Source organism: Camelus bactrianus, chromosome X (assembly GCF_048773025.1).
Source record: "Camelus bactrianus isolate YW-2024 breed Bactrian camel chromosome X, ASM4877302v1, whole genome shotgun sequence".
Taxonomy (NCBI): domain Eukaryota; kingdom Metazoa; phylum Chordata; class Mammalia; order Artiodactyla; family Camelidae; genus Camelus; species Camelus bactrianus.
This window is the reverse complement of record NC_133575.1, coordinates 115,073,545-115,217,723: the sequence shown is the minus strand read 5'-3', so window position 1 is coordinate 115,217,723 and position 144,179 is coordinate 115,073,545. Positions and strand designations below refer to the sequence as shown.

The 144,179-nt window shown below is 44.2% G+C and overlaps 4 protein-coding genes across 7 annotated transcripts; all 4 read right to left on the bottom strand.

The window, feature by feature from the left end:
- Positions 1-3,146: 3,146 nt before the first annotated feature.
- CNGA2 (cyclic nucleotide gated channel subunit alpha 2) lies at positions 3,147-9,138 on the bottom strand. The gene is made up of 6 exons (XM_010956557.3): positions 9,029-9,138; positions 8,732-8,824; positions 8,008-8,178; positions 6,765-6,872; positions 4,903-5,009; positions 3,147-4,555 (listed from the first exon to the last, which is right to left on the bottom strand). Exons 1-6 carry the CDS (start codon positions 9,136-9,138, stop codon positions 3,147-3,149), a joined length of 1,998 nt encoding a protein of 665 aa, XP_010954859.2.
- Positions 9,139-21,738: 12,600 nt separating this feature from the next.
- FATE1 (fetal and adult testis expressed 1) lies at positions 21,739-29,222 on the bottom strand. The gene is made up of 5 exons (XM_010956384.3): positions 28,528-29,222; positions 27,405-27,532; positions 23,581-23,687; positions 23,138-23,216; positions 21,739-22,325 (listed from the first exon to the last, which is right to left on the bottom strand). Exons 1-5 carry the CDS (start codon positions 28,631-28,633, stop codon positions 22,194-22,196), a joined length of 552 nt encoding a protein of 183 aa, XP_010954686.1. The 5' UTR covers positions 28,634-29,222; the 3' UTR covers positions 21,739-22,193.
- A 9,581-nt stretch (positions 29,223-38,803) lies between these two features.
- On the bottom strand, positions 38,804-49,860 carry PRRG3 (proline rich and Gla domain 3). 4 transcript variants are annotated; one of them, XM_045517672.2, is made up of 4 exons: positions 49,716-49,860; positions 46,224-46,261; positions 44,983-45,143; positions 38,804-44,424 (listed from the first exon to the last, which is right to left on the bottom strand). In XM_045517672.2, exons 2-4 carry the CDS (start codon positions 46,228-46,230, stop codon positions 43,897-43,899), a joined length of 696 nt encoding a protein of 231 aa, XP_045373628.1. In that variant the 5' UTR covers positions 46,231-46,261; positions 49,716-49,860; the 3' UTR covers positions 38,804-43,896. The 4 variants fall into 4 exon arrangements, with proteins under 4 accessions (XP_045373628.1, XP_074215122.1, XP_010954700.1 ...); XM_074359021.1 differs by lacking the exon at positions 49,716-49,860 and adding an exon at positions 49,185-49,500; XM_010956398.3 differs by lacking the exon at positions 49,716-49,860 and adding an exon at positions 48,919-49,052.
- A 23,140-nt stretch (positions 49,861-73,000) lies between these two features.
- Positions 73,001-137,926, bottom strand: PASD1 (PAS domain containing repressor 1). Its single transcript, XM_074359004.1, has 17 exons — positions 137,888-137,926; positions 137,677-137,732; positions 136,583-136,737; positions 132,901-132,989; positions 130,722-130,811; positions 123,203-123,302; positions 122,660-122,770; positions 120,618-120,745; positions 118,664-118,746; positions 92,466-92,535; positions 84,355-84,481; positions 82,185-82,267; positions 77,409-77,591; positions 76,866-77,057; positions 76,181-76,464; positions 74,743-75,004; positions 73,001-73,123 (listed from the first exon to the last, which is right to left on the bottom strand). The coding sequence occupies exons 1-17, from the start codon at positions 137,924-137,926 to the stop codon at positions 73,001-73,003; spliced, it is 2,175 nt and encodes a 724-aa protein (XP_074215105.1).
- Between the last annotated feature and the right edge of the window lie 6,253 nt (positions 137,927-144,179).

Genomic DNA, 144,179 nt, shown 5'->3' with positions numbered 1-144,179 from the left:
CTCTGGGCCCAGTGCTATCCTAGGGCTATGAAACTAACATCTAGGCCACTTCCAGCGCATGGTGGAAACCGAACTCCTTCATGCAACCTTAGCACTAAGCAGCTGGCTGGCTCGCCCAGGACTCTGCCTCCTAGTGGCCTAATCTCTCTGCGAGTGAAGGGGCTTAGAGCCATTTCTTCCAGTCCAACACCCAAAGGAAGAGCATACACAGAACACTGTAAATGCTGCCTCCCTACTGCTGCCGCTCTCAGAGACCAGGACCCAGGCATGGGGAATGTTCCAGATCTCTCAGTGTGAATCTTCCCCTGAGTAAGATTTATCACCATAAGCTAAGGAAGAGGCCAGGAAATTACATTAAATTTTAAAAAAAGAAGTCTGGCTATAAAAATGAACTCCAATAAAAAATGAGTGGTGACACCAAAATCCAGGCAACAAAAGAAAAAATAAATTGGACTATATCAAAATTAAAATTTTCTGAGCATCAGAGGATACAATCAACAGAGTGAAAAGGCAACCTACTGAATGGGGGAAAACTGAAAATAATATATCTGTTTTGAGTTAATATCCAGAATATATAAAGATCTACAACTCAACAACAACAATAAAAATAATCCAATTAAAACGTGAGCAAAGAACTAAATAGACATTTCTTTAAAGAAGACATACGAATGGCCAAAAAGCAGACAAACAGATGCTCAACATCAATAATCATCAAGGAAATTAATCTCAAAACTACAATGCGATACCACCTCACACCCATTAGGTTGGTTACTGCCAAAAAAAAAAAAAAAAAAGCAGGAAACAATAAGTGTTGGTGAGGATGTGAAGAAATGGAAATTTGTGCACTGTTGGTGGGAATGTAAGATGGTATGGTCACTATGGAAAACAGTATGGCAATTCCTCAATAAAATAAAAATAAAATTGCTGTATGATGCATCAATTCCACTTCTTGGTATATACTCAAAACAAGTGAAAGCAGAAACTTGAACAGATATTTGTACATCAGGTGCATAGCAGCATGCTTCACAGTAGCCAAACGATGCAAACAACCCAAGTGCCCACTGATGGATGAGTGGATAAATCAAATGTCATCTGTCCATACAAAGGAATATTATTCAGCCTTAAAAAGGAAGAAAATTCTGACACCTATTACAACATGGATAAACTCTGAAGACATTATGTGAAATGAAAGAAGCCAATCATAAAAAGACAAATACTGTCTGATTCCACTTACATGAGGTATCCTGAGTAGTCAAATTCATAGAGACAGAAAGTAAGATGATGACTGCCAGGGCTTGGGGAAGGGAGAATGAAGAGTTGTTGTTTAATGGGGACAGAGTTTCAGTTTCACAGATTGAAAAGCGCTCTGGAGCTTGGTTGCACAACAATGTGAATGTCCTTAACACTACCAAACTGTACACTTAAAAACACTTAAGATAGTAAATTTTATGTGTATCGTATCACAATTAACAGAGAGATAGAGAGATAACTGGTATGCACGAAGGCGTCTGAGTCTGCACCTAGGTCTTCTTTTTTTTATTTCATTTATTTATTTACTTATTTATTTATTTATTTACTGTATGGGGGAGATCATTAGTTCTATTTATTTATTACTATTATCATTTTTCTTTCTAATGGAGGTACTTGGGATTGAACCTAGGATCTCATGCATGCTAGGCATGTGCTCTACCATTTGAACTACACCGTCCCTCCTCACCTAGGTCTTCTTGCCTACTAATTAGCACTTGTCCTTCGGGCCTCTGATCGTCCAGTGGTGCCCACTGAAACATCTGCTCCTTCCAGAGATCCTCCCCAAATCCCCAGACATAACTGGTGTTACTAGAAAGAATGTCTGCTGGCAGTGGAAGCATAGGAATTTTGGTGTGTTCACTTACTGTCTGAGTGAAAAAAAATATTCTCCGAGTGCCTCCTCTGTGCCAGGCATGTCTCAAAGGCTGCAGGCAGAGCAGTGAGGGAGGCTGTCTCGGCCCTGCCCTCAAAGAGCCCACAATCTGGAAGGGAAACCAGAACCATCAAAATGGACCACATAGTATAATAAAGAGCCAGGATGGAGACTCACAAGCATCCTAGAGAGGGGTGATTTACTGCCTGGTGTGGGAGTGGGTTCTATGAAGGGAGCCTTCTCTGAAAAGGACCAGCAGGGCTTAGGCAGGCAGCTGAAGACAGCGAGGAGGGTATTCCAGGCAGAATGAGTCCTGGATAAGGGGAGAAGAGAAATAGGGGGAAAAGAGAAGGGTTGAGGCAGGAAGGCAGAGAATGTTAATAGCAGAGTTGAGCAATAACCACAAAGAGTTTCAAGGACTTTATTAACTTGTAAATGCCTCTACTGCAGATGCTAACATGAAGAGTCTGCCACCCACCACCAACCTCAAGGCCTCTTCAGAAATGCTCTGCACAGAGCGGTTATGGCCAGAGCTCTTGTCCACCTCCTTCTCCAGGTGGCATTGCCGACAGCTCGTTCCTCACTCCATGCCCTGGCATGGACCAGGAACCAGGAGCAGCATCATCCCTCTTTGGTCCAGAGGAGACTGCAGAGGTCCCACTCTTAGTTGGCAGGCAGACAGACAGGTCAAGAGGGCTGGACTTCGAGGGCGTGACAGGGAGAGGCAGTGCTGAGTGAGCACTCTCCTACCTGTCCCCTCCACACCTTTTGCCTCCCTTGGGAGACAGACAATGGGTACCTGTGCTGAATGTCTGCGGCCAATGCTTGAACTACACAAGTGTGCAGGGAAATGGAGATATTCAGAACACATATTAAAAAAGCAAGGGCCAGAACCAAATGGGAAGTGGCTAGGGGCAAAGGAGCTCAGAGAGATGGGAGCACTGCCGCGGGGTGCACACCACCCTGCAGATGGGCTTCTGCAGGCCAGTGCAGCTGCTCCCCTCAGACAGGCTGAAGCTTCTGGAAGCAGAGCCAAACACAGTCTGTTCTGTGCACACGATTGGCTGTTAGTTGGACTTGGAGAAGGGCTTCTGGATGATTGAGCCAAAAAGCTGTGTACCAAGAGGCTTCTGGGAGAATTCAAGGGGACATGAGGGTAATGCATGTATATGTGGGGACCTACACAGCTCTTCTAGCTCCTGGGGTTAAGGCCAAGGCTGGAGAGGCGGTTGGGCCCAAGCCATTATGGCTTCTCAGCAGCAGCTGGCTCGGGGCTGTTCATCCCTTCTGACAGGTAGTCGTCGTCCTCATTATTCTGCTTCATTTTGGTTTCCAAGACTGTGATGCGCTGCTTGAGCTTCTGCTGGGCCCCTGTGTACTCAGCCAGCAGGCGGGTGAAGCGAGTGTACAAGGTCTCCATGTTGGTCTCCAGCTGCTCTAGCTTCTCCTGAACATCGACCTCCATGCTGGCTGCCACTTCATTCTCATCCAGCAGCCCTTCCTTCATCAGGATCTCCCGGCCCCTCTCCTCCAAGACCTTCTTGGCATCAGGGTACTCAGTCACAGCTTCCATAAGATCATCCTTGGACAAGCAGAAGAGATCTGAGTAACCAAGGCTGCGGATATTAGCTGTGCGTCGATTGCCCATTTTGCTGCCCTTAATGTTAAGGATACTGATCTCTCCAAAGCAACTCCCAGCTGAGAGCAGGGCATACTGAGTGACACCATCGTCGGCCACCACTGCCAGTTTTCCCTCCTTGATTATATACATCTCCTTCCCAATGTCCCCTTTGCGGCAAATGTAATCCCCAGGGCTAAAGACCTGAGGACGGAGCTTTAATACCAGCTCCACCAGCAAGCCAGCCTCACAATCCTGGAAGATGCGCACTTTCTTGAGTGTGGACAGGTGGACGTTGATGGCTATTTCAGCCCTCAGCTTGGCTGGCAGGTTCTTGAGAACTTCCCGCTCATCCACACTCTTCTTATTGGTCCACAGGTAGTCAAACCACCTAATGACCTTGGCTTCCATCTCCTTGCTGACCTTGCGGAATTGCATGTAATGTTTGACAGCGTCAATTTTGGCCTGGAACTCAGCCCGGGTGGCATTCATGTTGGAGATCATAGAGCCCACATTTCCCACGATGGTGGCAAAGATGAGGACACCAATCAGGAAGTCAAAGATGACAAATAGGTACTCCTCATCCTTTACAGGGGGTGGTGTCTCCCCAATGGTGGTGAGGGTCAGTGTAGACCAGTAAAGACAGTAGATGTATTCCCTAGCCAGGTAGCCATACTCAGGGTCAGTGATATTGGGGTAAACCCAAGTGTCAACTCCAAAGCCAATGGATTTGGAGATGGCATAGTAGATGCAGGCATTCCAGTGGATGATGACCAAGATATAGAGGACCAGGTTGCTGATGCGGAAGATGTTGGGGTAGCTGGTGCGTGTCTCAGTGCGATCAAAGAACTCAAACATGCGGGCAAAGTGTAGCAGGCGGTTGAAGCGCACCTCAGGGCTGTGGATGCCCACAGCAAAATAGATCAGGTCCGTTGGGATGATGGAAGCCACATCCAGCTTGAATTGCAGGGTGTGGATGTAATTGTCCCGCAGCTTCTTGGTGTCTTTGACCAGCAGCCCCTGTTCCAGGAAGCCTAGTGGAGGCACAAGCCAACATATCACCTCTGCCCTCAAGCCTGTCCTTCTGGATAGACTAATGCTCAGTGAGGAACAAACTGCTTACTCAACCCTCACTCCCAAGGAGGGGTATAAGAAACTCGTATAGCATGGCTGGCCATAAGTACCCTAAACGATCACCTCCAGATCTGAAACACACTAAGCATGTAGGGAACATGAGGTTCAAAAGGGACAGGCACCAACCTGTGTCCCAGCCAGACAGTTGAGGCTAACATCATGCGAAGATGATTTCCTGAGAATTTGAACTCAAGCCTTTGGACTTATGAGTGATGCTCCTGCCTGTGCATCCCGGTTGCTTATTTACCTGTGCGCAATCGGATGAAGAGGTCTGCGATGTAGACCACATCTGAGAAGTAGTCCAGCACCAGCCACACTAGGTAGTAATTTTTCTGGAGGTCATTGAAGCAGGCTCTGCAAGAAGACAGGACTGGGCTTTACCCTCAAAGCCAGCCAGAATCCCCTGAAGTCCCCAAACTGCCCACTGTGAGCAGGGTTTCGGATGGCCACCAGGAGCACTGATGAGACACACCAAGGAGATACAAGCAACTACTACTCCAACCTATATTATCACACAGACTTCACTACATAGACAGCACCATGGACCACTGCTTGTCTGTCACAGCCACTAGACTGTGAGCTTCCAGAAGATAGAGACTTAGTCATTACTGCATGCCCTGTGTCCTAGCCCAGAGTACCAAGATTCAAGTGCTCAACAGGTATGAGTTGAATAAAAAATGAGTTGTTGGAAGAATGACCTACAACACACAAGTAAAGAGCCTCCACGCTCATCTCCTCAACATATACCTACTGAGAACCCAACATGGAGCTCTAGCCAGTCTAGCTGAGAGCAGTAGCTTGGCTTAGACTAGAGGCAGTGGGGATGAAGAGAGGTTGGGGGCTGCAGGAGAGTTTTAGGAGGAATGGCCAAGACTTGGTGACTGAATGGGTAGGGGCCTAGGGAGAGGGCAGAGGAAGAGGTAGAACCCAGGATGATGACTCTGACTACTTGGATACACTTAGAACAAAGCCCCAGCGCCCTCCCCTGGTGCACAAAGTCTGCAGAACTGGTTTGTGCTGACCTCTCTGATGCCTCACTTGCAGTCCCCCAGCCACAATAGGCCATCTTGAAAGAGGGTCTTTGCGCTGTGTGGTTCCTTCTTTCCAGCACATTCCCTCCACCAACCTCAGGCATATAAATAGCCAACTGCCTCTCACCACTCAGGTCTCTGCTAAGGTATCACCTCCTCAGAGAGGTCTTCCCAGACTTCCCTTTATCTAGTAGCTCCCTGCCTCAGTCCCTGGGGTCACCTTGAGCATTGGTTTTTTCATGTTTACTGTCAGTGGCAACCACTAGCCTGAGAGCTCTAGGAGCACAGAAACCACATGTGTCTTGCTCACAACAGCATCCCCAGCACTGATAACAGAACCTTGCACTGAACAGGTGCTCAGTCAAATCCTTGTTGAGCGAATGACTGAGGTGGGGGGATGGTGTAGGGTGGGAAATGCTGTAAAGAAAAGCTCCACGTAGAGTGGCTTCGGAAATGGGAAAGCAAGAAGAATCTCCATAGGTTGAAAATGGGGGAAATGAATTTTCTCTTGAGGAACAGCATGTTATGAGCCAAGAGTACTGTGTGCTGGGGCTGGGGTATGTCCAGAAGGTGGCGTTAGAGAGAAGGCTGGGTCCAGAGGACCTCGAAGGCGGTGCTGAGCTCTTGAACTTCATCCTGTGGGCAATGAGGGACCACTGAAGGGTTTGTGAGGGAGGAGTGACACCATCAAATCCCAGTTTCTATCAACCATGCTGGTTGCAAGTGTGGAGGGTGCACGGGATGGGGCAAGAGTGTCTGTAAGGAACGGCTGCAGGGCTATAGCCGTTGTTCCAGGGAGAGAGGAGGGCTACCTCACCTGGGACGGTACTGATGTGGAGGAGGAGATAGGAAGAGATTACAGACACCAGGAAAAGGGTAGACATGAAGCTTTAGCAGCATATTACATCTCGTTGGGGTAGGAGGAGTTGGGGTTAATAGGGCAGAGGGAGTGCTGTTGGCAAGCGGGGAATCCAGAAAGAGGACTGGGTTGGAGTGAATTGTGTGCCCACAACTGGGACTGGTGTGCGCTCAACCCCAGGACCTGTGGACTGGGTTGCTTTGACTACCCCCTGCTCACCTGGCCACCAAGAGGCACCAGTTGTAGAAGACAGGCATGGCAATGACAGACAGCCAGCGGTAGTACCAGTCCCCAGCTGGATCCAAGACAAAAAGTTCAAATTTCTTCCTGAGGAGATAGACAGAGGACAGGCTGGGGAACCAGGTTGGCAGCACCCCAGCTCCAAGAGGCCCTAGAAAAGCGACCCCTGAGGGAATGTGCATGGTGAAGAGTGGGTTGACTTAAGGCCTCATTTTTTAGGAAGCCACAACCTGGTACTGGGCGTCCGAGCTCAGATGGGTAAGAGATATCCCTCATCCCATTTTGACCCCACATGCGCCCGTTGGCTCTTACGCCCTCTGGAGGCCTCTTGCAAAGATAGCGCGGTGAGGGGGCAGCACTTTCACGAAGAGGGGCCTCAGGCACTAGGGAGGGGCTTCCACAAGATGGTAATGAGGGCTCAGGGCCCCTTCCCACACCCGTCCCTCCTGGGAAGAGACAGGAACTCCAAGCAAGTGACCACCATGTGCTTCCTGCACCGCCTCTCCCCACAAACTCCCCTTCACCCTCCCTGCTTGATTCTCCCCGCCTCCAGCCCCCAAATCACTTTCCCAGATGCTGTGTCCTGCCTTGGCAAGAGCTCTCTTCCTCTAATGGCCAAAGTGGGGAATGTCAGCTTGGCCAGACATCCACAGTCGCCTACTCATTCCTCAAAGAGCAGATTCACTAGCTCTGCCTTCCTTGCCCTCCCGCCTCCTTCTAGCTCAGTTGTTCCTGGGACTTACCCTGCCAGGCAGCCCTCTGTATGGCCTCTTCAGAGATCCACCTCTGCACCCACATGGGCGCTGGTATTGGCATCCCCTGGACCGCACTCCCTGGTTGCACCCTCCTCTGCATCCACTGACTGCTAGAACCAAGGTTGCGGCTGGAGCAGCCTTGGCTGAGCACACCCCTCCAGCCCACATTCGGGTGCCCTGATACTTGCTTCATGAGCAGCAGCAAGAGGACATCTGGCCAGTGGCAGCTAAGGGAATAAAAGCCAGCAGGGGCTCCCATGGCAAGTGGGCCACTGTCAGAAAGGAGGCGGGCATGGAGAATGATGGAAATGTTCTCAAGGTAAAACCATAGCAGGTCTCCCCTGCCCACCCATTTTCCTGCCAGGACAGGGCTGGTGAGCCCCTGGTCAGTCCCCAGCTGCGGTATAAGGAAGCCCTCAATCACATGCTTGGAAGCCCTTCCAGCCCCAAAGGCTGGATGGCCATACTTGGTGCCGTTGCCCTCGCCGTCCTTGTTGCCTTTGCCATCCCCTTGCTGTGTCGTCACAGTCTGGAGCTCAGGCCCACGGAAACGTTCAAGGAATGAGTCTGGTCTAGGCTCCTCCTCACGTAAATTCTTGTTGGCCCACTCTCTGATGACCCCCACCAGGCGGACGATCCTAGAGGTGAGATAGGGAGCATGAGATAGAGAGAACTGTGCTGTGTGGAGAGGACCTATGCAGAGGGCAAGGGGCTGGGGCTCGGGCGTGACTCTGAATGCAGCCTGAGAGATAAACGGCTAGTCTGGGAAGACTTCCTGGAGGAGGTGAAGTGTCAGTTGATTGTGAAGAACAAACAGAAGGTCTCTGGGGCAAGATGGAGATTGTGCTAAGGGCGGGCAGGTCAGGAGGAAAGTTGGCTCAGGCTTCCTGATTTCTCCATTCAGCCTGTGAGTCTGGGATGCAGACCTCAGAGCCCTCTACCTAGGCCCGTCTGTTGGGAAGGATCTCCTCTTGACGCTGCCACAGACAAGTCTGAAAGGAAACCTCCACCAGCCACTCCAAGCCTGCTCACAGGAGCCTCCTCCAAAGGAAAATGTTGAGCTAGGACAGCGCTGACAGTGCTTCACAGAGGTCTTGGTAGAAAGGCCCAGTGGGATCGAGAGGAGAAGGTCCCTGATCTGACAGGCCCTTGGGAGGGAGGGGGTAGCAGCAGGGCAGTGGTGAAACCCACCTGCGGAAGCCACCCCTCCTCTGCTGGGGGGCATCCATCTCCGCCAGCCTCTGTAGTTCTGAAGGGGTATCATCGTCAGCCGCAGACTGCGGCCTGCAGAGGAAGGAGCAGAATTAATCAAGGCTTTTTTTCTGGGCATGCCTTGTCTCCTATTAGCACTCTCCCCTCCTGGGAGATGCCTAGAAATCCCGTGGTCCTTTTAGAGGGTGTCCTGGAGCCCAAGATCACTTGCTCTGTGCCAGTGAGGCAGAGCTGGGAGGAAGCAGCTGCCTCAAGGCCATCTCTGAAATGACCCACCTGCTGCTGGCCCTGTGGTCTTCTTTGCCATTGGCCTTGACGGCTGGAGGTGCATGATTATTGCGGTTATTGGCTGGGGAGCTCTTCACACCATTGGTTTCTTCTGTCATCCTCCATGTATGATCAGGACCCTCACCTGCCGGGGAGATGTCCAAGAGGAAGGTAACAGAAGACCCCGGTCCCCATATGAGGCAGGAGAGTTGCAGATGAGCACAAAGAACAGAACCAGGGCCCACATGGCAAACCCAAGCTTCCCTGGCCATGGAGGCCAAGAGGATCTGCATTGCCTAGGTGGCCTGCTCCCAGCACCAAGGAGATGATGGTGTTCACCCACCCTGGCAGCTAATTTAAAAGGCAAACAGTGCTAAATTGCAAAATGTGTTTCTTTTTCTTTTACCCCAGTGAATTTTTTTGACATATGAACTATCGAAGGTAAAACAAAGCAAAACAAACAAAAAACTGTTTAAGCCATCTTATGGTGTCCCTGCTCTGCAGATGGCTGGCACATACTTATGCTGCCCCCAGACTCCTGCCCCGTGGCAGGCGATATATCTCCTTGGCCCAAAGCACTGTCACCCTGCCCCCATCTCTCTGCTTCTCCTCACCCGAGACCACCTCAGAGCTCATGGTTCTCAAGTTGGAGCCCCATGTCTCACTGACACCTTCACCAGGGGCACTGTCTCTGGGGTCCCTTCCTTTCAGCATCAATCACATTCTCTCCAGCACATCCAAGCCGAGGAACAAACAGTAGCCTGGTGGGTGGGGCAGGTATTGAGGAGGAGAGAAGGAAGAGCTCTCATGGGCTCTGTAAGCAATGGTCCAAGTCAGGACTCTCTCCTCTGGGCTATGGGGAGCCTTGGAAAGACCAAGTAGGAGCATGACAAAGACAGCATTATATTTCAGAAAGAGCCTTCTGACTGCTGGGTAGAGAATGGATTAGCGGGCAAGCAAGAGTGGAGGTGAGGTGGAGGAGTCTGGAGAAGATGGTGCCAATGGAGCCTGAAACAAGTGGCAGAATGGACGGGGCTTGGAGATGGGTTGGGTTTGGGTAGTAGAGAGAACAAGTGGGTGGGATCATGCAGAAGACCCGTGGAGAGCCCCAACACTTCAGAGCTGAGCATACTGAGAGGGAAAAAATCCAGAAGTGAGACAGGAGATTGTGTTCTACTGTGTGTCCTGCATGGGGTCAGGGGGGCTGGGACAGTTCTTACCTGCTGAGGCTGGTCAGCACACCCCGCCAGATTTAGTCACAAATGATGAGCACGCCCCACTAATTACCTGTGGTCCCTCCTGCTGGAGCCCCCCACCCCCACCCCAGCTTGTTCCAGCTTCTGAAGCTGTCACCATGGTGATGGCAGGCACGTCAAGCTCTGCAGTGAGTGGTAATAACAAGCAGCCTCACAGCCGCTCGCCTGGTTCCGCTCTCTGTGGGACTACGACACCGGGATGCTAATGAGGGCACCTGAGGGAGAGGAACCGGCATCCTTGAGTCCCGGCTTGGACCCTGGAGGTGGCAGACCATGGAGACAGAAAGTTCCAGGCAATGCAAACAAAGCTGGGGCTCCTTGCATTGATCAGGGTCTCAGGGCTGGCCTCCTGGAAGCCTGGAGATGAAGAGGGGCTGTAACAGAGACCCAGAGTGGGACTCAGTAGAGCACTGCTCAGTGGATGAATGGCAGGGGCAGAGGAGGGGCAGCAAAAGTCAAGTCCATTACAGGGATGGAGGGAACACTGGTGTGGGAGGCTGGACCCGGAGTGCAGAGTGAGCTATGATTACAGGAATGGGGCAGAGGAGGCCCAGGCCAGCCCAGGGAGCCTGCAATCACTTGGACCCCTCCTCTCTTTGCTGATCCTCCCCAGTAGCAGTGGCCCGTCATTACTATCACGTCCCAACGCAGGTGTCTCTTTCAAGCTGCACACCTAGGTAAAACTGAACTTGATACCTTCGCCTACAAATCAGCTTCTCCTCCAATTTCCCAATCGCCCAAGCCGGAAACCCTGATGTCACCATGACTCCTTGTTTGCTTCACTGATCACATCCAAGCAGCCTCTGTCCTCAATTGATTGTCACCCCCACAAAGGGTCAAAAGTCTTTCCACTCACTGCCCTCTGTCCCCAAGGCACTGGCCTGGTCTCCAGCCTTCGCTGTTGCTCTCCAGGCTTGCTGCAGCAGACTCTGACTGGCCCAGCGCTCACTGGGGTCTGGACTGGAGGGGAGACATGGACACCATTAAGGTTGCTGGGAGTTAAGCTCTCAGTGGGAATGAGTGGCCCCTCGTAGCACGAGAGCAGAGGAGGAGGCTGAGGGGAGAATCCTGAGGAGTTGCAAAGGTGACAGATGGCGGGAGGAGTGGACCAAGTGGAGGAGTCTGAGGAGGACAGGGCCCAGGAGAGGGAGCATCTCAGGAAGGGAGGAGTCTGCAAGGCCAGTGCCCCACCCCCACATCCGGAAGAGAAGGGCTGCCCACAGAGCCTAACCCTTCCTCCCCCTGAGATGAGACCTGGATGGGGCCCACGTCCAACACCCCGTGATGACCACATCAAGGCCAGATTCAAGGAGTGTTAGTAGAGAGGGTGTGTTAGCAGGGTTTTGGAGTGAGTAGCAGGAAGTGAGGGGCAAGAGATAGATAAGAGAATGTAGCTGACTCTTTCTAGAAGCTTGACCAAGAGAGTGGGAGCTGGAGGATGTGAGATTGTGAAGGTTCCTTTGTGTTGCACTGTTGTTATTCTTTTACAGAAAGGAGATAGTAAAGCAAGTGTGAAGGTTTTGAGGAGGGATTGAGGAGATAATGAAAATATCTGTGCTGGTGACCAAGGCCAGTTCGGGCTGGAGCTCATGAAAGATGAATGTAATGGGTCCAGGTACCAGAGAAGTGAGAGTGGACTTAGCAGGAACACAGTGGGAGGGGCCACTGAAGAGCAGGCCAGGAGGGAAAGAGGGGACAGGCAGACATTTTAGATGGAGGTGGGGGAGAGTGAGAGACAGTTGAAAAGACTCACTCATGCCACACCCAGTATTGTTACTGAAATGGGAGGGGGTTTCATATTCAGAGGCATCAGGCAGCAGAGATGCTGAATTGGGAGGAGGCCAGAAAGTTTGCAATCAATCGCTGCTGCAAGGATACACAGGGGCAACCAGGCAAGTGTGAGGGCAGAGCTAGGATGGATAATGAAGACAGTGGACCACATGGTTGGCAAAGAGAAGGGAGATGGGCAGGGGACCCTAGATGGAAATTGGGATCCTTGAGGAGGGAGACTTTCAAATCAAGACACAATTGTGTAAGAAGCCTGACATCAATCATGCTGTACTTCTGGGCCTCTTTGCTCCTCATCCACAAGTTGAAAAGCCTGCCTTGTCCAAGGAGTCTCTTGGACCCTGGTTGAAAGCATTCTGAGGACAATTCCTCCAGAAATATTAAGCATTAAGATTAAATATTAAGATTGAGCAGGTTTGTGCCTCTTTCACATCTCACTGCTTCATCTATTCCATGCACATTCCCAAGGCACCTGCTGTGCACCGGCCTCTGCTAGGTGTTGAGGTTAGAGACAGGAGTCTGGCAGAATCTCTGACCCCGGTGTTGCTCCCAGAATAAAAGAGAAAGCCAGGAACACAATTCATCCTCAAAGTCGCTTTTCTGTCCATGTCTATTCTGTTTCTCAGCAGCCTTTGATGCAGTTTATGTAATCTCTCCTTCTTGAAATCACGGGTTCCACTCTCCTGGTTCTCCTCCTGCCTCACTGGCCACTTCTTAGTGTCCTCTAAAGCAGCATCCTCTTCTTTCCCGATTTTAAAATTTGGATGTCCTGAACTCAATGTTTGGATAGATTCCTTATCTTTTCTCTCTTCATCATTTCTTCATCCAGCCTTCTGGCTTTAAACACATCTATATGCTTATGACTTGCAAATTTTAAGCCCGGCCCACCCTCTTTCCTGAACTCCAGCTTGTCTCCCTCACCTGACCACTTGGATGCTGAATAGGCATCTCAGGCTAAATGTGTCTACAACTGAGCTCTCAATCTTTCCCTCCAAACCTTATCCTCTAGCACTCATCTGCATCTCAATAAAGGCAATGGTCTTCTACTGGTTATTCAAGTCAAAAACCTTAGAGTCATCCTTGACTCCTCTCTTTCTTCCATACCCTCACGCTTTACATGTCCAAATCATGTGGACTCTATCTTCAAAACACACCCTGTATCCAGTCACTTCTTACTGTCTCCACCATCATCATCTTAGTACAAGGTACCATCTTGTCTCAGTGCCTGGCACACAGTAGATGCTCAATAAGTAAGTTTTGAATGAAGAGTCAATGAATGACTGTACTTTTCTCAGTTCATTACTCCCTCTCTTTCTACTTCCATTACTCAGCTTAGACCTCCACTACACAATTAGTTGATTTTAAAAGAACATATGACACTTCTGCTTCTGGACAAGATGGAGTAAGGGGGAGTGGACATACCCTCCAGAATGAAACAAAAAAAACTCTGACAAAATACAAAACAACAGTTTTTAGGATAGTAGACATTAGGCAACAATGGACAGTGATCCCTAAGAGACAGGAAACAAATGACGTATTCCTTGCAATAGACCCAGATTGCTCTCTTGTGAGAGTTTCCAGACCATGACACAGAGAGGGAAAACCCAGGTAGAGCCCAGTGGGTTTCCAGGGTTGATAAAACAGAGAAGAGAATCCAAGGAGACCAAGGAAGATGATAAGAGCCTGCAGAACAGTACTGGAGAAGAGAGAGCTGTAAGGAGAGAGAACTCTGGCGATCTGAAGAGAGCCCCACTCAAGTATGCAGCTGAGCATTTATCAGAACACACCTATGAGGAAGCTATCCATGCTGGGGAAAGAGCCATCTCTCCAAATTAGAGGTTATAATCCCCATGCCTAACACAGGCTTGGAATAGTACCTGATGCCACCAACTAGAAAACCTAATGGTTCATGCACTGGGTAGTGTATCTAGAAGGGTCTTGTTGCTGCAGTGGGGAATAATTAGTTTTGACACTGAGAACTGCTCTGGTCCCACTGAAAAAAATCTGAAAAGCAAGACTCAAAGGGATGAAATTCTTTCCAAGTAATTTAACTTTATCACCATACAAGGTTCAAAAATATTTTTAGAAATAAAAAAAAAATCCAGCATCCAAAAAGGTAAAACTCACAATGTGTGCCATTCACTTAAAAATTACCAGATATACAAATAATTTCTCTATAATGAAGAGGAAGCAATCTATCAATCAAAATAAACCCAGAACGGACACAAATGTAAAATTACCAGAAAGGACGTTAAAACAGTTAATATAACTATATTCCATATGCTCAAAAAGTTCAGTAAAGGTATGGAATATATGAAAAGACCCACATCAAACTTCTAAAGATGAAAACTACAAATTGTGAGATGAAAAATACATTAGACGAGACCAACAGTAGATCACATATTGCAGAAGAGATTACACGACACAATAAAACTGTCCAAAAGGAAGCACAGAGAAAAAAAAATCAGAAAAAGAAAGGATAAAGCATCAGCAAATTGTGGGGCAACTTCAAGTGGCTCAATTTAAGTACAGCTGAAGTTCCCAAAGGAGGGAGGTGGTAGAAAGGATATTTAAAGAAATAGGGGCCAAAATTTTTCCAAATTTTGTAAAAAAAAAAAAAAAAAAAAAAACTACAAATCCACAGATATAAGCAGCTCAATGACATCCAAGTAAAAGAAGTATGAAGAAAACTGTACCAAGGCACATTATAATCAAATTGCCCAAATCCACTGGTAATGGGAAAGTCTTAAAAGTAGCCAGAGAAATCAGACACACAAAAAGTAAGGATGACATCAAATGCCCAGTGATAAAGATAAGGATAACAAGGCCTCTTTGAAGAGCTTGAGGCTTTCCTTCCATCTTCCAGTCAGACATTACTCTCTGGCTGCCCTTGGACAGGCGCAGCTCACCTTGTCCCAAGTCACAGTGAATTCATCACCACTATCAGCCTTTAGACATTCACGACTGACTGAGCCTCAAAGCCTTCAGCTTCTGGTTTCAGAGTGGCTTGACACTCAAACTCCTCCCTTGTGGGCACTTCCAGGCACATTCTCTCTGTGCACCACGTTGCCAAGTTCCCAAAGTCCTGGAGTGACAACCGAGTCGAGACTATACCAGCCTTCTTGCCAGCCCCCTGCACAAGCGTATGCACTGTGTGTGTCTGCATTGTTACGCTCTGCAGCCCCACGCAGCACTGGGGCTGGCTCCTGGAAAGCACTCCATACATACTGTTAGAAGGAAGGAAGGAAGAGGGTAAGGGAGGGAGAGGGCAAAGAAGACATAAAGGCTACATGTTGGTGCAGTTCCTAGTAATCTCAGAAGACAGAGCTCAGAGGAAGGAACTGCTAGTAGGTGAGTCTGTGTCTAGCGGGTCTTCCCAAAGGGCACATAAAACCTTCCAGGTGACCAGATGTCCCAGCTTCTTTTATAGTCCAGGCCATCCTGACCTCAGATTCAAGTTAATACCAGCCAATGTTTTCCAGCTGTGACTGGGAAGGGAACTCTTCCATGACTGACAGCCCAGAGAGGCAGACTTGAAGTCTCAGCCAGAAACTACTGCCCTAAATATTTAATTCTGGCCATTGCAATGGGAAAAGTGCCAAAATGGTGCCAAAGGGAGGGTTGTGAGCACCATAGGTGGCAGGGCACTAGGATAGGCAGACAGGAAAGCAGGAGGTGGGCGGGCAGGTAATCGGCGAAAAGGAGAGCCAAGAGGAAGCTAGAACCTGGGGGTGCAGGGGGCAGCTTGTCATTCCTTGAGCAGCTGCCACATGCTATTAACACTTGACCTAAGTTAACTCATTTAATGCTCCCAGCAACCCAACCAGGCTGCTGCTCTTACTCCCCCGTTGCCTAGATTCACAGCTATGCAATCTGACTCTAATGGCACCCTCAACGCAGGGCCAGCCAGGAAGGTGAACAGAACCAGGGACTTGGGCATGAGTACCAAGAGGAGAGTTAGGTCAGAGCTGAACCAGGCGCAGCTGACTCTTGGGGCTGACTTTGGAGGGTGGAGCTGAAGCCACAGTGACCCCTTGTGCCCCAGGCCTGGAGGGACAATTGAAGGGGGCCCAACTGTAGAGTGAAGGAGAGTCACAGGAGCTGAGGACAGGCAGCCCCAAGCTGCAGATGGAGAGGAGGCTTGGTACTCACTAGGCGGGCAGAGATGGTCACCTCCACATGAGCTGGGACCAGCTGGGCCTGGTTCCCTGCTGGGTCCCAGCGCTAAGGAGAGTGTCAGGTACAGGTTGGATGGATTGAGAGATCATCTACACTACCAATTCCAAACTCTGTATTTGAGCATCCAAACCCCTTCTGGGTCTCACCACACCCATCTTTGCAGATTCACCCTCTGTGGGATTATCTCACGTTGGAGCCCGGCAGGGGGTGGCCTGGGCTGATCCTGGCAGTTCTGAGGTCCCATGATACCTAAGGGTCCACACCCTGTCAGCCACTGTTGGGACTCATCTCAAAGCACATGTGCCCAGTATAAGCACTCAGTGTCCTTCCCTCTGGAGAAGGCAGCCACCACCCTGGAGTCCTTCATTTGACAAGTGGTACTAAGGGCCCTGCCTGTGCTCCGCCAACAGCAGGGACTGGACACCAGCAGGAAGTCTACAGAACAGGCTACCACGACACCAGCTGCTTCCTTTACGGGAGAAGCACCATATACATGACCCCCCATCCGTACATCTGTTACTATTCATTTGCAGAGACCCCTGGAGCTCCAACGGGCATGGTCCCCATCCGTTGAGAATTGGATGCCCAGAAAGACCCTGGGCCAGGCCACTAGTGGAGGCAGATGTAGGTGGTGAGGCCCACAGGCTCCTCCCTCTCTCCCACCTAACCCCGCCTGGCCAGGCAGGCTCTTGGCCCCGCTGTTGTCTCCTAGGAGGCTGACGGGGGGGGGGGGGTGACTGGAAAGGCTTGGAGCAAAGGTTCAGCTGCCTTGAGGCAAACTCAGTGCCTCACTCGGTGCCTTCACACTCCTAAACCCCCAGGATTTCATTTGACTGCTTCAACAAGGGGAAAATTTCCCCACACAACCCCTTTCCCTTGGCTCCCCGGGCAGATGACACACACGGGGGCTCGTGTCAAGCCCAGCTCTGAGGCCTGCACACTTTCAGGGCCTCCCATCCCAAACCCACAGAGGTCACTAGCCAGTGGCCACAGGAAGGTGTCAGCCCTCCGTCAGTGGCCATCTCAGACCAATGTCAGCCCCCTTCCTCACCAATCAGATGGCTTCAGAGGCAGGGTGTCCCCTGGTCACAGTCAGCATTTGTTGGTCCGTCCGTGACACCTCAGAACAGAGACGAGCCCTCGGGGTTCATCAGCACCTGATGCTCCTGTCCCCACACCCGTGGGGTCCCTGAACCCCAACGCAGTAGACAGCCTCTCAGTCAGAGGGCTGCCCGCCTTGCTCGAGGCCAGCAGGGGAGACTGGCATTGGCCCAGAGGAGCTCATGCCCACAGCTGAGGCAAACTCGAGACCCTGGGCTAGGGCAGCACTTGCCCCCTGGAGAAGCTGTTCTGGCTGCTGGCTGGATGCCACTCTCACTGTGGGCTCCACACACCCCAGGCTGCCAGCAAGAGAGGGCTGGATACTGGGCTGCCTGGCCGTGGAAGCTGCAAGTCTGCCCAGACCTAGGAGCCAGCCCCTCCCAAGCTCCCTGAGGAGCCCTCCCTTCCATGGAACACGCATCGCTCAGGGCTTTGTGTCTGGGGACTCAAAGCCACCAGCTCAATGCCCCGTGCACCTGCCTCCTGGCCTTGTTCGCAGTCCCGGCCAGCCTACCTGGCCAGAGAACAAGCCAGTGGGAAACCTGGGAGAGACAAGAGGTCCCTAGGGTGGGGCAGGTTGGGGAAGGGACCTGCTGGCAATCTATTCCTTTCCCCATCCAGGGCTCTCTGGACTTGGTCTCCAAGAGGGGTGGGGCTGGGGAAAGGAAAGGGGTAGGAGGCTCCTTTTCAAGAGGCCAGTATTTCAGGCTGCTCCCAGGTACAACAGAGCCCCCCTCCGTGCACACTCCTATCTCCCACCCCACCTGCTTGCCCTCTTCCAGCTGCTGGGAGGCTGACCTGAAACAGAAGAACTGGAGTATAAAGTTTCAGCTTCTGCCAGGGCTGGCAGGGGTTTGGAGGCATGGCTAGTGGAACAAGCAGGACGAGGGGCTCACAGCTTTCCCTACCTGCATTCACGGCTTGGGGGGCCCTCTCCTCTCTCTGGGAGCTGTGTGAGGTAGCTTACATGGCTCCTATGCACAGAGCCCAGGGCACGTACAGGTACACATATCTGCACGTCACATCGAAAGTTTGCAAGGATGTGCACAGAGCCAATCACAGGACTTAGCTCTGTGCAGGGGCTTGAAGGTCAGGGGGTGGGGGATAAGGGGTTTGTTAGCTACACCTGTAACGGTTTTGCCTGTTTCAGGAGGATAGTGTCAAAAAAGACTTATGTAATCAAACATCTTTATTTTTTATTTTTTACATTTTTTAAATTGAATTATAGTCAATTGACAATGTTGTGTTAATTTCTGGTGTACAGCATATAAATATATTTCTTTTCATTTTTTTTCATTATTGGCCATTACAAGGTATTAAATGTAGTTCCCTGTGCTGGACAGTAGGACCTTATTAGGATTTTATGTATAGTAGTTACTATCTGAAAATCCCGAACTCCCAATTTATCCCTCCAGAGCCCCTTCTCCTCCTGGTAACCATAAGTTTGTATTCTATGTCTGTGAGTGTGTCTCTATTTTGTAAATAAGTTAGTTTGTATTGTTTTTCAGATTCCAAATTTAAGTGATACCATGTGATATGTGTCTTTCTCTGTCTGACTTACTTCACTTAATATGATAATCTCCATGTCCATCCATGTTGCTGCAAATGGCATTATTTTATTCTTTTTATGGCTGAGTAATAGTCCATTGTGTGTGTATATATATATATACACACACACACACACACACACACACACACACACACACACAACACAACTTCTTTTTCAAGTCATCTGTCAATGGACATTTAGGTTGCTTCCCTATCTTGACTATTGTAAATAGTGCTGATATGAACATTGGGGTGCATGTATCTTTTCAAATTAGAGTTCCTTCTTCCTTCCAGGTATATGCCCAGGAGTGGGATTGACGGATCAGAGGGTAAGTCTGTTTTCAGTTTCCTGAGGAAATCCTCACACTGCTCTCCATAGTGGCTGCACCAGACTACGTCCCCACCAGCAGTGTAGCAGAGATTCCTTTTCCCCACACCCTCTCCAGTATTTATTGTCAAACATTTTTAAAATGCAGTGTGCTGGCCCATAGCGGGTATGCCAGAGAAAGTAATGGTCAGAATGGACTTACATTTTTTGCAGGGTTTTCCACAGAAGGCATGCCCTGAAGGGCAAACTCCTATAGCCAAGGCAAGGCCATCCCTCTCTTCAGGAGGCCATTAGGCAGAGAATTGCTCTATGGGTACCCTAGTCAGAGACCATCCTGCCAGCCCTTTACTTCTGCTGGGTACCAGCTCCTAATCCAGCGTGGGGACAGGTAGTGCACCTCTCTAATACCAAGCCTGGGCAACCCATGGGAAGTCTCACAGAGGAGCTAAACAAGAGGCGGCAGAAGCACCCCCTCCCCTCCCCCCAGCTATGAAGGAGTCCCTCCCCTCCCCCACTTGTCCATGGGGAAGGTGAAGGCTTGTTGGGAGAAAGGCTGGGCTCATGCTTGAGCACTTAGGCAAGGCCAGGGCAGCTTGGCAGGGAAAGAGCATCAAAGGGACAGATGTTCCGGGGGCCTGGCACGAGGCACCGACCCTACAACAGCCACCCCCCTCCCCCCGCCTCCTGGTGCCCCCGCTGCCTTGGAGGCCAGCATAGAGCAGCTCGGGCTTCAGTTCCTTGCAGGAGGCCTCTGGAGATAAGGCAGACAGGCAGGTCTGGGAGCAGCCCAGCGGGCACAGTGCAGGCCCGGGTAGAGGGTCATTGGCCAGGGCCAAGGCCAGGGCTCCACCTTTCACCTTTGCTCACCTAGCCCAGGAGGCATTTCTCCAGGGGCCCCTGCCTTGTTTGTTTGCATCTCAGCTAAATTGCTCTCCAGGGTGAACCTTTGTTTCACAACATATTTTCAACCAGCCTTTTGCTGCAAACATGTCTGCATCAGCTCATGCACAGGCACAGCCAAGTCCCAGAGGCCCGGCCTCGCCCCGCCCTGGAGCAGCCTTCCCTTCTTCAGAGCTTTCCTGCGTGGCCCGGTTGGAGCAAAAGAAAGGGCAAAAAGCAGCCTCAGGGGAGGCACTCAAGGGCATGGGAGTAGAGGGATGGTCTGCAGAGGTGGCCCAGGCTTCCCCCTAGCCCTCGGGTGGCTCCGGGCCTCCAGGGCCCACTTGGAGGATTCAGGGAGGCTCCAGGTTCTCCCTGGGCTTCTTGGCCCTCCTGACTAGAAGCACTTGGGTCTGGGCACTGCTCCCTCCCCACTCTGCAGGGGGCCTTCCTCTGGCCCCCATTTTCTCTCTGCTCTGGCCAGAGAGGGAATCTTCCAACTGTTTCTTCACCACATGTCCTTGTCTCTGCTCTCAGCAGAGCCCAAGCTCCAGCAGCCATGTGTGTGGGACTGCACAGGGATGACAGGGGGCCCACACCATGCTCTCAGAAGTGTTTCAAGCCCCAGACTGTCAGCAGAGGAAGACTCTTCCCATTTGATGGGGCCCAATGAGGGCCATAAGTGGGCGGTGCAGGGGCAGAGCAGGCTCTAGGAGTCAAGTCTTTCTCCGTTCCCCATCCCCCATCCCTGTGCGTCTCTCTCTTTCTCTCTCTCTCTCACACACACACACATTCACTCACAGAGTCATGTTTATTTTATATCTAATGACTAACATACTCCCTCACCTTTATAGATGGAGAAGACTTGGCAGACTTGGGGGATTGGGTAAGGACCAGTTCACCACTAAAGCCAACGATGGTGTAATGACCTGGCCCCTGCTCCAGCCCCCACCCCTGAAAGATGTGTGTCTCTCCCTGGGTCCCAGGGAAAAGGAAGCTGACCTTACGAATGCCTCCTGCAGCCCAGCGTCTCTGCCCTGAGGCCAGGCCCCAAGCAGTGACACTTCTGCCCTCTCAGGCCAAGTCCCACTGCCCGACCCAGCAATCTGCCCTATATGAGGTGAACATAACAGGGCTGTAGACTCGGAGGAGAAGAGTCCAAAACCCCTCTGTGTGGCCTCCCATCCAGCCTCCAGAGCTGAGTCAGGGACCTGTCCCCTAGCTAGGCTGTAGGAGGCAGGCCGAGCCCTCAGCTGGGACTCAGGAGGACCCATACCAAACCAGCCCTGTCAGTCTTGCTGGATGACCCCAGGGCCATGATCCCCCTCTCTGTGACTCAATTTCCTCCTGGGAAAGTGGAAAAGTTTCTGGTCTTGTCTAAGAGGAGATTTCCTTTGATTGAGTCCTTGCAGTGCCTGACCTGGACAAGCTGCTGCAGAACCACTTCCCCAGGAGTGCTCGCTGGCGGGAGCCCAACAGGGAGGACCTGGCCAAACCCTGCCCCTAAGGAGGGTCCTTGCCTGGGCTGAGGATGGTGGGGAGGAAGGGGCAGAGGCAGGGAGAGAGCCAGGGTCTTTATCCAGAGGGACTGTTCCCCATGAGTCCTGGATGCAAGAAGCTCAGCCACCAGGGTTTGCTGCTATCACTTAACTTTTATTGAGAGCGTTATCTGTGCAGAGCCCTGTGCATAATATTGAAGAAAAATGGGGAAAATGCAGCCAAGCCCCTGCAACAGAGGATGGAACAGAACGGACACTGAGGGCCCAGAGGCCAAGTCTAGCTCCAACATAGTCACCGTGGAGCCCTGACAGGCAAGCAGGAAGCACCTACCACTGGTGTTATTGTGTGGACTGGATGCCACCCTCCTCGCCCTCCAGAGGGGCTGCATCTCAGCCCATCCAGACCTTTGGAATGCCACACTTCCCTCACACCTCCCAGCCACCAGGGCCTCCCTCAGGCAGAGTTGGAAAATGGCTCTGATGCTGCCAAAGGCTGCTGAGAGTTGGAAGGAGGATGGGCAGGGGCGGCTAAGGGAGCGAAGGGAAGAAGGGGAGGAGCGGAGGGCTCCAGCTGCACAGTAGGGCGGCCTGAAGCATCACTGGCGCATCCACAGCCACAGGTTGGCGATGCAGACAGACACCAGCATGGTGAAGAACAGGGCTTCCCTGTGGCGCCAGGTGGCATCCTGGTCCTCCAGCGCGCGCAGACGCTCAGTGATCACCTGCAGCTGCAAAGAGATGAGAGCTGGTTGGTGGGCAAGGCTCTTCTGGGGAAGCCCACGGCACATCAGTGGGGGAAAAGTATGACATTAGAATGGGGAGGGGCTTTGCTGTCCTTTGGCGGGTCACAGTGTCCCTAGGTGAGAAGCAAACAGAGCAGCAGTGGAGACCAGGGGCTTGGGGCAGGACTGGTGGGACCTGAGCGCTGGCATGCCTGTGTTCCCAGGCCCCATGACCTTGCCGCCACCATGGCGTTCTTCTGGTTGTCTGAAAGAAGCCAGCCCATCCCAGCTGTGCCAGCAGGACCCAGAGAAGGGCACTTCAGTCTTGGGGCGGGCTGCCATGGGGGTAGCAGCAGCACCAGAGTGATGACCCCAGTGTAGGGTGACACTCAGGGGCCAGAAAGGACCATGAGGAGAGGTGCTCCTCCATGCCCATGCCTGCTGGGGTCTCTTCCTGAGAAGACATGCACTTGGTATGAAAGAAGGTGACCCCTGGCTCCATCCAGTCTCTTCTCACTACTCTGCTCTCTCTACATAGACTTCTATCGTCTTCTGTTCCCCCCTCCTCTGCTTTTTCTCTTCCCCTACTCCCCTTATCTCAGGGAGAGAGGCAGCATTGATGGGACAGAGGAGCCAAGAGGACTGGGAGGAAGGGGAGGCGAGCCTGACCTCGCCTCCGCCACTAGAAGGAAAGAGGACTAGAAAGGCTGTGCATCCTCAAGGTGGATGGCCTCATCACTGTTGATGCCCATGCAAGCCAAGGCCCCACAATTGTGCCTCCACCCTCCAAGTGTATCCCTGGCACATCAGACACTCACCTGTCTTCTCATGACTTCCATCTCCAGCCCAGTGAGCTCTTCCAGGCCAATCTCAGCAATCATATCTGCCTCTGGGTTGCTGGGAAGTAAGAAAAGAGAGAGTCAGAGTTTCTGGTGGTCCCAGGTTGGGCCTGCCAGGGAGCACAGTGGGGCCCTGAAGGCAAGCAGGAAAGGTCGGGGGCTTCTCTGGACAGTGAATGGCAGCCTAGAGTCCTTCCTTTCCCTGGTAAGCAGGTCCCATAGCCTGAGAGCTGGGAGCTGGCCCAGCTGCAGAATGCTAGGAGGCCCCAAATGGGTAAGGGGCCAGAAGGCTCAGGGGCTGGGGCGAGGAGGCCACTAAGCCAGCTGCTGACTGCTCCTTCCTGGCCAGTCTAGTTATAGCCCTGGTCTCTGCCCGAAGAGCTCCAGCTTCTCTCCCACAGGGTCCCTGGGATTGTTCTTACCGCTCATGTTGAAACCTTATGTTTTGGAAGCTGCCAGGATACTCCTGGGCATGGGCATCGCCATGGCCGTATTCTCTCAGCATTCTGGTTGTCGGCAGCTGGGGCCCCTAAAGAAGGAAACGGTCCGTCAAAGTAGGCTCCTTGGGCACAGCTGAGTGGCTGGCCCACACTTTGTCTAGGACTAACAGTGCACCCCATCGGGAGTCACTTGGTGCCTGATACTCTGGAATCAGAAGCTGGTGGCCTCAGGGCACCAGAAGAGCCTGGGAAGCCCACCCATGAGCCGCCAGCCACCACCCCACCTGCACCATGCTCCTCAGTAGCTTCTGGCCAACCAGGGTCCCTGTCCTCTGCCAACACTGTCACATGCAGACATCAGCTGAGTCTGAGCCACCATTGAAGGAGAAAGGAAAACCTCCATTGCAGAACCAAGGAAATCAAGGCCTAGTCAGGTGACCACACTTCTGAAGGACACACAGTAAGAGTCAGAGCTCAGGATAGAACGCTTGCTACTGGAAAACCAGAGCCTCCTTTTCCAGGGGAGCCCAATCATCCCCACTGCCTTCATTTTTATCTATCTGCTAGCGGCTCCCTGGAGCAGGGGTCCTTGGCCCGGAGCTTAGGGATCAGGGGTGTGTTGGAGAGCCAGTATGGGCCAGGGGAGCAGAACATGCTAAAGCTGCCTAGGTTCACATCACAAGATGAGCTATTTCACAAGCTGCTCCTTTAACACGAGTTTACCACGTGCTGAGACCGTGCCCTCCTCCACGCCCTTAGCAACAACAAGTCATTACATCTCATTAAGACCCTTTGAAAGGCGGATTCCTGTCACCCCATTTTGAAAGATATGGTGGCTCAGAAACAGTTGCGGAGCAGACAGGGAGCAGCGGAGGAGGGCGCCCTCTTCCCAGCAGCACTCAGACAAGACTCAGCCCCAGAGTCCATGGGACCACTGGGGTGGTCTTGAGGACTGGGGTGGAAAACAGGGACATTAACTGAAGGTCTGGACATAGAACAGTCATCCTGCCCTCTCATCCCACCTGGCTCATAGCCAGGCACTGACCTCAAACCTAAGCCTGAACTAAATGAGTGGGAAAGCGGAGGTGGTAGCAATGCAGAGGAGAAGACTCTTAATTCCTATGTTTAAGGATGCCCAGCAGGACAGCTGAAGTAGAACCGGCCATCTGGCAGGCCTGAGACTCAGAGTTCTGGGCTGCTTCTTCCATTTACCCCATTCTTTAAAAAAAAATAGACAACCAAGGCTCACCTATCACCTGAGAAAGACCCGCAGCCTTGCTCTGTCCTTAAAACAACATTGAACTGCAAGGTGGAACAATTTCTGTCTAAAGGGTTTTCATAGGAACATTGCCACCATGCTCCATTTGTTGTAATAGGGAAATTTTTTGCCTCAAAAGTGCACACAGATACTAGTGTGTTTATTTTTCTTTCTTTCTTTCTTTCTGTTTTAGGGAACAGTAGTACTTCACAATCATACTATTTTCTTGTATTCTTCCCCCTCCTCCTTGTCTTCCTCTTTCTCTTCTCCTTCCCTTCCTCCTCCTCCTGCTACCCATGTCCCCCTCCCTTCCACCCCCTCCACCCCCTCCTCCTCTTCCTTCTTCCTCAAGATACCGCAAAAATAACATTAAAAGGACAGTGGGTGTCAAGAAGACTCCCAGACTATAAAAGAGGAATTTGGTGGAGAGTTTCTTCTACAACAATTTCCACACTATCCTCTTGATTTTCCTATGATTGGGGTCAGAAAGACAAAAAGCTTTTTGAGAGAGTTGAAGGCAAAATAAAGATGAGTGACTGGTGGCTGGTGGCTGGGGTTTGTTTGTTCGTTTATTTGAGATAACATATTTTGTTATTAACTCATCAATGTAAGAAGAATTAATTTAGCAACATCTGCAATTTGATGACAGCTTGTGATCACCCATCATAAGACAGGTCTAACTGTCCAAAGAAAATTGTCTTGTTGCTCTTTTGTTCTTCATTTTAGAAACTGTCTGCTTGGAATTATACACATCATAAAAGGTAAACTTTTTAAATACACTTGGAGATTAGGAAAATCAATGAAAGGCAACAACTCCCAACTTTTTTCTTGTAATTATTTCATAAAATGTTGTTTTTATTTTCATGTACTTTTTAAGCCACACTACTTTTTTACCCCCAAATCAGCAGAACAATATTATGAATTATTTTGTCCTTTCGTGTTGTGGTTCTCTCAGAGGCAATAACAGCTCTGTTACCTTTTTTACTCAAAAATAAACAATGGATAAATAGAATTGATAAATTAAATTTCTTAATTCTAAATGTCTAAATTTAATTTCTAAATTCAATATAATGATTTTATTTTTTAAAAGTGTACTCCTGTGGTCTTAAGAGCTAGATTTAATAAATAAAGAGAGATTAATTAAGTGCCCCCAGCACCTGCCACCTCAGTCTCAGGGCATGGGTGGCTAGCTGGAGCCCGACTTGCTGGAGCAATTTGACTTGGCTTCAGCCTTTGAACACATGAAGCTAATTCAATATTTCTGGCTTATTTTCATCCCCAGGAGGTTTCTGACCTGGGAGTTCTTTTTGTCTATATTCATTGGGACTAGAGTCATTTCAGCATTTATTGTAACCCATTCCCTAGAATAGTTAGGTCTCCTTCCTTTCCAACTGGGTTGAGTTTCCCAGCAACTTTTGCAACAGTATAGCCAATGTTTCTAAAGTGTGCCTTCATCCACGAATGTAGCTAACAGACTCGGCCATGGAACTATCAGACTCAAGTGACTCCCTAGAACAGCCAGTTCTCCCTCCTCCCCAAAATGGCTGCCTCCTCCAGTATCTTATGCAACAATGTGGCCACCAGTTTCTCTAGAACATTCCTTCACACAGTGAACGTAGGTGAAAGGATTCAGTGCAGAACAATAGGACTCGGGTGGTTTCCTATAATATCAGGTCTCCCTCTTTCTCCAACCAGGTTGCTTTTCCCCAGTAAGCTTTGCAACAGTATAACAACCATGTTTCTAAAACATTCCCTCACCCAAAATGAATGTAGCTTAAAAGATTGGCTACATAATGACAGAACTCAAGGACTCACATGATTTCCTAGAACAGTTAAGTCTCCCTCCTCTCCAAAATGGCTGCCTTTTCCCAGTATCCTTTGCAACAGTAGAGCCACCATTTTTTCCAAGAACATTCCATCACTTATATTGAGTATAGCTTAAAGGATCAGCTACAAAATGGTCAGATGCAACTGACTGGATTTCCTAATAGCCAGGGTGCATAGGAACCTCACTTGCCTTACTTTTGTCCCAGTCCTGAGATATAGATATAGATATAGATATAGATTATGTATATCTATTTCTAAATTTATATATACTTATACATATTTATGCTTATATTTTATATAGTTCTATGTAGAAATATATGTTCATATATACCAATAGATATAAAATTTAGACATGCAGAGAAAATATAGGTAATAGCTATACATAGATAGACATAAACATAGGTACATTTTTTTTTAATAAAGAAAAGTGTCATTTTATGCACACTAGAGTTTTGCAGAGTAAAGTGTATATGTACTCCCCAAGCAATATGTGCTTCAGGCATTTTGGACTCCGAGGTTAAACTCCCAACCCAACAAAGGATGGCACTAACCTCTTGCCAAACTTTGCTACCCTTATTGCCTGCCTACTACACAGGAGCTTCTTCCTTCCCCCAAGTGAACATCTGGCCCTGTTTGGTCTGCCGTGTTCAGACTAGAGCCCCTACAGCCGGTACTCCCAAGCCAAACCCAGCCACCAGGTGCCAAAGGCCCCATACAGTACCACTATCTTGGACCAGCTAGCCATCATATTCCAAACTGGCTGGCCTGCAGCAGAGCCAACAGCCTTTGGATCCAACTTCTGTTGCCGCTGGAAAGCACCCAAGTAGCGGGATCCATGTTCCATCATTTCTAGGGAGAAGAACAGAGTCCCCAGGAACACCCACAGAGGCTGTACCAAGACTTCATGGGTACAGGTCACACCAGAAAAAGGATGGGGTCCCCCAACTTCTTAGGAATCACTCAGCATCCATTCACTGATGTCTACTGGCCAATCTCAGGTCTCAAGTTGTTCATCTATTCAAAATTTATCAAGTGTTTTTTGAGGACCAAGCTCAGGGCTAGGTTACTGAAGAGAGAACAATGACCAAGAGACAAGATTGTAGCAATCAAGGAACTGACAGTGTGTATAGGGAGAAGGGTGGGGGGCAGAAAATAATCCATCAGTGTAGATTCAGACTGAGAGATGCATACTCCCAAGACAATCAAAACAGGGCAACAAGACAGGATGGAGAGGCTTTTCCTAGAAAAGTCAGAAGGAAAAAAAAAGCATTGAGACAGAGACCTGAAAGAGAAAAAGAGCCCCGCCATGGAAAATCTAAAGCAAGAGTATTCCAGGCAGAGGGAACACATGTGAGGAAGACCTAGTATTGGGATGTTATAAGTACAGGTATAAATGCAGTGTGGTGTGGGTCACCATGCCACAGCATGAAATATATTGAGGAGCTGACCTTGACTAGATCTTACAGACCATGATAAGGTGTTTGGATTTTACTCTAAAGGGTAGGAGAAGACATTGGAGGGTTAGGAGAGATAATTGATTGGATTGATTTTATAAACTGAGCTCTCTAAATGTTTTGCAATAGACACAGTGGGGGCTTGGATTGTAGGGGAGGGGAAACAGGCTGCAAATTCTCACTTCATCGGTCCCTTTCCCTCCAGCTCCTCTGTCACTCAAGCCACAAATATATGTGCATGCACACCAAGACAGACACGCATACATACCCACATATACACGCAAACACATACATTCATGTGAGTGTCTGCCCAACCACACCCTCACATTTTCCAACACACATGAACAGGTGCAGACACCCAAGGGAAGGGACATTTCAGGAGATCCTCACCTGCCTTCACCAGGTGCTCTTGGCTAGGCCCTTGGCTTCCAGGATCCAGCTCCTCGGCCACAGACATTTCTATGTCCTCCTTGATGCTGGGGGGAGCTCCTGACATCACAACCAGTTCTTCACTTGTAAGCTGTGGCCAAGAATGCACAGGGAGCAGGGCCCAGAGGAGGCACTTGGAAAATCAGCACTTTGAGAGGTAGAAACTCAAGGAAGATATATCTGAACGTGGAGGTGGAGCCACACTCCCTGGCTGGGCTCAGGCCTTGGACGAGCACCTTCTGTTCCTGTTGTATCTTGTTGGCTGGGTTCGAGGCCTTCTCCCCTGCTACTCTGTAAGCAACTTAAGAGAAGAGATAAGGCGCAGAAGCTTTGCCTGTAAGAACTGCCCTTGCTCTCAGGTCACCTGACTTGGCCCCACTGGGGACCTGGTAGGTCCACTCTGCATCATTTCTGGCTAGAAGCAGGGACTGGCACAGGACCCCAGAATCACTCAGGGGCTGAAGCAAGGTTAGACCCAGGCCTGTCAAGGCTTCCGCAAAGCCAGCTCTGGCCACAGTGCCCCTCAGAAGGCATCCTCTGCAGAGCACACCCTGCCTCCTCCAATCCAGAGTTCCCTAACAGGGGAGAGGGCCTTTTGATGCCCTCTGTCAGCCTGGACAGGAACCATGAGAATCAAAGGAAGGAAGGGCAGGAGAGGAGGGTCCTGTCTACAACCACTGGAGCCCCCAGCACCCACAGGCCCTACACTCCCTGCTCTAGGTCCAAATTCTCCCTCACATTCCCTACTGATTAGACCAATGTGAGGATCAGGTTTATGTGTCTCCTTGGTTAGCCGAAGGTCCCCAGTTATTCCATCTAACACTAGTCTGGGTATTCCTATCAAGGTGTTTTGTAGCTGTTGTTAACATGTACAATCAATGTACTTTAAGTCAAAGAAATTACTAATCCTCAATGATGTGGGTGGGCCTCAACCAATCAGTTGAAGGTTTAAAGAGCAAAGACTGAGGTTTCCCAGAGAAACTCTGCTCAAGTCTACAGCATCAACTCCCCCTAGGATGCCAACCTGCTGGCCTTCCCTGCAAATTTTGGCCTCACTAACCTCACAATGGCTTGAGCCAATTTTTAAAAATACATGTCTATCTACACAGACATATAGCATATGCACATACAGACCCACACATACATACTATCAGTTCCATTTCTCTGGAGAAGCCTAACTGATACAATCACTGAAGGTGAACCCTGAGCTCTTGGGAACAGTCCCAGAGCCCCTGGGGAGAGAGGAGGCTATTTGTAAAAGAAACCAGAGCACAGCTGGGGCCAGGTGGGAGGGAGAGGAGGAAGAGGGAGGGGAAGAGGAAGGGAGAAAGGAAAGGGCAAGGGAGAGGAAAGAGAGGGTTTGGCTTGCTTAGAGATGGTGGCACGATCTGGGCTGCCTGACCCCCTCCCTGGCCCCACATGTCCAGCACTGGGAATAAGCTCTCCGGAGCAGAGCTGACATAGTCCCTGCCTGTATTCTTAAGGGCCTGGGGGGAAGCCCTTTCGAACTCCAGTGGAGCAGCTGCAGTGAAATTTGAGCTTTCTGGAGGGCCACCTTAGGAGCAGAGAAGTGGGCTTTGTGGGACTCAGGAGCCTGGGAAGCAGGAACCATGGGTTTCTGCCCAGCCAGGGTTGCCAGACTGAAATTGCATTTCAAATGAACAACAAATAATTTTTTGGTATAATTATGCTCTATGCAACATTTGGGACATACATATACTGAATAATTAATCATGGTTTATCTAACACTCGCATTTAAGTGGTTACCCTGTATTTTACCTGACAACCCTATACCCTGCCCATCCTCCCCACGATCTCAAGATTTGACCTTGTGCAAGTCTTTCCTTTCTTTGGGCTTCAGTCTCCTCACTGGATGATAGAGCTAATGATCCCCTCCCTACGGGGTGGCTGAACGTGAGAGCAGTCAAGTCCGCAGAGCTTTGTGGATATGGGCCCAGGCAGGACCTTGCACGATTGACCTCAGATCAGATTCCCCTCTGACTGCCAACTGGCCTTGACCAGTTGGGGCTTCCTGGGCACAAGGGCACTGAGTCCAGGTGCATGCTGAAACACTGCCCCCTGGTGGCAAAGGACCCTACCACCTAAAGCCAAGCAGAGAGGGTGGAGAGACTTCCTTCCCAATCCCTGGGTCCCTAAAGCCACCCAGAAACCCTGGCATTTCACCACTTCAGTATGTCTGCCTCTCTTGGATTGGGCACCAAGGAAGGCTGGGCCATGGGAGACTGAATTTTCTGTGCCTTTGAAATTGTCACTTGACATGTCTCTCTAACATGCTAACCTTTTCTCTCCAACAGCATAATTTCTTTCTGAAATCACCCCAAACTCTCACTTTGAACACCAAAAATCCCCCACTGTCTAGTGTGACAAACTCGGGGGCCCGAAGGACTAGGGCACCTGGGGTACAGAGAGATCTTCCAAGGCTTATGGGAGGCAGGAGGATGGTCCCCGGCCAAGTGTGGGTGCGGGGCTGCAGAGGCCTAGACAAGAGGGCCAGGGAGCCCGGAGGTCTTCCCAAGCCAAAGGTTACACAAATGACTCTGGGAGCTGGGTGGAGGGGAGCAGGGAACGTCTGGCTTAGCTGTGTGTATGTGTTCATAGTGTTTTACACAAATGAGATCATACATTTGAGGCACGTTCTGTTCTGCAACTTACTTGCTTTAAGTGAACAGTGTGCCTCGGGGCTCTCCCATGTCAGGACAAATCCACCTCCTGGCTTTTGAACGCAGCACAGCATTTGTGCTGCAGCGCTGCTTATTGGCATGCTCGTGGACATTCAGGCTGTCTAGAGCCTTTGCTTTCATAAACAACGCAGCAGCGAGGAGTCTTCGGCATGCCTCTTTGCACACAAGTGTAAATGTTTTTGTAGAGCAGGTGCCTAGAAGGGGAATCGTGGGATTCTAGGGTATGTGTGCTGGCAGTTTTCACCAGTGCTGACAGTGTCCCCTCCAAAGAGGCTGCACCAAATGGGACCCCACCAAGGGGAAGAAAGTGCTGGTTTCTTCACAGCTTTATCAGTGGAAGCTATGATGAAACGTTCTAAAAGGCATCATCATGATGGGTGAGAAACGGTATCCATCTCATTGTTGCTTTAATTTATATTGCTTTAATTATGAATAAACCTAAGCAGTTTTTCATGTTTATTGATCTTCTGGATTTCTTTCCCATGAACTGTCTGCTGGAGGGCTTGGATGTTTATTAAAATAAGAGCTATTTTATTAACAGAAAGGGTTGGAGGCGAAAGCTCTTCCTCCCTTCAAGCTAAGCGACTCCGAAGAAAACATGTCATCTTTTTCCCTAAAGGTAATTGTTAGCATACAGCCTCCATTGGGGACTAAACAAACCCAGTTAATTGTATCCAAGTTTGTGCTGAAATCTAGAGGGCACCTAGTCCCTCCACCTCCGCCTCCCAGAGCAAGTGTTCAACTTGGGCCGTTGCCTGCCTCTCTGTCTGTCTTCCCTCATTTTATGTCTGTCTGTCTCTCTACCTGCCCAACCACCAGCCTCAACCAATGCCTTAAAACCACTGGCATCTCCCAGCTGTTCAGCCAGCCATGTACTCTACTCGGATTCCTGACTGGCTTGGGGGTCTGACAGCCACATCTGCTACCTGCTCCCAACTCACTTGCAAACACAAGTGGGAAGTGGTGGGAACCCAGGCACGGGGTCAGTACACCTGGGAGTGACTCCTAGCTCTGACCCTGGGTCATCTTAGGCAAATTGTTTCTTTTGCTCTGAGCCTCAGTTTCCCATCTTCACATGGAAGATTGGGCTACAATCCAGTTTCAAACTGTATTTTATGGTTTCAGGGAAATGTGTCGGGGTTATTCCAGCATCTCTCCACCCAGAGCAGTGCTGCTTTCAGCATGTCCTTATATTAGGCTTCTATGGAAGAAGCCATTCAAAGTCAACAGGCGTGATGGCCTGCTGCCTGCCAGCTCTGCTCGGAGCCCAGTTGCAGGCAGCTACAGTCGCAAGCCTGATTTTGGCTGCAAACCCAGATCTTCCAGGCATCTGGGAGCTTCCTCTCAACTTGCTAATGAAACTTACGAACCTGTAAACAAGTCTGCTTCCTGCTTCTGGAAGCAGCTGGTACTGAGGTCATCCCTGGATCCCCAGGGGCCTCCCCAAGCCAGAGGGGAAAGGGGAAGGGGACTCGCAGATCCTTGCAGCTGTCCGTCCATGCCTTAAAAAGACAGGAAGGACAGAAGAGCAAACTTCACGGACTGCAGCTGGCCTCAGGAAGGAGGGCCACCTCATCAGCAGAGAGAGGGAACTAAGTGGCAGGACCACCTGGGGCTGCCCCAGGGACCCGCCCCCAAGGGGGCAGGGCCATCAGCAGGAGGTTACAGAGCACTTCAATTTGCAAACGTGGGCTCCTGTCACTCAGTTTGGTTGTGTTGAATCAAGACTGCCTGGGTGCCAGGTGCTGGGGATAAGGACCAGGTCCCTGTCCTCACGGAGCTCCTGCTCTAGACAGCAGATAGAAGCAGACAGACCAGAAATTTATGGGTCTGTGGGGACAGTAGCATGGGGTTGTCGTGTGGCAGTCCTGCCCTTAATCCTGCCACATTCTGCCTCCCTGGGAATGTGGTAGGTGATCCCTAGAGTTCTGTCAACCTAAGAAAAATGTCCTGATGGCTGTCCTGGCACCTCTAGCCTCTGGCTACCCACTTCAGGGACAGCTTGCTGTCTCCCTAGGGGGCTCAGATAGGTAGAAAAGTTCTTCTCTACTTTGGGTGGAAATGCTGCTTACAGCCCCAGAATTCTGGTCCAGACTGGGGAGAGCAGTTCTAGTAGAAGTGAGTTAAAGCCACTGACACAAGCCCCAGCTTTGGCTGACAAACCTGTGGGCAGAGCCCTGCTGCTGAGATGCTACGTGCCTCAGGGTCCCTTCAGATCAGCTCCTAAGTGGTGACCCTGCCAGAGGGCCAGCTGCCTGAACAACTCAGGAGGAGCTTTGGTGAGTTGAGGATAATTGTTGCTGGCTGATTACCCAAGGGGTAATTCGGGACTGCCCTGCATGTGGTGAAGACGCTCGCTCTCTGCCTCCTGGTTTAGCCAGCTGCTGTCCACACTGCCCCTTCTTCCTTCTTGTCTCTCTGCTGGCCCAAGAATCCATTCCACCAGAAGCTAGCAACAGATTTAGAAACCCAGAGGGGCATAGGTACCTACCTATCAGTCAGCTTTGCCTCTGGTCCAGGGAACCCCCATAGTGGCTGGTTCCCCAGGGAGGGGGGTGGACAACGTGACCTCGCAGAGGCTTGTGGGGTGACTCCAAAGATCATAATGCATCTGCTTTCAATTGTTCCCATGTCCAGTGATGGAAATGTGATGTGTATATAAAATTCAGGAGAATCAGAGGCCAAAGGAAAATGGCCAACATTAAGGAAGAGGCAGGAAAAGTGCTGCAAAGGCCCGGGGTGTCAGTCAGTTCACTTAACAATTCAGTGGCAGGGCTTCGGTGAGAACCGGTGTCCTCAGACTGGCGGTCCAGGGTCTTTGCTAGAACAGGAGGAGGTCCCAGGGAGGAGATGGCTCAAGAGAGTCCCAGCAAACATCTTCTAGCCCCTGTCCCACTCTGCCCTGCCCTTGACTCTCGGAAGGCAGAGCCAGCAAGCAGGTCATAACACTAATAGTATGCATAACACATCAGGGGTGGGTCAGAGCCGAGGCTCTACGGTCCAGCTGCTCTCCTCCTCCTGCCGTGCGGTTGGAGTCCTGGCTCCCCACTTAGTGGCAGTGTGACCCGAGGCCATGTGCCCCAGCAACCTCACCTGAAAATAGCGGAGAAGGGGTCGTGGAAAGTAAATCCCTCAGCTCCCAGCAGAGTTAGTGCTCAAAGGTGGCGCTGCTCGGCTTTGCCCTGTCCACAAGGCCTTTGTTCGTTGCAAAGGATGAACTGTCCATGCTGTTGGCAGGGCTGGTGGCCCTTGTGCTTGGGCCCCGGCTGCAGCTCTACCAGTGATCTAAACCTGCACCCCCCTGGGCCTTCGGCTCCTCCCCTTGCCAGGCTGATGTTCGTCAGCATGGAAACACCAGCACATCTTTCTCAGCACGGAGATAGCAGTTCCACAGGGACGTGCTGGCTTTGCTGACTTCTGTCTCCCCTGCACTTAGTGCGCTGCCTGACTTGTGGGAGAAACTCAAGTGTTGAATAAAAATGACCAGATTGTTAAAACAAAAAAAACTTCCTGAGGCCAAGGCCATGAGTGGCCTCCTGACAGCTTGATCCAATGAACGCACTTGACCCTTCATCTTACTTGACTTCTTGGAAGCATTTCATACCCTTGTCCTCTCTATTCTCCTAGAAACACCCTCCTTCCATGGTTTCCAGGACTCTCTACTCCCATGGTTTCCCCCACCTGTCTGACCTCTCTCCTGCCTATCCCCAGACTTCATTTTTTGTCTTTGTGGTAACTCAAGCAACTTTGGAACCTCCTGTTTCAACCCCGTCCTCCTTTAGTTCCCTTCAGACACACTTCACACCGTACACTCAACATGCTCCTTCCAACCCACTCTTCCTCTTGTGTGACTCTTCCCAGAGAGTGGTCCCACCACCTAGCTCACTGTCTGAGTCCCCAAAGCTGAAAGTCCTGTGGGACTCCTCCCCACCCCTTCCTACCCAGTCACTCTGTGTGGCTCTGGTCCCTCTGTGATCGTTAACTTTGTGTGTCAACTGGACTGGGCCACAGGGTACACAGATATTTAGTTAAATATTGTTTCTGGATGTGTCTGTGAGGGTGTTTCTAGATGAGATCAACATTTTAATGGGCGGACTGAGGAAAGCAGATGGCATATTGCTGGGCATCCTACAATCCATGAAGGGCCTGATTAGAACCAAAAGGCAGAAGAACGGGAAATTGGCACTCTCTCCCTCTCTCTGCCTGACTACTTGAGCTGCACATTGGCCTTCCTCTGCCTTTGAGCTGATACTTACAGCACTGGCCTTCCTGGGACTCCAACTAGCAGATGGCGTATTGTGGGACTTCCCGCCTCCACATTTGCAATTGCATGAGCTGATTCCTTACCATTAATCATCTCTTCCTATATCTATCTCTCTATAGAAATAGATATGTATTTGTATCTCTATGTCTATATCTCCTATTGGTTCTGTGCCTCTGGAGAACACTAATACGACCTCATAAATATAGAATTCAGTGTTTGGGCAAAAATTTCTCAGTGGTCTCCTTCTCTCTGTCTCCTGTCACCAACCTAGCCAATGGCCTCACTACCTCTTGCCTCGATGACCGCAATAGCCTCCCACCTTATCTCTTTGATCTTGTTGAGCCTGTTCTCCATACAACAGGCAGAGAGATTGTTTAAAATATAATAGGCCTAGGTCATGCCCTCTTGCGCCTTAAAGTGCTCCTCAGTGGCCTCCCACTATCACTAGAATGAAAAGCACAACTTTGAGTGTGGCCTAGAGGGCCCTGACTGGACTGGCTTCCTGCAACCTTCTCAGCCTCATCGTGCACAAATCTTTCCCCTTCTGCTACCCCGGCTTCTTCTGTTTCCTTAAAAACATGGCGGCCTTGCTTGCCTTTAGGCCTCCTCACACGTTGTTCTTCTGCCCGGTCTCATCATCTTCCCGTGCTCTTTGCCTGATTGATTTCTACTCATCCTTCAAGCTCTAGGTTGCATATGGTTTCTTCAGGAAGGCTTTCTCTCTAGCCCCCACCTCCAGCCCACTGGACTTCCTCTACCATGAAGTTCTACATACTCTGTTGCTACGGCTTCTCTCTTGCCTCCCCCAGGGGAGGGCCTTTCTAGAATCCCATAGTCTGGGCTGAGGCTGGGACCCTCTAAGGTTGTGGAACACTGTGCTCTGCCAGCACTTACCCTTAGAGGCCCTGTCAGCCCCAGGACCCTAGGGTGATGGGATCAACTCACCCAGCCACTGTGCTTCTGTGGCTAAGTGTAACCAGCCCAACCTGAATGCTACCCAGCTTCCACAGCCTCTATTTTTATAGCACACAAAGCCTGGTAAAACTGAATCCACTGCTATTGGATCCACCAGGCTTGTGATTCATGAAAACATGGTTTGTCTATTAAAAAAATCTTGAGGGGGCACAAACACTTTGTCTCTCCTTGAGGCTTTGGATTCTCCCATCACTCTCCACAGAGGGACCCTGGGAAAACCATTCTGAAGCCCACTTCTCCTCTCCCAGCCCCGGCTGCCCTGTGGGGATCTATGGCAGCCGTCCCAGACCTGTCCACTTGTAGCAGGGAACAATCTTCTCCAGGGCATGGTTTGAGACTGGCAAGGTGGCCCTGTCTCTGCCAGCATCTCAGAAGTCATGAGACCCATCCCCAAGCTTTTCTAGACTGTGTGTGATGTGCTCAAGGTTGGAAGAAGGAGCAAAAAAGACTCTTTTCCCCGCCCTGTCACAAATACAGTCTCATGGGCTGAACAGTGCTCCTCCCACTCCCAAGTTCATAAGTTGAAGTCCTGACCTTAAGTACCTAAGAATATGGTTGTTTGGAGAGGTAGGGTCTTTAAAGAGGTAATTAAGGTTGAATGAGGTCAATAGGGTGGTCCCTGATCCAATATGACAGGTATCCTTATAAGAGGAGGAGATTAATACACGGAGGTGTGAACACAGAGGAAAGGCCTGGTGAAGACACAGGAAGAAGGCAGCCATCTTCAAGCCAATGAGAGACACTTCAGAAGAAACCAACCCTACTGACAATACATTTCTGTCATTTAAGCCACCCAGTCTATGCGACTCTGTTATGGCAGCTTGAGCAAGCTCCTGCATGGTGATTGGCGTATGACTGGAGAATAAAATTGACTAACGTATTTTATTTAATTGAACACTGACTGGGAGCCAGGCACTGGGCTGGGTTCTGGGGAAGAACTGGTGAGAAAAAGAGTTATATCTGGCCCCTGCCCTTGTGGAATTAACAGTTGGGCCAGAGAAGGGGCCGGGGCAGTGCTGGGAAGATGAACAGTCAGCACGAAAACAAAAGCAAAGTAACCTCCAGAGACCAGCAGTGCCATACGAGTGGCCAGGGGTCGGACAGTCTGGACAGACCTGGCCTCACATGATGAGGCGGGCATGTCTTCCCTGTGAGGCTTTGGTCAAACGGCATGCCCGTCTGGCCTTGCTTCCCTCAGATAGCTCAGGTCTCTTGGGAGCAGGTTCTCAGTTAATGTGCGGACAGGGCCTGGCATACACTAAGTGCTTAACAAATGCTGGCTGTGATCATTTCCAAGTACACCTCATGGGTCCTCTCCACTGTCCTTCAGTCCCTTCATTCTGTGTGGTCTCAGGCCAGCTGCTCTAAGGGTGTGGTCGTGGTATTGGATGGGGCTTGGGGAAAGGGTGAGAAGAGGGCTCCCACCTTCCCAAGCCCTCATGCTAACTCAGGACCCTAAGTGACTGCCAAGAATGCCAGTTTCTCGCAAAAAAGGGCCTGAAGTTCAAAACCCATATTCAGAGCGTGACTCCATCTGTTTGCTGGAGTCTGCCTGAAGAGTCTTCATTGGACTTCCCAGCATCCCTGCTTGGGGTGAGAATGGAAGCCGAGGCCTTTGGCTGTCATTCTTGGCATTTTGCCTCCACAGCCAATCCTCGAAAGAGGCCCTGAATTTCACTGCCATTGTCTCATCAGTGCCATGGCTTTTCCTATTAAACGGTGGATTATTTCCATTCCTGGGGACTGGCACAACGTTCACCAGCAACTTCTGGTGGCAATATCTCACTTCACGCCAACAGCTGAGAGTGTTCGGGGCTCAGAGCACACTTCCTCCAAGGGGAGGCTAAGGCATCACGGCCCTCTGTACAGTCTCTGATTCTTGCCATCCTCAGAATTCAAGAAGTCAAACCAGGGCAAAACCTGAGTATTATGCACCCCCTACGTAGGGCCTGGGAAAATTTCTGTCTCCCACTTCCCCCCTAGCTCTGAAACCAAGCCGGACATCCTGTTAGCAAAGGACACCTCTATTAGTAACCTGGGATCAGGTGACAGGGAAGTTGTTAGCATGATTTGTGACAGACCTTACTAACCTCATCCCAGGGGGACAGGGCAGGAGATCATTTTACACATATGGGTCAAACTTTAGGACCCAGGACATCTCTGCTTCCTGCTTCTAAACTGGCTTGGGCTGTTTCCTTATCTACAGTCTGAGTTTTGGAAAAAAAAAAACCAGTTTGGCCCACAACCATCCATGCCCCATGTAAGTTTGGGGGTCAGCAGGGATGCAGGACACAAGTCAATGCCGTTTGCTCTTTATTATTGTCCATTATCTTCTGGTACAGAACGAGACAAAACTTAACGGCTAAACTCAACAATTAGAATAAGAGAGAGAGAGAGAAAGAACTCAGAAGCAAGTTTGTTGTCCCCAGGCTCTGGTCAAGTCCTGACATATTACTGAATATACAGATTTCCCAGCTGACATGGGTCAGCACATGAATACAAGCACAGTTTAAAGCGGTACCAAAATGAATCCATTTCACAGTCATCATGTCTAGAAGCTCAGTTGCACATTGCAGCGTTTCCACTGTCACAAATTCACGATCATAGAGTGAAGTAGCAGGTGTGGTCAGGCCTGGGAAAGTGGCGTCCATAAGGGGAGACAGATTGGGAGGCCAAAGCAGCTGTGGGATCTGTCCCAATCTTGAATGTCTGTGTTAATGCTGGGGCTGGGGCGGGCCCAGGGCAGGCAGGCCCTGTTCAGCGGTCACATATCTCAGTACAGTGGAACAACTGTTGAGGCACTGAGCCTGAGGGGGTGTGCTGTGCTGTTTGGATATCTTTGTCAGAGAAATTCTTGCTTGAGAGAGACTCACCGCCCACAGCCCATGAAAGGAAAAGCTCACGACGTTTTAATATTTGGGGGCGAACGATGGGAGAGGCCAGTCAGCGAAACATCTGCTTTACAGACTATTTAGCAAGATGCACAGTTATAATACTTTAAATTGCAGTTTAGTTCACAATGATTTTATTTCTAGAGTAAATAAAGGAGTCGAATGAAAAGCTGCCCGAGCCAACATCCCCACAGCAGAGAGACAGTAAGAGATGGTCCTGTACACGAAGAGCCTCATGTATGAGAATTGCTGAGCCTCAAAGCTGAAGGCACAGTGAAGGGATCCTTAGCATCGTGAGCCTTTTATTTGAAAAAGGTACTCTTTTTAAACTAGATCCCGCTTACTCATATGACCCTGAAGACTGACTAAAGAGGAGAATCTTTCAAATATTTCTACTAAGGAAGAATCGCAGATCCTGTGAATTAACTGAAGTTGTGATTTTTCTCTAAGTTTTGAATTAATGGGCTTCAAATTAATGGGCTTTTACCAGAGTTGCAGGCAGTCTGATTACAGTACTTTTAAATGAGCTAATTATACTGATTAGTATGAGTAGAGTTCAGTGGGGAGGATGTGCTTGTTTCTGAATCGGCACGATCTCGATGGAGCTTCGTCGCTCGTCAAGCTGAAAAGCAGCCTAGACAGCAGCTTTACTGCCCAGCTCCACATCTCGCCTTGAACATGAGGGCACACTGGAGACACAGTACACACACACACACACACACACTCCCACACTCCCAGAAAGACAGAGCGTAGGTGAGCAAGACAGTCGCTCTTGGTAATCTCTCTCTCTCACACAAAAGAACAATCTAGAGGCAGTGTTATTTTCTTCTTCTTGTGGGATGCCATTTGGTTGAGGAGATCAACCCCCAGCCAGAGAAGAACCATCTGGCTCCAACTCCTTCACAAAAAAGATGTTTTCCTTTCCTGAGTCCCTCATATTCAGGCAACCAAAAAAGACAAAGTCCACCAAATCAGGCTGATTCCTATTTTCTGAAGCACCCTAAGGAATTCACACTAATGGCAGTGGGATTCGCAAGGAGGAGAAGCCCCTGGTCCCTGGGTCAGACCGCGTGGCTGCATCGCATGTCCTTCAGCCGGGGCACAACGCGGCTGTGCTCGTGCCACACACGCTGGGCACCTGTGCCCTCCACTCATTCTCTTGTGCTGAAAACCCCAGGTGATGTGGAGGAGTGGGGAAGGGACAAGATGGTGATTCTTGTTTTAAAAAATCTTAAAAAGAGTTTGGTTGAAAACAAGTGACAGTCACTTTCCAAAAAATTGTTTAAAGCCTTTTCTTTTTTTTTTTTAAATGAAAACTATCTAAATAATTAGCCCTGCCATTCCCAAAGTCAATAGTCACACATCTGTCCATCGGGGGGGAAAAAAAAAGCAGTAAAAAGACCAGGGCACTCAGATTTCCTTCAGCTGCAGACACCCAGAGACCAGGAGCTGAGGCTGGGGGCTCGGCTCCAAAAGCCACATGTGAGTGGGGGTCCTACAGCAGGGAGGCCCACAGGATGGGGCTGCTTCATCTTCTTCCAAAGCTTTTCATGAGGTGGGGGCAGGAGGTGGCCACTTGGGAGGGCTCCCACAGCTAACCTTGGCTTTCCTCCCTCAGAGCCCTGTCACCAGGCTGCCTAGCCCTGGGAGGTGACAGTCCTCCTTTCAGACCGGAGCCCTCCTGGTACAAATATAGCCGCACACAATGGCTATTGTTTCAGATAAGCACGTGAGAAAAGGCAGCGTGCACATGTGTACACACACACACACACACACACACACACACACACAAGTCCAAAAACAACAAAATGTGGCTACTGCAGATTTAGCATTGTATCAAATCCACGTCCATACAAAGACAGAGTTGGAAAAGATATGTACAGGGCATTCATAAAAGCCAAATGTGCACCGCGAGGAGTTATGACCATGGTGTACTGTACAGTCTTTTTTTTTTCCTACGATATACTGCAAAGAACATCCCAGAGGCCACGGGGGCAACCCCACGGGAAAGAAAGCTGCAAAGCACCTGAACCACGCAGCCCAGGCTGCCCTCCATCAGGCTGGGCTCCAGCTTTCCACTCGTTCCTGCCACCACCCGGCTGCCAATGGCTGAGCAGCTTGGCGGGGAAGGGTTCACGGGGATCAAAGTGGGCAGGTATCCCCGGGCACCCTCTCTTTGGCTCCGGTCATCGGGGGCCTGCGTCTGGCTCTCTGCTCAGTGGGGAGGAGACCCACAGGGCTAAGCGTCCTCTCCTGTGCTCCCAGGTCACAGACAGGCATGGGCTTGAGGAAATGCCAGGAGAGCAGGGACTGGCCCCCAAGCCTCAGGCCGCCCCAGGTCCTCCAACATGGCCAAACAGGACTGACCCCAGCATCCGTCACAGAAAAAGCAGCAGCCTTCGAGGCCAAAAATGCCTTTGTGAGGAAGGGCGGGAGTGCGGTGCTAGAGGCCCAGAGGGAGGAAAAGAGGAAGGAAGGAAAGGTGGAATGCCACCTGGTCAGCACCTCTGGCATCAGGGAGCTCTCGGGGGAAAGAGGAGGGGACGAAAGGGTCAACTGGCAGGAGACTGACTCCCCAGGTTGAGACTCAACATCAGAGTCGTATGAAGGCCTATGATCAAACTGGTCCCTTATAACCTACATATTTCTAGAAGAATCTTCTGAAGGGCCAACTGCACTGGCTTCCTGATACCTCAAGCATCACACAGGCATTAGCTCTGTCAGCCTCCGGTAGGCCTGTGAGGTAGGGGGAAGGATAGAAAACCCCAGCCACAGGGTTGAGTTGTCCAAGCTGGTGGCCTCGCTGGGATAAGAACACAAGCCTCCTAACCTGAAGCATGTTCCCGGGCAAGTGCCCAGGACTGCGGGGGCCTTGAGAAGTCATGTGCGGCCTCTAGGCAGGGTGGCATTCCAAGAGCGAGGCTCGAATGCCTGCCTGGGAGGGCTGTTTAGACAGTGAGAAGCTCGTCTTCTCAGTGGGTTTTAAACTGCTGTGGTTGCCAATAGACCCTGGCTGTGCACTCTTTTGGGCCCCAGAAAATTTTGCTACATTTTTTTAAAGCACCACAGAGGAAAAGTGGTTTGGTGCTGAGGCCAAGAGGATGAAGGTGGGGGGTAGGGAGGGCAGTGTTGACAGTGTGTTTTGCGTGGTCACTGACAATTAAAGGGCAGGTCACCTCTGCCCCATTGCTGTCCGAAGCCTCACTGAAATGGAGAGTGGACAGCTCCTGAGCCACAGAAAGGGGTTCCTAAAAATGCACTGGCACCTCACAATGACAGCCTTCAGCCCCAGGTCATGGGCTTCCCCATCACCCCCCCCCAGAGAAATTTCTAGAAAGGGACACTTTCGGATCTTACCCCAAGTAGGCACCATCATGAAGGAGAAATCAGCCATCTGAAAATCAAGTTCATCTCAACACACCTACTCACAAAAAGGAAGGATCCTAAAAGTTCAATGGCAGACAGCACAGTGCTGAGGAGGCCAAGTTTGTGGGTTTAATCATCCTATGGACCAACCTCAGAAGGAGAGAACTCCAGCTTTCTGCCACAGCCTGTACTTCACCCGTTCAAAGGCCCTGGGCTCCAGAGGTAGGGGCATCAGCGGCATCAGTTTTCCAGGAGCTATGACTGGGCTCATGCCAGTGGGTGGCGGTTTTTGCACAGCTGGTGCATGTGCCTGGAGAGCCAGAGTCTGGGAGAGACCAAGCACACTGGAACCAGAGCCACCCTCCAGATGGCAAAGTCCACGCGGGCCCCTTGCTCCATCTCGGGGAGGTCAATCTGCCGGCCAGGCCCTGCCCTCATGCCTCATACACCCCATCCTCCTCCCACGTTGCTCAGAACATCCCTCCGAATCTGGCCCAGAGTGTAGGGGAGAGGGTGTTAGGGGAGTGGAAAGTGGAGTGTCACAGATCTGTGCGAATAGTTTCCTTGGACCCCTAGGGATGGCCCAGGTGATAACGTTTTGTTTTATGGTGTTCGTTATGTTATGACTCTTTTTGTTTTTATTCGGTCCTTGTCCCTGTCCTCAAATGTGGCAAGGACAGGAGTGCAGGGCTAAGGTGGAAATGGGCACTAAAGGACTGGCTTCCCTCCCTCATCTCTGTGGTGGGGCTTCTAGACAAATAGGTCTCAGCCAGCTGTGTGGCCCTGGGGCCCGAACCCACGGACCTTCCGGCCACAATCAACTCAATGCGGCGACTCCTTTGGCATAAGAGAAGCCAGTCCCTGACCGGAGGACGGGATGGCAGGGGTGAGGGGGCTTATGGAAGAGCGAGGTTCTTGGGACTGAGGCTCTCCCCAGGGGTTTTGATGCATGCGTGATCCCTACCCCCTCCACCTGTCTCTGACAACTGACTTCCTACAAATCCACGGTTAGGAAATTATTTGGCAACGAGGAGGCTAAGGCTGTTTTGTGGTGGCACAGTCTTTAAAAAGTTAAAAAGAAAAGAGGAGGCCCCTGAATGAGCCTTTCACACTGGACAGGACACAAGCCCCACTACTTGTCTGAGCCAGGGTTGGCATCGACTATCTCCTCATACTTTGGAGGCGGGTCACTGTAAGAGACACTGGCCTCCTCACTGCTGCTCTCCTGGGGGGCAGTCACCTCCTCATAGGACGGGGGAGGGGTGGCACTGGACAGTCTGGAGAGAGAGAGCTCAGGGAGGTAGAGGGTGCTCTCGAGGCGGACCGTGGTTCTGCCCCCCCGACTGGGCCCCAGCACCACTTGTGGGTGGCCCCCTGTCTCCCGGTGCCCAGAAGACTCCCCCTGGCTATGCACAGTGCCCCGGTAGACCATGACCCGGGGGAGGCTGTGCCCCGCGCGACTTGCCAGGTACCGGTTCTGAGCGTACGAGGGGTGGTGGCGGGTGGCCTTCTGCAGCTGGCACCTCCAGATGATGAACAAAGCAATGACAATCAGCAATGCCACCCCCAGAAGGGGCACCACCACGTACATGGCGTCTGAGCTTTGTGCAGGGTCTCGGACTGAGTAGACTGCATTTGGGTACCCCTTCCAGAACTCCATCTGCAAAAGATAAAGAAGGGCAACTTTCACTTTACATGCAAGAGCTCTGGTCCTACGTGGACATCAGAGCCCTTCAGCAAGGGTGGTTGGCAGCTGCCCCTACCCTGCCTGGTCTGACTGGCCTCTGAGAGCTATCAAAGAGGCCATGGTGTAGCACAGGGCATTATATTCAATATCTTGTAGTAACTTATAATCAAAAAGAATATGAAACTATATATATATATATATATATATATATGGCTGAACCACTATGCTGTACACCAAAAATTAATACAACTTTGTAAATCAGTTTAAATTAAAAAAATTTAAGTAAAAAAAGAGGCCCTGGAATGTAACAAGGACAAAGGACAACACTCGCAAGTCAGGAGGCCCCAGAGTCAGGCAGATGGGACTCTAAGGATCGGCTGTCTGTTCTTCTAGGGCCTCAGTGGCCCTGCCTTGAACCAGGCTGCCTTTCCTTCATTGCTCCTGATTCGCCTGAGATACCAGGCCAGGGCTGGCTCTTGGGACTCCTGAGGCCGCCCTGCTCCCAGAACCCAGCCCCAGGGCAGTACATGCCGTTTTCTCCTTGTCCTCAAACACCTCCTTGACCTCCTCGTAGCTGCAGATCTCCTCCATGCACTCCCGCTCGATGGTGCCCTGGCGCAGCTCCTCCAGGAACTCATTGGCACGAGGGAACCGTTTCAGGACCGAATGGGCATTCTTGGCCTCCAGAAATACTGAGGAGAGAGCCACATTGAGGCCTGGAATGGGGAGGGGCCCAGAGGCAACTTCCAAGCAGACAGCCCAGGCACAGGGGCGCAATGATGGGAGGAAGCAAGACAGAGCCAGCAGGCCAGGCACCAGCCCAGACACGGCTGGTCCTCGGGGAAAGGGACGCAAGGGCTGGCCTCCTGTGATGCCATAAGGTATCTGCCTAGAGCACCAAGACCCAACCAGACTCAGGCCTCTGCTGCTATGGAGGAAAATGGGGCCCTTCTGAGAGGAACAACAGACATGAGAGACTTTGTCATCAGGGGAAAGATACCCAGCATCTTCTGCCTCACCTCAAAAAGAGAAAATCTGACCCCTTATCATAAGAATGTATTCCTCTTTAAGGCTGATGCCGGCAACCAATACCAAACAGCCCCCTGGGACTCTACCAGGGTGTCATCCGTCCACCTGAATGGCCACCTGTGCTGTCAGATTGCCTGGCACCAACTGCCTGGCCCAAGGCAATATAGTACAAACTCAGGCTGTGGCAGATCAGGAGGCCAGATGCACATGACCTAGGGTCTATGTGCAGAGTCCAAGGCTCTGTGGACTGGGCAGAGACACGGCCAGCAAACGTGTCATTGTGGCGTAGCCACATCTACTTATTCCAAAGGGGAAGTCCAGCTACAGTTGAGCTGGCTGGCATGATGTGGGCCCTGCACCCTCACAAGCCTGAGCAGAGACCCGAGAGGGTGAAAGAAGAGGTGCCTGCCTGCTCCCGCTGCTGCCCTAGACATGTGACGTCCTAGTTCTCACATCCGGCAGCCCCTCTCGCTGCCGCCAGGCAGGCGCGCTTCCCCAGGCCCCACAGCCTGCTGCACTAGTTTCTCTCATGGTGGCCCAGGTAGGCGCCCATCTCAGCACATGCTCCAGAAGGGAGCCAAAGAGTTGAGAGGGGAAAGATGTTACCCGGCCAATCGAATAAGGGCCACAGGAACACCCCAGGGAAGGAAAGCTGGAAGTGGCTTGGAAGGAAAACTTGCCCCTTTCCCGTGAGCCCCTAGGCATGGCCCTTCACCACTAAGCTGGGGGCCCAAAAACCTCACCTGCCATGGTGCTCCTTCAGGTCCCGTGTCTCACTTGCCTGGTAAAAGAGAAAAACAGAGTCATGGTGAAATCATACCCCCAAACCTATAGGGCACCCTCTTGGTCTTGGAATGTGACCCCACCCTTCACCCACACTGGTCAAAAGTCCAAGCGGCACGGTATGGGACAAATCACCCACTGCACAGCCACTCACAGCTCTACCGCTTCTCATTCTTGTCCAAGCTTTCGCTCGGAGCTCCCTGAGGCCCAGCAGAGCTCAAAGCAAACCTTCCAGCTACTTCCTCCAAAAACATATTCTGAGAGTCTAGACCTAAGGGTGGATGCTTTTCTTTAAAAAAAAGAAAAGAAAAGCTTCTACAAGCTGAGGTTCCTCCTTCCTCCCTGGCTTCAATGAATCTTTGCACTGGAATCTTTTGAGCTGGAAAAGACCTCGGAGAGAAAGGGCACTTATATGAGGTCAAGCAAATCTGCAACGACAGAGACCGGAGCTGTTTTTGGAACTAATCTTGCTCACAGTGGCAAGTCCCAGATACCTCTAATGACAAGCACGTTCCTGAAACCAAGCAGCACATGTTTAAGAAGCGAGCACTGGCAAAGCATCACATGGCAACAACCGCCACCTGAAAAGTCACGGCCCCAACTCAGGTGACCTGCTGTGTTCATCTTCCCCAGGCAGGATGGCAAGAATCTCCTGAAACAGTCTTCTCTCCATGTCATGTACCAAGACATTGATTGACGTCATCAAAACCAAGCCACTAGTTAGATGGGAGCATTGCCTCTAATGCAAACAATTGTCAGGAAGCTCAGGAATTATCTAACCAATATGCAAACCATGGCGACAGCACACTGCCCCCCACCTACACACACTCTCACTCATGCACACATCCCAGAGCACTGGCCAAGCTGTCCACATCTGGGAGCAATCACCTCACTGCTCCCTTCCCCAAACAGCTCTGGTTTGATGTCAAACACAGGAACAGCGTAACCTGTTGTGTTACCCTTTTCACCTAGGCTACCAGGAAGTTCGGTGTTAACCTTGACCGGGAAGCCCAGGTGCCCTGGAAGCTCAGAGGTTAAGCACATATGCTTCTCCTTTGTGACATGGAATACACTTTTCTACTTATGTTTTCAGTCTCATGCATATTTAAAAGACATCTTCGAAACCTTTTGACCAACAGGTAGAATACAAATCATGAATAAAGTGAAAACTAAAGGAAAAACAGCAAATCTAACAGCCATCTATAGAAACACCATGGTAAGGGAGCCTTTCTCTTTTGAACCCCACACCAATCCTACCCAAAACTGTCAATATGGGAATCTATCAACAGATGGGCCTGCCAGTGTGAGAAAAGTTGACCCTCAGTGTTTCTAAGAGAGAAGATGGAATATTCTCTCAAAATCCTGCTGCCATTACAGACCTCAGGGGTTCCCCTGTGGCCAGTGCCAGTCATGTATCTAGGGTGTGGGTGTGACATGCCCAACAGCAAGGTTTTTGATTGAAGGAAACTGGAGCTGTTATGTCAGGGATTGAAAAGAATGAGTAAAGGCTTGAGTAATAAGTGGAGATAGAAAAATCTGTTTCCCTGCTTATCAATGAGAACTGCAGTGTTTTTTTTTTTTATTTTTACATGGAGAAATTACATAACAGCTTACATATAGCTATGTCTTGTCCCAAGCACAGCCCACTGTGGTATATGCACACCCACACATATCAGAGCCCTGGATGTGTTATCCTGACACCTGCATAAGTCATTAGTTCATTTTTAAGCTCCAAACAAGCCAGGAACTCCCCCAAACCGCTCACAGGCATGGCCCACTCCATTAACAATTCTGTAGCCACCCCCACTGCTGCTGCCGCTACTGCCATAATGCCTCCTCCCCCTCCTTCCCCAAAATTTAGCGCCTGCTTCTTCCCCTATAAATACACCATCAATAGGCCGTTACTATGGTAACAGTGAGGAAGCGCGAGGTCTCCACGACAGAGAATGCTGCTGCAGTCACGCATGTATATGTCCCTCCTGCCCCTGGTGGATACTGTAAGGCTGATTGTAGGCCAGAGGAATTTTTAACCCACTCCCCACAGGAACACAGCTGAATCCTGAAGGCCTGGAGAGGAAGGAAGGCAGGCACTGGCCACCACAAAGACCTTCCTTAACCCCACCCCAGGCTGCAGCTTCCTAAGCCAGCTCTCTGGGACACAGCTCCCAAAGTCCCTGACTGGTGGCCATCAGAGCACATAGTGTCCCAAGACGTGGCCTCAAAAACGCTCCTCGAAATCCTAGCCCTTTCCATTTCCCTCACTCAGAACTGATCACTAGGAAAGGCTCCTGTGATCTCCAAATCTCATGACTCATCAACCCACCTGGTGACACACGGAACTCCCAAATTATGCTCCTACTCAAACTCTGGGCCCTCCTTGTCCCCTTTCCACTCATGCCAGCCCCGAGAGTGTCTGTCCTCGCCCACCGTCGCCCGCCACCAGTGCCCGCCACCAGCGCGCCCTGCCCAAGAACTCCCACTTCTGGCCCAGCAACACTCTTCTCCGGGTCTGCTCAGGAACCCCCAGCGCCTTGGTCGGGCCGGGCCGGGCCGGGCCTCTAGATCCTCCCCCAACAGTGCCCAGCGCCCAGCTCAGTGATCCTGGACACAGAACCGTGCCCTCGGGGCTGGGGCACGCAACCCCAACGGCCTCACCGTTCTCCGGGCCCGGGAGGCGGCCGCCCTGTTTGCGCACGCAGCCCGCCACCTCGCTGCGGCGCCTCTTCCAGCAGGGCCCCTGTCCCCGCCCACCTGCTCCCAGTCGGCCAAGCCCCCCGGCCCAGCACAGCCGTCTCCACCCTCCCTCCCCGCCCCGCTGCCCTCCCGCCGCCCCCGGAGCCCCGTGGCTCAGCCGGGCCAGGGCCGAAGTGCGCCTGGAGCTCCCGCCCCTCGCAGCCGGACGCCCAGGCCCTACCCATTACCTCGGTACCCCCCAGCCCCTGCTCTTCTCTGGGGGCTCCGCCGCTGCCCGCCCCCCACACCCCGCCGCGCCAGGTCTGGCCTCGCGCCCCGCGCCTTGCGCGCCACCCTCGAGCGCCAAGACCACCGTGCCCCGATCGCCAGGCCGCGATCGTCGCGCCGCACCGCCCACCGGGCCGCCGGGCCGAGGAGAGGAGAAGGGGTGGGGGCGACGAGAGCGGGCCGAGGGGGTATGGAGGGAGGGCCGGCAAGCTGGGCCGGAGGGGCGGTGGCGCGCACCGAGCACCGCGCGCCCGCGCCCCACTCCGCCGGCGCCGCCCCTGCCCCCGCCCGTGCCGCTGGGGGCGGGGCCTGGCCGGCGCTCCCGGGGCCAGCCGGGGACCCTGGGCCCAAGGCACGGGCCCCATAGTGTCCCCGGGCGCGGGCCCTCGGAAGCCCGGCGCCGCAGCGGGCTCCGGCGGCCGCACCCAAAGCCCGCGCGCCAGGCGTCCTCGCGCAGCCCAGCCCCCCAACTGTCCCCTACCCCGGCTCACCTGTCATTCCGGCCGGCCCGCCCTCAGTGCCAGCCGAGAAAAGAGGGGCGCCGGCCAGCAGCCCTGGCCTGCCTTGTCAGGGCTCCAGCGGGCCTGCAGAAGAAGGGCCGGGTCGAGGCCGCGTTCCGCCAATGACTGGATGACCTTGGCTTCGTCACTTACCTCCCCCTCACCCTGCCCTGGGACGGAGAGCTCCTCTCCTGTCAAATCTGGGAAATGGGGAGAATCTTGCCGCCCTCGCTGGGCTGCAGCGAAATGAAGGAAGAAATGGGCTTGGGAAAGTCTTAAGGCGCCGAAATGGGAGAGGAAAGAATCTTCTGGGCCTGCAAGAGGAGCGCCGGGTGGGGGTGGGGGGCTCTCAGGAGGCCGCGCTGTGGGAGGTTCAGCATGACAGGACAAGACGCTGGTGGCAGAGAGATGACCTTAGTCCGAGGAGAATCGCGGGAAGAGAGAGGGCAGGACAGTTCCGAGGGAATTCAGGGTCTGGTCCGCCAGTCTCCGAAGAGGACGGATGCACCCTGCTGGGTTTTCAGGGCTCTTTTTGTCCTCTGCACCTCTGGAGCCCAGCCTAGCACGGGAGTTGGCGCCCCTCACCCCAATTTGGGGTTGTCGGGGCAGAATAACCCTGAGAAGGCGCCCCTGGGACTACTCCCACCAGCATTCCAGGCAGACAAATACCAGCCTGCCCTGCGAGGTTGGGGAAAATAGGGAGGGAGAGCCTCCATCCCCCTTGCTGCTTCCAGTTCAGTTCCAGGGCTGGCAGAAAGCAGCCTTGGCCAGGGCAGAGCAGCCCCACTACCTCCTCCCCTTCCCCCTCACCCATTGGTGCTGTCCTCCCCATCCCTGCCTCTGGTTCTCAGCATCCTCCCCTGGCTGGCTTGCCCTCCTGAGGCTGCAGGAGCCTTCCTTGCCCAGGACAGATCCTCTGCACCGTCTCCAATGAAGGCAGCAGGGCCAGCCCCCTGACCTGTGAGGTGGGCTTCCACAGGAATAATCAGGTTCACCTAGGGATGAGAATGGGGCTCCCTTGGGGCCCAATGGGCTATATAAGTTGTAAAGACACCCTCAGGTCAGAGGGCGAGAGCCTGGACCCTGGTTGGTGGGGAAACCGTTTGGGGCTCTTCAGGAACTTACTTCCTGGGTCTCCTAGTCCACCACCATGTCCCCATCCAGACATTAACAATCACTATCTTCACAGATGACTTCACACAGCTTTCAGTGTGAGGCGGAGTCTGTGGCTTCCACCCTCTTCCAGCACCCCCAGCTAAAGCTTCTGGCTCTAGCAAAGCCAGTCTACTTCTAGTTCCCTCTCTGCCCAGAATGCCTTTCCTCCCACTATCAGCCTCTATGCACTTGTATTCATTCTTCCCAAAAAGCTCAGATGATATCTCTACTCTTGAGGTCTTGTGGTATTCTCCACCCTGGCTTGTGTTGACTGTTCCATTCTCGGCTCTCTGTCTACAGAGACTGTACACACGGGGGCTTATGCAGATGTCAAGGGCAGGAAGGATTAAGAACAGCACCTCTGTAGCCTGATACCTGCTTCAACTCCTGGCAGTGTCACAGATCCGCTCTGTGAACCTCAGCAAGTGACTTAAACTGTCTGCATCTTAGTTTCCTCATCTGTCAGATGAGAGTGATGATAATGGTACCTGCCTCAAACAGTGGGAAGAGGGCAGATGGGATAATCACCACAAGTGTGCCTGGAGCGTAAGTAGGAGCCTAATACATGTTGGCTTTTGCCCAATTCCAGCTGCGTTGTGATGCTCACTTGGGTTGCACACTTGCCTCCTCTATCTTAAAGCTGGGGACCTTGTCTCTCCATGGGTCCCTAGCATCCGACACAGAACGTCTCCACAGCAGGCTCACTGCATGCCTGCAGAGCTGAGACAGGAGAGGCTGAGTTGCAGTGAGAAGCTGGAGTGGGGGTCAGCCTTCAACTTACCGCTAAGATATTGTCCTCAATACCCTCAGCAACTCTGGCCCCTGGAAGCTTTGGATTCCTCAGAGGGCTTTCTACCTTTCTTCAGGATGGCTCCAGGCACTCTCAAGGACTGGCTGGGGAGGGATGCAGCCTTCTTGCCACCAGCGTCCCTACTTTTAGACTGTTGTCTGAACAATCTCCATCTGCACCAGGATAGGAAGGGCTTGGCCACTGGTTTCTCTGCTTTGGCTGGGCACCAGGCAGTTTGGTGCACTTAAGAGGGGTTTTCTGTTTCCATCTAATTCACAATTCCTTTATAACCTCACCAAAGCTATTTCATTATCTGTTTCCTAGAGAGATGTTCTGTTCTTCCTGGGAACCTCCACTCTGTCTCCTCCATCTCCATCACATTCAATGTGCAGCCCTCTCTTACTCCTGCATTGGTGATCTCAGCAAACACACCTTGGCACACATCAAAATCATACATGTAGGGCACTAAGGATCGTGGGAGGACCCATCTCCCAAAAATATGTACAATAGAGTTGCTAATGAAAAAAGATAGCAAAAGGAAGATCATAATTCAATAAAAATTCCCAATACAGTGCATGATGACAGACCATCCGCTCCCACCTCATCCAAACTTCTAACCTGTCTCTGTTTCTGACCCAAATCCCATCTGGCAGGACCACCTTCATGGGTGCTGGGCCTATGAAGTTGGACAAGGCCCAATGTCTAGGGGACAAGATGACACAGTATTTTTTAATTTATTTTTTTTAATTAGTCTTTTTTTGCAGGGTGAGGCAATTAGGTTTTTATTTTAATTAATTTATTTTAATGGAGGTACTGGGGACTGAACCCAGGACCTTGTGCATGCTAAGCACATGCTCTACCACTGAGCTATACCCTCCCTCAATGGTATTTTTTAATATGGGAGAAATTACAGCATGGTAACGTGTGTGTGCTAATCAGCCAGTAAAGTGGGAAAAATTGATGATGCAGGAGAGAAATGCCCACATGCAAGCAGGTGGGAGAGGTGATGGTGGAGCTTGGAGCAGTTCTCTTCTGATGGTATCCATTTTCTCAGTGAAATGGGAAGCCAGGCCACCAGCTGGGAGTGCGGTGGGAGAGGGATGCGAGCGCTCTGAAATCGGCATCTGGGAGACGGGGAGGCTGGACATTCAGTGGAAATATAACATGATTGCTGGGCTGCATTAAGGGCTCACTTGAGGTATAATGGCCATTAATTTAAAGTGAAATTACTCAGCATGTCTGTATGGTCTTCTCCAGCCAAGTTCAGTCTCAAGGATGCAGATCCAGACTAGGTGAAAAGTTGGATTTTATCAGGTTTGAGTTTGGCTAACTGAGTACAAAGAAATGACAGTGGCACACAGGAGTTTCCTGTGGATTCAAGAGAGAAATTATGATAATTGATTATGGATTTTAGGCTGGGTACAGAGGCAAGATGAGGATAGAGTCAGTGTTTGGTGAAAGTGAAAAAACAAAAGCAATAGGATTGTTGGTTGAAGGGTCCTGGTGGTGCTCAAAGGATTGTTGGAGTCCTCGTAGTACTCAGAAGAATGAGCTGTCTTTCAGAGTGTGGGATATAGTGGAGACTGTGGAGGGTGGTGGTGATAGATAAGGCAAGATATTAGGATGTGACAACGGAAGACAGCGGCTGCAGTAGGAAGAATGGAAAGATGATTGGTGGAGAATAAATCTGGACTGGGGGACCAGGGGGTTGAATCATCTATGTGGATGTTGAAATCACCAAGAACACACATATTAAGCAGACCCCTTGAAGCCCTACCTCCTCCCCAACCCTTTCCTCCATTTCTTGGACTCATCGTGAATTTGAGGGGCACCTCATCCCTGAGCTTCACCTCTTCCCAGAGCCTCACCCCTCCTTCAAACTCACTTGTCCTGGAGGTCACCCCACTCGAGCCTATACCCTAGTGAGAGCAACACTCCACATCTCAACCCATCATCCCTTCCCCAAGCCTTGCCCCCAAGCTTCTATTGAGCACCTACTGTGCCTGTTGCTGGTGACATAAGAATGTACCAAACACTTGTTTCCATTCTGGTTGGAGGAGAGAGACTAACCAGCCACAGTGGAGAATACCTAACAAGGCAGTTGGTAGAGGTGCAAGGGAGGAAACCATAGTTGAGAAGGGGGATAGGGACACTGACTCTTACCTCATCCTGGTTCTAACCCCAGCCTGGTGGGATTCTCACCCCTAGGCCAGCTCATAGTGACAATACGTAGCTTCAATTGCTCCCCTGGAGTCTCCCCACTCCAACCCCTTCACCTCTTCCTTGAAGGAGTTTGACCTCAGAACAGCCCCAATGACAATGTCCCTCATCTATTCCTCAACCTTCAACTGAGCTTTATCATTGAGCATCATCTGTTTCCTCAATTTCACCTTGTCCAGAGGCTTACTTCTTCTGGAATCTCCATGATCCCTGACCCTCAATTCTAGACAGAGCCTCTCCTTAGCTGCCCCTTGAACCAGACCCTATCTGGTCCATGGTCTATTCCTGAACCCTGCCCCAATACCACCACAAACCCACTCAGACTGGACTGCATCTCATGCCTCCCTCTTCATCCTCTCCCAGCTCCCACTCTAGCTCCTATTCTCCATCACTTAAATCACCCTCAGCACCCGTGCCTGTCCCTCACTTCATCTTGTATCTTCTCACACCCTCCTCCCTGATCACATAGCACAATCTCTAAGCTGCCTCTATATCCATTTCTTACACCATTTCTGGCTACAGGAGAATAAGCCCTGGAGTCAGACTGCCTGGGTTCAAAGTCAGCCTTTCTACTTGCTAACTGTGTGCCTTGGGCAAGTGACTTTTCCTTTCTAGGCCTCGGTTTTCTCATATGAAAAATGGGAATGATCAGAGAGTCCACTTTCAAAAGTCATTGTGAAGACTGAATGACATAACGCAAGTGAAGAGTTTAGCATTGTGCTTGGTTCAATCAATGCTAAGCACACAAATACACTAGTCAAATACACTTGGGCAAATGGTCTGGTGCAGTGGGTGCCTCTGGGTTGATTTCTCTCATCCCAAGGGTGACATTTACCCAAAAAATATGTATACCATCACAAAGGAAGTCCTACCCTCACCAGCACCACCCCCACCCTGGGCTTCGGAACATTTGCAGCAAGCTCCAATTTTTTTCTTCTTCCTTTCTTTTTTTTTTTTTTTTGACAAACTCTGGCAGGAGAAGTGGGAAAAAGAGAGGCTGTTGATCTTGCAGTTGCGAGACTAGAGGCATCAAGAGCAACTTCTGCCTCCCCAGCTCCTATTTGACCACCTCTCATCAGTCGGCTCAGGTGCTGAGAATCCCCCTCCATGTGGCCCAGGGTGTGCCCTGGGGGGCCGGGGTCTGAGGGTCCAGGGTCCTGTGAGCTTGAGAACAGCTGAGGAAGTACCTGAGATTAGAGGCTGGTCCTTCTGTAAAGAGGAAGAAAAAGATCCCTCAGTGACTGAAAGGTCTCTGGCACCTCTGCCCTGGCTATGGAATTTCCTCCTTTGCACTGGGCAATCATTTTCCCTTTAGCCATCTGCCCAGATAGTAGAACCTCAGACCAGTATCTCTCAAAGACTGTGATGCACAAGAACCATCTGGGATGCTTCCTAAATGGGAATCCTTATGTCTTGTTCTATATCCCATACAGAAATCGTAGGCCTGATGGGGAGCCTGTGGTCTGCTTGCTTACCGAATATTCAGCACGCTAGTGACTCAATGCTGTGGATGCAGGGCCCTGGGCGAGGCAAACTTTTAGAAACACTGCTGTAATCTTAACTTTCTGTTTAGGAAGTGCTTCCTGCCTCTCTCTCTCTCTCTCTCTCTCTCTCTCTCTCTCTCTCTCTCTCTCTCTCTCTCTCTCTCTCTCTCACTCACATGCACATGCACACACACACACATCACAGCACAGGACTCCCAGAGGGTGAACTGTAAGAGGAAGCAGCCTGACCTCAGATTTGGGATGTCAAGTGAGCAAGCACATAAGGTGTTCAGAAAGTCTAGGAGCCAGCAAGGGTGTCTCAAGACCTGGGACAGGGCTCCTGAGAGGTCTGGGTGGGGTTATCTGGGCTGGCCAGGGTGTTTAGGGCTGAGGAACCAAAGCCAGCCTGGCCTGTGGCCGTTATACAGCTCCTCCCACTCCTTTAGTCCAAACACACACACACCCTAAGCCAGGAAAAAATGCTTAATCAGGTCAGGTCCCAAGGACCTCCTCAGCCTCGTGCACTTCACTTCCCCTGCTGCACTCGCCTGGAGACTGTGGGCACTGTGGCTGCCATCACTATCCCTGGCAAGCACATTCGTTTCCTCTCTGGGTACCATTATCACATAGTTGCATCAGCCGTGCTTGAGGGCTCCAAACTCAAGTGCAAACACATTCCTTGCCCTTGACTCAGGATTGGAAGTGGAGTGCCAGAATCATGCCGGCTTTCAGAAGGTATTGAGCCTCCTGGGGCCACTGCCTTGATTGGAATTGTCCACCAAGCATCAGAGTTGCCACCAGCCACCAGCCTCTGGTCTTCAGGAGTAGACACTTCAGAAAAGAGTATGCTGATGAAGGACCCGAGAGGTCAAATAACAGCTGTGGTGGTCAGTGTGGACCTAGCATCTCTTGTCACCCTGCTCAAGCCAGAGGGGCCTCCTTGCTATTCCAGGAGCATCACATGCCTCAGGATATTTTCTCTTCTTTTTTGCTCTGCCTGAATTTCTCTTTGCTTAAAGTGGACAATGAACGTTTGTTGAGCAGTCACCGTGTACATGTGTGTTCCAGAGGCTTGAGGGCACAGCAGTGTGAACCAAGTCAACTAAAGGCCTTGTCCTCATGGACGTGACAGCAAGGGACACAGACAACACATTAGTAAAGAAGTACAATATAGATTGTATTCCATCAAATCTAAGATGACATAATGAATTAATTGTGACATACAATGCTTTCTTAGCATACGCAATTTGTATTTTGTACTGATGGAAAGAGCTCTTTTAGACTTCATCAGGCATTGATTTTTTATCATAGATCTCTATGGTGCTTACATAAAAAGAAAAATATAAGTAAAATTAACTAGTTAAACTTGCTCACATTCTGAGGCCAACTCTCCTGAGTCGCTTTTTGACTGAGACTTGTGGATGGCAGTGATTTCCCACACAGCATCGTCCTCTGTGCCATCAGGCATGTTGGGGAGGCAGTCTTTCTTTTTGGGATGAGCAGATACTTACTATTACATATAAAATAGATAAATAACAAGGACCTACTGTAGAGAACAAGGAACTATATTCAATATCTTATAGTAACCTATAATATAAAAGAATATGAAAAGGAATATATATGTATAACTGAGTCACTATGCTGTACACCAGAAATTAACACAACATTGTAAATCAACTATTCTTCAAAAACATAAAAAATAAAAATAAAAAAGCACCATTTTTTTGGAAAAAAAAATCCTGCAGGCCCTAAAGCAGACTTTGTAATTCCTAGAGGGTAACCCACTTTAGACTCCTGCTTGGGGAATATGGTTCATCTAGCTGATCACATTGGATTAACTACCTTGGCACCACCTCCCCACCGGTCCCCATGGCAATTGATTCCTAGAAGTTAGAGTCTCTCATTCACTTTCCTGTTTCCAGTGAGGGATGGGACTTCCCACCATGCCCCCTCCCCACCTTAGGGTGCAGCTGCCAGCTATCCAACTGCTTGGCTGCAGTATGGAGTTGGCTCCTGTGCAACAGAGCACTCCATATCTTGTGATGCCTGTCACCTGGTCCTTGTGGAATTAGAGAAGCGAGGAGGTGACAGGAGCTCAGGGGAGAAGAGTGGGAAAAGATGAGTTTATTTATTTTAAAAGAGTTTCTTTAAGAAAATATACCTTTCATTTTTTTCTCTCACATAATAAGGGCGATGGTTTCTTACTACATAATTAAACCTTTGCTTATTTTTTTTCACAACAGACTTTTTAAAACTTTTTTTAATTAAAGTATAGTCAGTTTACAATATTGTGTCAATTTCTGGTTTACAGCATAATGGTTCACCCATATATGAACATACATATATTCGTTTTCATATTCTTTATTACCATAAAATACTACAAGATATTGAGGATAATTCCCTGTGCTATACAGTATAAACGTATTATTTATCTATTTTATTTGTATTAGTTAGTATCTGAAAATCTCAAACTCCCAATTTATCCCTTCCCATACCCTTCCCCCTGGTAACCATAAGTTTGCTTTCTATGTCTGTGAGTCTATTGTTGTTTTGTAAATAAGTTCATTTCTGTCTTTTTTTTTTTTTTTAGATTCCACATATGAGTGATAGCATATGATATTTTTCTTTCTCCTTCTGGCTTACTTCACTTAGCATGATCATCTCTAGATCCATCCATGTTGCTCCAAATGGCATTATTTTATTCTTTTTTATGGCTGAATATTATTCCATTGTATAAATATACCACTGCTTCTTTATCCAGTCATCTATCGATGGACATTTAGGTTGTTTCCATGTCTTGGCTATTGTAAATAGTGCTGCTATGAACATTGGGGTGCATGTATGTTTTAAAATTAGAGTTCCCTCTGGATATATGCCCAGGACTGGGATTGCTGAATCATATGGTAAGTCTATTTTTAGTTTTTTGAAGAATCTCCATACTGTTTTCCATAATGGCTGCACAAAACTACATTCCTACCAACAGTGTAGAAGCATTCCCTTTTCTTCACATCCTCTCCAGCATTTATTGTTTGTGGAATTTTTAATGATGGCCATTCTGACTGGTGTGAGGTGATACCTCATTGTACTTTTGATTTGCATTTCTCTGATAATTAGCGATATGGAGCATTTTTTCATATGCTATTGGCCATTCATATGTCTTCACTGGATAAATGTCTGTTTAGGTCTTCTGCTTATTTTTGGATTGGGTTGTTTTGTCTTTTTGTTATTAAGTTGTATGAGTTGTTTATATATTCTGGAAATTCAGGTCTTGTCGGTCGCATCATTTGCAGATGTTTTTTCCCATTCTGTAAGTTGTCTTTTTGTTTTGCTTATGGTTTCCTTTGCTATGCAAAAGCTTATAAATTTAATTAGGTTCCATTTGTCTATTTTTGTTTTTATTTCCATTGCCTGGGTAGACTGCCCTAGGAGAACATTGCTAAGATTTTGCCTATATTTTCTTCTAGGAGTTTTATGGTATCTTGTCCTATGTTTAAGTCTTTAAGCCATTTTGGATTTATTTCTGTGTATGGTGTGAGGGAGTGTTCTCACTTCATTGACTTACATGTGGCTGTCTAGTTTTCCCAACATCATTTGCTGAAGAGAAGTTGAGTTTAGATGAGGCCCCCTCTCCCCTCTCTGTGTTACTTCCCAACTCCTGGTTTCTTTCCTTTAGAGCATCTGCCACGTGACATTTTCCTGATTCATTCATGTTTCCTGGTGGTCTGTCTGCCTCCCCTACCAGCTCCTCTCTAGCCTCAGCTCCTTCCCGCCTTTCTCATCTCGCTTCCCACCACATAGCCTAGGAATTGCACATTTTTTGGCACTTCTGATTATGAAAGTAATATGCTCCTGTTGTGGTAATTTTAGAAATAACCACTCACAATCCCAGTGAAAGCTATTATTAAAGTTTGTATATATTGCCTTCCTGTTTTTCACTCCATAAATTCAATTTTACATCATTCAGTTTAAGCAATGCAAAGATTTTTTTTTAAATTTACTTTGTTTTTTACTTGAATCTAAAAGTCATAGTATGCACTTAATAAAATCGTGAAGGCAACATATACATATATAAAATGGAAAGTTAAAAATCACCCATAATCTTATCATCTGGTGAGAATCACTTTAGTATTTGGGATCTATACTTCTGTATGCTTTCTTTTACTACTTTTTCCCCCTTAACAAGATTTCATGATCTCGTGGACATCTCTCCTTGTTAATGTGAGACGGAGCATGACTGAACCAGCACTTATCTCCTTCTTTCCCATGTCTTCCCTAGTTCCTATTGTTTTCTTCCCATTGTAAGCAACGCCATTACAGCCTCACTGGAACACACATCCTTGGCATTTGACCACATTCTTCTTTTGCTTTTATGCTGGCAAAAGTCTTCTCCACCCTCAACATTTTTTTAAATGATACCGTTCTCCATTTTTATGTTTTCGTTAGTCAACATGTAAATTTTTAATCGGTCCAGAATTGAATTTGGTTGAATACCTAAGCTAGGGATTAGCTCTATTTTTCTAATTGTTTAATCTCTTTGTGGAACACTGTCACTTCTTCATAGAGGATGGAGAGAAAGAGTGGCTCAGGGGATTTAAGCCCTTAGCATATCCATTAATCACCCCCTCAGCATTTATTTGATATGGGCAATTAACATTCCCTCAGACTTCAAGAATCACCACCTTTACGGACAAGAGGGCCACCCTGAAGATTCATCTCTAAAGCAAGTCCGGAGCCACAGCTATGCCACAGACTGAGGTGCCAGTCCTATCATGCCTTTCTTATATATCCTTGGTTCTGCTTCTGGTATAATCCATTGCTCTAACCCATCTCCTCCTATGCCAGTTACACATTGTTAAGACCAGTGTAGCTGAACACACCTGTAATACAGGATGCGTCAAGTCCCTCTCACCCTTTGCGCCCAATTATATCCACTTCATTCCCCCCATAACTCCATTATTGTTTATTTATTCTTCTATCAAAACTCTGGAGTAGTTTCATAAAATTACAAAAGGAAAATAATACCTTTGATATCATGGTTGGAACTGCATTACATTTATGCATTAAACTTGGGGAAAACTGATTATCTTTCCAGTATAAATCCTGTTAATCAAGCTCATGGTGTTTCTCTTTATTTTCTTCAATTTTGTGTGATGTTTCTCAGCAAGGTTTTCTAGTGTTGTTCTTATAGGTCCTACATATTTTAAGATATCTTATGTATATATATATGTATAACATATATATGTTAACATGTAATATATAATGTTATATATAGTATATTGTGTATATTAAATATAACATATATTTATTATATATTAACATATATCATACATATATGTATATATGCTATATATGTATGTATGATACATATATATAACATATATATGTATAATATATATATCATACATATATAGAATGTGTATATATATATAAAATTATATATGTATAATTATATATATATTTATATAAATATATATGTGTATATATTTGTTGCAATTGTCAATGGGATCTTTTTTTCTGCCTAGTTATTGTCGGTTTGTCAGAAAAGTGCTGATTTTGGTAAAATTATCCTGTGTCCATCGGTCTTGCTACAAACGTTCTTTATTTTAACATTTTTTTTATTGAGTTATAGTCATTTTATAATGCTGTATCAAATTCCAGTGTAGAGCACAATTTTTCAGTTATACATGAACATACATATATTCATTGTCACATTTTTTTTCACCGTGAGCTACCACAAGAACTTGTATATATTTCCCTGTGCTATACAGTATAATCTTGTTTATCTATTCTGCATATGCCTGTCAGTATGTACAAATTTTGAACTCCCAGTCTATCCCTTCCCACCCTCTACCCCCATGGCAACCACAAGTTTGTATTCTATGTCTATGAGTCTGTTTCTGTTTTGTATTTATGTTCTTCTTTTTTTTTTAGATTCCACATATGAGCTATCTCATATGGTATTTTTCTTTCTCTTTCTGGCTTACTTCACTTAGAGTGACATTCTCCAGGGACATCCATGTTGCTGCAAATGGCGTTAGTTTCCAAGTAGGTGATCATAGAATTTGCAAATAATGATAAATATGTCTTTCTTTCCAATATGCCTCCCATTTGTTTCTTGTTCTGATCCCACTGAAATGTCTTGTCCTTGGCTTTCATGGCCACACTTCTAGGGACTCACTATGCATATCCATGTTTCAGTTACCATTGGTTCAGATACATTTGTTATACTATGTTGAGGAAAAATCCTTTTCTCCTTCAATCACTTCTGTTTGTTATTTTAATCAGAAATGGAAGTTGTATTTTATTAAATAACTTGTTTGTTTGCCATATTTTTTAATGAGTAAGAATAATTTCATTTGTATGTATGGAGGTTTCAAAATGTTTTTCAGGGAATTGGAAAGAAGTTGTTTCTATTTTTCATCATTGTAAATAATGTCTCAAATGAATGTCTTTTAAAAAATAAATACGCATCTTTTTTCTTACATGAGCCAAGAGACGAGTGACCAAGATAATCAAGCATTGCCTGTGGATCTGGTATTGGGGTTGGTGTTTCACGTCTTCTGGTCTTTTTGATTCATCCATGCTTGAATTAGCTGGGGAAAACCTCCAGCAGCTAAGTTTTGGTGAACTTTAGAGTGAGTAGGAGGTAGTTAACACAGACAGAGCAGTCTAATTGTTCTCTTTTAGACTTCTATTCATTTTTCAGCTTAATTCAGCTCAATAAATAACCACTGAGTGTTTCTTGTGAATCAGGGATGATGTGGATTAAAAATAGATTCTACCCAGCTTTTAACTTTAAGGGTCTCTAGGTCACCATGTCCTCATGTGAGTGAGAATATGCATCTATCTCTTTCTTAAAAGTAGAATTATGGGTCCCTAGCAGTAAAAATTATTAGTTAAAGAATATGAACGTTTACAAGTTCTGATTCTGAAGAGCTGAGTTGCTATACAACAAGGTTCTTCCGAATCTTAGTGCATAAAAGTATTCATTTCACCTTAACTTTGTCAGCAAGAAATATTACAGTTTCATTTTCTTTGCAAAATTTATTACAATATTTCATTGTTTGAGTTTATATTTTTATCATGCTTGATTTTTCACATGTTCACTCACCATTTTCCTTTTCTTTTCTGTGAATTATCTGTGTGTTCTCATTTTTCTGCTGCAATCTGAGTGTTTTTCTCATGGATTAACATATGCTTTTTGCAGGTATTCACACACTTGTTTGCCTTTTGTTTTTTTAATAGAGGGACTGGGGATTGAACCCAAAACCTCCTCGTGCATGCTAAGCATGCACTCTACCACTGAGCTACACCCTTCCCCACCCCGCCCCTCCCTTGCCTTTTATTGTTGCTTATCTTTTTGTTTTTCCTTTGTGGTTCCTTCCATTTCTTTTAAACATAGAAAACCTCATCCATCCAAGGATCAGAAAGATATTTGATATATTTTTCTCTTAGGTTTTTTTTTTTTTTTTTTTATGGCTTTGTAGTTGAAGGCTAAAATAAATCCAGAGGCCTAGAAGAGGTGGAAGCTCATAGAGTTAGGTGGGCTATCCAACACTTCATGGCTCCTGGGCCATTGCTGTTGAGGTTTCCTCTCCCTGTAATGTCCACCATTCCCCCTTATCCAACTGCTGATGTTCACTTGGAGCTAAGATCCAGTGGAAGCCTGCACAGAAGCTCCCCTTCTAGCTAGAAAGGGTCTTGCTGTTGTTTTTACCTCCTTCCAGCCAACCACCACATACTTCCATCAGAGCATCTCCATTTCTTTCACCTTTTCCTCAGTGTACATATAATGCTTGTCCACCCCGTTTCCTGGCTTCTGGAGAGAGTGGGGAACCAATCTTGGCTCCCATTCTACGAAACTTAGAGTTCAGATGTAGGGGCAGAAGTTAATAGTTTTTTATTCAATATGTTTAAGTCCATATATTCACTTCATTATTCAACAAAATAATGTATAAGTACACAAGGAGATAATTTGTGTTGTTGTGTGAGTTTATGACAAGGGAGGGGATTTTAGCTAAAATAACATGGTAAGATTAGACCAAGAAACAATAGGCATATATATTGAAAATGATACATTGCAAAGCTGTATCATTATTTGCAAATTCTATGATTGCCTGCTTAGAAAGCTAAAGGTGATTAAGAAATCTTTTTAGCAAGGCAGATGGATACAAGACAATTTTACCAACAACAGCAACAACAACAACTTTATTCATCAGCAATAACCAGTTAGCAAATATAATGGGAAAAGCTCCCAATCACACTTGCAACTTCCGCACTCAGGAAGAGATATTGAAACTGAGACCTAAAGGGAGAGATGGAGTCAGCCATGTAAGGGGGTTGAGGTTAGGGGATAAGCGTTTCTGGCAGAAGCAATAACAAGTGCAAAGGCCCAAGGCACCAACATGTTTGACATTCAAGGCCCTTCAGGGAGGCCAGTGTGGTTGGGGCACGGTGAGCAAGGGGCAGGGACAGAGAGAGGAGATGAGTTCAAAGAGAGGGCAGTGGCCAATCTATACAGGGCCCTAGAGGACTCTGCATGGGACTCACGATCTTTCCGAGTGCAATGGAATGCATTGGAGAGTTTTCAACAAGCAAGCAACATGATCAGTTTTATATTCTGTAAAGAGCACACCAGATGCTGTGTAGGGGATGGACTATAGGAGCAAGAATGGAAGTAAGGAGACCAGTGAGTAAGTCATAGGAAGGAGACATGGAGAGATGGTGGTGAGAACCTCGGGGGTGAAGAGCAGTAGATGGAGTCCAGATAGATTTGGGACGTAGAGCCAACAAGATGTAGCTACTGAGCGGATATGGAGGGTTTAGAAGAAGGAAGTAGTTAAGGCTGATCCCAAGCACATGAGTACCACAAACTGGATGGCTGTCTTCATCAACTGGGGCTGTCCTAACAAATACCACAAGCTGGGGGGCTTAAGCAACAAACATTGATTTTCTCACAGTTCTGGAGGTTGGGAAGTACCAGACCAGGGTGCTTGCTGACAAATTTGGTTCTCAGTAAGGGCCCTCTTCCTTAGTTGCTGATGACAACCTTTTCTCTGTGTCCTCACGTGGCCTTTTCTCTGTGTGAGAGCAGTGAGAGAGGAATCTCTCATGTCTTTTCCTCTTCCTATAAGGATACCGGTCCTTTTGGATTAGTTTCCCACCCTTATGACCTCATTTAACCTTAATTACTTCCCTAAAGGCCTCATCTCCAAATACAGTTATGTTGGGAGTTAGAGCTGCAACATATGAATTGAAGGGGTCAATAATTCAGTCCACAACAGTGTCTTAAATAAGAAATGTATTATCTCACAACTCTGCAGGCTAAAGGTCCAAGATCAAAGTGTGGGCAAGATTGCTTTCTTCCAAGGGCTGTGAGGAAGAATCTATTCCAGCCCTCTTCCCTAGCTTCCGGGGGTTTGCTGACAACCTGTGGCATTCCTAGACATGTAGAAGCATCACCCCAATCTCCACCTCCATTTTCACATGATGTTCTCCCTGTGTGTGGGTCTGTGTCCACATTTCTCTTTTGTATAAGGACACTGGTCATATTGTATTACAGAACCACTCTACTCCAGTATGACCTCACCTTAACTAATCACATCTACAATGATCCTATTTCCAAAAAAGATCACATTCTGAAATACTGGGGGTGAGGACTTCACCATATGAATATTTGGAGTACACAGCTCAGCCCATAACACCAGATTTCTTCCTTAGAGAACTAGGTGAATGAGGGGTTCCATCTACTGAAAGAGGGAAGACTACGGGGCAAGGAGACTTGTGGAGGTATCAAAAATTGTGTTTTGAACATTATTAGGCTTGAAATGCCAATTAGGTATCTAAGTTCAGGGGTTTAAAGTGGGCAGTCGCATATATGAGTCTGGTTCAGTGAAGAAATGTGGTGTATGTGTGTGTGTAATTTAAAGTTATGGGACTGAGTGGGGAGGGTGTAGCTCAGTGGTTGAGTTAGTGCTTAGCATGTATGAGGTCGTGGGTTTAATCCCCAGTACCTTCATTAAAATAAATAAACATACCTAATTACCTTCCCCTTTCAAAAAATAAAGTTATGAGACTGGATGTGATCACCTACGATGTGAAAGGAGGTAGAGAAAAATCCAAGACCCAAGTTGAGGAGTTAGGAGGAAGAACCAGCAAAGGAGAGTGAGAAGGAGCAGCCAGTGAGCTAGTAGTTGGGGAAATGGAAGGGAGGGGTCATAGAATCCCACAGAAGGGAGGTTTAACAGAAAGTGTTGTCCAGGGAATCAACACCGCTGAGAGCCGGAGTAACACTAGGGCAGAGAAGTAAAGAGTGAACTTGACAATACGGAGTTCGTAGGCAATCATGGTAAAAGCTATTTCAGTGGAATGATAGAAGCTGAGGTTGGGTTCAAGTGTGTTGATGACCACAATGGGAAGAGAGAAGAATTGAAGACAGTACCTGCAGACAAGTGAGCAGAGAAATGTGGCACTTTCTGGGGAGGGATGTGGGAATCAAGAGATGATTGTTTTTTAAGATGGAACTATTACAATATGTTTGCATGGAGATGGGACTGGTCAAGTAGAGAAAGGGAATCCAACGATGCTGGACTGAGGGGCAAGTGGGCAGGAATGGGATCTAGAGCACAGAGAAAGCATCAGCCTTGGAAAAGAGAAGGGAGATGTCCACTGTTTTAGCTTAAGGAAAGGAGGGAAGGTTAGTTATAGAGGAAGGCAGGTTAATATGCTTGGTAATGATATGATGAGGGGATTTCCAGTCCATATGTTCTAATTTCTAACTTGAATATGGATAAGACAAGCAGGAGGGAAATGGGAAGACATGGGGACTTTGAGGAGCAAGCAAATGACCATTCTGAGGCTGGGACTGGAAAAACAGAAAACACAGAAGTCCTTCTGAGCAATGAAATGTGCCTGGGTGAGGTTGGAGGTCATAAATCTATAGCGGCACACAATCTACCAGCTTGTGTGATTCTCTCTAGCAACACAGAGATGCTTAAGTGCAGACACACACAGCACAACTAGTTGTGTTCATCTAAGGTTGGGGATTTGCCAGTCAATTGTGAACAAGAGCAAGAGAGGACAGAGAGTGGTTATATAAGAGATCACTGAGGGCACTTGGAGAGCAGAGAAGGGAGACATACCAGGGGAGCTGACCAACGGCTGGATTGAAATCTTGAGAGGAGGATTCTTTCTGGCATAGAGTCTGGTCCAGTGTCAGTGCTCAGGAAATATTAATTAAATTGGCCGCAAGGGAGGACACTGAGGAGCTGCAATACTGCAGTCATACACCAGGGGGCAAGAGACAACAAGAAATGAGTCTGACCAAGCCCCGCCTAAAGTTTGGGGGCTGTGTGGCCAGAGCTCCAGTGACCCTCCTGTCTGCTCTAAGCTTTCCTAGGGCCTGGGGGTAAATGATGCTACCCAAGCTGGAGTCTACTGTAGGTACCACTAGGGGGCTGGTGGTAGTGCGTAGGGCAGGAACAGAAGAAACCGTGAACTCTAAGACAGAGATAAGGGACCGTTCTTCACTCATACCTGTCTTGTGCTACTGGTCCATGTCTGGGCTCTGGGTGATGCTCCAGCCCTGAGTGATCACAAGAAATGGGCTCTAAGGTACAAAAAACCGGTGTCAAGAAGCCCAACCTATGTGTTGGCCCTGAGGAACCATCAAACCTCCATCCTGAGGCTACTACCATGGTATACAGCCTCATAAGCTGGCCCCAACCTAGAGTTACATTCCCAGGGCCTGGAAAGGTATTTTGTTGAAGCAAGAGCCTGTGAAGTTTCTGGAGGAGAGGAGAGAGGTCACTGCTGAACACATGTTCCCTGATGCTACCTATATGCCCAGCCCATGTTGGGAACACAAAGCCATGTTGACTACCCAATCATCTGTTCATTCATTCACTCCCTCATTCTGTCACACTTTCCTTGCCCCCTCCTGCATGTTAGTAGAGGAAACAGACAATGATGCCCAATAGGATAGACCGGGGAAAGGGAGGAGTCGAGACCAATGTCTATTAGCATAGGTGACTGAGAGGATGAAGGTACCTGTCCCTGAGAGGGGAGCTGGTTTCTGGAGATGCTGAAGAGCCTGTTTTTGGCTACATTGACACTGAGGTCCCTGGATGACACCCACAGGGAGACATCCAGTATGCAATTGGATCAAAGGGTCTGGAGGCCAGCAGGGAAAGCAGGGGTGGGGTACTGGGATTTGAAAGTCATGATCACTTCCTAGGTGGGGACTGGGGCTGGGGAAGGGAAAATGCAGTAGTCAAAGGTGGAGGTGGTCTGAAGGGTAGCTTTGAGGGGGCTGCTGTCCTGGGCGTGCTTGTAAGTCACACAGAAAGGACCCAGTTGGACTGTGGGCGGGGGTGAAAGCAGCAAGGAGGGGCAGACTCTGTAGTGTTGCCCATCCTCTCAGGGACCAGGAACTCCCTCTGTGCCTTCATTACAGCCGAGGAGAGGGCACAGGGGCCAGGAGGGCAAGGGACAGACTGGTATTTGTTTGCTCATTCGTCTATTCGTTCCTGGATTCAGGAGGGCACTTGGGTATGGCTCCACTCTGGAACAGGCCTCTTATCCTTGCCCCTATGTTCTGGAGAGTCCACAGAGGCATGGAGAGGTAAAATGATTTGCCCAGAGTTTCAGAGCCAGTGGACATCCAATAGAAATCTAGAAGTTCAATGTCTTGCCTTCCTCGGCACCACAACCTGGATGGAGGAGTATTACTAAACCGGGAGTCACGTCTCCTCCTTAGGTCCCCTGCTGTCCAGACACCCCTCTATGTATGCAGCCTGGCTTTTCCGGCAGACCACGTGCTCCAAGGTTTTGGGTATAAATCTCCCTGGGAGCCAAGCTCTTCCTGAGCCCTGTTCTCAGCTGAAATCATGCCCCACTTGGGTTGAACTTCCAGCCCCTCTCCCGCCTACATTCCCCCCAGGCTGGCCGGCTAACCTCTAAATAGATTACACAAACGCTTGAATGCATGATTCTAAATACTGCAATTTGTCTGTCCTGTCTGTTGACCTTTGCCTCAAGGCCTTTGACATGTTTTGATTCTCCAGGGTTGTGGGTTTTGTTTCATCAACAAAGTGACCATGAGGTTAATTACTCTTTGACCTCTGGGGTCAGGGTCTCCATCTGGGCAGGAAACAGCCCTGGCTCCAGGAGTTTCTGGCCTCTTGGCATTTAGTTGTCACCACCAATTCCCCCTGAGCACCTTTCCCCATCTCCCTGCAGTGTCCCCGCTCTGCATGTGATCAAAGGGACTGGCCAGTGCAGAGCTTTGTGCTTCATGACTTACATGCCCTGCCTTCTCATCCACCAAATGCCTCCCCTCAGTCCCATAAGAAAGTGGCAATTCTCAGGGCCTTGACTGTACCCCGACTGCAGGTTGTCCACACCATCATCTCCGAGTTCCTCCCTGGAAGATGGCTGAGGAACGTATAAGGTTCAGAAGCTGAAGAATGCTTGTACTTGAGCTCAGTAGAAGACGAGCAGAGGAGGAAGGCTTTCCTGGGGCCTGCAGCTGGGAGAGTGGGCTACCTTTTGGCCCCAGGGACGGCCTGGCCCCTCCCAGCTGCTGGGATTTTGCCCCAGAAGACTGGAGGGCGTCACCAGCTTGACTTCTTGCCTGAAGATCCTGCCTCAAGCCACTGCTTTTCTTTGTGAAATGTCTTCCAGGTGGCTGGTAGAGACATTGGTTAGAAAGACCCTCACTGGAACATCTGCAGAGGGAGGCTCAGGTAGCGAGGTGTTGCGTTATGGGGCCCCCACATCCACTTGCTGAAACTCAGCCTGGAAGAAGCAATGCCACATGTGCAGCAGGAGCTGGGCAGAGACACAAATGCTCTGAGTGATGCCCAGGTAGGGGTGGGTGGAGATGGAGCCGAGAGAGACTTCCAGCTCGGCTCTGCCTCAAGGCCAAGAATCGGGAACACAGAGATAGGTCAGAAGGACGTTCCTGGTGTAGAGAAGAGTGACAAATCCACGAGGGCAGAAAAGCCAGGGCTCTTGTCAAACCCAATGGTTCCTGGAGGCTGAGGGCAGAGTGTATGAAGGGCAGAGGGCCATGCTGGGGTGGAGGAAGGGTGAGGCTGGACCACCCAGGCTGAGAACTGGGATTTGATTTGACGAGCAATGCAGAGCCATTCAACACTGTTTTGCTCACCCAGGAAAACAGGAAAACACTCCAGTTATTTCCTATGCCTTATGGCACATTTCATTGGGTTCCAGTTAGAAACTAGAGTCTCCATTATGGCTGTTGGGGCCCTTTTGAGAGATGGGGATAGAATTTGCTGTGGTCTTTCCTGAGGTGAGAGACATGCTCCAGTCTTGGAGGAGCCACTTCTCCTCTCACCCTGGTACCCTTCGAGGGCAAAGCTCATGCCAGCCAGGCAGCTGGGGTGAGGGTCAAGGCCACAGCGGTCCCAGAAGCTCTAAGCCCCCAGGCCCACCTTACCCCCTTGTCCTCTGCCCAACCTTTCTCCCTCAACCTTTCCTTCCCAGGGAATTTGGCAGACGTGAGCAACACTCACAGCCCAGAACGTTCTGAGTCTGCCCTCCCTTTCACTGTCTTCAAAGGACTTGGAACCCTCAAGACAGCACAGGGGGCATTTGCATTGTGGTACTGGGTCCTGCCGATGCAGGCGAGGAAGAACATGGACTAGGGCTGGGGTTTAATAACTCTTCCTTCTTTATTATCAAACTCATTTGGGAACAGGAACATGTATAAATTTTTGATGACATAAAAGCCACATGAATATTCAGCTGCTAGGTCTGTGCTTGGAATGTTCTATCACGTCCAGACTGAGTCCTGCTCAGTGAGGAGGTGGTGCTGCCCACCTGGGGATAAGCTGATGTGCGTGGGGGTCACGGCGGCTGTGTCTGGAAGCTTGGCTGAGTGTCACAACAGGGACACCTCTGTCGTGTTCTTCCAACTTCCTCCGCCCTATCAACCCACCAAGGAATGCAATTCTTGTCCTTTTCCAGACAGCGCATGCCAATTTGGCTTCGTGCTGGAGGAGCAAACAAATCCACAGCAAGCCCGCATCAGGTCTTGTGAGGTAATGGTAAGGCAACGATGCTCAGGTTCAGAGGCTGCCCGCTATGAATCTTGGGGCTGCCAATGGCTGTGTTGAGGGAAGGACAGTCAGGGTCTGGGGTCTTGGATCTACCATGTCTGGGCCCCCTTCTGCTGTCAGAGCCCTGTGCCCATGAGATTTCGATGCTCTGGCCACTCTACCTCTAGCCACCCCTCAAGGGCAAAGCTGGTGAGGGCCAGGCAGCTGGGGTAAAGGTGAAGGTCACAGCTGTCCCAGTAGAAGTGTGTAGCAAGGCCAGGGAACTCTGGGGATCAGCAGCCCTCATGTCCCAAACCACATGCCCAGCAATCAAGTAGTGTGTGGGTCACTGTGCTCAAGGCCTGAGGCAGAAGGCCACTGCTTCTCTGAGTCCACCCTGGAAGGACGGCCAAGTGGCCAAGGCTGAGTGATGGGAGTGAGCATCCCGGGAGCAAGGCCTGCTTTGCCTTGGATTCTCCCTTCCAGCCCTTTACCCTGGGATCTGTCTGCCCTTGGGCTGCTGGAGGAGCCTCTCTATCTCACTTCGGGCTGGTCAACCCTGCCCCTCCTAAAACCCCAGTGCAGACAGCTGTCTCCCAGGCTACAGTCATCAGGAGACCCTTTGGAGCTGGAGGGAAAATGAATGAAAAGATAAGTGCCAACCAGCCCAGTTAAAACTACTGGTCAGCCCAGGCAGCCAAGTCTAAGATGTTGGCTAGGAGTCCCAGGAATGCCTCAGAGCAGGGATTGGGCCAGAACAACCTGACTTGGGGGGCTGAGCTAGGAGCTAGGCAGTTGATTGAGACAGAGCCATGGACTCCCCAGCTCTGGACCCTTGTCTGAAATCAGAGGGTGATGAAGCCAGAAGTTAGGCCAGATCGGACAAATCCTGACCCAGGCACACTGGAAATAGAGAATTGAAACAAGAACCCCAGCTGAATGTCTACAGCCTAGTCAGCTTTTATAGTGCCTTTTCAGAAAGCTCTGTGATTCCATTTACATCATCCGTTCTGGGAGCCAGGTAGCAAAGGCTTTGCCTCCTCCTCCTCCTTTTTTGTCAGACTGAGAAACTAAGCCCAGAGAGCTTCGGTGACTTGTCCATGGCAGAACGGGGCCTCAGCTGCATGTCTTGGGAGTGTTGTGTAGATGGGGGTAGTGGGGGCTTCAACAGACTTTTCTTTCTCACAGTTCTAGAGGCTAGAAGTCCAAGATCAAGATGCCAGCAAGGTAGGTTTGATTCTGAGACCTCTTCTACTGGCTGGTAGGTAGCCCTCATCTTGTGTACAGATATGACTGCCTCTTTGTGCACACAAGGTGGGAGAGGGAGCAAGCTCTCTGTGTCTCTTCTTACAAGGGCACTCATCCCACTATGAAGACCCCACCCCCATGGCCTCATCTAAACCCGATCCCCTCCCAAAGGTCCCACCTCCAAAGACCATCCCACTGGGGGGTTGGGCTTTAACATATGAATTGAGAGGACCCATTCCATCCATAGCACCTGGTAAAGATCAGGTTGCCTTAGGAACGTCAAGCTTCTCCTGTGGGTATGTGGCCTCCTTGCCTCCTTCACTTGAACTTGCTTGGATCTTCCTTTGCCTTCTTCCAGCAATGGTTCATCACTTTAAGACTGACATTCCAGGCACACAGTGAATTTGGGTTAGGTTATCCACACACTCCCTACCCCTGCTTCCCTCCCTTGTGCAGACAGCTGGGAAGATGGTCTTTTGGGGGCTTGACCTGAGAGCTAACCACGTTTCCTACAGGGAGCACACCTGCCCTTAAGGAGAGAAGGAACTCACATGCACAGCAAATGGGCACCGTGCCCTGGAGCCACCAGGCTCAGCTCCGAAGGGACGCATGAGGCATGGGCATTGTCTCCACAGAATGGGTGGCACCAAGCCAACTGTGTCAGGCCTCAGCTCTCCAGAGAGCCCGGGAAGGGCGGTATTGCTTCCAGGTTCCGAAAGCCAGTTATGAGTTCCCGGCGAGTTGTAGTAGAAGGCAATTTTTATTAAGAAGTGAAGCTGTGACAATGTTAGCACAAAGTTAACCTGATCTCAGCTTCCCACAGGTGGGCTGCTGTTCCCCAGAGGGTTCCCCAACATGACTGTGGAGCAGGTGCTGGGTCCCCAAGGCCAAGGCCTCAGAATTCTTGCAGCTGAAGACAGGACAGCTTCTTACTAGATTGCAATCCATGCAGGAAAATATTTCTTGGCAGACGAAGGGTGCTTTAACTTGAGCAGATTCTGCAGCCCAGCTGCCCACAGTGGGATAGGTGTGTGCAAGGCTGAGTGGGGGCTGGGGGCTGGGGACAGCGGTCACCCGCTGTGGCTGGGCTGCTGTCACACTAGCACACTAGGGATCATGGAGATCATGGGCTGACTTTGTGACACAACTTTCAAGAAACAGGTTGTGCTCGGCCAATAATTACAAAAAGAACTTATCGGGAAAGAAAAGTAACTATCTACCCCACCCCTTACTCCTGGGGGCTCTGTGAGCCCCTCAGCCTCATCAGCGCATCTCCCATTCTTCTCTGAAGGCTTCATGAAAGTCCTCCTGGCGCTGCTACTCATCCAGCTCGTCCAAGTCAGACTGCTCTACAGACATGAAGTAGCTGATTCGCTCTGGCCCAGAGAAAGTCTCTAGACCCAGAAAGCCCTGGTCTTCTCCTTCAGTAGCTGATTTCTGCTGGGAAAAAGGAGGACAAGGTGGAGTCCTTTGCTAGAGTCCCTGGGCCCATTTCCCAGCAGTGGAAGGATGTCTTTAGTTCAAGTCAGCAAGCCTGCAAACTGCTGGTACAAGTGGGAGCTGGGGAAGATGGGGCTTCTCCCTGCTTCTCTCTCCCAACAGCATCTTGGCTTAAAGACCAGCAGCAGAAGCAGGCCTGGGCTCTCCCAAACTTACCTTAACATCTAGGGCTACTGGGCCCTGTGACTGGCCCTCCCAGCCCAGGTTCCCTACCAGCCACGACTAACCTTGGAAGGTCTCTCCCCGCACCTCCCTTTGGACCTAGCCATCGCTCTGCTCAGACTAAGTGACTTCCATGCTGAGCCTGATTGGCAGCTACCTGAGAATGTGGCAGGGAGAGGTAACAACACACTCTGGCTGTGGACAGGGAAGGAGGGACAGACACAGATGGCATTACAGAGAGTGGGCTGTGGGAGTCTTTTCTGCTGGAGAAGGAGAGATCCCTTGGGCTGGGTTTTGAAGGTAATACAAGATTTCAACAAGTGGAACTCAAGGGAGTGGAGGGGAAGGCAGAAGAGACAGAAGGAGCAGGACTGGGCTATGGGCAGAAAGCTGAAGGTGTCTGGGCACCCGAGCGAGGGAGGGTACAGAGGGTGGTAGTGCTGAACCAGAGTGGGGTGTGGGGAGCCCCTGGAGTCCTGTGGACGGGGAAGCTCTGACACAGGCCTACCCTTAGCCGCTGCACTGCGTTCTCCCATGCGGGGAAACTTCCAGGGTCCCCCTTTCCTCACTGCCCTGGAATATCTGCTCAGCCTTGTCTCAGTTTTGTGTCTCAGGGCCCATCCAGAGGGTTAAGTGCCTTGAGAGTGGGCAGGCAGCAGGGCCCCCCCAGAGTCTGGCTTGGTAACTAAACCACAGGGCCCAATGGTCGTTGGATCTCTTCATGTGGACAGTCCCTCTAATGGATCAACTTTCTACAGGGCTGGTGGCCCAGTTGGTCAAGGTGCATATGTGAAATTAATTATACCTTTAAAATATCCAAATATTTAAAATACTCAAACTCCTTCATTCTGCTTTAGTTTACTGAGGTTATTTTTCTTCTTCTTGTTAGTTTTTGTTTTTGTTTTAAAAGAGGTTAAGCTCTGCCTTGGAAACACGGCCCCTTCAGACAGTCCCCAAGGTGGAGTCTGCCCTGCCAAATATGGGGCCCTCCACAGATGGGTATTGAGCACATTCAACAGATTTCTTGGTTTATGTTCAGTATAAGGAAACACACCTGCACTAGGCCTTGGGTTTTGTGTCAGAACTAAAGATGCAGAAGTTCCAAAAGGGGACTGGGCTGGGGCACTGAGCTCAGCATGTGGCAGGACTCCCTTTGCCCAGGTAACATATTTTTGAGAAGTTTCCAAGTCAGATTGCATTCAGTATCCATGAGGGCAGCTCCCTCTTTCATGGAAGCCTCTCCCCGTGACGGCTACCTCCATGTGAGTCACCACCCTCACATTTATTTGAGCTTTGAAGTGTGGATTTCCGGCCTGGAGCATATGGGGAATGGGTCCAGGCTCCGGGAAGACCCTCCCTACCTGGGCTGGGGGGCAGAAGAGAAGTAGGTGATATACCTGTGCCCAGGTGACCTGGTCCTGCTGGACGGCCTGCTCACTAGGAGCCCAAGTATTCACTCGGAGGGAATGGTGACGCCGTGAACCATGCAGCTGCGGCCAAAGTTGGACATAATCCTGCGGGGTCTTCAGGGTGACTAACTTTGAGTCACAACTTATGGGAGAATGAGGAAAGCTTGTAGAAGAAAGCATCTCAGAGACCGGGTTGTGTGGCAGTGGCAGTGGACTCATGCGGGGCCCCTGCTGGGCCTCAGGAAGGAAACTGGAATAGAAGAGACATGTAACAGGGACATGTATCTAGAAACAATGGCCCAGGAGACATTGTCTTGCTTATTGGTAGGGGCTTAGGGCACATCTGGGTTTGATGGCTAAAGCAGGATTGACCTGCTCCTGCTCGCACTTCGGCCTGAATGAGACTCCATTTGACAAAACAAAGTGGGTGTAAACGGTGAAGAAAATGAGTCAGTTGTAGCAAGTGGTTTTGTTTCTATTACTAGGACAGTCCTGGTTTTGCCACTGTGGTGACTTCTATGGCCTTGTGAAAGTCACTGTACCTCCCCCAACATCAGCGACTCACCCCTTGTCACTAAAGGACTAGCAGCTCAGAGGGGCCAATGCTCCTTCTATAACCTGAAGTCTGGAGGTCCTGTGATAAATGGACATTTCTGAGCATCATCCCAGACTCTGAATCTTCACTTCCACAACCTCCTCAGGTTGATTCGGATGATCAGGCCAGGGAGGAACATGGCACTAACTCACCCCACCTGTCAAGGTCACTGATCCTAAAGAAAGGCCCAGAAGGAAATCCAGAGAACTCTGGGCGACCTGCTTGGAGAACTGGCATTCATTCAAAAATATTTATTGGGTACCAGGTATGTGCTACGCAACCCTTCACTGCTGTGCAGAACCTTCTTTCTCTGGCATTTGGGGCCAAATATTTTATCAGTGAGCAGAAAATGTGTTCGTGTCCTCACACTGCCTCCCAGGACTCGGTCCTTCTGTGTTCTTGGCTCTTTAGGGATCCGACAGCAACTGTTTCACACCCGCTTCCTCCATGGTAGATTGTCAATGCCATGGGAACCCTGTCACCTGATCTACTGTGATCGCCAGATCCCATGAAGTGGAAGAAGGAAGCCAGGAGCCAGGAGTTATCCAGCTGGGGACACTCAAGACTTCCCTATAGACACTCTGTGCCATGATACATGGATGAAACCAAGTGATTTCAAGATCTGTATGCTAATTCCCTAGCTTGGAGACCTCATCTTCTCTTCCATCAATACATGCTTGGCTATGCACCAGGCACATGGTGGCGGGGGGTGGGGGGTCAGTGACCAGAGAGCAAGATGCTTTGGATGAAGGGACTTTTGGTGCCCTGTGCGCAAGTTTCAGGCAGGGTGTCCAACCACAAGCCCTTACTACCATTCCAGGCACTTCTTACCTATGACTCCCATCTTTCTGGCCTCCAGGGTTTTCATCTTGATTGTAGCCAGAGGGCTGTTGCTCTGCTAATAATTGGATGGGAACAATCATAGGCGGGATCTGCATAAATATAACAGTGTTACCACAGAGGGGCACAGAGAGGCCACTTTGGCTTGGCATGTGCAGTTGCACCGTCTGGTTTTCCACAGTGGCATTCTGTTCCTGCAGCTGCTCCTGCAGCCTCTCCTCCTGCGTCTGCTGCTCCTGCTGCTGCAGGTATTGCTCCTGCCCCTGAAGGTGCTGCTGTATCAAAAGGAAACGGAGAGGCATACTTCACTGCCTGCAGGAGCCTCTCAGAAACTGACCCCTCGCGCTCCATTCTCCCAAAACAGAAGACAACAGTAATCTGGCCTCTCTGGGCACAGTGGTCTGGGTGACCATCTACTTGTTTCGCTGGGCATTAGTTGCAGCCACACTCCTGGCTGTGAGAAGCCACAGTCCCACCCAATATATACAGGTACCAGTGCATATGTGTCCAGGTCCAGTTTGCCAGGATTTTTTAAAAAATCTCAGTCAAACGAATTGCAGCCAAATGAGTAGCTGCTGCCCACTCAGGGGAAACAGGGGAGCCCACAATGTCATGAGAACGAAATCCTCTTTCAGCTACACATGAAACAGCTACAGATGAAACAGGATTTCCCTACCTGGATAGAGGCAGCAGAGGGCTCCTCAAGCTCCTCAGGGAATCTGAGAGCAGGCGATGAACCACAGAGAAGTGTGGACTCCCTGAGATCTGAAAAGGATCCCTTCATCTGTTCAGTGCATTGTTTCTTCGGTGGCGGCTCCAAAGACTGGGGCCCAGGACTGTCAATGGGGCGTGACGTGGATGGCTGCATCTGTAAAGATACGGTATGACAAAGGTCTTATTCGAGGGCCACGCCTTTCCTTTAAGGCACAAGACAGCTGGCCGTAGAGCAAGACTGCCTATCGGCAAGCCCACAGGAAGCTTTGGCGACATGTGAGCCACATCTGCCACCCCCAGAGCTTAGCTGGGCCCATCTCAGATCCTGCAGCCAAGAGAAAAGGAGCAAAGCCTTAAGTGTGTGCTGAAGATCATTCCAGATGTCCCAGGCAGATAGGAGGCAGCAGCTGTCACTACTAGCAGGCTCTGTTGACTGACTCCTTGAAGACTGTTAAGGTCCATTTTTCCTCTCCCTTCTGTCAGTTACATGGAACTGGTCTCTGACCTGAAGCTTGCAATCCTGCATTGCCTGAAGCTGCTCAGTCAACATCTCCAGTGCATCCCTCTGGCTTCTAATGTCAGCCTGCAGCATCTGAGTCTTCTCCTCCAGCTGTTCACTGAACATCTTCATCAGTGTCAGCTCACGTCTGTTGATGTATGATACAATTGATGGTGGTATTTGCAATGACTGTGGGAGGAATCACATATGGTTCATCATACATAGGGCCACTAGGTGCTCCAAATTCTACCACATTGTTTTATTTCCAAATTTTGAAAGACTGAGAATGTGAACGATGGCCCTTCAACCCTGATTTCATTCATTACTAGAAAGGTTGAAGAAATGGTTAGGGAATACAGGAATTCTATATCAGAAATGGATCATGGGGACTATTTAGTTTAAGTTTTCCCTCTAAGCAGAAAGCCTTGGAATTGGCCCAGAAGTCCTAAGTGAAATAGTCAGAGTGCAGCAGGTCAGATCACAAGGGAGACATGTGGGAAACAGCCATCGGATGCCCCTTCCAGCAATGCAAGAAGAAGACTGCTCAATGCGCACTTCCTGGATTCCAGGCACTCGTCTAAGCACAGTACATAATTCACAGATCTGACTTTCATGAGGCCCTATAAAGTAGGTACTGGCCACAAACACTTACAGTACTTGGAGGAATGCTCTCCTATTGGCCCTGGAAATCTAATTTTAACTTCAGTACCAGCCTCAGACCTGGAAATAAACAACTGTACAGGGTTATGAAATGAGAGACTGTGTTGGGGCACAAACTGATGCTTCAGGTTGGCTGGAATGGAGGGGATGAGGCAATCACATGTGGAAGGGAAGCCAGAAAAAGAGACTTGTACAGACCAAAGAAATTAAGGTGGCCAGGGAACTTGAATTTTATCCATCGCTCACCTTGCAAATGATCAGGAGGAGTGTTCTAAAACACAGATCTGATTGGGGAAGTTACATGCTCAGATTAATGTTGTAGAACATGCTTTCTGGCAGCAGTGAACTGACAGGAGAAGGTAAGTTTGGAGTCAGAGAGAAACTACTTAGGAGGCTGTGGAGGTAATTCAAGGGCGAGAGACAGGGGCCTGAAACAGACCAGAGGCAAGAGACAGAAAGGAAGGGTCAGGGGAGTGTCCAGGATGGCAGGGTAGGAGGACCTTGAGCTAACCTTCTCCCATGTGTACACCCAAATTACAATTATCTACAGATCAACTATTGATGAGAAAGTCCTGAAGACCAGCAGAAAAGATCTTCTACAACTAAAAATATAAAGAAGGAATGATAAAGAGACAGGAAGGACAGGCAGTCGTAGTACAGTCAAGATCCATATCCGGGGGGGGCAACCCACAGGTAGGAGGATAATTACAATTGCAGAGGTTCTAGCCAAGGAGGGAGTGGTCCAAACCTCACATAGGGCTCCCCAGCCTGGGGATCCTGCACCAGAAAGACAAGCCCCCAAAACATTTGGCTTTGAAGACTAGTAAGGCTTACTTTCAGCAGAGCCAGGGGCTTGTAGGAAATAGATATTCCACTCTTAAAGGATGCACACAAAATCTCACATGCTCCAAGACCCCGGGCAGAAGCAGTAATTTGAAAGGAGTCTGGATCAGACCCACCCGCTGGTTTTGGAGAGCCTCCCAGAGACACAGAAAGCAACTGGAATTCACCCTGGGGACATACAGGCTGGCAGCAGCCTTTTTGGGGAGCTCATTCTACCACGTGGACACTGGTACTGGCAAGCACCATTTTGGAATCTTCTCTCTAGCTTATTAGCTGGACCTGTCCTGCCCACCATCTGTTTTCACCAGTACTGGGATGCCTCAGGCCAAGCAAACAGCAGAGAAGGGACACCGCCCCTACCCACCAGCAGGCTCGCTGCCTTAGGAACATCTGAACTCCCAGTTACCCCAGGGCCTGACCCTATCCAGCAGAAGGCTCAGGACATGAACCTGACTACCAGTGACTCAGCACTAATCCCAGGACCTCCTGGACCCCCACCCTGCCTACCAGCATGCCAACAACAGCTCTGGGACCCCAAGGGCCCTGCAGCCAGAGACCTTGGGACCCAGATCTACCCACCATATACTGTCACTAGCCCCGAGAACCCCTGGGCCCAAGCCTTACCCACTGGCAGGCAGACACCAACCCCAGGACCACTGTAGCCCCACAGACTGCCCTGTTAGGACCTAGCCCACCAACCAGCAAACTGGCATCAGCTCTGGGACACCTTGATCCCCAGCTCTGCCCACCAGCAGGCCAAGACCAACTCCAGGACCCCCAGGGGCCTGCAGCCAGAGACCCTGGGACCCAGCTCTACTTACCAGCAGGATGACACCAGCTCTGAGACATCTTAGGCCCCTCAGCCAGACCCCTAGGATCTAGCCCCACTCTCCAGTGGGCTGACACCAGCTTTGGGACATACCAGACTCCTCAGCCAGCCACGTCAGGAACTGGCCCCACCTACCAGAAGGCTGATACTAGATCTGGGACCCCCAGCCCTGCAACCAGCTACCCTGAGGCAAAGTTCCACCCACCAGCAGTCAGCAGCCTCTGCACGAGGCAAGGCCTGACAACCAACCAGACCAGGGGCCAGCCATACCTTCCAGACCACTCACAGAAAGTAGGTCACTATAAGATAAGGGACCACACAGCCCACATAGTGGGCAGCCCTAGGGAACATAGCTCTGGTGAGCAGAGGGGAGTGTGCTGCTGGGACGCATAGGTTGTCTCCTACAAAAGGTCACTTCTCCAAGACTGGAAAATGTAACCAGCTTATCAAATACATAGAAATAAAACAGTGAATTAGGCAAAATGAGGTGACAGAGGAATTTGTTCCAAATGAAGGAATAAGATAAAACCTCAGAAGAACTAAATGAAGTGCAGATAAGCAATCCACCCATTAAAGAGTTCAATGTAATGATGAAAAAGATGATTAAAGAACTCAGATATATCTTCCACTTAAGGAACAGGATGGCCCTGTAGCTATTTAGCTCAAGCTGTCCAGTCTCCCTTCTCCAGTGCCTTCCACTAATGACCCTGTGATGTTTTCCAGTCCTTCTCCACCTTGCTGCCAATTTTATGGGTACACGCCAGTCCGTCAATCCATGGCACCCAGAAACAAGCCTATCACACCATCACATGCAGAGCTAGGTTACACATGCTAATTGCTGGTTATTTTGACTATTTTAAACAAAAGTTGAAGGGCCGGTACAGGGTTATGGGATAAAAAAAAAAAAGGGTTATTATGGGATTATATGAAACCAGGTGTGTGAAACTTTGTAAAATTGTAAAGCACTATAGAATTTAAAGAATCTTTCATTCAATTAAAAACTATTTTTAAAAAAGGTGATCAAAAATTAGCTTTAGTCTTCCAACACTTAAATCCTCGCTCTATAGTGAAGAAAGAAAAAGAACCCTTAAATATTTATATATGCTCTTCAGGGCTCCTGTGTTACCAAGATGATTAGCAATATACCTCAATTTACACGATGTGTAAATTAATATGATATACTCCTGAAAAATCAAATCTATTTTTGAAAATTAATTTCTATTTTAAATTCATTAAAGGAACCGGATATTTATGAAAAAAATAAAATTTAAATATAAATTAATTCAAAGGAGAAGAGAAACCTATCAACAGCAAAAGGGGAACCACAATTTCTTAGCATAAATGAGACATAAATAAAGATAAATGTATTTCTACAGAAATTTTCTTTTAAATAGTGCAAAACATTTTCATATCAGTCCAAAAATTCCTGCAAGGCAAGCAGACCATTTCAAGGTAGAGAAACTGAGGCCCAGGGATGTGCCAAGGCCACACTGCTGGGGCTTAACTGTTTTCTAGCCCTCACTTGTCATCAGAAGAGGATGCCTTTGGTACTAGGAATGAAGAGACTTGTCTAAGGCTTGGTAATTAATGCAAACAATTCCACATAACAGACCATGATCTCATTATCTTGGCTGCCAATCCTGATTATAATAATCCTGTCTAAAAGAAAATATGATCATCCAAATCTGTTATTATGCACACAAATTTGGACGTAGAAGAGCAACAGAGTAGTTAATCTGTTAAATTGTTTTGAACCATACAGTGGTTCAAATTGGCCTTGAACCATACATTGGTGCTGACAGTTGAAGATTGGATATATCTAACATTCTGAAAGGGGTGCTTCTAACCTAATAACAATTCCATTGGGGAAACCTAGCTCGTGGTAGGGAAGTGTTGGTATAGGTAGGCAGGAAAGCCATCCTCCCATGAGACTCTTAAAAGCATGGCTCTTAAAAATACAGCCTTTTCTTAGTAGTTAAGCTTCTATCTGGCTCAAACTTTCTCTCAAGCACAAAGTGTCTTCGCATGTTTTACATTAAGAGGAGAACAGGAATTTGGTCCTACTTAACGAACCTCCAATCTCCCTGTTGACTAGGGCCCACCGGATTCTCTGCTGCTCAGAAAATTCAGTACAACAAAAATGCTGATACAATTTCAAAAAACAAAGAACATACTATCTGCAGAGTGAAATTGAGTACAAGAGTGAAAATTCAGGACTTTGCAGGGTTAATAGTACAGACAAACATGTGGAGCAAGGCTCCCAAAGGTACCTCATCACTGATGTCAGTAATCACACTGGAACATGAGATGATCTCCTGCTCCACACTGTCATCCTGATCCTCCTGGTCCACCTGGTCCATCTGGTCCTCTTGGTCCTCCTGGTCCTCCTGGTCCACCTCATCCTCTTGCTCCATCTCGACCACCTCCTCCACCTCCTCCACCTCCTCCACCTCCTCCACCTCCTCCACCTCATCCATATAATCCACATATTCCACCTCACGTTCAAATTCAAAGTTCTGCAAAGATGATGTAGCTGAGGAAGAAAGGACAATGGAATTCATGATCAGAAAAAGCAAAAGTACTAACACTATCAAACAGATTATACAGATTTCTGTTTATTTTCTGTTATGAATTATAAAAGCAGGAAAGTCCAGTTTTATTCCATGTTAAGGAACAGATGTGCCAGACACCAGGAGGAATTCAGAACATTACTTAAAAATCTGTTCATATTTGAAAATGAAGTAAAAGGAGGGAATGTCTAAGTTTACCTCCACCCACCCAAGTATAAGTGGGCCCCCACCCCATTCATGTTAAGTGTCTTTTCATTATAAAATTTTTTTGGCTCTGCTTCTGGAAATTTGATACCTTCCAATTGATAAAACCAAATCAAACTTAGTCATAAATCACTTCTGAAAAACTAGGTTCCGTGTGGGAGGTGGGTATATCTCAGTGGTAAAGCACATGCTTAGCGTGCACAAGGTCCTGAGTTCAATCCCCAGTACCTCCATTTAAAAAAAAGAAAAGAAAAAGTGGGAAAAAATGGCAAAAAAAAAAAAACCCTAGCTTCCCCAGAATGTGGGATCTTAAGAGTGCTTGAAGTGCTCTTAGAGTTGCTGCGGCATGACTTGCCTTCAGCAGCCCCAACAAGCAAAGTGGAGAACATTATTTGAACTATGCAAAATTGTAAAGCCACTTTGGGAAGTAGTTTGGCAGTTCTCATCACACACACTTCCCGTATGACCCAGTAGTCCCAATCTCGGGAATTTACCCAAGTGAATTAAAAACATATTCACACACAAAAAACTCCATGGTGATTATTTCTAATCACCAAAAACTTGGAAACAACCCAGATGTCCTTCTCCAGATGGATGAATTACAAGAAAAGAAAACCCACTGTGGTGCATTCATAAGATGCAGTACTATTCAGCAAGAAAAAAGGAATGAACCATTGATTCACACAACATGTATGAATCTTAAATGCATTTTGTTAACAAAGCCAGACCAAAAAGTCTAGATATTGTGATTCCATTTATGTGACATTCTGATGAAAGGAAACCAGAGATGGAACATAGATCAGTGGTTGCCAGAGGATGGGGCACAGCGTTTGAGTTCAAAGAGGCAGACAAAGGAATTTGAAGAGGTGATAGACATGTTTGTAGTGGTGGATATTTGGCTCTTTGTCAAGAAACTGTACACTTCAAAGAGTGAATTTTCTTGTGTGTAAACTAAATTGCTCTTTTACATTTTAGAAATCCCACTCATGAGTTCATGGACTTGGCTCCCTCTCCACCAAAAACAATTGTTTTCAAATGATTTTTTTATTCTCTTTTTTGGGGTGAGGTAATTAGATTATTTATCCATTTATTTTTTTATGGAAGGACTGGGGATTGAACCCAGGACCTCATGCGTGCTAAGCATGTACTCTACCACTGAGCAATACTCTCCCCCTGAAAGGCTATTTTAAACAAAGCTTTGAGATCGACAGCAATAATGGGCAAATGTTAACTGGAATATTTCAAAAATAAAGGTATTATTTCTATGTATGGAGATTCCACACTACAAATTATCTATGATGAGAGCAGCAGATTAGAGGACATAATTTGTATTTTGTATATACCACTGCTTTAAGTTTTGTACTTTTTATACAATTATATTTATGAAATGTCTTTAATATTGAAACTTCTGTAAGTAAATAACACTGTCTGGGGGCCACTATCTCTTTTGCTCTTTACTTACAATTCTTCTTATAGTACAGATTTTAAAAACAAGAGGTTTCTTTGGACTGCAACACTATGCCATAGCAGCAAAGGCTGCATAAGTATGAAAAGAGAAGATGCTACTCCTCCAAGGACTGAGCTCTAATACCAATCTTTAGCTTAAAACTAAATGAGAGAGAATAATACCATGCCCAAGGACTTGAACCATTGATGAGATATTCACTTTCATTGCTCTTAAATCATCATCTCAAACAAGTTACAAAAGATGAAGCAAGTTAGAATTCACTCTCGTGATTTCACACCATTATACACAGACACTATCTTCATTTGAAAAACTGTAACTACTCTGTAGGCCACTATTTTTCTTCTGATAGTCCCCATCCAAATGTCTGAATGTACCCACCTGGCAGTTCAGATATACTTTCCAGGGAAGAGATGCGGGAGTCATTAGATGTATCAGACTCTATTTTAATTTCATAATCAGATTCTTGTGATCCATACTGCTCGACTGCTACAATATCAACTTGATCCTAAGAATTTCCAAAAGGGAAGGATGACATATCAATATGAAGATGAACACACACACACACACACACACACACACACAAAACAGGAAATACAAGCAGAACACAAACTTTGAAGCATTTCACATCATTTCTAACATCACTTCAATACATTCAATACGTAACATAAAACCATCATGAAACATGTACTTGAAAAGTATTGCTGTAAGATAACAACAAGCAAAAATGGTTATGGGTGCCATGTACTACACAATATCAAGACTGAGAAGAGAAACACAGTACAGATATGCTAAAAGCATAAGCATAAGAAAATTATTGCCAGTCAAAGGCTGTTTCAGAGGTATTGGTGAGATGCTGGTTCAGACAGGTGTGAAGGCTGTAGGAGAACTACACCCCCATTGATGGGGCCATTTTTCTAGACGTCCTACATGTGCAGCCTAGGCTTAAAGAAAGGAAAAGACTACTGGGGGGCTGTTTAACCACTACTCCATATTTTTTTACGCAAATTCAATTGAAACTATTATTAGCAAATGTTCTTTTACTATATAGCAGCAGAGAGATGGAAACGGCCCTGGAGAGCTTCTAGTGCAACCTCCCCACTTGAAAGTGTCAAAGAGGAGACGCTCAGACAGCAGGTTAGGAGCAGAGCAAGAGATATAATCCAGCAACTTCAAACCCAGCACCCCTTTCCCTCCCCCGGTACCTCAATTTAAGCCATTTGCTGCTTTAAACCATATACATTATATTTCTATTTAGTGATCCACTTCATTTCCGTAACAACTGGATCCTTTTTTAATAGTCTAGGGATCACTGCTCATATGAAATTTAAATATCTGGTTTAATAAATGAAAACTTTAAGGTCTCCACCAAAACATTAAGTTTGTGTGTTTGTTTGTTTGATTTGGACTGGATTAAGACATAGACCCATGCTGATTTTTCCTCAAAGAACCTGTTTGTTGGAGCACACTTGTCCAGATCAAATCCCGGCATTTGAATTTCAGGAAACTGTGCAACTTCACTGTTCAAGTCACTGTATTTTTTACTCTTTAAAATAATATGTTGCTGGGGAGGTGGCAATCTTTTCCTTATTTAGAAAAGATATTCTGCTGGATGGTGTTCATCAAGATGGGGTATGATCTTTCTCTGTCTTCTTGCTTCTGCTTTTTATCATAGCCATCTATCAATTTAATCACTAGCTCCTCCTTGTTTCCTGGCTGATTTTCAATAGAAATGTATACACTTGGGTATTAAGATGTCCACTTTTGTGCCTTTGTAACTTTTAGCCTATCAATATATATGTAGTGAGTTTAAATGATCTTGAATGATGGAATCATGGGCAGTAATGATACTTGGCCTGGGGAAAAGAACAGAGAAAAGAGACTATTTTGGAAACAAAAAGCTACAGTTTAAAATGCAATTAGGATGAAGACCTGAAGACAGTCTTTCAAGAGAGGCAGCTAGAAGCTAAAAAGAAAGATAAAATGAGCATGCATACATGGGGACAGGAAGGCAATCAATAAGCTTTTACAAGTTCAAGAGGAGTTCTGAATTCACTTTTGCTCCATAATTGTTTCCACGGATAGTTTGCTAAAGGATTTGAAAAGAGAAGCACGGCCTTTGAGGCTAGACACAAAGTCGGCTTTAAATGCGACCTCCAAAGCTTGATGATTCTGTGACCTAGAAATGAGTGTACCTTGTTGGGGCAGCACTCAAGAAGTATGCCCCTCAGTCTTCACATTTTCCCCATGATTAGCTTAATGTCAAAAGCGCTCTGCCTAATTGTTAAGAGATCCTTGCATTTTACTTTTTTGGGGAAAGAAGTGCTACAGTGCATTCTAGTCAAGACGACAGATTGAATAGATGCAGGGGAAATGCTAGGTAAAATAGAATAGAATTTTAAAAATATACTGTTTAAAAATTCTCTCTGGGTCCCACCTCTCCTCCACCTACCACCCTGTTTATGTGATTCCCTTGACAGCAAAACTTTTCAAAGGGAAGTACTCAGTATCTCCAATTCCACTATCCTCTCTTAAACCTCAATCAGATGTTATCTCTTTTGTCCCCATCTACACTCAGTCAAAACTTTTCTCAAGGTCACAGTGGTTTCCAGGTCCTAAATCTAATGGTCACTTCTGAATTGCCAACCCATCTAAACTATCAGCAGTGTTTGACACTGTTCACAACTCCCTCATCCTGGAAGTACTTTCTTCACTTGGCTTACCTCTTACCTCACTGGTCTCTTCTCAAGTCTCCATTGCTGATTTATTCTCTTCTTTCTAATCTCTTAACTTTGGGGGTGCTCCAGGCTTAGTCCTTGGTCCTTATCTCCATCTATACTTACTCCCTTGGTCACCTCATCCAAGTTTATAGCTTTAAGACCATCCATGTTGATGACTCCCATATTCTTATCTCCAGTCCAGCTTTATATTTCCCCTCAACTCTCTAATAGGCATCTCAAACATTTTCAAAACTGAGACCCTGTTATTACGCCTCCCAACAAACAACCCTAAGCCTGCAAATTCTTCCCACAGTTTTCTCCATCTCAGTGAATGCAACACTCTCCTTCCAGTTGCTCAGGTCAAGCACCTGACTCCTAGTCATCCCTAATTTCTCTCTTTTTCTCATACATCTCATCCAATTTCAGCAAATCCCAGGGCTCTACATTCAAATGTACATCTAGCATCTGACCACTCCTTATAACTTCCACTGTTACTACCCTGGTCCCTGCCATCATCATCACCTCTCACTTGGATGGCTGAGATAACCTCTTAACTGGGCCCCCAGCTTCCACTCTTGCCCCTGCTCCCAACAGCCTATTCTCAACATAGTGACTCTTTTAATAAACCAAACATATTGCATCATTCTTCTTTGCACAATTCTCCAATGGTTCCTCATTTCATTTAGAGTAAAACCCTAAATCCCTGCAATAGCTTCCAAGACCCTATTTGACATGACTGCCATCACATCTCTGACTTTATCCATACCTACTCGCCTTTGCACACTCTGCTCCAGCTATTTCTCTAAATACCAGGCACACATCTACCTCAAGGTCTTGCATTGGTTTATCCTCTTCTTGAGTCTTCCCCCAGATATCATCATAGTTAGCTTTCTCACTCCTTCAACCTTTGCTCATACTTAATACTGCGCTCACCCATCTGTTGCATTCCCAATCCTTCTCATTCTGCTTTACTTTTTTCAGCAGCTCTTCTCACCATCTAATATATGATTTATTGATTTAATATATTTCTCTTGTTTATCATCTATCTCCCTTTGTTGGAATGTAACCTCCTCTAGAACAGAAATTTTTCAATTTTGTTAACAAGTGTATCTATTCTGCTCACCTAAAACAGTGTATGTTTAAAAATGGGTATTGAATATTTTTTCAATGAATCTAAAATGGCCTTTAAAATAACATGTTTTAAGTGTTCAAAAAATAAAGAAAAGGAAGTCATAAAACAAAAAATAAGGCAATGTGAGAAAATAGGGAGCTTTGCTTTGAAAGTAGATGCCTCACTGTATAGTAAGAAACATAGATATTGGGACCAGACAGGCCTAGGTTTGAATCTTGGCTCTGCCACTTATCATGTGACTTGGCAAGTTATTCAACAGCAAGAATCCAAGATTCACTATCTGTAAAACTGGAATAATAATGTCCCATAGAGTTGTTGTGGAAGTCAAGCACCTAGCACACTGCTTGACACATAAGAAGTCTTCAATATACCTTAATCATAAGTACCATGTCACCCTTCCCACTCCTAGATTGTGTTAGGGCTGACCTCAGACCACGTTTTGGACACTTCAATAAGTATCTGTTGAATGAACACATGATGAAGCATCTAACATATAACAGTTGTAAAATCAATGGAAGATGCTTTCATGATTGCTCCCTCAGTCAGGTTTGTCCTGTCCTCTTCATTAACACATAATCAGCTTCTGAGTCTTATATATACCATGGCTCTTCTGCCCCACCCAGCCCCAGGTACATGCTCAAAGCCAGCTGCTTCTGAAAAATTGCCTGCCACCTCCAAGCACAATGGATTTGAGTGAAAAAGCAACTTGATAATGTACAAACTCCAATTTTGCCAAAATGCCTGTGTATTGTGACACAATTCAGGAGCAACAGATCTCTAGGGATGGATGACAGAATGTCAGTAGCTGGCATCATGAGTCACCTGAACTCATCGGGAAAGGAAAATATTTGGGATAGAGTCAATTAGGAAGAATCTGCTTTGGATTGGCATTGATGTTACTACTTAAGCCACTGTTGTCCAAATGGTGAGGTGGTGGTTTTGTGGAAAAACTTTGTTCTCAACACATTGCCTTGTTCTCAATTCCTTGGCAGTTAACAGCTGTTATCAACAGAACATGCTTCTTTCAATACAGCATTGTCTATAGTAACTACAGACAAATCAAAATATGATGGTCCCTGGCAGAGGCCAGTGTATGCTTTGTGTAGTTTTCTTCATGTTTCTTTTGCTTAGGTTTCGTTGAGATCCTTGGATCTCTGGGTTTATAGCTTTTATAAAATGCAGACAATTTTCTGGCCATCGTTATTTGAAATATTTTTCTGTACACTCTATACTTTGGAGACTCCATTTATACATATATTTTGCCACTTGAAGAGTTTCTAACAGCTAATTGATGCTCTTTTCTTTTTTTCTTGTTCTTTTTAAACTTTTTCTACTTGTGTTTAATTTCGGAGAATTTTTATTGCTTTGTCTTTAAATCCCCTAACCTACTAAATCAATGTTTAATCTGCCACCAATCCCACCCAGTGTTGTTTTACTCAAATTTCATCTTAAGATTTTTTTTTACCCATCTTCCATGTATCACTTAAAATTTTGAATATATGTAACACATATGTAAATATCCCTGTCCACTAATTCTGAAATCTGTGTTTGACCTGGGTGAGTTTCCATTGATTGGTTTTTCTCTTCAATAAGAGCCATATGTTACTGCTTTTTTGAATGCCTGGTAATCTTTGACCAAATGCCAAATATTAATTTCACCTTGTAGGGTATTGGATAATTCTGCATTCCTATAGTCTTCATCTTTGTTCTGGAACATAGTTAAATTATTTGGAAACAGTTTGATACTTTTGGTCTTGTCTTAATGATTTGATAGTCAGAAACAGAGCAATAGTTAGCCTAGGGCTAATTTTCCCCATAACTAAGGCAAGACCTTTGTGTGTACTCTTATTCCTCATGTCTTGCATATTATGAGGACTTTCAGTGTGGCTGGTAGACACAGGAAGAATTACTTGCCCTGTATGAATGCTGGCACTATTCCCTGTAATCCTCTTGGGTGGTTCTTCCCCTCATAGATCCCTGGCATCCTCTATCTGTGTAGCCCTCTCCCCTCTGGTACTCTGCTAGCAACCTTAGACTACCTATACTTTCACCTCAATTTACCCAACTCAGGAATTCCACTGGGATCCCTGTGTGTTCTTCCTTTTGGCTACATGGCCTGGAAACTAGCTAGGCAGTGAGCTATGGCAATAGTAGGGCTCACTTCATTCATTTCCCATCTCTTAAGAGTCCCTGTCCTCTGCTGCCTGATGTCTATTATCTTGAAGACTATTTTTATATATTTTGTCTGTATTATTTTTGGATGTTTTGGGTAGGAAAGTCAATCTGGTCCCTGTCACTCCATCTTGATTGGAAACAGAACTCCCCCAAATCCATAGTATATTGTTCAGTTACTGAAATGATTAAATTTGGGACTGTAGAAAGATGGAGTTTAAGGATAAGTGAAAGCCAAAGGGTATGGAGTAGCAGGTAAGCTGTCATTATGACTAAAAAATATATGTGATGGTGGACTGAGACTGAATGGAAATAAGCAAAATTAAATAGCAATTGTGCTATTGTGATAAGATTACAAATTTCTTTAAAAAATTAACCACTTACCTTTAACTATTAGTATTACTTAGGTTTTATACATTTTATAAAGTGAGAATTTTTTTAATTCAACTTTCCTCAAAACACTAAGTTGAAGGACTGGATTCTTCACACATGGCACCTACAGATCCTGGGTAAATGTTGACTGCCTGATAAAGTAAGGCAGTCAGCTATGTAGATGTTAGCCTGATGGCTAGAGCTATATGGATGTCTTGGCCTCTTTTCCCAGCATAACTGAAATTAGCTTGTGCATAAACAGAACATTGCTCTGTTTAAATTAACCTTTTTCTACCTAATTTCCTCACTGTTTCACACTTGAACAGAATGCTAGGTTAAGCAGAGGTACGTTTTCAGAAAGGAGGAAGTTTTATCTACTACTTCTATGGAACCCGGGTATATGCAAATCTTTTCAAGCAAAATCATGTGGAAGCCTGAAAACCAAAGTGAGAGTCCACAATTCCAACCTGTTGATACTGCTCTTGAAATCCCTTTACCAGACATTTGAAGAGTGTTATAAAAATAACAGAGTGCTTTAACATCCAATACTCATTTGTGCATCTTACATATGTGAGCACCTACATGTGCGGCCAGCCCTGTTCAAGATATTTGGGGATGTGCTGATGAACAAGACAGCTCCCGCTCTCATGGAAGCTCATTCTGCTGCAGGAATATAGATAATATATTAATAAATGAGGTTCCACTGAGCATTATTATATCCTTATGAGGTAGCCTGGCAGAGATTATTACCACTCCTGTTTTACAGATGAGGAAACTGAGGATCTCCATGGTAAAATAACATTCCCCAGGTCACATAATTGGTAAACAGCAGAATCAGGAATCGAACCCTTATCTCCTGATGTCTAGGTCATCTTTTCTCTCTCTAGTACTGTCACCACTGCAGTGAGCCAGCCTAGCAGCTACATTACATGCACCCACGGAGTGGCAGGTAAGGTGGAAGACTATCCATTGGGCAGGCTTTCTAGGATGCTTTTCCTGTTTTCTTGTATCTTTTTTTCTTAGTTTGATCTTATTGCCCAGACTAGAATTTCAGATCATTGAGGGGAGACCCAGGTTTCATATTTCTACTAATGTGTACCCTTATAAGATTCTCTAGAGTAACATCCTGTGAATGGATAATTGGCTGATACATTTGATGGTTTAAGAAAAAGGATGTGGGACAATCCAGATTAATTAGGGGTTGGGTTCTACTCATGATGGGATGATGCCATCTCTTGAGTCTAATCACCCAGCCTACAGTAACAGGCAGGTCAATAACCTTTCATTTCAAAATGCACTCACAAGTCAAAAAGACCTTCAACAATGTCTGGCATAATAGAGCTTAGCTTAGTTCTTTTTAAAGCTACTACAGGGACCATTCCAAGCGTGGCTGTTACTGGCTCTGAATGAGAAATGGCTACAAAATGGCAATGTGGAACACCACTTATGTGCTATGCCCATAGGGAGTATTTCTTGAAGTCAGAACCTTCTTATGTGGTCAAGGCAAGCAGAATTTGTCACTCCCTTGGGATAAGGATTATTTTGAGCTGATTATTTTAAAGAAACAGCAGCATAGGAGAAGCTGTGAAAACAAAAAGAAGTTACCCTTTTGTAAAAGATACTTATATTTAGAAGGAAAATCTCCATTTGTAAGGGTGTCTCCCTCTCTGTACCAGGGGAAAAAAGGATTTCTAAATTTCTAGAAACTGTTATCAATGCAGAAGGTAAGGACTTAAATCTACATAACAACCTTACTTTCATTCACTGTATCCCCACAACTAAGTCCCCACCCTCAACATATTCTTTTATCCTTAGCTGAAAATGGTATTTAAGATGGCCACTTGGGCCATTTTGGAAAGTTACTGAGTATTTCTGGGTCTCTCCCATGTATACAGGAGATGTATATGCTAATGAACTTCTGTTTGTTTTTCTCCTGTTAATACTGTCTTTTTATTACAGGGGCATCTCAGCCAGGAACCTAGAAGGGTAGACGGAAAATTATTTTCTTCCCCTACAACGGCAACACACATGAACTAAAATCACCATTATGGGAATAAGGGTCCAAGCTTTTACTCTATGGCTCTCCATGTACGTACTTCTGAGGCAGGAGCAGCAGGTTCAGCCTTCAGGAATTCCACTCCATAAATTCTTTGGCCTTGAATGCTTCTATAAATAGGCAAAAAGAGAAATGGTAAACACATCTCACTTGCCAATTAAATTTAAATTCTCTATAATACAGTAAAAATAAGGTTCTGTTAAAGAGAAAAACCATAGGGTCCAAATGGCATCATCTGTGCTAAAGCCCATGCTACCAAACCTAGATGTAATATCTAACCTAATTGCAGTTTTGACATAATCTTAATCTAGTTTGGAATTTCCTGATTAGCACCAATTAGATAATCTGTCATGTGGGCCCTCTCCATCCCTCAAAGGAAGAAGAGGCAACTTATAGGATAAAACCCTTGATATTATCTTTCCTCCCCAAAAGATATCCTGACCTAAAAATAATCCTTTCTTTTCTTTTGCTAATAGCTCCCTTGCCCCACCCTTCCTCCTATACAAACCTTCCATTCTGTACAACCCCTGTGAATGCCCTTCTGGATCCTAGATGGGATGGTGCCCAATTCACGAACCACCTAATAAAACCAATTAGATCTTCAAACTTGCTCAGTTAAATTTTATTTTTAACAGTTCAAACAAGAAAAAAATTGTTTTATTTTTCTTAATAAATACTATCGATCTCTGAGGTGTCACTTTTTCTACAGAGAAAGTTTTTCTGCACCATATCTATAAAGTAAATCATCTGGACCCTCATCAGAATGAAGTTTGCTGAAAACTGCAAGGTTTCAATGCCTCTTTTTGACAGTGGTGAGCAAAGCAAGCTTTTTTTTTTTTTCCCCCAAAGGCCAAGGTGTATGAGTGAATGTTCTTAAGTTTTAAACCAACTGCAATTACAGAAAATGCGTTCAGGCCAAATTGAATTTTGTTTCTTGTAATTAGAGAAACTCTCGATTCTCTGGCTCATTAACAATTCATTTCTATCAAAATTAGAATTTTGATGCCCAAGGTGAGAATGTAGCTTCGTGGTGCACTCAGGTCTAAATACTAGCTTACTTTTCACCAAATAAGTAGAAGTTGAGAGAGAAAGAGAAAGTAGTAGAGAGGGAGAAAATATGAATGAATAAAAACCTTGCTTTTAATACTAAGATTATGTTTTAAGCCTTAATTTCATAACTTGAAGCTGAGCAGGATCCTGCAGGGCCTTCCCAGGTACAAAAGTCTGTCTGTGTCCCCACCTGCCATTTCTTATTTGTAGAATAAGGCTTTCATCTCCTAGGTCCTCCCTGAATTCCAAAGAGCAGACTCAAGCAGTTACCAATTAGGGAAGGGAGGAAATGCAGAAACAAAGGAAGAGTAGTAAAGCAAGAAAAGTAATGATAGCCTAAGCAACAGTTCAGCTATAAAACATAGTTCTACTCCTCAAGGGATATGCATAAGAATCTGATGCATGCCTTTGAGTCATTCTGCAGAGACTAAGACCCTCTACACAGGAGGAGGATGGCAACTACATGCTGACCACAAGAACACAGAACCCAGATTGGTTGGAATCAGAAGGTTGATGGTCAAGATTCCCAAAACATCACCCTGTTACCTCACCACCAACCATGAGCTGCAACCCTCACCCCAAAGGGTGCCTTTAAAAACCCTTCCCTGAAAGCCATCAGGGACTTTTTGTCTTTTGAACATGAGCTGCCCTTTCACCTTGCTTGGTGCCCTGCAATAAATGCTGTACTTTCCTTCACCATATATATTTTGGTATCAAAATAATATTTAGAAAGTATTGATTTAAATAGCATGCACAACTAGTTAATGAGCTCATTCAGTCATCTGTGTGGATGATTGGGCTATAAACTGTCTAATATGTGTTTCTCACTGGTTTGACTTTCAGCATCAAGTAACTTAGACATAAACAGAGTTACTTATAAATTTAACCATACATCATTTAAAAATAAAATTCCAAAAATATTATTATTTACCTTTTAATTTTTTTCTTTGACTAAATTTATAAGTCACTTTAGTCTAACAGAGTAAGTGTTGGTATTTCTTCAAGGTTGTTTTCACTTCCTGTTTGTTCTTTATATTATCTTCATTGCAGACCATATTTTGCCCCTTGGCTTCAACTAGAGGTGACTCCAACATCTTTATCCCAAGACCTCTCCCTGACCCATCGACCCATCGACCCATATATCCAACTGCCTTTAGGACATGCAGTCTAGATATATAACAGATACCTCAACTCTACATGCTCCAGTTGGACTCCTCTGACTCCACCTCCTCCACTTCCCCCTCCTCCTGCTCCTCCTTCAGTGTCTCCTATCTTGGTGAATATTTCCACCCTCCACCCAGTCACCCAAGACAGAAAACCACAAGTTATCTCTGACTTTTCCCTTTTTCTCAACTCTTCTCTATTTTGTATAAAAGTTTGTTACTTTCTGTCTACCTTTTCTATCTGGTGAATTTCTTGAAGGCAGTGTGCATCTTTTGAAGCTCTTATATCCCCAGCACCCACCATGATGAAGAGCACTTTATTTTCATGAATATCTGCTGAGTGCATAAAGGAATAAACAAACTGACCAGTCAATTCATTAAAATATTTACATGTCCCTCACCCCAGGCGTGCTTAGCTTGACACAATTATTTTCCAAGGACCAGCTGAGGCTTCCATCTGTTCCTTACAAGCAATTAAATGACTCCATATTGACTTCTGAATAGTAAATATCTTTATACCTGATAAACAGCATGTGAATGAACATCCATCTAATATGGTAGCCACTAACTACATGTGGCTAAATTAAAATTAAAATTCAGTAAAATTTAAAATTTAGTTCTTCAGTCACAGAAGCCACATTTCAGTACTCAGCAGCTACATATGGCTAGTGGCTATTGTATTAAACAGAACAGATTAAAAAACATTTTTGAAAAATTATGCTGTACACTAGAATTTGACACAACATTGTAAAATGATTATAAATCAATAAAAAACATTAAAAACAAAACAAGAAAAGCAAGAAAAAATAAATAAACCTAATTACCTCCCCCAAAATAAAAATTAAAAATTTTTAATTGTGAAAAAACAAATAATAAATTTTAAAAGCTCTTTAAAAAATAAATAAATAAATAAATAAATAAATAAATAAATAAATAAATAAATAAATAATAAAAAACATTTCTGTCGTCACAGAAGGTTGTATCCAACAGCACGGCATCAAAAGATGCAGTGGGTGTTTACTGGATAAGACACTAATTTTGACAATAAAACATTGTGAGGCAATTAAGTTTTGCTCTAAATCCACTGGCTTGAATATAAAAAAATAGAAAATAAAGAAAAGCAGTTTTCCAAATTCTTCCATGAATTAACATTTCATGCTTCTCTATATGTTAATATAGATGGCAAATGTGTGACTCAAAATCAGAATGTCCAAGTAACAAATAAACACATACATACTTAAGGAAAAGCATTAAAGACTGTTCCATAACTAACCAATCTATGCATGAATAAAATGAATTCAGGCTCAGGATATGAAGTGTAACAGAGGGTTTGCAGTCTCCTCCATTACTGCTCTTTGGTTATGAACAGATACAAACAGAACTTTCCTTTTCCAAATTGCATCAGTTACTTTCAAAAAGAAAGAAAACAATCGAAGAACACTTTCCTAGCTGTATTTACATGAAAAGAAAACTTTCTAATTTTACAAAGAAAAGTACTTCTGTCCCATTATGTAAATATCAAAATGTTACTCTTAAATTGGGCCCTTAATGTTTTTCACTCACTCTCCATTTTAAATCTTTTCCCAAGGTTTGATATTCATTGGTAAAGTAATCAACACTGCTGAATTACTTTAATGGAAGGTTGTTCTTGGCTCAAAGACCATCTACTTCTACTTGCTATATAAATGAAACTGTAAATATGAAAAAGACATCCAATGAATATTGTCCTTTCATGTGTCAATGCAGTACAAACTAAGGTGTGTTTTGAACAGTTGGGGCAGAGAATCAGGAAACTGATGACAGTAAAAATATAATCCTAAATGTCTTTGCTTGTTTAATTTATAGCTGAGATGATCTAATCTGAAGCGATGGAAGAAAGGAAAACCAGATTTCCCCTCTTGGTTGCAGGTTGTGACCAAAGTTTAAGGAGCTAATTTTTAAGATTGTTCTAACCAAAGCTAGTCCATAGGCTCACAGAGGAAACCCACTATCATCCCTTATCTAAAATGTGAAATCTTGGGTCAAGTTGTAAACATCCTTTTTTTTCCTTCAGGTCTAACTGCATCTCAGCCATCCCTGACAACTGCTTGGTACTAGCATCTCCAGAGCCTACCTCTCCTCAAGAGTCACTTTGCTCTTAAGTGGTTACTTAGGGATCAGGCCTGAAACAGCATCCTATTTTCCCCAGCCCCCACCATTGTGTCCAATATGTCAAAGCTGTCATGGAAGATGGACAGAATTTGGGTCACACATATTTGGGCTCAAACCTCCACTCTGACACTTCCTAGCTGTGAGACCTAATGTAAGTCTGTTAACTTCCCTGAGCTCCAATGTCCTAGTGTTTAAAGTCAGACTCATAATGTGTACCTTGTAGGGATCTTGTAAAGATAAAATAATGTTTGGAAAAAGTGACTGGTAATTGTACAGTCCAACACCATCCTCTCAAACGCCCTCATTAGCCATTCTGCCTTTGATCACTCTATTCCTCTAAGTTTCTTCTCCACTTAAATATATGATTTGGGATGGATAATGCTGTAATTTGCTTTAAAATGGTTCTCTTGTGATTTTAATTCTCTCTCCTAGAAAGTGTGTTCCCCAGAAATGAGTTCTGCATGCACGATCATTTATTCCTTTGGAGCCAAGAAGCAGACCCTCCAGTGTTCACATAAGCAGGCTGGGAATCAAGAGTTGCCATTGATATACATCACCTAGACCAGTACTCAGCTTTGGGCAGGGATGGGGAGAGGAAGAAGGGTGTTTTCTGGCTACAGGGCTCTGCATACAATGCACCCTTGTAAATATCCTCTGAATGAACTTACAAACTAATCCTTCCTAATACAAAATAACTACTCTTTAAATATTCCTTCTCTTTCAATATAGCACCTTTCAGTAAATAAATCATTGGAGAATGTCATCTTAATAGATTTACATTATCCAAAGATGGAGCTAGTTTATTTTAGGAACCTATCCAAAGGAGATGATTTTGATCAGTTCAGAATATCAATAACTTGAAGTGAGTGCTCCGTCATCACCCTCAGTTATCATAAAACAACTTCTATCCAACCCTACTCCCTACCCACTACCAATCTCACCTCTGATGGCAGGGGAGATACCATCACCTATTGAGTTACTACCATGTGGTAGGTATCTTACACATATTATCTTTTTGGATCCTAAAATAACTCAATGACATGTGTTCTGTTATAATTCTCACTTTATAGATGAGGAAAATAAAGCTCCATAAATTGAATAATGAGTAAAGTCTGTTAAAAAAAAAAAAGTAGTAATAATAAACAGAAACCTGAATTAACTAGAGTTCGGAAACCAGAAGGGGGCGCTCTCACACCCTGTGATGACAGCAGAGCCCAGCAGGAAGAGGAACGATTCCTCTTCTTTCCTGGCAAGGACTCAGCCAATGAAAAACCATGGACTATTTGGTTGCTTTAGCTTTCCCCACTTTCATTTCCCCTCTATAAAAGTGTTCTTCCTTTGCTGTGCAGGTACTTGTAAGTGGTTCATCATGGTTGTAGACCTCGAATTGCAATTCTCTGCTAATCCCGAATAAACCCATCTTCGCTGGAGAAATATCTACTTGTTTCAGGTCAACAGTTTGCTTGCCCTGGCAGGGACCAGAGAATACTCCTGGCAATGATAGCTCCATCACAAGTGAGCAAACAGGTGTGGTACCCACACTGTGCCCATTGTTGCTCACTGCTTTTCTCATCAACCCATCTTTCTCCTGGACCTGGGCTCACACCCACTTTTCATGTGAAGCTCTCCAGGCTTTATTCAGGATCTATTTTAAGGTTTCATTTTTTTTCTGAAAAAGACCTTGTTCTGTATGTGAGTATTTGTTTGGCACTTTGGTCTGATCTCGAGATCAGATTGCTTCAATCAAAGCTGGCTGAGAATGCCTTTGGCCCAATTCCATTGGGAAGGAGCTGTTTCAAACGAAATTGTGCTGGTTCAGCCTTCAGCCTATTCCTTTGAAAAGACTGCCTTCTGGAGATTGGTTTGAAAAGTGGGGGAGGGAGGGCTTCAGCCTGGCTCCTCCAAGATCACGCTGCTTCCTTAAGATTGGCTGGGATTGGCTTGCAAGCCATTTGAACTCAGCCATTTGTGTTGTAAGCTGTTTAAGCTGCTTAATCAATTTGAAAATTGTTCTTTAGAGTAAAAACCTCTAGGAAATGGGTCCCAGTTATCTAAGTATTTTGAGGGCACCCCTCATCCCCCTCCTACAGGGACTCCAGCCCATTTTATGTTGAAAAACTCTTAGTGTTTCTTCATTCACATTTCTAACTAAATGGACTGATCTGACCAATGACCATTATGGGGAACTTTTGAAATCCCCAAACTTAATTTCCTTAAAATTGAATTGGACTACAATAGCTCAAAAATTTTCCAGAACTGAGTGGAATTCCAATTTTGATTGCTATTTTGAAGTTTCCCAATGTTATCAGGAGTCTAAAATTGCCCCTCTGCAAAATGAAATTTTAAGATTAACTGAGGCAAACAGAGGATTAAAGACAGATAAAATGGCTCCTGAAGCCTCAGACTCTTCTTCCTTGGCTTCTTTGTCTTAGGTTCTGCTTTGGCACCATCTTGTCTCTCTCCTTTGCCTCCTCAAGGCCAAAGCCTCCAGAGCCATCTTCCTCCTTCCCTCCTACTCCATCTATGCCTCCTTCATAGCTTCAAATCTCTCCCTTAGCAATTCTCCCACCAAAATTTCCCTTTTCTCTGAAACTCTCCCCACTCCCTTTTCCTCTGAACTTACCAGGACCTCTCTCTTTTAAATTAAGCCCTCTGAGGATCCAAAGGCTAAACCATTAATTTCTCATATTCCTTGGAGTAAAACTGAACTGAGAGCCACAGTCAAAGATTTCCCCAAAGTAAACAAAGATCCTCACATATTTGCTGAGGAATTTAATAGAGTCATTCAAACTTAGCAACCTGATTTCTCTGGCTTACATCAACTAGAGAATATACTTGTTGGTGATAGTCAGCCCCAGCATTGGGTGAAAAGCACTAATTGGGAAAATCCTGAAAGGTCTCTAGAATTAGAACTGGGAGTCCAGCCCATTAACTTGTTATATGTTCAGGCTCAGTCAATCCCTAGGCAACTTCATCCAGCAATTCCTATGGCTTTTCCAAAGCCTGTTTATTGAAACAAAATTCAGGCTTGCACACAAAAACATGATGAACCTGTTCATGAATATTACAATTGATTTCAGATTATTTAAAAAAAATCTGGCCTTCCTTCAGATGTTGATTCCAGCTGGGTAGCTTTTAATTGTATGTTTATTAGTAGACTGTACCAGGACCTTTATTTCTAGTGAAAAAGGACTAGATGGGATGGGGAACTATGTCCCCTCCAGATTTAGTTAATCTGGCAAACTAGCTCTGGCTCTCTAGATGAATCACCTCCAAGGAAGACCATCAAAATTCTTAATCTTCAACCCCAGAAAATGAAGGCCCCTAAACAAAACCAAAACTCCCCTAGTTTCTGCTATTATTGCAAAGGGCCAGGGCATTGGAAAAGAGATTGTTACAAATTTAAGCATTTTAGGTGGCTTCAGCTCTCTAACTAGCCTTTCCAATGCCCTCCTAACCCCCCAGTGATGGGCTCCAAAGAACTACAGGGGGTCCTCCCATTCCTATTAAGAGGGAGGACTTCTAATCATCTTTGAAGAATATTTCTCCAGATTTGGAGTTAATCTCTTCCAGTTCTGATTGACACTGGAGCCACAATTTCAGTGTTCAACCCTACTGCTATAAAACAGCCCCTGCCTCAGATTACTAAAACACCTCAAATAGTGGGGATCTCTAATGAACCTCAAGAGGTTCCTGTCACTGAACCTATTCCCTTTTGTTTAGGCCCTTTGAGAGACACACACCCTTTTCTCATTAGTTCCTCTGCCCTGTCCATTTATTAGGCTGAGACTTCTTAGAGAAGTATCATGCTAGAACTTCTTTCTCCTAAAAGGGGGAAACCATTCTAGAAATTGACAGTGGTCATCAAAGTAACCCACCAGGTGAATTAAATGACCCTTTGGCATCTTTTATTTTTCCATCTCTGTTGATGTTAGAGCAGATTCTGGAAACACTCACTGATCATTTATCCCTGTTGAATCAGCTACCACTTTTTTATGAGCAAAATCTCCAACTGATGTTGGCAAAATTTGCATCACACTTCCCAACAAAATGAAAATAGACCCTTCAAAACTTCTTCCCAGAATTAACCAAAACCTTATAAGAAACCCTTCAAAGCATAAAGCCTGTAATAGAAGATTACAAGGCTCGAGGTCTCATTATCCCTTGTACTGGCCCTTGTAATACTTCCATTTTACCAATGAGGAAACCTAAGGGCTGAGACTGGAGTTTTGTCCAGGACCTCTGAGCAATGAGTAACACTGTTATCCCTCTACATCCTGTTGTTCCTAACCCTCCTATGTTACTAACATCCATTCCCACCAAAAGTAAATTCTTTACTATAATTGATTTATGCAGTGTATTCCTTAGTGTTCCACTTGATGAAGCTAGCCAATACCTTTTTGTCTTCACTTGGGAAGAAAAGCAATTCACCTGGATAGTAATACCTCAGGGTTTTACTGAGTCCTCTGCATTTCTCAAATCCTGAAGGCTGATCTGAATGACATAAAGTTCCCTAGAGGTTCTATTGTGTTCAAATATGTGGATGATTTGTTTCTTTGTTCTCCTTCTCAAGCCTCCTCACAGGAAGGCAACATTCTATTTGCTAATGCTTTTAACTTTAAAGAGACATAAGTCACCAAAGAAAAACTGCAGTTTGCCCAAACCCAGGTTTGATATTCAAGACATCTGATATCACAACAAGGGCTACATCTAGCTTCCCCAAACACAAAACTAAGCACCAACTGTGAGGTTTTCACAGGCTAGTTGGTTATTGCCAAAACTGAATTCCAAATTTCTCTCTTATGGCCAAATCTCTGGATGTTTCACTAAACAATAACAACCCTGACACAATTTTATTGGATGAACTGTATGGCACAGCTTTCAAAGCCTTACAATTTGATGAACCCATCTGCCCCTGGGCATCCCAATGATCAGATTCCTTTTTTCCCTTATTGTATATGAAAAGGAAGGGAATGCTCTTGGGGAACTCACCCCAAAACACAGGATGACCATTAACCCACAGGGTATTATAGCCAGCAACTGGACCCTGTGTCACAGGGATACCCCATTGCCTTAGAGTTCATCACCACCATTGCCCTTTTGGTTAAATTCATTGAGAAATCATTGGGGGATCCCCTTTAAACATTTTTGTTACCTCATGAACCAGAAGCTCTTCTGAATTCTCATCATATTCAACATTCCTCAGCAAGGCACCTTACCTCCTATGAAGTCCTTCTGTTAACTGCTCCTCACATTTACATTGTAATACCCTTAACCCAACTTGTCTTCTCTCCTCCATCACTGACAAAGTCCCTCATGCCAGCTTAACCCTGACAGACCACCTCCTGACCCCTGGTAATGATCTACAGAAAATTCTTTTGGGTAATTTTGACTTCTCACGGTTCAGTAATGGCTTTTATTTAAAAGGTGACAATGGCAAGTATTGTGCTGGGTATGCTATTGCAACGCCCTTTGATGTTGCTGAGGCAGCATCTTTACCTATGTCTACTTTGATCCAACAGGCTGAATTGTGTGCTCTTACATGGGCATGTACTTTAGCCAAGAACAAAATTGCCAATATTTGTACTGACAGTAGATATGCTTTCAGAGTAGCTCACAATTTGGAATACTGTGGAAGAAAAATGGCTTCCTTACTTTCAGTGGAAATAAAAATTTAAATGGCCTGTATATTCAGGAATTATTGAACATGATGATTTAACCTACCACTTTAGCTATTATTAAGATTCTGGGGCATTCTAAACTTGACTCTCTGGAAACTAAGAGAAATCACCTCACTGACAATTCTTCAAGGAATACTGCCCTTCAAGGAACCAACAGCAGCCAAACCTCTGTCATGGTCCAAAGGGATATTTCCCCAAATGATAATTTAGAAAAACTGGCTAGAGAAGCCGAACAATTGGCCTCAGAAAAGAAAAGACAAGATTGGAAATTCAACAATTGTCGGTTTGATAAAAAAAAAATGAAGTTGTGGTTTGGACCATATAACAATCCAGTCCTACTGGAGACTCAAAAATCCCCACTCCTCACCACTGTACATGGATTAAACCATTGGCCTAACAACAATGATAAGTCTTGAAGAACCAGTATGGGTGGGGAAACATCAGTAAGGCCAGGAAAAGTGCCTACAACTCACTTGTCCCACTTGTTCTAAGTACAACCCAGGGAATTCTGTTCATACTGCTCCTGGGCATTTTTAATTGCCTAATGGACAATTTGAAGTCCTACAAATGGATTTCATACAACTTCCTCCATCTGATGGATATAAATATGTTTTAGTCATGCTCTGTATTTTTTTACACTGGACTGAGGCCTTCCTTTGAAGACAGGCTACTCCATTCTCAGTGGCTTAACTTATCTTGGAAAAGATTATCCCTACCTAGGGAACTCCTCTTGAACTTCATAGTGATCAAGGAACCCATTTTACTGGCCAGGTGCTTTACAAGCTGTGCTGTTTGGCTGGTATTACACTTTCACTGTGCTTACCAGCTCAAGCCTCTGGTTTAGCTGAATGCACTAACAACATTATCAAAATTCAATTCTCAAAACTTGTAGAAGCCCTCTGAATACCTTTGCCAAAAGCACTGCCATTAGTCCTTCTAATTCACAGATCCACCCTTTCTGGAACTCAAACTGTCACCCTTTGAGATAGTCACAGGACACCCAATGCACTTGGCTCCTGCTTCTTTTAAGTCACAACTGATAAAAGGAGAGATAATCCAAAACTGCAAAGGCCTAGTTGCTTCTATTAAAAATAAACATGTTTTGTTCAAGCAATCTTTTCACACTGTGCACTTGGGGGATGAAGACCTTAAACATTACATTTTGCAAACTGGAGGTTTCATCTATTAGAAGAGTCACCTCCAGAAGAACTTTCTCCAACTTTGCTGGAAAGGCCTCTATCAAGTATTGCTAACCAACCCTTGTGCCACCAAACTGAAAGGAACAGACCCTTGAATTCACATGACACTCCTAAAGAAAGACCAGACCCTGACTGGGCCTGCACGTCATCTGGTGATTTCCCAGAACTGAAGCAGATGACGTCTGATGAGACAGCTTTCCCAAGATATCCAGACCAGGCTCATTGGGAAGTCTGCTGCCAAACCTTTGATGATGGCATAAGGCTTTGGATGATCTCCAAATTGACCATTTGGCCGGAAACTTTCCAAGAATTTGTTTTTGGTGAATTCACCGGGACCTGGCCATGACTTCTCTCAAATGAAAGACTATGAATAAACGACATCTTGCAATTTGAAAAACACAAGTAAGTGAAAGATTTCTTTCCTTCCATGACTGTGGTATCCAGTGGAAAACTCAGAGTCCCATCAAAGAATCCCCAGTCTATTCTCATTTGGGAAAGCTCCTGATGAATCTGAAATTGTTAAAGATTAGTTTCCTGCTTACAAAGAGATAACAAATCCACCCACTTTTTTTAAAAAAAATTAGCATTTGAATATAGAAACACTTTCTGAGTGGCTGCTTCTAGAAATATTTTTTTGGATTGAATGCCATTTTCAGTCTCAAAAATTTTTCTGTCTTTCTTTTTATTGATGGGAGGAGCGAAATATGCTATTTCATTCAGATATCTTGGATGGAAGGAGTTTGTTATTTGAATCTACCAGTCTTCTCCAATAGAGACATTTATACCATTGACTATCCTATATTAAAGGCTCTGGTAATTTTTACGTTTGAGTTCTGACAAAAAGAATATGTATTTTCTGACCTATCATACCAGAGTCAAAAAGGATAGAGTAGGGAAATATTTGGGTTGTGTGTTTGAGTGTGTGTGTGTGTGAATACATGCATGCAAGGGTTGGGAGATAGGCAGAAAGTGAAATAAGGTGGCTTGGGAAATACTTGGCTTTTCTCTTGGATTCCCTACTCTGACCACCACATCCTTCACTGTTCCCTGGCCAAAATGCAAAGAAGATCAAGGCCCATGTATGGATGATGTAGGGTCTGTAAGCCAAATGTACTTTACCAATAGCATCTCCCATTCTTTCTGCTCAAGCCATGGACATAGATTCTTGTGGCTTTTATAATCATATTGTTTGTGTGAGCTGATACATAGCTGATAAACAACTGATATATCTGAAGCTAATATATCTAAACTGACATATAATTGAATTTACATAGAATAGCTCAGATGATTTTACATACTAGAATATGAAGATTTAAAACAAAATGTTAAAATATGGGGTCCCTTTTAAAATTATCTGGTAGGTAATTACTTTTATCACATAGCTAAGAAAATTCAGTCTCTGTCTTAGTTATGTTAACAGACTTGCTTCCAACCACTACTCATACACAACTAAAAGGAACAAAACTCAATGCTTCAACCCTCATATATTTCAGTGTTTTACAAAGGCTGGAGTCCAAATGGTAAAATTTTCACCAAAGGCTTACTGCATCTATTTCATAGAAAACATCACTCTCTAAAGGGCCAGTTTGAACTTCTCTAATGTGCTTTTTTTGGTTACACAAGTTTTCCACAAACACATCAAAAGCGGAAAAACATCTAATGGCACTCTATGGTATTTCCTCACCAGAATGGAAAAAAAAAGAAATACACAATATTCATAATACCTTGAAAGTACATACAAATCATCAACATGGTAAAAATCCTAGTCTGATGACCCCCAGTACCTCAAGGGGCAAGTTGTCTATGGTGAGCGGTGCCCTGATGTCAAAGAACAAAAAGAAAGCAGACAAACACCAAGTAAACAAAAACTCTATTTCTTTAAAAATATGGTAGGTCATACACAAAATGTTATGATAATTCACAGAGAAAAAAATGTGACAATGAGTGTGTATATGTCCATGAATGACTGAAAAATTGTGCTGAACACTGGAATTTGACACAACATTGTAAAATGATTATAAATCAATAAAAAATGTTAAAAAAATATATGGTAGGTCATCAACCAAAATAATGTTTTTCAAGGTTTTATCATCTTGAAAAGAATACTGCTGTTATTGGCCTCTTCTGAAACAGTATATAAATATTAAGCAAATAAGAAGGCACCGTTAGAATCTGATTAGTGTTCTGTGGTCTGCCCCTTTTTCAAATGTAGAGAAGGCAACATATAGTGTTGGTTGGTGAGTCACTGGAACATGCCTGGAACCCAGCCTGGAAGCCAGCTGCTAACACTAAAGACATTCATAAGCAGAATGAATGTCAAGGCTACAGAGTTCTCCATCATATATTTGTGGAAAATTCATTCCAGGAGAAATTCATAAATCAGACTAGAGACCATACTAAGACCAGCACTGTGTGGTAAGATATAAAGAGGGTTTGCTCTGTTCCCACTAACTAATAAGCCTTTTAGACCAAGCCTTCCAGCAGAGGACAGAGCGTTCTATGGGGATGCATCTCCTACTCCAAAAGAACAAAGTATTTGAAGGACTAGGACTGACAGCTCAGTCCTAGTTTTTACAGTTCACCTGCTACCGTATTTACTTGCAGATGTCATTATTTTCATAATATCACATATTTGATCATCAAAATATTAATCTATTATCAAATATTTCCTTCAGTATGAAATGGTCTAAGAACATTTTTATAAATTAAAATTCAGCACTGTTCGGTCAAAATGATTTCCTTGACACAGCACTTCAGAGGCTCCAGAGGGCCTGGTCTGGGTATATATGTTCATGATAAGGTTTTGCCAAACAGCCCATGTTTTATTTGGCATCTCAATCTTCCTACTTTAAAATTCACCGTCTCAATCATTTTTCGAAGGTGACATTCTGTGTTTCTTCTGTCACTTTTATATGACTATTATTGAGCCAGTTGTAGAAATAAAGCAACAGAAATCAGTCAAGTCCAAGCATATGTTAAAAGAAAAAAACTTTCTTGTGTCTTTGTTGCTTATGAAAGCACTGATGGCCTAAATGTTGGTTGTATAGATACGACATATGACTTTATTATTTTATTTTTTTGATGGGGGTAGATAATTAGGTTATCTATTTATTTATTTACTTAGGTTCATTTTCATATTCTTTTTTTAATTGAAGTATAGTCAGTTTATAATGTTGTGTCAATTTCTGGAGTACAGTATAATAGTTTTGTCATATATATATATATATATATATATATATATATATATATAATATACACACGCATATATACATTTTCACATTCTTTTTAATTATAGTTTACTACAAGATATTGAATACAGTTCCCTGTGCTGTACAGTATAAATTTCTTGTTTATTTATTTTGTATATAGTAGTTAGTATCTGCAAATTAGATTTTTTTTAATGGAGGTACTGGGGATTGAACCCAGGACCTCATGCATGCTAAGCAGGCACTCTACCACTGAGTCATACCCTTCCCCCCTGAGATATGACTTTAAATTGGGCCTTCTTTTCCTTTTACATTCTGCAAATCAGTCCCCTTAGCTTCTAGTGGCAAGGTGGACACACAGCTAATCACACACTTGTATCCTAGAAATCACAAAGTGAGTTAATTGAATAAGACAAGCTACTCTCTGAACTGAGGGAGACACAAGCTGAATGCAATTTGGATACCTCCTTCTTAGAGCTTTTGATTCTCTAGAAGAAGAGCTACGTCAGTCCCTGTGATCTCAAGACAAAGTGAACAGTGTCACTAGGAAAGCAGAGAGGGGAGAGTTCTTCCCAATCCAGGTGCCCAGGCGGTAGGAAGGACTTCAGAGAGGAGGAGGAATGACCTGGTTCCTGAATGGGAAGGAGGGTTTAAGCACACAATGTATAGATGGAAAAGGCATTTTAGTCCCTGCAGAAAACAAGAACAAAGGCACAGTGAAAGAGGTTAGATGGCACTTACATGGAATTGTGACTTTATTATCATTTTTGTTTTTCTTGTACATCTCTGCACTAGGCAGTAAGTTTCTGATGGCAGGCCCAGAGCTGGACACTGAGAACACAGCCTCATGGAGTTGACAGTGTCATGGGGAATCCAGACCATAAACAAATAGTCCAAAGATAACTATACATTTACAAATAGCAAAAAGCATGACGAAGAAAAAGGGCAGGGTGCCGTGGGAAGAGACCCCAAAATGGACCTAGGGGGGCATTATGAGCCAACCATGTGGCAACACGATAGAAGAGTAGTTCAAGTTGAGGACATAAGCACGTGCACAGGCTCTGTGTTACAAAAGAACTTTGAGAATTCCCAGAAGACAGGAGGCCAATATGCTGCTGGAGAAGGAGAGATAGTGAGTGTGGCACGAAATGAGATTGGAGGATTAGGTAGGCAGGAGAGCAGTATGGCTTACAAATCATACAAAAGGATGTTGGATTTTATTCCAAGAACCAGGGGAAAACACTGAAAGCTTTTGAGCGGAAGAACAAGACCATATTTCAACAAACAGCTTTGGAAGAGAAAGAAAAATACTATATGATATCACTCATATGTGGATCTTTAAAAAAAGAGAGAGAAAAGAAAAAAGAAGACACTAATGAACTTACCTACAAAACAGAAATAGATTCACAGACATAGTAAACAAACTTAGGGTTACTGGGGGGGAAAGGGGTTTGGAGGGATAAATTGGGAATTCAAGATTTGCAAATACTAACTATTATATATAAAATAGATTAAGAAAAGAAATTTCTTCTGTATAGCACAGAGAACTCTATTTAACATCTTATAGTAACCTATAATGAAAAAGAATATGAAGAGGAATATATGTGTATATATAGATATGTACGACTGAAACATTATGCTGTACAGCAGAAATTGACACATTGTAACTGACTAGACTTCAATAAATAAATAAATGAATAAATAAGAGGCAAAGAGAAAGGTATTATGTCAAAAGAGAACAGGAGCATGTCCCACTTCTTCTGATACCTAATACGCAGCCTGCCATCTTCATTAAGCAATGATAAATGAATACCATGAAGAAAAAGTATATTACACTGTTAACTGTCTGAGTAGAACAAGCAGCTGCCAGCATATTTATCCAAAACTATTTTTCATAAATAGGCAAATACTGAGATAATTCATCCCAGATTTTTCTAAACTTTGATATTTATTAAACTTTTTTTTATTAGTGTCGAAACCCGCAGTGATTTCAGGGTCGCTTCACTAAGTTTTGAGTACAAAACTTACTTAGAGCTTTTCAAAAAAATACTAACAATGAAGTTGCTCTTATCAATCGTAAATCTAATAAGACAGTCTAAAGATTTTATGCTTTTAGAGGATCAAAGAAATTTGTCATGTAGCTGAAGATGGAATATGGGTTGGCTAAAGGTCATATAAACACAACGGAATCTAAAAGCCAGAATTCTGAGGCTGCATCTCTTTTTCTATCTTTTGTTTTATGTCTCCCCTTTTCAAGGATCAGAACCTGTACATACCAATAAGACAAATTAAATGGAAACCAAGAGGCTGGCTCCAAATCTAACCACCACAGCAGCATGGGACTAGGCTCATGGGCTATTATTTCCTTGGATGCCAGTCTGCTGGAAAGCCCCAACTCCTCTCCTATCCACAACTCCAGGTGGCGGCATGTGCCTGTCTCTCAGGTGGGTGCTGAGAGCATGGATTTATCTGACTGTCTGTGGCCCCCAAGCTAGGAATTCCATCATGTTCAGACTGGGTCACATCTCCACCACCCAGCAAGGAGGCATGGACAGTTTTCATGGAACAGTTTGGGTCTTAATGGGTGTAGAACCACCTCACAAGGATGGAGGTTTAAAACGTACTGGCTTGAACTATTTACAATAGCCAAGACACGGAAGTAACCTAAATGTCTATTGACAGATGACTGGATAAAGAAGATATGGTATAAATATTACAATGAAATACTACTCAGCCATAAAAAAGAATGAAATAATGTCATTTGCAGCAACATGGATGGACCTAGAGATTATCATACTAAGTGAAGTAAGTCAGACAGAGAAAGACAAATACCATATGATATCACTTATATGTGAAATCTGAAAATGATACAAATGAACTTATTTACAAAACAGAGACACACCCACAGGCATAGAAGACAAACTTATGGTTACCAAAGAAGAAAGGAAGGGGAGGGATAAATTAGGAGTTTGGGATTAGCCAATACAAATTACTACATATAAAATAGATAAACAACAAGGTCCTACTGTATTGCACAGGGAACTATATTCAGTAGCTTGTACTAACCTATAATGGAAAAGAATCTGAAAAAGAATACATATGTATAAATAAAACTGAATCACTATCCTGTACATCTGAAACTAACACAACACTGTATATCAACTATATGTGAATAAAACAATTTAAAAACAAAATACAATAAAATCTTTTTATCTATTCTGCATATGCCTGTCAGTATCTACAAATTCTGAACTCCAGTCTGTCCCTTCCCACCACCGCCCTCTTGGCAACCACAAGTTTGTATTCTATGTCTATGAGTCTGTTTCTGTTTTGTATTTATGTTCTTTTTTTTTTTAATTCCACATATGAGCGATCTCATATGATATTTTTCTTTCTTTTTCTGGCTTGCTTCACTTAGAATGACATTCTCCAGGGACATACATGTTGCTGCAAATGGCGTTATGCTGTCAGATTTTATGGCTGAATAATATTCCATTGTATAAATATACCACCCCTTCTTTATCCAGTCATCTGTTGATGGACATTTAGGCTGTTTCCATGTCTTGGCTATTGTAAATAGTGCTGCTATGAACATTGGGGTGCAGGTGTCTTTTAGAAGTAGGGTTCCTTCTGGGTATATACCCAGGAGCGGGATTCCTCGGTTATATAAGTCTATTCCTAGTCTTTTGAGGAATCTCCGTAGTGTTTTCCACAGTGGCTGCACCAAACTGCATTCCCACCAGCAGTGTAGGAGGGTTCCCTTTTCTCCACAGCCTCTCCAGTATTTGTCATTTGTGGACTTTTGAATGATGGCCATTCTGACTGGTGTGAGGTGATACCTCATTGTATTTTTGATTTGCATTTCTCTGATAATTAGTGATATTGAGCATTTTTTCATGTGCCTAATAATCATTTATATTTCTTCCTTGGACAATTGCTTGTTTAGGTCTTTTGCCCATTTTTGGATTGGGTTGTTTGTTTTTTCTTATTATGTCGTATGAGCTGCTTATATATTCTGGAGATCAAGCCTTTGTCGGTTTCATTTGCAAAAACTTTCTCCCATTCCGTAGGTTGTTGTTTTGTTTTACTTATGGTTTCCTTTGCTGTGCAAAAGCTTGTAAGTTTAATTAGGTCCCATTTGTTTATTCTTGCTTTTATTTCTATTGCTTGGGCAGACTGCCCTGGGAGAATATTTTTGAGATGTATGTCAGATAATGTTTTGCCTATATTTTCTTCTAGGAGGTTTATTGTATCTTGTCTTATGTTTAAGTCTTTGATCCATTTTGAGTTGATTTTTGTGTGTGGTGTAAGGGAGTGTTCTAGCTTCATTGATTTACATGTTGCTGTCCAGTTTTCCCAATACCATTTGCTGAAGGGACTGTCTTTATTCCATTGTATATTCTTGCCTCCTTTGTTGAAGATTAGTTGACCAAAAGTTTGTGGGTTCAATTCTGGGCTCTCTATTCTGTTCTATTGGTCTATATGTTTTTGTACCAATACCATGCTGTCTTTTTTTTAACATTTTTTATTGATTTATAATCATGACTGTAGCTCTATAGTATTGTGTGAAGTCTGGGAGAGTTATTCCTCCAGCCTGTTTCTTTCTCTTCAGTAATGTTTTGGCAATTCTAGGTCTTTGATGGTTCCATATAAATTTTATTATGATTTGTTCTAGTTCTGTGAAATATGTCCTGGGTAATTTGATAGGGATTGCATTAAATCTGTAGATTGCCTTGGGCAGTGTTACCATTTTAACAATATTGAGTCTTCCAATCCAAGAGCATGGGATATCTTTCCATTTCTTTAAGTCTTCTTTAATTTCCTTAATCAGTGTTTTATAGTTCTCCTTGTATAAGTCTTTCACCTCCTTGGTTAGATTTATTCCTAGGTATTTTATTACTTTGGGTGCTATTTTAAAGGGGATTGTTTCTTTACTTTCTTTTTCTGTTGATTCATCATTAGTGTAAAGAAATGCAACTGATTTTTGAACGTTAATCTTGTAACTTGCTACCTCGCTGACTTCTTCAATCAGCTCTAGTAGTTTTTGTGTGGACCTTTTAGGGTTTTCTATATATAGTAACATGTTGTTGGCATATAGTGACACTTTTACTTCTTCTTTTCCAATTTGGATCCCTTTTATTTCTCTCTCTTTTCTGACTGCTGTGGCTAGGACTTCCAAGACTATGTTGAATAAGGGTGGTGATAGTGGGCATCCTTGTCTTGTCCCAGATTTTAGTGGGAAGCCTTTGAGTTTTTCACCATTGAGTACTATGCTGGCTGTAGGTTTCTCATGTATAGCTTTTATGATGTTGAGATATGTTCCCTCTATACCCACTTTGGCGAGAGTTTTTATCATAAATGGGTGTTGAATTTTATCAAATGCTTTTTCTGCATCTGTTGAGATGATCATGTGGTTTTTGTCCTTTCTCTTGTTGATGTGATGTGTTACATTGATTGTTTTGCATATGTTGAATCACCCTTGTGTCCCTGGGATGAACCCCACTTGATCATGATGTGTAATGTTTTTTATGTGCTGTTGGATTCTATTTGCTAATATTTTGGTAAGGATTTGTTTGTTTGTTTATTATTTTTAATGGAGGTACTGGGGATTGAACTCAGGACCTTGCGCATGCTAAGCACATGCTCTACCACTGAGCTATACCCTCACCCTAGTTTTGTGTCTTCTAATCCTCTGTTCCTCTCTGCCCTCCTTTCTTACTAGTTGTCCTCTGCTGAATCTGCACCAGCCACACTGGTTTCTCAAACAGACCCCAATGTGCTCCTGCTTCAGGGACTTGGCATCTGCTCTTCCTTCTGTCTGGACTATTTCCTCCCAAATACACACTGCTTGCTCCTCCATTTCTTTCACGTGTTAACTAAAAAGTCACCTTCTTGTTAAGGCCTTACCTGACAACCCTGTCTATTATGTTAACCACTGGGGACTTCCAATACTGCATCATCTTGTAAACTATAAAAATGTCAACCGCACATGGCAAAATCTAATACAATTTAACCTCCCTCTACAACCTTCGCTATATTTCTTCAATGCTTAATATTTTCCCCTGGTCCTCTTCACCATCTCACCTACTCTGGCTTATTTTTTATTTTTCTTTTCCTCTACTAGAATAGAAGCTCCAGGAAAATAAGGATTTTTGTTCACTGCTGTATCCTCAGAGTCTAGAATAGAAACTCCCACGTAGTAGGTACTAAACATTTGCTGTATGAGTAAGTTTCACTGGGTTGGAGTGACAAGACTATGCAAACTTGATATCTAGTGATAGAGAAACCAAACCAAATGGCATGTGATACAGTTATGTATAGGGTCCTTCTTCAGCTCAAGAGGAGGCAGATACAAAGAATGAAATCAGTACAGAATAGTACAAAGGTTCTGTACAACAAAACCTCACTAATTAAGACCATTGAACATCTCTGCAAAATTCTCCTCATACTTTTATACAAGGTTACTCTTCACTGAAACAAGTTGAAAGGGGAATTAGCCAGGAACATTCTTTTTGGTGCGGTTGCTGACAGGTAGAATCTCCCCGGCGACCAATTCCAGCACCAAAGCAGAGTTTCTGAAGACTGCAAGCAAAGGTAAGAGCTACAAGAACCCTTGGAAAGACTCGCCATTTGATTTTCCACTGTTCTCTATCTTTGTACAGTGTTAGGGCTAATCGGTGTGGTCTCCTTCCCTACTAATTCCTTTCTCCCCCTAAATTTAAAGTGAAATTACAGGGAAAAAGTTGTCTCTCAGTAATGTCCCAATCAAGTACTTCCCAAAGACTATTTGAGTTTTCTGCTTGGAATCCCATGCCAGCCACAGCTCCTGAAACTGCTTCCTAACAGGAACAAGCCCAGGATAATCTCGGTCTCAATTCTAGCTCTACTGCTTAGCCAACTTCATGAGTTTGGGTAAATTATACATCCTCTGTAACTGAACTTTCTCACCTTTACAATGGGTTTAAAATCTACCTTATAGATTTGTCGAGAGGAGGTTATAAAACATGAAATCACATCATGAAGAATAAAGTACAGAATGCACTTACATTAAGATAATGCTTTGTGACAGGGACATGGTGCTGTACACCAGAAACTGACACATTGTAATTAACTGTACTTCAGTAAAAAAAAAAAAAGATAACACTTTGTATATAACACTAAAAGCATAGGCAACAAAAGCAAAAATCATCTAGTGGGACCACCTGAAACTAAAAAGCTTTTGGACAGCAAAAGAAACAATCAACAAATGGAAAAGCAACCTGTGGGAGAAAATATTTGCAATCTGTATATTTGATAAGGGGTTAATATCTAAAATATATAAAGAACTCATACAACTCAATAGTAAAAACAAACAAACAAAAAAACAGGAAACAAATCCAATTTAAAATGTGCAAAAGACCTGAAAAGACATTTTTCCAAAAATACATACAGATGATCAACAGGTATATGAAACAGTGCTCTCCATCACTAATCAGCAAGGAAATGCAAATGCAAATCACAATGAGATAGTACCTGACACCTGTTAGGATGTCTATTCTCAAAAAGAAAAGAGATAACAAATGTTGGTGAGGATGTGAAGAAAAGGGAACCCTGTACAGTGTTGGTGGGAATGTAAATTGGCACAAGCATTGTGGAAAACAGTATGGAAGTTCTCCAAAAACTTAAAAATTGAACTCTCATGTGATCCAGCAATCCCACTTCTGGGTATATACCCAAAGGAAATGAAATCAAGACCTTGAATACATAACTGAACTTCAAAAGAAAAAAAAAAGATGATGCTATGACAGAACTTTGGGCCTTACCTCTACATACATCTAGCCAAACTAACAGAGTAGCTGGGTGCTTCCTCTGTCTCTAGCAGTAGGAAGATAGGAAAGGGGTACACAGTATTCAATTCTGTGCCTGCCCCTCACTAACTCTGAAGTATTCCTTATTTCTTTCTATGTTCTATGGTCCAAGCAAGCAAGACCTACTCCAGTACATCTGTAGCTTTCATGGAAAACCCAGTTGTTGAGTCCCTTTCCTGAAATAAAAGGTTCTCTAGCTTCAAATCTGAAATATGCAAGGACAGGACATCCTACATGGAAACAGACCCTTTCTTCTAAATATATTAAACACCCTTCTTTGTGTTTCTTTCATAAGCACAAAGCTTTCAAGCCTCTTAGCAGGATGCTCCTTGCCTTTCAAAGAACATTTAGCATTACCAACGGAAGTTCCAGAAGCATTCGGGGAGCTCTAGGTCCCTATGCCTTTTGTGCCTGATTATTTTTTTAATCATCTCTGAGGGTATAACATGGGAGCCAGATTATCAATTACTGCTCAGGGTGCCTACAAACTACATGTCTCACAGACCACAACCTCTTGTTGTTATTTGAAAAGATCCTGAGGATAAAGAATGTCTATGAAAAAAAAATCAAGCAATACTGGTGCTGCACTCATCTATAACAATCCTGCATCAAGTTTGTGAGGTGTCATGGCATGGAATGGATTGCCATCTTTTAACATATACATTTTTATTGAAGTCTAGTCAGTTTACAATGTTGTGTCAATTTCTGGTGTACAGCATAATGTTTCAGTCATACTTATACATACATACATTCGTTTTCATATTCTTTTTCACCATAAGTTACAAAAAGATATTGAATATAGTTTCCTGTGCTATACAGTATGAACTTATTGTTTATCTATTTTATATATAGTAGTATCTGCAAATCTGAAACTCTCAATTTATCCCTTCCCACCCCCTTCCCCCCAGCCCCCGACCCCGTAACCATAAGTTTGGTTTGTTTTCTGTGTCTGTGAGTCTGTTTCTGTTTTGTAAATAAGGATTACCATTTTGATAGGCTCAGTCAATCAGTCAGTCCCTGAACAGATGTTCATTTCTGTCTGCTCAATGTCATGCTCTGTGCTAGATGGGGATGAGGCTGACAGGGCTTCCCTGTAGACCTCAGGCTAGTAGACGACCCAGGCCCACCAACGATCCATCACATGAAAGCAGAGGTAGCTGGAGCCAGCACAGTGGCAATCATGCTGGACGAGAGGGGAGGGATATGAGAAGGAAGGCAGGGATGGAATTAAACAAAATTTTCTTCATCAAATCCATCAATTCTTTCCTAAGTGTCACTTTTCTATCTTACTGTCTACATGATCAAACCCGTTGCCTACTTCTTGAAGAAACTGTAGTAATACTTTATGAAAGTATTGAATATATGAAACTATAGTTCATTCATCCAACAATGATAATTTCTTACAATATTAGAAAGGATATGATTTTAAGCCTTAAGAAAACATTTTTCTTATATTGTGTGAAGAGCAGTGGCATGGCTCATTTCTACACCAGAATATTTTTCATACAATTAAGTTTTACTTAAAAATAAAATGCAAGTCTCTTCAGTCTCTGAACTCTCACTCTCTGAATATCTGCTATAATGATCTGCTAATTTACACAAAATTCATTACCCAAACCTACTAAATAAATCTGTTTTAGGTTGCAGACAAGACTATGTTTAAGTCATGCACGCCTAAGTAAAAGCATGTACTTTGCTGCTATTGTATCTCAGATATTCTGATAGAACAGTGTCTAGAGTTTATGTTGTTTAAATGTGTTATGTTTTATAGATATTCTCTCTCCCAGATTAATTAGTAAAAGGTCTTCTAATAAAGCAGAGTAACTAATGAAGGAAATGGGTAAGATGCCCAAGTAAGTGCATGCACTACAATAACAGCTGGGAATGATAAAGCACATTGAGAATTGACTATGTCTGCTAGTCTGTTTCTGTTCTGTAGAAGAGTTAATTAGTGTCCTCTTTTTTCTTTTTTTTTAAGGATTCCACATATGAGTGATATCGTATAGTATTTTTCCTTCTCTTTCTGGCTTACTTCACTTGCAATGACAATCTCCAGGTCCATCCATATTGCTGCAAATGGCATTATTCTATTCTTTTTTATGGCAGAGTAGTATTCCATTGTATAAATAGACCACAGCTTCTTTATCCAGTCATCTGTTACTGGACATTTAGGTTCTTTACATGTCTTGGTTATTGTAAATAGTGTTGCTATGAACACTGGGATGCATGTATCTTTTCAAATTAGGGTTCCCTCCAGATAAGTGCCCAGGAGTGGGATTGCTGGATCATATGGCAAGTCTATTTTTAGTTTTTTAGAAATTGACACATTGTAACTGAATATACTTCAATAAAAAAAAGAATTGCATGGCTCACAGGGAATTATATTCAATATCTTATAATGGCCTATAATGAAAAAGAATGTGAAAAATATATATATTTACATATATAACTGAATCACTCTACTGTACACCAGAAGTTAACAACATTGTAAACTGACTACACTTCAATTTAAAAAAAGAAAAGAAAAGAAAACACCCAATCCCACCACTTCATAATATGAAAAGATACTTAAGGATTCTGAAAGAGTTATTGCTTCTCTTATGAGTTATAAATTGAAGGATGCAAATGGAACTAAAACAACAATTCAATTAATAAAAGGGTTGAATGGCTATTAGTTTTAAGCTTGGCCATGCATGATGTCCTTAACGCCTGTGAATCACAAATACAGTGGTGAATATTTACACCTTGCTGGGTAAAGTGAGTGTGATCATGGCAGGAGCAGACCTATCACGTTCAACACACAATCACAAATGCGGTCTCATGTTAGCAAGAGTTGTAGGACGCCACGCAAAGGGAATGCAAACAGACTGCCACTGTGAGCTCTGTTTTTCATCCCGCTGTTATGTGTGTAGCTTCAGACAGTGGTTCTTAGCCAAACACCTCTGAGCTCTCCTGCCAGGAAGGCAAGATCCTCCCCTGTTCCTTAGATCCAGACACAGATGAACCTCAGACATTTCCTGTTTAACTCATTTCTTCACCAGCTCTTTCTTCCTTACCTCCTCCCACCAGCAAAGAGTAACAGAGACTACAGCTTCCAGCTCCCTCCTCTCACCACCAGACCTCACACAAACGTGCCTTCCATCTTAAGAAACCTCTCAAGAAGTCCTCTTGTTTATTTGATTTTGCTAAGTGTTACTGGCATGGACTGCTCATCCTTAACGTATTATTTTGTTATTTATTTACATATCCATGTACACTGTAACATAGAAGGAAAATGTAATCCGTTCTCAATATTATATACTGAGCAGTGTCAAGTATTATGGTTTACTATGTACAAAATACCTACTAATGAGTTTATCAAATATTAAATAACTAGATAGTATTGCAATTTACATTTTATCGAAATTCTTGGTAGATTGTTAAATAGGTGTATTAAGGAGTTTAGTAATATCAGGCAAGTTGGCATTTTCCTATGGGTTAGGAACGCATTTTTATTTTTCCCATTCAAAATAATGAAATTACTGGCTTTTGTTCTCTGAAAATTTGTTAACAAACAAATGTTCAAGAACAGATTAGATTCACAAAAAGAGGGACACCTGTATAATAGCAGTTACCATAATGCTTATTTGTTCTTCTACTATTTAAAGTGTTTCAAGAAAAAGAAGCAATCAAGTCTATTTGTAAATGTATTGTCTTAATTTGAAAGTCATTAAATGCCTGCAGCAGTTAAGGTTGCTCTATTTGTTGCTTTTAAAAAAAGATAAAAAGCCAATCACTTATATTTATATTCAGTCTAGGAGATTGCTCATCTGTATTCAATTGTGTTTTTTGTTTTCATTTTGATGGAAAAATATTCATAGATGTTATTTCTGTTCTTTCAGTTTTGTCTAATAAAAGTATGCCCTACACCTCCATTACTTAAGTCAACATTAGCCTCTCACCTGTGGTCCAGAGATAGATATTCCTCATCCGAATCTTGAGTCAGCAGGGCATCTTTATTGGACTCCTTTGCAGTGAAAAGTTCCTGCAGAAAAACTGGCATTTTAGATACTTAAAATGTACTTAGAGTACAAAATACCTGACATTATTTGTATAGGATGTATCAACTTTGAAAGCAATCTCACATCCAACTCATCTGTATATCAGTGTGAGAAAGGCACTGAGGAGGGAGATTTGGGGGGTGAACCTCTAGATGGGATGTCGACCTTCTCATGACAGTTATGAGAGTTTAAATCACAGTCACCAGAGAAGGATAATGAATGGGCCAACCAGACCAAGAACTTCATTCAATTGCTTTCTCTCCACCACTTTTCTCACTGTCTTAAATTTGGAAAAGTGATAACACAGATCACTACTCCAAAATTGAACATAAAGGAGTCCTTCACAGCTTCTGTAATGTGGTCAGAGGAAAAGTAAAGCAGGTCTTTTGCCTTCTCTGGGTCCCACCCATAACAGTGCTAACGCTAATGCTAAAAATAAGAATGACAACGATCATGGTGACTGTAAGAGCTCACATTTACTGAATGCTAACCAGATATGAGGTGATGTCTTATTTGCTCTTCATGACAACCATAAAAAGAGTTATTACTATCGCCATTTATAGAAAAGGAAACTGAGGCTAAAAGACGTGGCTTAGATAAGGTCCTGCAGCTGGTAGAGTCAGAATGGGAAATCAGGTGGTCTGGATACAGAGGCCTGTCTTGTCAGGTAGGTGAATGTGTTGTATGTCACAAGGTCATCACAACATGGACACAGCTCAAAGAGAGTTTTTGATTTCACCCCCAGTTCCTGTCCCCCCCGACCTGCCCAATCCACACTGTCCCAGTCTTGCTCAAGTCACTTGATGACCATTTCATTCACTGAGCTGCTCAGGACTAAAAAGTAAGAGTCATCCTTGAGTGATCTCTCTGTCTTCTCCCATCCATTTCCATCGCATTACCAAGGACTTTGGGCTCTACTTCCAAAATATCACGCAAATCTGTGTACGTCTATCTCCATGACAACAATCCTAGTCCAAACCCTATCACCTCTCACATCACTCCCCGATACTCCTCATCCCAGCCAGCAGCAGCCTGATCTTTTAAAAAGAAAATCAGATCATGTCATCCTCCTGCTTTCCACTGCACTTGGAATAAAACCCAAACTCATTACCATGGTTCTCAAATTCCTACATCAGCTGGCCCCTGCCTACCTCTTGTACCTTATTTTTTTATTACTGTGTTCTTCAGGGTTTCTGTTCAAAAGACAGGTCACCAGAGAGAGGCCTTCCCTGAGCACTCTGTCTGAACTCCCTACTCCCACCTGTCATTAGCACGTGATTCTGTCTCCATCACATATGTCAGTGCTACTTGCCTATTGTCTGTTTCCCCAGCACTGAGCACAGTGCCTGGCATATAGTATGTGCTTATTAAATATGTTACTTAGGAAATAATTCATTAGCCTGAAGCTATCAGTTGGATTCTAAAGACTGATTTTTCTTTTTAGAGACAGATTCTGTGAGTGCTATATGATGAGAATACTAAGTCAGCAATGGGTGGGCAGGAGACCTGCCTGAACACTCACCTCATGACAGAAGCCTTCCTTTATCCTCCTGCCAAAAGGATCACTTCTCTTAACATGTCACAGCCCCAAGCCCTTGTGTACCTCTTTAAAATGATATCAGAGTCAGTGAGTGTGCATTTCTTCTAGGTGCATCCAGATCTCCACTCACAAGTTCACCTTCTGAAACACAGGAGCTGATCTTTTCTCATTCATGTATCTATTTTAACACAACCTTCTGCACACAGCAGGTGCTTTAGTCATGTCATCCAGTGGCTGAGGAACCCAAGGGGACATGGCCCTTCAAAGGAATCTCACAGGGTCACAATGTGGGAGGCATACACACAACATACTCACCTGCAGAGTTTGAGCTTTAAGGGCACAAACAGTCCCCACCAGATAAAACTGATCCTTCAAAGGAAAATTTGTAGCAGATGACTCATAGGATTGGCTGGGAAAGAAGCTACGGAAGAGCAACAGGGGCTCTAAGGGAGACAGAGACACATGCAACAGTCTATTAGAGAGACAGGCTGATTATGCAAGAAGCCAGGCACCTGCCACATCAGTGTGCTGTTTGCCTGCCTGTCGACAGTCTTTAGAATTCTGAATAATAAACTTTTCCTGTCTTCCTTCCATTTCAGCCACCCTTCCCACCCTGGTCTCTACCAAAACATGAATTCATTACTGAGAAATAGTCATGAGTTCAGGGTGATTTTTTTAGTCTTGTGTTCTTACCCTGTGGATGGAAGTTTTAGTCTCCAAAAGGCATTTAGCTCCCTCTTCTATATATAGACCACGTGGGTATTAAATGTGCATGTATGTAGTCAAGCAAGTTTTTTTAAAAAGGCATCTGACCTTTAGTTTCCAAGGCACATGACAAATACATCAGACAGCCAATTTGTGAGCTAAATTTCATTATTTACCCATTCATTTATTCATTTGTTATACTTTTAGACCTCAGTGGCAAAAAACTTAATTATATTGCGAGTTTATGGCATATTATGAACACAGACAAAGTTCCCACTCTCATTTTTATTTTTTTTCTCTCTGTCCCTTCCCCACCCACAGGCACCCACTCTGATCTACCACCTTAAATATATATCCTTGTAAAATATGTAGTCTGGTTTTATGTACTGTATGTTTTTGCAATTTATGAAAGTGATATTGTGCTATATGTCTCATTCTGGTTTCTCAGTTTTTTTCAATCAACAATATGGTTTTAAGATCTAACCACATTGTACTATGTATATCCAGAGTTTTTTGCTTTTAACTACTACAGAGTTTTCCATATTGTATATTTCCCAAATTTTACTTGGCCATTTCCCTAATGATGCACACCTAGAATGTCTCGAACTCCCTCCTACCACTAACAACACTATGACATACACAGTACATGTTTCCTTAGACACAGATCTCACTGGAAGTTCACCTCTGAGATATTTCCACTGAACGATAGGATTGCTGAGTTACAAGATAATCAGCAGAACTTACATTCACTGTGTTTTCCAGGATGGTTTCATGAGTTTATATTTCTCAACACTCACTGTATTAGTGCTTTCAATTTTCACGTCCTCACCAATATTTGCTATTATTCACACTTCTAAATGTTGCCATTCTGATGGATGTACAGTGCTACTACTCATTGGTTTTCAAATTTTTTAAGTGAGTTTGAGCATCCTTTCACATTTTTGTTGGGCTATTTACCTCTGACTCAAGCCCTACATGTTTTAATGGCACAAAATCAGTGTTTATGTTAATTTATCAGCTTGCAGCTCCTGAAACCTTAATAATGATAAATTCAGATCCTATATCCACATGACAGACACAGACGTGGTTTGTGATTTGTAAATGACACATTTTTTTTTCTACTCAAACTCTGAGAGAGATAGCAAACATATTCCTTCTCTAGACCAGTGGATAGAATTTTACTGATAATTTTAAGTCCTAGGTTTTATGTGTTGGTCCTTGAATGAGTATTAGAACTCCAGATCCCAACCAGTGGAACCAATGAATGATTTAAAATTCACTGAGGCCACCACAAAATCAGCTCCCTCTTATCACTGGGTCCTGTACTTTATCCTTTAAGTTCTGGCACCCATGGATTTCCCTTAAGATTGGTTATGCATTAAACTTCTTAAGTTAGGTTTAACAATAATTTCCTTGTATTTACAGAAAGGAAGAGCCATCCTTATCAGTTCAGCCATGTTACTATATAACTCCACCTTATAAATTTCATTATTTTTTTTTAAGTCTAATTAATGTGTGTAACCAAAACTTGTGGTCATAGGAGTGTCAGAGAGTTTGAGAGTACAGACGGTGGAAGGGGATTTATATTAGCAATTAAGAGCTGCATAACTCATGAACTTCATCTAGATCAGATTAAAAACTGAATTGCTCACCATTAGAAACATCTCTTAGACTCAGGATGAATTTCACATATTCATAAGAAGGGCTGCTATCACATTCAATGTTTCTTCTTCTTAAATGACAGCAAAAATCAATATGTTTCCCTACTAAAAGAAAACAGATACAAAACAAATTGACATTGGTACTTAACTATATTCTGCAGAATTATTTCGTACAACTATTGTCTTACTTAGAGTAGATTTTACAAAATTACTATTTTCTTTCCATGAATGTTAGCATTTGCATAGCTATCTATGTTATATCTGTAGAGTGGGGTACCAACTAGAACATAATTTATATAACAGTAATGCAATTATGCAAAAGCTGAAACTATCAAGGTTCATGATAACGAACAAGATTGAATGAAAGAGAGATTTTTTAACACTAGAAATAAAATTTATGAAATTATATTAAGTTAAATTAATATAGGATCAGCAGCTATATTGGCTCTCATGTCATTATTTTTATCTTTCTCTCAGTGATTGTTATCTGTCTCTTAAAACCTAAAACTTACTATTTGAAAAAACAATCTGTACCTGAATTTGATAAAGGAAGTTTGAAAGCAATCTTTCGGGAGACGTCACTTTTCTCTTCCTCAGGCAGAAGGCTTAATAATTTTTTACCCACAAGTTCATCCTCAAGAGAGAAAGAGAGAATAAACTGTTATATGTGCTACTATATTCATTTCCTCTGTCTCCTTACCTACATTAAGCTTATCATCTGATCCATCTTAAGGTCATGCCCGTTAGATTTCTAAAAGTCCCAATTCACATTACCCCATCCTATGACCATCACCTCCTAAATTTCCAGTACACTCACACAAGTACCCCACCTCTCCAATGATTGTCCCACCCACTGAGACCTCCAGCCCATTCCTACCACAGTTTCAGTGTGCCTTATCACCTTCAAACTGTTACATCCCTCCTTAACCAGTTCAGATTCCATAGTCAATCATTATAATCACAACCATGAGCTTTTATTTCCCTGGGGAAATCCCAACTCTGCTTAAGTTCAACTCTTCATTGACCCTATACCTTCCTTATTTTGTGGTAGCTTCAGTGAATTTTAAATCATTCATTGGCTCCACTGGCTCCATCCAAGCAACTGAATGTGTATGGAGGAAAATCCACAACCATGCTGTGTATCATTTTTAAAGGGCACTTAGCTCTGCCTAGAAATCATTCCACAGTTCCCTAGACAATTTACTCTCCTACTCTTCAGTATGGTTCCTTGCCTCTTCTTCTTTCTTCAAACCTGCAAGCCTCCGACCCTCGCCACCATCCTCATATTCAGCTGTGGATCACATTTCTTATTTCAATGAAAAACAAAGGGAGAAGGAAATGTCAATATCTCCCTGCACCAAATCTACCAACCTATCTGCTCCTGCTTTTTTTCTTATTTCACTGAGTAAGCTTCTCCCTAAGTCTAGTGCACTGTCTTTCTTCCTCTCTCAACTATTCAAGGACATCATTCCAGAAAGTCTCCCCATTCTCCCCACATCATCAAACTTTCCCTTTCTGCTGGGCTTTTCCCATAGTATGCAAATGCTATATCAGAGATGCTTTAATAACTGTCATTTTGCAAATGAAAACAACAGAAAATTCCCCAAATCCAAAACCTTCCTTGACACTACATCCTTTCCTCCAGCTCTGTTTCTCTGGTTCACTTTAGAACAAAAATTCTTGAAAGGAATTACACTTGCTGTCTCTAGTTTCTTCACCTATCACTCTCCCTCGAAACCACACTAATCAGATTTTTATCCTAACCACTCTATTTTTGCAAGGTTGCCAATGACCTCCACTTTGCCAAATTCAGAACTCCATTCTCAATCATCATCTTACCCAACATCTCAGCATTTGATACAACTGATTTCTCCTTCTCCCTTGAAACAGTTGTTTGCTTGGCTTCCAGGATACCATACACATATGGATATCCTTCTGCTTCAAAGGTTACTCCTTCACAGTTTTCCTTGCTGGGTCTTTCTCCTTTTCCTGAGTACTTGGCATTGGACTGCCCAGGGCCTCATCATTGGACCTCTTCTCTTACTGCACTGTCTCCCTGCGTAGTCTGTTCCAGTTCCATCTCATTAAACACCATCTAACTATCAGTGACTCCCAACTTCTCATCTCTAGTCCAGACTTCTCCATGAACTCTTCTTGATAAACTAAACTTGGATGTGTAATGGGATTTCAATTTTAAGGCATCCAAAACAGTGCATCTGATATTTTCCCTCGCAAACCATGCTTCTCCCTCAGTCTTACTCATTTCAGTAAAGGGCACCATTTACCCACATGCTTGTCCTTGATTTGCCTTTTTCCTCTCAAACCCCAAATCCAGTCCATCAGCAACTCTGTTGGTTCTACCATCAAAATACATAAAGAAGCTGTCTAATTCTCACCACTTGGCTTAAGCCATCATTCTTATCTTAGATGACTGCAGTAGCCTTCCCTGATCTCCCTGCATCTATTTTTGTCACACTCTTGCTTCTACTCCATTTTCCACAGAGCAGCTAGAGTGATTAATTTAAAACATAAGTCAGACCAAGTCATTCAGAAAATGCTCAGCATTTCCCACTGGCTACCCAAATCATTCAGAGGAAAAGCCAAAGTACTTCCATTGTCCTTTATAGCTCTGTTCTCTGGCCCTTTGCTGCCTATTGACCTTGGCACCTCCCACTCTCTCTCACTCACTGTACTTCAGGTACACTCAGCTCCTTGCTCATATCCAGATACACCAAGCAGACAGTCATCTTGGGGCCCTTAAACTTGCTCTTCATTCAGCGTGAAACACTCTTTCTCAGATACTTACTTCATTGAAGTCTTGACCCAAAAGTATTTTAAACAGCATGAGTTCCCTGACATTTTCTTCCTACCTTTGTTTTCATACCACTTATCACTACCTGACATCAGAGCCACATGTATATGTTTATCTGTTTATTATCTGTCTCCCTCAATAAAATATGAATTTCATTAGAACAGAGACTTTGGCTGTCTTATTCACTGCTACATTCTCAACACCTAGAACACAGCTTCACACAATTGAGCACTCAATAAATATTAGTTGAATGAATGATTAATGCTGTACCATGTAGTTGAAATATGGCAACATGTGAATAAACTATCAGACATTGAGTTAAGTAATGAGTTTTTAATGTGATAGGAACAAAATAATAAACAAAGTATTCTGTGTAGCTTAATAATGTTTTTGGGTGATGAACCACAGATTCAAATGATTTTAACTGATTAATATTAATAATCTGCAGTAAAAATTCAGAAATATGTTTTTATGGCCCATTTGTAGAAGCCAGCCTATGAGTTGGCCAATGTTCAAATTAGCAGATGGATCCTGTCTCAATCAAGAAAAAGCTTGGCTCAATTCAGGGCAGAACCTTAATTTAGCACAGAAAACATTATGAAATTAACAGGCAATAGATTTTGACAATGAAAGTCACACAGTAAGAAACTGACTTCCCAAAAGAAATATTTTTCATTAAACTAAACTTTTTCAATAAAAATGCTTTCATTGGTTTAGTTATAAAATACACTTTAGGTACCAAACCAAGTTATCTCTGGTCAGTAGAGACTACTCATTTATTCATTCATCTAATGCGTGATTAACAACTGCTCCATGTCAGAACATTGTGCTAGGTACATTTACACTAACTAGCTCACTTAATACCCTGTGAAAGGAAGAATTATCTTCTATTTCATTCATGGAGAAATTAAAGCTGGTCCAATTGTTGAAGGGTCACAAGTTCAGAGATGAGATTCACATCCAGCTGCATCCAACTCCATATTCATTTTTCCATCCACTACACCATTGCTGCCTTGAGTCCAATTTGCACCAAGAGCAGCCAATTTGCTACTGGGCCAGTTTTTGCATTTTAAATATTCTATGTGAAGTAATTTATTATTATTTTTTGGCTGAGACTTATGAGAGTTAAAAAAGATGAAATTGACATGTTCATTATAATTTAAATGAACACATAGTTCAGCAGGACAGATGACACATGCACAAACAATTATGACGCCAAGTATAAAATAATACTCTAAGGAGAGGTACAAGTGCTAAGGCTTACCAGTTCTTTCACTGGTAGAAGAATGGAGGATAGCATTGCCACTTAAAAAATTCAAAGTGAACAGTCTTCAGATATATGTATATATATGCATGACTGGGACATTATGCTGTACACCAGAAATCGAAACATTGTAACCTCAATTAAAAATATTTTTTAAAGTGAGCAGTTCTTTTAATAGCATACATTCCCTTGGATGGAAAACAATGGCAATGAGTTTCTTGTTAATTAACTACATTCTTTAAGGAAGATGACAGTGACAATGAATGCTTTATCACTGACCACCAACTTAAAACAGTGGTCCTAACAATCATTCCAGTGACCCTGCTTTATAGTTAGACAAAGGGCAGAGACCTGAAAGCATTATCAACACCATGTTATTTTTGTAAATCTTTGGCATTTGCTCTCCTTATTACACAAGGCAGAAGGATCAAGGTATTTGGAGCTTAATGAAGCAAGGACAAATACTAGTGAAAAATTAAGGAGATTTTTTTAAAAGCCAAGTTTGCAAATACCTATTAGTTGTCCCACACATATTAGTAAGGTGAGTCTCACTTATGCCAAAAAAAGAATAAAGAAATTTACTCCACTCCTTGACATTTAATGAGAATTGAGGCAAGCAGTATCTTTTTTGCTGGCAGAGACATTCACATTAAACCTGCATTAGAGAACTGTTTGGCTGTATAGGGCACCAAGAAGGATAAGAGCCTAGGTACGAGATTTGGACTACATCCTGAATCAAACAAGACTCATCATCAGTCTCTACTATGCTGTAATCTTCGCAGGGAGAACAGAGCAAAACTCATCACAATTATCACAAACTAGCCATATAACCTATGTTCAAAATTTGCTAAAGTCTTTTTATTATTATTATTGAAGTACAGTCAGTTACAATGTGTCAATCTCTGGTGTACAGCATAATGTCTCAGTCATGCATATACATACATATATTTGTTTTCATATTTGCTAAAGTCTCTTAAAAACTCCATGCTGAAAAACTCTTTCCATGATGAAATGTGTATTTGAAAAGTTTCCTTTGTTTAGAAATTATAAAAGATAACAAGCATGTGTTTTACATTTTTGAGGGGAGTGATGAGGTAGGGTGCATAGAAAGGCAGGCTGCTTGGACAGGAAGTAGTGAATATAAGTAACTGCAAGTTACCGCTACAAGTTATTATAAGTTTTTCCAAAGGGAAAACTGTCAATGAAATCAATAATTGGGAAAATGTGATGGCAGATTTCAGGCATAAGCTAAATGCCATGATAATGATATTAGCCATCATTTTAGTCATGGTATGTTTTATAACATCATAACTTGACTTTTCCCATCTTTTTGTCACACCTCCATCCAATCCATCAGCAAAACTTATTTTACCTCCAAAACACTGACTACTCCACATCCACCTTAATGCAACCCATCACCATCTATTGCCTGGATTATTGCAATAGCTTTCCAAGTGGACTCCCCACCTCCATGCCTACTCCCATAGCCTATTCTTAATAAAAGAGCCAGAGTGATTCTGATAAAACTTAAGTTCAGGTCACTTCCCTCATCTGCTCCTAACCCCCAAGTGGCTGGGAGGAATAGTCAAAGTCATTACAATGGCCCTAAACCAGGTGGACCTCTGTTACTGCTCCGAGCCTCTCACCTCCTACTATTTTTCTTTTTGCTCACAGCACTGCCTCTTTACCATAGCTTTTCCACAACAAGTATTTTCCTGATTTCATGCCTTCTCCCTTGTTTTTGCATTTGACTGGAATGCACTTGCTCCAGTATCCACATGCCATTCAAGTCTCTGTCCAAATAATTAGATGGGCCCTCACTAACCACACCATTTGTAATAGCCCATTTCTGGTCACTCTCTAAGTAGTATTTTCCCCCATTTACCGATGAGAAGCCAAAGCTAACATAGTAAGTGAGAGTTAAATTTTAATCTCCAGATTATTTGACTCCAAAAACCAAGTTCTTTCCACCCCACCATGCTATCAGCTTAGAGTAGCCTAACAGACAGAGGTGCCTTGATTTTTACTGAAACTATAGACTCCTGGAGCCAAGCAGATACTCTAGAAATGGTTTGCTCTCCATATTAATGTAAGAGCAGTGACTTACAAAATGAAATTTTTAATCAAAGCCTAGAAAATATTGCATGGTTAAAAATTAAGATGAGATAGCGTTTAATGAGGGGAAGTGTGAAATTGTGCCTCAGGAATAGTTCTTTTCAATCCTGTTTTACAAGAATATATAAACTCATTCCCATTTAATGTTTATGTACAGATGCAATAGTTATAGCTTTGTTTTTAAGTATACCAATCTCAGGTTACCAAGCCCATGGTTTAAGATTAGTAGTTCAAACCCACTACCTTAGGGTGACTATGTATGCTATGTGTGTATGTACATGTGTGTGTGTCTGTGTGTGTGTGTGTATGTTACCTCAAACACTGAAGGGTGAAAGAGCCTCTTAAGAGTGAAAATTCTGAACCAAAATACAAAAAGAATCAAGGATAATATTATAACATCATCACTGTGAAAAATCTTCATGTTTAGTAGGAAAAAGTCACCAGCCTCAATCAATGACCAATTTGGTTTAAGTAATATCTAATACCGTAAGAATTTGGGTAGTTTTCTGGTCTTCACTATAACAAAATTTAATCTGTAACATTAAATTAAATTAATTTAATCTGTCTTTCTTTTAATATAGATTTAATAAAACCATTCTCCTTCTATAGTTACTCCTAAGTTCAGTTCAATGAATATCTCTTATATTTGTATTTTATTCAGCTGTTTTGGCATCCTAAAATATAAATTAGATTTGAAAGTGTAAACTGTTTTCTAAAGGAAAGGAAGAGAATGAAAAATAAAGAAATGTATCATAGTATCTTTAAATAAAGAGAAAAGAATAGAAAAGCTCTCTGAATTTCCAAGTGGGCTATGCAACATGCTGGCCTGAAAAGCTTTTTATTCTAGTGGAATAAGATCCTAATAAGCTCCACTTCTAACTTAACTAAATGGTAATTTAACAAAACTTCTATTACTTTACATTTTCAAACTTGAGTGCTATAGATCTGTGGGTCAGGGTTCGTTAAGTTCTTAGGACAACTCTGTGGAGTGAGGAATATGCAATGAAAGCAACAATCCAGATGTGATTAACACAACCAGCCAAGTGACAGATTTCAGGAGTGGTGGCAGTGGTGGTGGATGTCTTCACACAATATGAAGATAAATAGTACTTTCATATTGAACTGATATATTGGTTAGGCATGCAGACTGAAGATCCAGAAAAAAGTTTTAAGAAATCATATATTCTAAATCAATGGTGCTATGAAGAAACAGAAATTTTCCTGACAGGGATACAGTAACACCAAAGGTTTCAGAAATGAGTAACCAATTTTGAACATCAGAGACTCTAACTCATGTGTAGCTGTCTCCAGGGATACTTACAACATTGTTAAATTATGCAGTCATTTCTATTTTTTTCTAAATGATATCAGAGTTTCTTCTTCAATATAAAGAAACAAAAAGCAAATCCAACCTGGAAATGGATGCCATGAGGCAGCATGAACAAATCATGACATTCCTTGTTGAATGAGTATGTGGTGGACTCAAGACATGTACAAAATCAAATACGTTCATCCTGCTGAGGGCTGCCATGCAAAGTATTCTCCTTAGGGAGTCTCCACTGATTCAGAGAAGACTGTCATTTGACAAACCACGGTCTTCTTTGGAGATCCCCTTCAGGGTCAGTTTACAAACCACCCCCTACCTTACACATACACACACACTGTTTCATTACCTCCGATCATTTTAGAAGTTTGTTTTTATACTTTTAAAATTGAAACCAATTGAGAGGACAACAAAACAGGTGCACGTTTTAACAACATTGAGAATGTCTTCTCTGATGAGTTGTGTTCTTCCGAAAACAAATAATGAAACTCTAAACCACACACCGACTGATCCTTTCCCCAAAGCTGGAAGAACTTACTGGTACATGGCCAAGGAGAGAAAAGACGTTTTCAGCTGCGAAAATTATCACTCCATCTGTGCTCACGATTATCATAAAGCCATCTAATAACTAATGAAGAGAGAATAATAATGTAATTAAATAATGGAACAATAATAAAATGATAGCTTTATTTCTAAATCCATACATAATTATAATCACAAGCTGAAAATGTATTGTGGTCCTTAAATATCAATAAAGCAGGCACAGGCTTAATTAAAATTCCATTATTCTGACTCCTACACAGAATCTACTTAACCTTAAGCATGAGATGTTTGTCAAATGATGTGTCACTTAGACAAACAAATTTCAATGTACACCCAATTAGCACAAAACTCTCCAACACACGCTAGGAAGATTCATTTCCATGTGTAGGTTGTTTCATGTTTAATTCAAAATTAATTTCAAAACCAGTAAGAATATTTTGGAGGGCATTTTCACTTATGGTTACTTTAACCATCTATTTATAAATACGGGTAGTGCAACCCCTTTCCTGCTATATAATGGATTAGATATACAGACAAATGCCTCCTGGTAGAAAAGCTTAAAATGATGAATAAAATATGTAAAAACCTTCTATTTCAAAACAGGGCCAAGCTTACAGTAAAGTAAGGGAAACAATCTGATATCAGAAATAACTACAGCATGAGAATTCAGAGGTAAGAGGATACTGGAGCCTTAGGAATATCTGCGCCACACTGATGGCAGAGAGCTTGAGGGACAGAAAGCAAAGCTGGGGCCTGCACAAGGTGGGAGGTGAAATCACAGACTCCTGCATAAAGCCAGACCTCCCAAAGGGTAACATTCTCAGCAGGCAAAATAGAAAGATCTTATACAGAAAAGGGAGGCAGGGAATTTGTATCTTGCCCATCTTGCCTCAACCTCAGCTCTGGCTAGAAAAGGAAAAGAAAAATGAGTCTCATCTGGGAATTGTTCAACAGAAGCCCACACTCACAAAGAGTCGGAGCTGGAATCAACAAACTACCTGTGTAACTGTCAACACTCCACACTTATTATTGACTTTAAAAGCGTCCTGACCCCAGATAGCTAGTAAAAAGAAATTGAAAGCACTTCTAGAGAATAGTCTTAAAACCAGGGCTCAAAAAATTCATATAGGTAAATTTACAAATAACATGAGCTTATAACAAATGATTAATAAACATGGGAGAAATGAAAAATCATGAACAAGGGGCAGTATAAATAATAAAATGCAGAATCAGATTCAAAAACTGCAGATACTGGAATTATCAGAGATAGAACAGAAACTAAGTATGCTTAATATGCTTAAATAAATTCTTAAAAGGATTGAAAATATGATGAAGGAACAAAAGATTCACAACTGACTAGGTAGATTTTGAAAAATCATCAAGAAAAATGTCCAGAAATGATATCATGAAGATAAAAATTCATGTATAGGTTAAATATCATGGTAGAACATAACTGGAAAGATCATTTTTGAACTGGAAGACAGAGCTGAAGAAATGACGCAGACTGCAACTCAAGGAGACAAAGAAATGGAAAATAAGAGAAATGAAATGACATGGAAAAGAGAGGGAGAAAGCACACTTTATTCTCACAACTCTGTGAAATGGAGATGTTTTCCAGGGAAAGGAATCAAAGCTCAGAGATGGTAATTCTCTCAAGGACATATAACAACTAAGTGACATGTCCCTATGTGTCTGACTCAAAAGACCAGGGTCATTCAGGCTTAAGTTTGTGGCCTTTGAAGTTAGTGGATCTTACCAATTTCTTTGGAGCTAGAAACCATAAACATCTCATGACCTTGAGGAAAACAATAAGACTTAAAGGCTTATTCCATAGAGTCTAACAATCGGTGTTGAGTGAGTCTACCAGATAATTACTTAACTTGCCACTAACCTATGTAAAGAATTGTTCATTTTCGTTGTCACTCGAGATCATAGGGTTCAGCTGGCAGAAGGATCTGGGGAATCTATTAGTAATGCAGGGTCCTGGCCTCAGCAGGATTGAGATTTTCATTCAGACAGTTTAAGGTGAGTCCTAAGAACCTGTATTTTTACCAAGCTCCCGAGGTAATTCTGATTTGCGGGGTCTCCTAGCCACACTTTGGAAAACACTCTTATTTATCTTCTATTGCACGTATTCCACATATGAAGTAATCAAAGAACAAATCCCTTCTTACTTGTAGAGTCATATGGTTGAATACTTCATAGCTTTGAAATGATGGAATCCAGCTAGATTTCTCTTGAGACATTTCTGGATTGACTTTGCCTTTTTAGAAAAAAGAAGAAAGGATTAAAATTAAAACGTCACATTAAAGTGATTAGCTTATGGGTATTAGATTTTTCAAAGTTATAATTGGTTTTATAGAAAGACTCTCATGAGAAAATTCTGAGTGCTAATGAAGGATCTGATGTAGAATAACTAACTGCTTATAAATGATCATAAACAAACTGTTTGGAATTGAAAAAGACCTTGAAGATCATCCAACTCAATTTCTACTATACACATTATGACCACTCTAACAACTTTTTAATTTTCAACCTCCAGTCTTTCCTTTCCTTGATTTCTTTAATGACTTCTATCTGAATTCTATCAAAACCCAGTATTCATCATATGCCTGATATGGTACAGGCTGTGTCAAGTGCTGTAGATGTATTCAGGCATCTAAAATCTTCCCAATCCCTGGCCAAAACAGGGAATGCCATCATTTAGTTTCATCTAATTAAGCTTTTAGCAGGGGCCCTTAACTAGAAAATCTTTAAGCCTCATCTTGGAACTCTCCAAAGCTGTTGACACTCTTCTATCTGCCATATACCCTTATCCATTCTTGAAGATTTTCTGGTTTTTCGAATGAGCAGTGTTTCAGCTCTTGTGCTCACTTGGAGCCTTTACTGTCAACATCTGCCCCTCTCTACCTCCCCCAATCCCATCTACTCCACTAAGTTCACTAATTCAGAGACCTCACTAACCAGCCCTTCAGTCTCCAGTTATTTTAATGTATGTTAACAAATGTTAGTTTCTTCTCCTCACAAAAATGTCACAGACCCCTGGCATAAGACTTCGATCCCTATCAAAAATATTCAATCTCTTGACAAGGACAATTCTGAAAGCAGCACTTGCTTTCTTGGTGGGCAGGCATCTCCAATTCTTTCCCATGAGAAGATTTGGATAAGAAGGGGGCCAAGCACGAGCAGAAGAGCTCCAGAACCCTCACTAAAGGGGGAATGGGAAGTAGGTGTGTAGTTACGCAGGAAGTAGAAATAATATGAAAACTAAACCATGCCCATTGCACGACTGCCTCAATATTGTGATCTTGATTACTGTCCCAGACTGGAAACTCAATTCTCATCACAGCTCCTCAAACTTAGGAGACAACCCATGACACTCTCCCACAGCTGATTTCAGAGGTCATCTCTTCACTAACTTTCAGCTCCACCTAGTGACTTTCACCTCCTATACTCCCTGCAAAGAAATCAAGAAGACAGAATAGAGTCCATATATTTTCAAGAAACAAAACCAATGTATTTTATAAATCAACTATAAAGGGCTTTTCTACCTTACTATTACCCATGAACTTGTTCTTGTTTTGCTTCTAGGGTGGATACCATACCCAATTCTTCACCCAAACCCTAGGGTCCATCATAGTCCTTAACTCACAACAGAGACTCAGTCATTCTTGGTAAACTGAAAATCATTCATCATTCATTTATTTAACAAATATTTGCTGGGCTCCTACTATGTACCCTACTCTGTTTCAGAGGCCCAGGACAGAGTATGAACAAGACAAATAAAGTGCCTGTCCTTTTGTATCATACAGACTGATGGGGGAGGTAGACAGATAACCAACACATAGACAATGGAACCGGTGATTCTATATCTCTTTAAGTACAGTAATTTAGACTGGTTGCTCAGGAAAAGCCTTGCTGAGAAAGTAACAGCTGAGCCAAGCTCAGGAATGACAGGATCACAGCCAGGTGAAAACCAGGGTGCAAACAAAGCATCTCAGGCAAAGGAAGCAGGAAGTACAAAGGGAAGCAAGAAAGAATTTGGCCTATTTAAATAACAGGAGGCCAAAGGGGCTACTGGAGGGTGACCAAGGGATAGGGTAGTAGTAAATGAAGTCTGAGACATAGGCAGGAGCAGGTTATGTGGGGTACATGGTAGGGATTTGGCATTATTCTGAATGGAACATGAAGTGCTTTTAAGCAGGAGAATGACATATGTTTTTAAAAGATCATTATGGATCTTTGTGAAAAATAGGTCAAACTGGGGAGTGAGAGCCAAAGCAAGAGAGTCTTGCTTGGAAAGCATCTTCAAAAGAAGCAGACAGTGGTGGCCTGGATGAGATGGGCACACCAAGGCTGTGGAAATAGGCTGAAGTGGATGGATCTGGGATATCTTTTAGAGGTAAAGTCCAAAGGATTTGCTGATGGATTGGGTGAGGAGGTGAGAGAAATGGAGGACACAAAAATGATTTCCAGATTTTTAGCTAAAGCAGCTAAAAGAATGGTGGTACCATTTACTGAAATTGGCAGAACCAGACATGAGAATGTGAGGAATCAGGAGTTCCTTAATGGCCATGTTACCTTTCCTACTACAGATCCCTACAGATCCAAGTGAAGAAGTCATGTAGGGAACTCTCTCACTGATTGAATAATGAGTGTGAGCTGAACAACAAGGTCTTACTGTATAGAACTATATTCAATAGCTTGCAATAGCCTATAATGAAAAAGAATAGGAAAAGGAATGTGTATATATATATATATCTCTGAATCATTACGCTGAACATCAGAAACTAACACAACATTATAAATCAACTATACTTCAGTTAAAAAATGAGTGTGAGTCTCAAATATGGAGCTCAGGTATGAGGTCAAGGATGCAGATAGATTTGAAAAGTGGAGGGCATTGATACCCAGGTGGCACTTCAAATGAAGGGACTGGATGAGATCACCTAAGATACGAGCATAGATATAGCAAAGGTCCTTGAACTGAGCCCTGGGGCACACTGATGAGTAGACATTGAAAAGAGAAGTAGGGACTGCAAGAAAAGACAGAGCAGGAATGTCCAGTGAGCTCAGAGAGATATCAGAATACAGTTATTCAGTTATCCTGGAAGCCAAGAGAAAAATGAGGGAGTGGTCACCTGTCAAATGTTTTTGAAAGGTCATGAAAGATGAGGACAGTCAAGGAACCGATGGATTCAGCAACGTGGAGGCCACTGCTATTCCCGACAAAAGTAGTTATACTGTAGTGGGAGGAGCTCCAGCCTCAGGGAAGTGGGCTGAGGAGAGAATGAGGCATGAGGAAGTGGAGACAGGGTCTAACCCATTATTTCAAGAAGTTTTGCTGTGACGGGGGCACAGAAATACGGTAACAGCTGGAGGTATCATGGGGTCACAAAAATATTTTTTTAAGGTAAGGGATGTTTACAGCACAATTACGTGTTTATGGGCATAAACTGCTCAAATTTTTTGATTCACACCTACTTAAGTACTATAGGTACTATTTTACACCCTTGGGGCCATGTTCCCTCAGCAACATTTACTACATGGCTTCAAGTGCTTACGATACAGCAATTTGAATTACTATTACCCAGTATACGTCTACTAATTCTCATTTCTTTGTTCCACCTTTGCATGAATCTCAATAATATTTTCAGCATTGACCATAAACAAACTTATGAATTGGGAGAAACTAAATATCCAGGTATTAGAAGGTGCTTCAGGAGCTCATCTCATCATTAAGCCCTCCCAAAGATATTTGAGGTAAACGGAGAGATCCAGCTGTCTAACCCACAACTCATTTTCAATATGGCTAATTGAAAGCTATAAGGATATGTCAGGGTGCTCAGTTCTAACCTTCATTCTTCTGTGAAAGGGCGGCAGTGCTCTGTGACATTTTAGCTCTGTCTCCTTTCACAGGATAACCATGATTTTGCAGCATGGCACGCAGTTTTGTGAAGATGGCATTGATGTGTTCCTTCCTTTTATTTTCAGATTCATCAACTTTATCCCTAATTGACAAAAAACAATCAAGTTTTATTAATAATAAAGGGAGGGCTGGAATTCAGATGATGGAACAATGGATGGGGAGAAATAAGAAGAGAAAAAGGGATATGTTAATGTCAACATTTGAGCAAAAATCCAGTCCCTTGATAACTCATAAGAAAACAAAAACTGTCAATATTAAAACAAGCAAATGAAAGCCAATCTCACATCCTTTAGACTGTGAGGTCTTTGATGGTAGGTTAGGACCATATCTGTCTCCATATCTTCCATAGCAAAGCACAGTGGCCCATGAATTATATAAAATAAATCTAAATTGATTTGAATTTAATGATGGGTCTTTTCATCATATATTCTTACCTGCTTTTACAAGAGAACTTATTATTAAAGAAAATTATTTCTAAATGATCTGTAATTACTCAAGAGGCTCTCTCAAAACCAGTGCTCCTTCTCAAAGAGAAGGCTGAGCAATAAAATGCTAATTACGTTTTTTTTAACCTTTATAAAAGACAGACTATATTGAAAAATTCTGACAAAAACTTTTTGATTAGTGTACTGGAATTTACTTGAGATTCTTGAATTGGAAAAAGAAGGTAATTTATTTTCTCATATGTAAATGAATTTAAACTCAGCCAAGCCAAGGTTCCAAAACAGGCTTCTCAACCTATCAGGGAGTAAAATCCATTTATTTACTGTCAGCTCTGGGCAGCCGCTATGCAAGACATGGAGGACACGGTTTGATGAGGAGGCTGTCAAGCACATAGGTAATGTATTAAGTATTATAGTAGAGTTGGGGCTAGGGGGTATGGAACACCAACCAGAGAGATCAAACATCCCTGAGTGAGTCAAGTTTCCCCGAGGAAGTAGGATTTTACTAGATGTGAAATGGGAGTAGAGGGCAGGGGAGAGGGCTTGGACAGAAATATCAGTCAGTTATGAATTTATACCTCTTCTCATTTTCTCTCTCATGCTCATCCATTATCTGGTGATGTAACAAAGAATTCTGAAATCAAAGTGGAGCAACATTTTACTAAGAAATCAGTCCATGATGAATCCCATAAAACAATAAGACTAATCAAAATTCTCAGTTGCGTAGCATTTTTCCCTCAAGGAATGCCTACTTCTTTTAAAGATAGAATTTCATTAAGTACCAATTACCTTCTCATATGTTATGTAGATGTTGAAGACTTGCTTCATTGTGTGATCCCTAATGAATGAATGTTTGTCACAATAACATTACAAATGAATATATTTGAAAAAGTCACAAAAACATTCTGTGAAGTTACATAACATAGCCCAAAAGTCAAATATTTGTAGATTTAATTCCATACCCTTAAATTCCTCTAATTTCCACTAATTTCAAGAACACTTAATGAAACAAAGACAGACGTGGGTTGAAAGCTTCAGATCTAGCCACAATATCATACCACAACAGACAAAATCTTCATTTACTGTTGATATCATGGAAATCCTGGTCATATAAGAAATGACCCTGAAATCATAAAACTTCTCTGCTTCAAATTGTATAATTAGACTCACATAACACCTCAAGGTCTAAATCTCAAGATAGAAGTCAATGATATTCAAATACATGTGTGTTAAACAAGAAGGAGTAGCAAACCTCTTGCAAATGCTCGCAAGAAAATAAGAGGAAGCTCAGGGGTCAAACACTGAGAAGACACTGAGAACAACTGGTGAGTATACCAACCTGTGCTATTGTGGGGATGGAAAAAAAGCACAGCTATGCAACGAGGCAGCTTGGGCATTAGATGCCCTACTGGGTGAAGGAGAATCCATGTGGGGAATTGAAACTAAAACCCACCACCCACTCCCTAGGTATAACCCAGACTCCTAGAGGCTACAGTTTCATTTAGAAAATCCTTCCACTAGCAAAGGAAGAAAACAAGGAAGTTTGTACTTCTTGGTCTGTTCTCTGCATGGAGGGAAAAAGGGTGTCATTAGACTGAGTCAATCTTAAGGTTCTGGGAGAAGCAAAGACCAAACCATTCTAGAGAGATACTCTCTAAAGCCAGGTTCTACAGAATTTCCACAGATAAGGCACCAGCTGAAGATGAGCTCACCATCCAAAATTAGAAAACACGTAAGAAAACAATCTACCATGTGCTAGAATTAGGACACACACATACACCTTCCTTTCCTCCAACAGTATGAGATCTCCAAGAACTTCATAATTGAAATATCTGAAAGCCATTATAAAATAATTGTTCAAAATATTAAAAACAAAAATACAAGGAACTGAAAATATGAAAAAAGACAAAGTAGGTGTAAAAAAGAACAAACGAGAAATTCTGTAGAAACACGTTCAACAAAATTAATTTTAAAAGGATGGATCAAGCAATATATTAAGATAAGCCAGATGAGAAAATTAGTAAATGGAATACAGATATGAGGAAATTTACCATATTACCTTTATAGAGAGATAATAAAATGGAAAATATAATACAAGAGGTTATGATGCATGAAGGATAGAATGGGAAGGCCTAGTGTATCTACTAGGACTTCCAGATGAAAAGATTAGCAAGAATGGAGATAGGCAGTAAAGAGCTAATAGGTGAATTTTTTCCAGAATGGAAAATGTGACCCAATCTGGATAAATTCAAATAATACCACATTTAGAAGCATCATAGTGAAATTTCAGAACACAAAAGACAGCTAGGCCATTCTAGGCAATAAAACAGATCAACAAATACCCAAGAATAGTATCATACAGACCATATGCTCTGGCCCTAATGCAATTGAATTAGAAATCAAGAACAAAAAGATAATATAAAATGCTATACACTTGGATACTTAAAACAATAGCAATGACAACATTTCCTAAATAGCTTTAGAAATCAGCAAATATTTAAGTACTGAAGACTTGTAAGAATATTACATAGTAAAACCTGTAAAATGTAGCTAAAGCAGTACTGAGAATTTATACCCATAAGTGCTTACTAGGAAAAAAGTAAAAATAAATGAGCTAAGCTGTCATCAAAACAAATTGTAAAAATAAGGGTAAAGGTAAAGAAAGGAGAAATAAGGAAATAATAAGCATAGGACCAAAAATATGACACAATCCAAAATAAAGGCATAATAGAACAGATTTAAAAATCTGTTTCTAAAATAAAATTTTAAAAAACCATTCTTACACCAGATCAAGAAATAAGGGAGAAGATACATTTTGGAATGAAAGTGCATACCTATGAACAAAAGAGATGGTAAAAGCAGTATTACCAACTCAGTGCCCATACATTTGAAAACAGAGACAAAATGGAGTATTTCTTAGAAAAAAAGTATTTTACCCAAACATATTTAATAATACAAAGAAAATTTGAATAAATCCTATAAATGTAAAGAAATTCAGTAATTAAAAATTTATCCACAGAAAAACACCCTAACCAAACCCAGACAAAATAGCCCCAATGCTTTCACAGATGGATGCTTTCAAATATTTAAATAACAGGTATCTCCAATTACATGCAAAAAAGATAAAGAGCGAAGCCACCCATATAATTCAACATCATATCAGACAAAAAGAAAAAGAATGTGACCATATCAATAGATGCAGAAAATGCATTTTATGTAATTCAACACACATATATGACTTTAAAAATATCCTTAACAGACTAGGTATAGATAGGAACTTTGTTAAACTGATAAAGGGAATCAACCAAAAACATACAAACATCATACCTAAAGATGAAACATTAAAGAATTCTTTAGACTCAGGGGAAAAAAAAACCAAGAGTGGTTGCTAAAACATTTAATATACAGTGCTGAACGTAGTAACCAATGCATTAATATAAGAAAAATAAATAAAATTAATAACTCTTGGAAAGGAAAAATAAAACTGTCCTCAGTCATGAATACTATGATTATCTACACAGAAAATCCAAGAGATTCTGCAATTTATGAGAAATTATTAAATAGTTCAGAAATGTTTTCTTGTGTACAAAAATATTTAAAAATTAATTTTGTTCCTATATACCTGGCAACCAAAATTAGAAAAAAAATTTAAAAAATACAATAGCAACCAAAATGTATAGGGACCTACTGCTTATGGCCATGGAATAACTGATATGGGACTAATCCTCCTGCCATAAACAACTAGGAAACTGGACAAATTGCAGCATACGTGGTACATCAGGAAGCACATGCCTGTGATCACTGAGATAAGACTGAAAAAAAGATGAGTGCTACAATATATCCCAGCTTTCTACCTAAAATTACATCCAGACCATGGTCCAGTGAGCAGAATCCTAAACAGTCTCACTAAGATTAGGAGACAGAAATAAGAGTTCAGGAAGGCCAAGATAGTGGGAATTTGTGGAGCATAATACCAGAAAGAAAGGACCTATAAAAAACAAAAAAAACCCCAAAACTCCAGAAATCTGAATACACATTCGCTTGAATCTTTGGCTGAATACTAAGTTTGCCTGTGGAAGGTGACACGCTATAAGACCAAAGAATACCTACCAGAAAGAACAAATACAGTAAATTCAAAGCTAACACTCACAGTTTACATGTGGCTGGAAGATATTTGAGTTTCATTCAGCAGAGTGGAGAAAAAAGACTGAAAAAATGAACACAGCTTTGGTAAGGGATAATGTCAGGCAATCTAAAATATATATGTAACTAGATTCCCAGAAAGGGGAGACAAAAATTTGAATAATGGCCAATTTTTCCCCATACTGGATGAAAAATATAAACTCATATATTCAAGAAGCTCAATAAATCCAAGAAAATAAATACAATGAAAAACTAACCAAGGCACATCATAAACAAATTGATGAAAGCCAGTTACAAAGAGAAAGTCTTAAAAGCAAACATAAATAAAAGCACATTTAATAGAGAGGGAAAAAGAATACCCTCTGTCTGACTTCCCATCAGAATAACCCAAGCCAAAAGAAAATGAAACATCTTTAAAGTTCTGGGGGTAAAAATCAGCCTAGAATTCTATATCCAGCAAAAATATATCCTTCAAAGAAATTGAAGGTAAAATAAAGACATCTTCAGATGAACAAAATCTGGAAGAAATCAAGGCCAGCATACTAACACTACCAGAAATGATAAAGGAAGGACTTCAGGTAGAAGGGAAAAAATGCTAGATGGAGACAAAGATCTACATAAAGAAGTGAAAAGCACTGGAAGTAATATACATGTGAATAAATATAGAATAATTTTTCATTTCTAATTTCTTTAAAAGATAACTGAAATAAAAACAAAGTACTGTAGGGTTTATAATATATGTAGAAATCAAACCTATGACAATAATAACACAAAAGACAGGAGGATGGAAAACAAAAATCTACTGTTGCAAGGTTCTTACATTATACATAAAATGGCACCATATTAATTCACAGCAGACAGTAAGAAATTAAAAATGTATACTATAAACTGCCTAGAGCAACAAATAAAACACACATGAGATATAGATTATAAATCAAAAGAGATAAAATGGGATACTAATTACTCATTTCATCCAAAAGAAAGCAGAAAAAGAAGACAAAGAGGACAAAGATCAAATGGGACAAACAGAAAACATATAATAAGATTGTAGACTTGAAACTAACCATATCAATAATTCTATTAACTGTCAATAGACTAAAGACACAAATGTAAAGCCTGGGATTATCAAAACTGGGTAAAAAGGTAAGACCAAACTATACTGTCTACAGGATACTCACCTTACCGATGTAAAGGCACAGATAGCTTACAAGTAAAAGAATAGGAACATATATACCATGTAAGCCTACAGCTTGAATGGCTAATTAATAACAAAGGCTCCAGGTGAGGAAAAGTGCTAGAGAAAAGGAGGACATAAAGGGGTCAACCAAGAAGGCATAACAATCCTAAATAGATATACACCTAATTACAAAGTTTCAAAATGAAGTAAGAACTGAAAGAAGAAACAAACAAACCCACAATTACAGCTGGTGAGTTCAACACTCCTCCATCAGTAATCAGTAGAACACATAAACAGAAAATAAGTAAGGATATTGAACTCTTACTACACTTGGCCCCATTTGTTTACAGAGCACTGTGCACAGCAACTATAGAACACACACTTTCCATTCTATCTATAACTGTCACTTTCCATTCTATCTGTAACAGTCATAATGATTCAAAATGTGCTGGGCCATAAGACCAGTTTCAGTAAATTTAAAGCATTAAAATCATACAGAGATTATGTTCTCTGGTCAAAACAGAATTAAATTAGAGCCCAATAATAAACAAATAAACAGATATCTGGAAACCCCTTCAAACATTTGGAAATTAAATAACATACTTCTAAATAATTTCTGGGTCAAAGAAGAAATCTTTAGAAAAGGTTTAAACAAAGAAAATTACACAATATTTCTAACTGAATGATTATAAATATTAAATTTTAATTCCTAAAACAGCAATAATCTAATGTAATTTATTAAAATTGCATTATATATATTTTGTAGTGTTATATATTTACATCAAGAAAAGTTAAATCTGTCTAGTTACTGAAAGCAATTTTTCATGTTCTCAAATAACATTTACATGTTTCTTCATACAGGAAAGAAACTATACAGTGCTTAGCAGTTAATTTAACAAAAATGTGCAAGGCCATTACACAGAAAATAATGTCTTTATTGATGTATATAAAAGATCTAAATAAATAGAAAGATATGTCATATCCTTGGATAGGAAGTCCTAGTATCATAAAGCTATCAGATCTCCCCAATCAAATTCATGTAATCCCAGTAGATTCTTTTTGTCTTGGTTTGGTTTTCTGTATAACTTCACAAGTTATTTATAAAATTCCCACGGAAAACAACAAGTCAGAAATATCCACAATACGTTCGCAGAACAACAACAATGGAAAAGGATGTGCTCTACTATACATCAAGGCTTATTTTAAAGCTATATAGTATTTAAGTAAATAAATAACAGTGCAAAACTTAGGGATAGAATGAGACAGAAGAGACCCACTAAGGAACAGATCCATGCATAAATTGAAATTTGATTTATGGCAAAAGAAGCATTATAATTTTGAAATTTCTGCCATGGAGTGTGTGTGTTTGTGTGTGTGTGTTTTAATATAGCCCTTTTTCTACCTTGGCGGCAATGAAATTTGTTTGCAAGCTATTTAAATACAAGAGCCATGCTTTAAATGCCTGAGATTTCCATTAGCACCTAGCTCTACACAGAGAAAACAGTCAAAACACACCATGAAATATCTGATAACTTTCCTTATTCATTGGACAAGGTAGGCACAGACATCCGTTGATTACTGAGTCTTTTCCACTCAGTAATTCTTTCTAAGACAAAGACTTAGAAACTTATGCCAGGGAAGAAACCTGCTAAGACTGAAAAAAGAATACACCTAGTTATAAATTCTCAGGCTAAAAGTAACCAGCCTTCCTATGCAAAGTAATAATTATTTCATTCAGAATAGAAGAGTTATGCACTGAGT

Coding starts and splice junctions, on each gene's coding strand:
- CNGA2 (XM_010956557.3), bottom strand. CDS start 9,138: ATGACAGAAGAAACCAATGGTGTGAAGAGCTCCCCAGCCAATAACCGC. Junction 8,825..9,028: donor GACCACAGGGCCAGCAGCAG/GTGGGTCATTTC, acceptor CTTCCTCTGCAG/GCCGCAGTCTGCGGCTGACG. Junction 6,873..8,007: donor GGCGAGGGCAACGGCACCAA/GTATGGCCATCC, acceptor CTATCTCCTCAG/GAAGAAATTTGAACTTTTTG.
- FATE1 (XM_010956384.3), bottom strand. CDS start 28,633: ATGTCAGGAGCTCCCCCCAGCATCAAGGAGGACATAGAAATGTCTGTG. Junction 23,688..27,404: donor CTAGCTGGTCCAAGATAGTG/GTACTGTATGGG, acceptor TTCCTTCTTTAG/GGGCCCCAGCTGCCGACAAC. Junction 23,217..23,580: donor ATAAGGTTTCAACATGAGCG/GTAAGAACAATC, acceptor CTTACTTCCCAG/CAACCCAGAGGCAGATATGA.
- PRRG3 (XM_045517672.2), bottom strand. Junction 44,425..44,982: donor TTGAGGACAAGGAGAAAACG/GCATGTACTGCC, acceptor TATCTTTTGCAG/ATGGAGTTCTGGAAGGGGTA.
- PASD1 (XM_074359004.1), bottom strand. CDS start 137,926: ATGAAGCAAGTCTTCAACATCTACATAACATATGAGAAG. Junction 120,746..122,659: donor TCTAAGAGATGTTTCTAATG/GTGAGCAATTCA, acceptor TGTCTCCCTTAG/AGCCCCTGTTGCTCTTCCGT. Junction 92,536..118,663: donor TATCTATCTCTGGACCACAG/GTGAGAGGCTAA, acceptor GCCTATTTATAG/AAGCATTCAAGGCCAAAGAA.